Source organism: Aquarana catesbeiana, linkage group LG09 (genome assembly GCF_042186555.1).
Source record: "Aquarana catesbeiana isolate 2022-GZ linkage group LG09, ASM4218655v1, whole genome shotgun sequence".
Lineage (NCBI taxonomy): Eukaryota > Metazoa > Chordata > Amphibia > Anura > Ranidae > Aquarana > Aquarana catesbeiana.
In genome coordinates, this window is record NC_133332.1 from 194446756 (window position 1) to 194580054 (window position 133299).

At 42.9% G+C, this 133299-nt stretch overlaps 1 protein-coding gene across 1 annotated transcript; it reads right to left on the bottom strand.

Moving 5' to 3' along the window:
* Positions 1–36553: 36553 nt before the first annotated feature.
* On the bottom strand, positions 36554–121688 carry LOC141108166 (ras-like protein family member 11A-like). Its single transcript, XM_073599484.1, has 4 exons — positions 121298–121688; positions 115015–115071; positions 105120–105202; positions 36554–43228 (listed from the first exon to the last, which is right to left on the bottom strand). Exons 1-4 carry the CDS (start codon positions 121416–121418, stop codon positions 42761–42763), a joined length of 729 nt encoding a protein of 242 aa, XP_073455585.1. The 5' UTR covers positions 121419–121688; the 3' UTR covers positions 36554–42760.
* Between the last annotated feature and the right edge of the window lie 11611 nt (positions 121689–133299).

Sequence of the window (133299 nt, forward strand, 5' to 3'; positions counted from 1 at the left end):
GATATGATATGCTACACTGATTGGGCACTGATAGGCTGCACTGGTGGCCCCGATGAGGCTGCACTGATGGCCACTGAGAAGGTGCACCATTGGGCTGGGCACTGATGAGGCAGTGCTGCACTGATGGGCACTGACAGCCACTAATGAGGCGATATTCTTAAGCTGCACTGATAAAAGGCACTGAAGGGGTATGGTTTACAGATGACAGGGCGGGTCTTAAACAGTAAGGGGTGTGGCCTTGACAGGAAGGGGTGTGTCTGATTTAAATTAGGGGGCGCCCGCATTTAGTCAGGCCTAGGGCAGCACAAAACCTAAATACACCACTGTGTATGGTGAGGTGAATTCACTGGAAGTGTACAGCAGCTGTGGAGTACTTATTAGTAAACTTTATAGTTTATTTATAGCACATAACACTTTAGGTAGGTGGCGCTAATTGTCTTTTATACATGATGTGATGTATTGTGCCCACCATATGCAGTGCAGTGACCATCATAGCATGTACTGTGCCCACCATGTGCAGTGCAATGACCAGTGGTGTCTCCAGCTTTCATATTTAGGGGAGGCACATGGGGGGACAGGGACAAAAGTAGGGGGGCTATAAAATGCAAATATATATATATAAATATATATATATATATATATATATATACAGTCAGGTCCATAAATATTGGGACATCGACATAATTCTAATCTTTTTGGCTCTATACACCACCACAATGGATTTGAAATGAAACAAACAAGATGTGCTTTAACTGCAGACTTTCAGATTTAATTTGAGGGTATTTACATCCAAATCAGGTGAACGGTGTAGGAATTACAACAGTTTCTATATGTGCCTCCCACTTTTTAAGGGACCAAAAGTAATGGGACAGATTAACAATCATCCATCAAACTTTCACTTTTTTAATACTTGGTTGCAAATCCTTTGCAGTCAATTACAGCCTGAAGTCTGGAACGCATAGACATTACCAGACGCTGGGTTTCATCCCTGGTGATGCTCTGCCAGACCTCTACTGCAACTGTCTTCAGTTCCTGCTTGTTCTTGGGGCATTTTCCCTTCAGTTTTGTCTTCAGCAAGTAAAATGCATACCCAATCGGATTCAGGTCAGGTAATTGACTTGGCCATTGCATAACATTTCACTTCTTTCCCTTAAAAAACTCTGGTTGCTTTCACAGTATGCTTCGGGTCATTGTCCATCTGCACTGTGAAGCGCCGTCCAGTGAGTTCTGAAGCATTTTGCTGAATATGAGCAAATAATATTGCCCGAAACACTTCAGAATTCATCCTGCTGCTTTTGTCAGCAGACACATCATCAATAAATACAAGAGAACCAGTTCCATTGGCAGCCATACATGCCCACGCCATGACACTACCACCACCATGCTTCACTGATGAGGAGGTATGTTTTGGATCATGAGCAGTTCCTTTCCTTCTCCATACTCTTCTTTTCCCATCACTCTGGTACAAGTTGATCTTGGTCTCATCTGTCCATAGGATGTTGCTCCAGAACTGTGAAGGCTTTTTTTGATGTTGTTTGGCAAACTCTAATCTGGCCTTCCTGTTTTTGAGGCTCACCAATGGTTTACATCTTGTGGTGAACCCTCTGTATTCACTCTGGTGAAGTCTTCTCTTGATTGTTGACTTTGACACACATACACCTACCTCCTGGAGAGGGTTCTTAATCTGGCCAACTGTTGTGAAGGGTGTTTTCTTCACCAGGGAAATAATTCTTCGGTCATCCACCACAGTTGTTTTCCATGGTCTTCCGGGTCTTTTGGTGTTGCTGAGCTCACCGGTGCGTTCTTTCTTTTTAAGGATGTTCCAAACAGTTGATTTGGCCACACCTAATGTTTTTGCTATCTCTCTGATGGGTTTGTTTTGTTTTTTTAGCCTAATGATGCCTTGCTTCACTGATAGTGACAGCTCTTTGGATCTCATATTGAGAGTTGACAGCAACAGATTCCAAATGCAAATAGCACACTTGAAATGAACTCTGGACCTTTTATCTGCTCCTTGTAAATGAGATAATAAGGGAATAACACACACCTGGCCATGAAACAGCTTAGCAGCCAATTGTCCCATTACTTTTGGTCCCTTAAAAAGTGGGAGGCACATATACAAACTCTTGTAATTCCTACACTGTTCACCTGATTTGGTTGTAAATCCCCTCAAATTAAAGCTGAAAGTCTGCAGTTAAAGCACATCTTGTTTGTTTCATTTCAAATCCATTGTGGTGGTGTATAGAGCCAAAAAGATTAGAATTGTGTCGATGTCCCAATATTTATAGACCTGACTGTATATATATATATATATATATATATATATATCTATCTCCTTGGGCCTTTTACTACGATCCCACAATGGCCCTATCACATGTTCTGCAGTGAGCTCCCTTCTTACTGTATTGGGGACCCCCAGGGTGGCAGAAAACAAGAGATATATGTCACCAGCATACCAAGAAAATGTAAGGGTCCAAAGCAGTGGGAGAACTATCAGGTTTGCAAAGGTTGTCTTGCCACCGGGCCCTGGTGTTCTACCACTGTGGGGTTCCCCAGCCTCCTCTTGCTGTCTTGCCCCTGCTATTGACAGCGCTGGTCTGGCATCTCTTGGAATTTACAGGCTGGTTCTCCTGTCCTAAGGATGTGAGAAATCAGTCTGTTTTTTTCAGTAACTTAGAGTCCTGGTGGAGTCCTTCCTGCAACTCGCTCTTCTCCCTGCCAATGAGGATGCAGGGGAAGGAGCAGATCGGGCGGCCGTGGTTGTGTGAGCGCTCGCATTATGCAGTGTCAGCAAGCAGAGGGAGGGGGGAGGAATCACCTGCAGGAGCTGACTGGGGACACTCTCTCTTTTTTTTAATTGGGGGAGCACATGGTGGGGCACAGCATAATGTTGGGGGGGTCAGGACCCCCTCTGGCCCCCCCTAGGGACGCCATTGGCAATGACCACCATGTGATGTACTGTGCCCACCATGTGCAGTGCAGTGACCACCATGTGATGTATTGTGCTCACCATGTGCAGTGCAGTGACCACCATGTACAGTGCAGTGACCATGTGATGTATTGTTCCCACCATGTGCAGTGCAGTGACCACCATGTCATATGCTGTGCCCACCATGTGCAGTGCAGTGACTACCATGTGAAGTACTGTGCCCACATGCAGTGGTGGCCGGTGCTCAACATTTTTGGGGGATGCAAACAAGCTGAAAAATACTGAAACCCCCCCATCGATTGCAGCCTCACTGTGCCCATCAAATGCAGCCACACTGTGCCCATCAAATGCAGCCACACTGTGCCCATCAAATGCAGCCACACTGTGCCCATCAAATGCAGCCACTGTGCCCATCAAATGCAGCCACTGTGCCCATCAATTGCAGCCATTGTGCCCATCAAACGCAGACACTGTGCCAATCATATGCAGCCACTTGTGCCCAGTATATGCAGCCACTTGTGCCCAGTATATGCAGCCCCTTGTGTCCAGTATATGTAGCCACTTGTCCCCATAATATGCAGCCACTGTGCCCACTGACCCACCCCACTCACGGGGCTCACGCTCTGGCAGCACCCCCAACCTCCCGCCCGTGGCTCTGACAGACCCCCTGGCACTTACCGCCAGGCAGCAGCTCCTCTCCAAGTGCACCAGAGCGGCAGCAACCTCCGCTCCAGCATGTGTCTCCTCCGCTCCTCTTCCTAAGTGCCAGGCATCCAATAGGGTGGCCTGGAGCTTTGGCCAATCAGGAAACAGGTCTGATGCCCTGCCTCCTGATTGGCGGGGAGGAAGGTTAGTGTGAAAATAGCAAAAATTAATTCTCTATCGTCCCACAATTGGGTGGGATCAGGGCGCCCCGAGCCCATCGTATTTTGAAGCCTATTAGAGCCTCTGGCTCTAATCAGGTGCTTCAAAAAGTACCACCCCCTCCCGCCCCTGCCATAGTTATCCATGTGTCCAGCGTCCTGAAATGAGCCTGTGCGCCCACAATGCACGGGCCGCCACTGCCTACGTCATGTACTGTGCCCACCATGTGCAGTGCAGTGACCACCACGTGCAGTGACCACCATGTGATGTACTGTGCCAACCATGTGATGTACTGTAACTGTGCCCACCATGTGATGTACTGTACCCACCATGTGTAGTGCCCACCTAGTCATGTACTGTAACTGTGCCCACCATGCGATGTACTGTAACTGTACCCACTATGTACAGTACAGTGCCCACCATGTCATGCGCTGTGCCCACCATGTCATGCACTGTGCCCACCATGTGCAGTGCAGTGCCCACCATGTCATGTACTGTGCCCACCATGTCATGTAATGCAACTGTGCCCACCATGTCATGTACTGTGCCCATGCGTTGTGTGGTGTGCCCACAGGGCTTTTTTTCAGCGAAAATGCGGGGGAACAGAGTTCCGGCACCTCCAGCACTGACTATATCTAATAGCAAGAAAAGCTGGGGTGTGCTGCTGGGTCTATTGATTGGGGGATCTATACTGGTTGGAGGCGGTCTATTTTTGCAGGGGGGTCTATTGGTGCTGAGGAGGTCTAATGTTGCTGGTATGGAACCTATTGTTGCTGAGGGTGCATCTTATATTGCTGGGGGGGGGGGGGTCAGATGTTGCTGGGAGAGATCTACTGTTGAGGGAGGGATCTATTGTTATTGGCTGACGGAGAGTCTATTAATGCTGGCTGCGGGGAAATTTTGTTGCATATGGTCCATTGATGTTAGGGGGATCTATTGTTGCTGGTGTGGGGCCCTATTGTTACTGGCTGCAGGGGATCTGTTTTTCTGCTTTTCTTGCTATCATTACCAAATTCCATACAAATTACTGAGCACCACAAAATTATATGTGGTTTTGTATTCTTTAAGAGGGGCAGTACTGGGAGGTGGGTAGGGGGTGGAACCAAGGAATATGGCTCGGAGGTGGGTAGGTGCGGAGCCAAGGGGTGACTCTGAAAGGGGGAGTTCCTGCACCTATTCTCTGAGGAAGGAAGCCTGTGTGCCCATCAGGTAATGTGCTGTAATGTATAGTGCCCACCATGTAACCTGCTGTGCCCACCATGTAATGCAGAGTGGTGTGCCCTCTGTGTAATGTGCTGTGCCCACCTTATTATGTGTTGTCTCTTCTGCATTAACGTTACTTGCTTGCCTGTACACCTCTGTACAGTAAGCTGTGCACAAGCAGCTCATTGTACAAATTTGCAGAAGCTGACTGAACACCTGTACACCTTGTCCCGCCCAAAGAAAGTGACCTGGGAGTGAGACCCGAAGATGTCAGTGGCTTGCGGAAAGCTCCGAGATGAGTATAGTTCCACTTTAATCTGTGCTATACAGTCTGTTTTGCATTAGAATTTTTCTGATACGCATTTATTCTGTGTTATGCTGCCACCTATTGGTCAAGTGTGTAAACTATTCCTGAGCATTGCTGTTATAAAATTAGTTTAAAGTAGGGATGGGCGAATGGTTTGGCCCGAGCATAAGTTCGGACCTAACTTTGGTTGTTCGGATTCTGCGAAAACCGAACAATATGCGGTGTTTGGGGCAAAGTCGAAAGCTACCGGAACACCGTTAAAGTCTATTGGACACTAACATGAAAAATCAAAAGTGTTCACTTCAAAGGCTTATATGCAAGTTATTGTCATAAAAGGTGTTTGGGGACCTGGGTCCTGCCCCAGGGGACATGTATCAATTAAATTTTTTTTTATTTTTTAAACGGACGTTTTTTTGGGAGCAGTGATTTTTTTTTAATGCTTAAAGTGAAACAATAAAAATGAAATATTCCTTTAAATATCGTGCCTGGGGGGTGTTTATAGTATGCCTGTAAAGTGGCACATTTTTCCCGTGTTTGGAACAGTACCACAGCAAAATGACATTTCTAAAGGGAAAATTGTCATTTAAAACTGATCGCGGCTGTAATGAATTGTCAGGTCTTGGCAATATAGATAAAACTCATTGAAAAAAACAGCATGGGATCCCCCCTCCCCAGTCCATTACCAGGCCCTTTGGGTCTGGTATGAATATTAAGGGGAACTCCGAACTAAAATGTAAAAAAAAATTGCGTGGGGGTCCCCCTAAAATCCATAGGTCCTTCGGGTCTGATATGGAAATTAAGGGGAACCCTGTGCTAAATTTAAAAAAAAAGGTGTAGGCCCCCCCCAAAATCCATACCAGACCCTTCAGGTCTGGTATGGATTTTAAGGGGAACCCTGCGCCAAAATTTAAAGAAATGGCGTAGGGGTCCCCCAAAATCCATACTAGACCCTTATCCGAGCACGCAACCTGGCAGGCCGCAGAAAAAGAGGGGGGGATGAGAGACGGCCCCCCTTCCTGAACCGTACCAGGCCACATGCCCTCAACATGGGGGGACCCCCAAAGCACCTTGTCCCCTTGCCCGGTGGTTGTGGGGGTCTGCGGGTGGAGGGCTTAGCAGAATCTGGAAGTCACCTTTAACAAGGGGACCCCCAGATCCCGGCCTCCCCCCTGTGTGAAATGGTAACGGGGTACAAGTACCCCTACCATTACACAAAAAAAGTGTCAAAATGTTAAAAACGACAAGACACAGCTTGGGGACAAGTCCTTTATTAAAAAATAAAAAAATAAAAATGTCCCATGTTGTCCATTCATCTTCTTCTTCTATCTCGGACCGAAAAAAAAAATCCGCAACCGATCCTCCTCTGAGGGAGGCTCCCACCATGTGACGCTTCTTCGCTGATGACAGTTCTTATATTAATGAGGACGGGGCCACCTGGGGATGTACCTGGGTGACTCCGCCCCCACTGACACCATGGGGACTTCCCTATGGCTTCCCTGTAGCATCAGAGGGGGCCGAGGTCACCCGTTTACATCATCGGGTGGCCCCGCCCCCTCTGATGCCACGGGGACTTCACTATGGCTTCCCCGTAGCGTCAGAGGGGGCAGGGTCACCCAGGTACATCACCAAGTGGCCCCACCCTAAGTTATATAAGAACTCTCAAAAGCGATAAAGCGTCACACGGCGGGAGCCTCCCATAGAGGAGGATCAGTTGCGGATTTTTTAAAATTCTTTTTCGGTCCGTTGTGGCGTGAGAAAGATGAATAGACATCATGGGACATTTTTATTTTTTTATTTTTTAATAAAGGACTTGTCCTCAAGCTGTGTCTTGTCGTTTTTAACATTTTGACACTTTTTTTGTGAAATGGTAGGGGTATATTTGTACTCCGTTACCAATTCACATGGGGGGAGGATCTGGGGGTCCCCTTGTTAAAGGGGGCTTCCAGATTCCAATAAACCCCTGCCTGCAGACCCCCACAACCACCGGGCAAGGGTTGTGGGGATGAGGCCCTTGTCCCAATCAGTATGGGGACAAGGTGCTTTGGGGGGCTACCCCAAAGCACCCTCCCCATGTTGAGGGCATGTGGCCTGGTACGGTTCAGGAGGGGCTCTCTCTCGTCCCCCCTCTTTTCCTGCGGCCTGCCAGGTTGCCTGCTCAGATAGGGGTCTGGTATGGATTTTGGGGGGACCCCAACGCCATTTTTTTTTAAATTTTGGCGCAGGGTTCCCCTTAAAATCTATACCAGACCCAAAGGGCCTGGTATGGATTTTAGGGGGACCCCCACGCATTTAAAAAAAAAAATTGGTTCAGGGTTCCCCTTAATATTCATACCAGACCCAAAGGGCCTGGTAATGGACCGGGGGGGGGTGCCCCTGTTCTTTTTTTCAATGAGGTTTATCTATATTGCTGAGACCCGACAATTTATTACAGCCACGATCAGTTTTAAATGACAATTTTTCCTTTAGAAATGTCATTTTGCTGTGGTACTGTTCTAAACACGGGAAAAATGTGCCACTTTGCAGGCATACCATGAACACCCCCCAGGCACGATATTTAAAGGAATATTTCATTTTTATTGTTTCACTTTAAATATTAAAAAAAAATCACTGCTCCTGAAAAAAAAGCCATTTTAAAAAATTATTTTTGCATTGATACATGTCCCCTGGGGCAGGACCCGGGTCACCAAACACTTTTTATGACAATAACTTACATATAAGCCTTTAAAATGAGCACTTTTGATTTTTCATGTTCGTGTCCCATAGACTTTAACGGTGTTCGTGTGTGCTGCCGAATTTTTTGCCTGTTCGGTATGTTCTGGTGCGATGTTTGGCTCATCCCTAGTTTAAAGTATAACTAAAGGCAAAACTTTTTTTTTAGTTTTGATGGGGGGGGATTAGAATGCGTGTCAGTTTTTATTGCTGTCCCTGCCCCCATTATGGAGATTCATCCTCTCTATGTGTTCTGTTTACCATTATCGTTGAAAGTGAAAGTAAAAGAAAATCTCAAGTTTTGGGTTGTCCCCCGAAAAGTCATAGAGGGGAAATATTCGAATGGCACACTAAGTCTGATGACCTGGTGGTCCCTAAGGAATTCCCTTAATTTAAAGGGATTTTCTCTCACTTCTTATTTAGCTATAGGAAAGGCATTGAAGGGAAATCTCCACAATGGAACACAGAGGGTGGATAAAAATCTGACAGGAGTTATAACCCCTCCCTTACTCAAAACAAAAAAAAAGTTTTGCCTATAGTTCTACTTTAAATGACTGTTGCTTACGTTTCTAACATTTGTTTTGCCAATTCACCCTGTGTTCATTCAGTAAACATCAAGTTACATAGATACATAGTAGGTGAGGTTGAAAAAAGACACAAGTCCATCAAGTCCAACCTATGTGTGTGATTTTATGTCAGTATTACATTGTATATCCCTATATGTTGCGGTCGATCAGGTGCTTATCTAATCGTTTTTTGAAACGATCGTTGCCCCCGCTGAAACCACCGCCTGTGGAAGGCAATTCCACATCCTTACCGCTCTTACAGTAAAGAACCCTCTACGCAGTTTAAGGTCAAACCTCTTTTCTTCTAATTTTAATGAGTGGCCACGTGTCTTATTAAATTCCTTTCCGCAGAAAAGTTTTATCCCTATTGTGGGGTCACCAGTATGGTATTTGTAAATTGAAATCATATCCCATCTCAAGTGTCTCTTCTCCAGAGAGAATAAGTTCAGTGCTCTCAACCTTTCTTCATAACTAATATCCTCCAGTCTCTTTATTAGTTTTGTTGCCCTTCTTTGTACTCGCTCTATTTCCAGTACATCCTTCCTGAGGACTGGTGCCCAGAACCAGACAGCATACTCCAGGTGGGGCCGGACCAAAGTCTTGTAAAGTGGGAGAAATACCGCTTTATCTTTTGAATTAATCCCCTTTTTACTGCATGCCAATTTTCTGTTTGCTTTGTTAGCAGCAGCTTGGCATTGCATGCCTGTCATCTACTAGGACCCCCAGGTCCTTTTCCATCCTAGATTCCCCCAGAAGTTCTCCCCCCAGTGTATAGATTGCATTAATATTTTTTCCACCCAAATGCATTATTTTACATTTTTCCACATTAAACCTTGTTTGCCATGTAGTTGCCCACCCCATTAATTTGTTCAGATCTACTTGCAAGGTTTCCACATCCTGCAGAGAAGTTATTGCCCTGCTTAGCTTAGTATCTTCCGCAAATACAGAGCTGTTCACCCCATCCTCCAGGTCGTTTATGAATAAATTAAATAGGATTGGTCCCAGGACAGAACCCTGGGGGACCCCACTTTCACCACCCTCTGAGCTCGCCCTTGTAGCCAGTTTTCAATCCATGTACTCACCCTATGGTCCATGCCAACTGACCTTACTTTGTACAGTAAACGTTTATGGGGAACTGTGTCAAATGCTTTTGCAAAATCCAGATACACCTACGAGCCTTCCTTTATCTAGATGGCAGCTCATCTCCTCATAGAAGGTTAATAAATTGGTTTGGCAAGGGGCGTGTCCAGACTATGGAGGAGTGAGGACGTGTGCCTTCTCAGCTCCGCTCTACCGCAGCACATTACCAGCTCCACAGCGGAGGTAACACCCGCACCCACAGCAAATTATGTCCCTGAGACACCGGGCATCCTCCCAGCCACAACGGACTGACCGATCGCGGCAATCCCAGCTGGATTCCTTCTACACTGGGCAGACCGGGAGAGGCCGCGAGCCTTCCAAGATGGCGCCGACCGGGAAAACACAGCGTGCTAACAAGGCCGCAAAGACCTCCGCTGGCCAGTCACAGCAAATGGATGACTCTCCCGCTCCATCTCCAGGGTCGGTGAGTGAATCAGTCCCCCTGATCTCCCCAGGCTCCCCCGCTTCCCAAGATGGTGACTCCACTGACCTGGACCCCCTGGCAGATGCAGACATCAGGCGCCATATTATGTCCCTACCCACGAAAGCTGATCTTGAACGCTTTGCTGACAGAGTGGAAAAAGCTTTTAAGGAAGATATTGCTCAGCTCAAAGCTGATACAAATCATTTAGGAGGCAGACTTGATTCTCTGGAACAGAAATTTGAGGAAACTCTCCCTGTCATTTCTAAACTACAAGACAAGTGTAACATACAGGGCCAACAGATTGAGGCCCTGCTATGTCAGCTGGACGACACAGAGAACCGCAGCAGACGGGCAAATATCAGGATAAGAGGCCTACCTGAAGCTACTGGGCCCAGGGACATAATCCCCACCCTGGAAGGAATCTTTAAAGAAATATTAGGACTGCCTGCCACTGCTACGATCGAAATAGACCGTGCACACAGGGCCCTGAAGCCCCCATCCCAGGATGCGAACAATCCAAGAGATATCATCTGTAAATTACATAAATATACGCTTAAAGACCGCATCATGCAAAAAATGAGGGGGAAACCATATTTTGATTTTGATGGTGCACACCTGGCCTTTTATCAGGACATCTCGAGGCGCACTCTTATGCAACGTAGAGCACTTCGCCCTCTCCTAACAGCTATCCAAGACGCAGGCCTGGTGTATCGCTGGGGATTCCCCTTCAGCCTTCAAGTCACCAAAGATGGTAGAACCATAACTCTTCGCAACAAAGATGACCTCCCGCACTTTTTGACTTCCCTGGATCTGGACCCGGTAGACTTTCCCGACTGGAGATGTTCCTCAGACCTGGGAAACGACAAATTACCTACCCACCAACCGTGGCAACCAGCCAGAAACCAGAATCGCAAGAGGAATCGCAGGCGACATCTTTCTGAATCCTCGCTGGGAATGTCCCTACCTGGGAACTAGCAAACATCCCTTTCTGGGGCATACGAACTGCTACTGAAGTTTTTTCTTCTTTTTTTTTTTTTTTTTATACATATTGCACTTAGATTATCCCCTTAACATTAGCCGTAAGGCTGTTTGATGGTTTGCACATTTTTGAGTTCCCTGAAGCACCATCATTCTCTCCATGTCTAACCGCACCATATCAGACGCGGTGGACGGAGACGGAGGACCTCCTGCCCTCTCTTATAGACGGCCACTAACCCCCTAGTAGGCCGCCCTGCTTTTTTTGGGCACTAATCCCCTTTGGGATAAGGGGTCGTGGCCTGGGGTCCCTCCCTTCTCCAGGGGGGGGCTCCTCGACACGACCCTTAGTAGTTGTTTTACGTGCGTGGATGTTAACATCCATACTGTTTTGATGGTTATGACCATGTTTTTATGTTCTTCTTCTCACACATGTTTTGTCTTCTCTCCCTCTCGTCTCTTTCCTACTCCCTCCCCCTTCACTGCAGGTTGCTCCACATTGCTGTCTGTGACGGACCCCTCGCAAATTGCATACATTGAACACCCACGCTCCTTTCCATGGCTTCCCTACGGGTAAGTACATATAATGTACGGGGACTATGTTCCCCACACAAACGTAGTAAGCTTTGGGGGGAGTTAAAACGCCTGAAAACCCAAGTGGTTTTCCTTCAAGAAACCCACTTTACGCCAAAGTCTCTTCCCAAATTGCCTACTCACCTTTTTAACCAATGGTTTATTAGCACATCCCCGACCCCTAAATCTAAAGGGACAGCTATCGCCATACACAAGGCATGCCCTTTTCAACCGGCAGAGCACGATACAGACCCCTTGGGGAGATATGTTTTTCTAAAGGGCAACATTGCTGGCCAAAAATATACATTCGCTACTATTTACGCCCCGAATGCAGATCAACTTACCTTCATAGACACTACACTAGACCGCTTGGCGGAATTCAGAGAAGGCTTCCTAATTTTAGGAGGCGATTTTAACGTAAGCCCTGACCCAATGCTAGACACCTCCCATGCAAGACCCCCCCACTCCTACGCATTCTTGAAGCACTTCCGCAGGACTATTCAGTCCCACCTGCTCACCGACAGTTGGCGAGCGCTTAGACCACTAGACCGTGACTTCAGCTATTACTCTACAGTACATAACGTATACACAAGAATTGACCACATCTATGTGGATCGAAATATTCTTGAACTTTTACAGTCTGCAGACATTGGTTCCATTTCAATTTCCGACCACGCCCCAGTGACGATGGCCTTTTCTTTGCCATCAGGCACACGGGGAGTTCGGACCTGGAGACTTAATGAGAACTTATTGGACGATGCGGTAGTGATGGCTGAGGTCACGGATACCCTAGCTCATTATTTTGCAGAGAACCCTGTAGGCGAGCTAAGTGAGGGGACGGTTTGGGAGGCTCACAAGGCTGTGGTTCGGGGGGCTCTGATTTCCCAGGGCAGTAGACTTAAAAAGATACGACAGGCAGACTTTTTAAGAGTACACACCGAACTCCAAAAAGCAGAACTCAGGCACAAAGCCAACGGACGCCCTGAAGACCTGGAAAAGCTGACAGAGTTACGGGAACTGTTCTTACGCCTACTCGATCGTCAAACACGCAAACAATTCCGATTCATGGCACACAGGTACTATGAACACGGAAACAAATGCGGCCGCATGCTGACCCGGGCCCTCCGGAAACGTCAAGCCCAGACATATATACATAAACTACATAGCGCCTCGGGAACACCGATTCTACACCCATCTAAAATTGCTGCTGAATTTCGAGCTTACTACGCTAAATTGTACAACATAGATTCTGACCCCTCCCCTACGTCACGGGACAATAGACAAAACGCGATCCGAGACTATCTGACTGCAGCCAAACTCCCGACACTTACAGAAGAGCAATCCTCAGACCTAGACGCCCCAATCACCCTAAATGAGCTTCGGGCCACGGTGAATTCCTTGCCCAACGGAAAGAGTCCTGGACCTGACGGGTTCACTAAGGCATACTATAAAGCCTTCCTGACTCACCTAGAGACACCCATGTGCAAATATTTTAATTCTATTGCAGAAGGAAGAATTATCCCATCAGAGGCACTTCTGGCACACATCACTGTAATCCCGAAAGAGGGCAAGGATCCCACCGTACCCCCGAGCTATAGGCCAATATCGCTCCTTAACCTAGACATAAAAATTTTAGCGAAAACACTAGCAAACAGACTTAAATACCTTATACCCGACATTATCCACCCAGACCAAACGGGATTCATAACAGGTAGAGAAGCCAGGGACAACTCTATCAGAGCGGTACACCTTACTCACTGGGCCCGTGCCCGCCCCGAGCCACAGCCTTACCTCATACTGTCAACAGACGCTGAAAAAGCGTTCGATCGCGTTGACTGGTCTTACCTGACGGAGGTGCTTCGATCACTGCGAATGGGTCCGAGAATGCTGTCCTCTATTTTAGCACTATACTCGACACCTTGCGCACAAGTCAAGGTAAATGGAACCCTCTCGGCTCGCTTCCCATCAGAAATGGCACGAGACAGGGGTGCCCCCTATCACCTCTCTTGTTCGCCTTAGTACTGGAGCCTTTGCTCTGCACAATACGCGCTAACCCCGACATTAAGGGTCTCACAGTTGGTAACACGGAGCATAAACTCTCGGCATATGCTGATGATGTCCTGTTCCATGTTTCAAACCCCCTGATCTCACTGCCCAACCTGATGAAGGAACTGAAGCTCTTTGGGTTTCTTTCAAATTTTAAAATTAATTTTTCAAAGTCAGAAATACTCCCTATTTGCATGTCACCCCAATTAACAATGAGCCTTAAATCAGCCTTTCCCTTCACCTGGGCCACGTCGGCTATTCGATACCTAGGTATACAACTCACAGATAATTTTAACAGCCTATATACCGCAAACTACCTCCCACTGATAACTACCATTAAGAAAGACCTATCCCAATGGACACAGACGGCCTTCACATGGCTGGGAAGGGTGAACATAATAAAAATGAATATTTTACCACGCATACTGTTCTTTTTACAGATGCTACCAATTCGATTACCCCGATCTTTTTTTGATAAAATATCTAGCATACTGTCCGAATTCATATGGAATGCGCGCAAACCTAGGATAGCTCTACGAGTCCTACGACGCTCGAAACAAAACGGAGGCCTAGGCCTTCCAGACGTCAGAAGATACTACTGGGCTATAGCGATACAGAGGATGCTCAACTGGCGTTTCCACTCTTGCTCTAAGATTTGGGTACCACTAGAGAAATGTTTAGCGGGTAGGAACTTATCATATGCTCCCTGGCTGTCCCAAGAGCATAGAGGACTGTCGGAGACAACGTCCCCCCTGACAACCCAGGTACTGTCAACCTGGGATAAGATTAACCCGCTGCTAAAATTGGCTCCCTCGGTGTCCCCACTGGCCCCATTGGGAGGTTTCCTCTGGTTCCCTCCGGGAGAACAAATAGGTTTCTTTGAATCGTGGCTGGGGGGTGGGGACGCCAGTTGTGGCAAACTCATGAAAGACGGCAAACTCCTGGGCTACGAATCTCTGCCTACAGGCAGACAGGGCACCCCAATGAACTTCTGGAAATACAGACAACTACATCACTTCTTTCAATTACAAGGCCATAAGATTAGAGACCCTTCTTCTCTCACCCACCTTGAAAAACTCTTTATTGCAGAAGAACCTACACCACACTTGGTCTCGGAACTCTATAAACTACTAGGTTCCTCATTCCCTAACACCACACCCGCATTTATCAGACGTTGGGAAAAGGACCTGGGCATCGTATTTGCAAAGACAGACTTAACTCACTTGTATCAGCTTACTCATTCATCTTCAATAGAGTCTAAGACCCAGGAAACGAACTTTAAGCTGCTATCCCGTTGGTACAGAGTACCTGCGGACTTGGCCCGCTTCTACCCTTCCACATCCGAGCTGTGCTGGAGAGGATGTGGTCAGAAAGGTACACTGAAACACATATGGTGGGATTGCCCTCAAATTAAATCCTTTTGGGAAGATATACGTAACCAAATCAAAATAGTGACAGAGATAGAAATCCCCTTACTCCCGACCTACTTTCTCCTGCAGGTCCCCCCGATCTCACTACGAAAATACAAGAAAAGTATGCTGCCGCACTTATTAAATGCGGCTAGGCGCCTGATCCCAATCCATTGGAAAAAACATACGACCCCCACACGTGCTGAGTGGATCGGAAAGGTTAGTGAGATCCGGGAGGCCGAGGATTGGGTGGCGACCAATAAAGGCCACAAAGACCGATTCCATGCAATCTGGATGCCATGGGCTGAATACACCTCTGACTCCACCACAGTGTCGTCTAGTCTAGACGTTGCACTACTGGAACTGGCAGACCCTACTCTTAGAGTACTTAGGCTAACAAAAACTCAACCCTGTAGGCAAGACCCTAAAACCTGACCTATCCGAGGAATAACGAATTCAGCTCCGAGGGGTCCGTCGCAGAGGCAGAGGAAGCCTACCAGTACTTGCAGGTAACCTGACCCATTCCCTCTCCCTTTCCCATCCCCCCCTTCCTTCTCCAATTCCCTCTTCTCACTCTTACTGTACCCCCCCACCTCTCTCTTTTTTATTATTCCTATTTATTTCTGTGTCTCTCTATTGTTATTTTGATTTAATATTAGGGAAACTCATGCGAATCAGCTAAGTATGAGCTGTTCAATATAGAAACGAAATCCGCCGGGGGAGATCTCCGGTTTTCCAAGAGCCAGATAAATTTTACATGAATAAATCACTGTTGCGGGGTCGCGGGGGCCCACGTGGGAGCGGGAGGCGGATTGATGGAGGTTTTGGGCCCCCCCTTCCTGCCCCGGGCGTGGGCCACCGGGCTATGTACCCCGCACATTCCGGAGAGTCCCCCAACTAAAATACACCCTCAAGAGCCCTTAGGCGGGCCCCGCTTCATTTGCATACTTCATGAAAACATGGGGCTTCCAGAGCTCCTGATTACTCCCTTGGCGGGTCTCACAGAGTTATCCCTGGAAGAGCACTTTACATTAGATTAATAGTAATGTATGTGTTTGTTCAACCCACATATTGCATATTGTTACTGAAATGACCCTGCGAGGCCATTGTTTACAGGATTTGCACTGTTGGACATGTCATGTAATGTCTTGTTCTAAAAATAAAAACTTATTATACAAAAATTGGTTTGGCAAGAACGATTCTTCATGAATCCATGCTGATTACTGCTAATGATACCGTTTTCATTACTAAAATCTTGTATATAGTCCCTTATCATCCCCTCCAAGAGTTTACATACAATTGATGTTAGGCTAACTGGTCTGTAATTCCCAGGGATGTATTTTGGCCCTTTTTTAAATATTGGTGCTACATTGGCTTTTCTCCAATCAGCTGGTACCATTCCAGTCAGTAGACTGTCAGTAAAAATTAGGAACAAAGGTCTGGCAATTACTTGACTGAGTTCTTTAAGGACCTTCGGGTGCAAGCTATCTGGTCCCGGTGACTTATTAATTTTAAGTTTTTCAAGTCTATTTCTAATTCTATCCTGTTAGCCATGAGGGTGCTTCCTATGACCTGTCATGAGAATAAACATTGCAGTTATGGTTACTGAAGCCCCCCGATTCCCTCATGAAGACTGAGGAGAAGAATAAAGTCAATACCTTCACCATCTCACTATCCTTTGTAACCAGATTCCCTTCCTCATTCTTTATGGAGCCAATATGGTCTGTCCTCCCTCTTTTACTGTTTATATACTTAAAGAATTTCTTGGGGTTTTTTTGCTCTCCTCCACTATGTGTCTTTCATGTTCTATCTTAGCCGCTCTAATTGCACCCTTACATTTCTTGTTGCATTCTTTGTAAAGTCTGAATGCTGATGATGATCCCTCAGCCTTGTATTTTTTTAAGGCCTTCTCCTTTGCTTGTATATACATCTTTACATTGGAGTTAAGCCATCCAGGACTTCTGTTTGCTCTTTTAAATTATTTCCCAATGACGTGCACTGGCTAATGCCCTTATTTAATATGCTCTTACAGCAAACCCATCTCTCCTCCGTGTTCTTTGTTCCTAACATTTTATCCCAATTTATATCTTCTAGCAAGGTTCGTAGTTTAGGGAAGTTGGCTCTTTTGAAATTCAGTGTCTTTGTATTCCCCTTATGTTTCCTATTTGTGTGATTTATACTGAAGCTAATTGACCTGTGATTGCTGTTTCCTACATTGCCCCTTATTTACACATCCGTGATCAGGTCAGTATTGTTGGTAATCAGTAGGCCTAGTGATGTATTCTCTCACATTCACATGTACATTATTCTTGATATACAGGCATACACTTCCCCTTTTTTACCCTCCCTATCCCTGCGATAAAGGGAATACCCTTGAATGGTTGCCAGCCAATCATGAGAGCTGTTGAACCAAGTCTCTGAAATTCCAACAAAATCTAAATCCAACTCGTCCAACAGTATCTTTAGTTCTCCTATTTTGGTGAACATGTCACATAGTTTAGAACAGTCGTATACTGTCTTCTTATTGGGTGTCCCGAGGTTGCAAATAGGACTTGTTACTATACTTACCTCGGGTTTATGTGTTTTAGTCAACCTACCAATAATGCCCCCAATACTACCCTCTGGAATATGTTCCACGCTGACTATACCTCTGAACCCCCCCCCCCCCATCGCCTAGTTTAAAAGCCCCTCAGTTCTCCAGGAACCGAAACCTCTCCTTACTACACCAGCTCATCAGCCACTTGTTTACTTCCCTAATCCCCCTCTGCCTTTCTGGTGTGGCTCGAGGTACCGGTAGTATTTCTGAGAATATTACCTTGGAGGTCCTTTTCCTCAATTTAGCTCCTAAGTCCCAAAAATCGTTATTTAGGACACTCCATCTGCCTCTGACTTTGTCATTGGTGCCAACGTGCACCATGACAGCCCGGTCTTCCTCAGCCCTTCCCAGTAATTTGTCCACCAAATCCATGATGTGCCAAACCCGAGCGCTCTGTAGACAGCATACAGTTCGGTGCTTCGGGTCTTTTGTCACAGATTGCCCTCTCTGTCCTTCTAAGAATTGAGTCCCCTTCCACCAGAATCGGCTTTCCTTTCCCTTGGCCCCCCCCCCACTCTCACTGGAGGAGTTCTTCCCCTGGCAGATAGGGGAGTCCCTCAGCTCCAGCAGTGCTGGTCCCTGACTGATTTCACCAATGTCACTCAATGGGGTGTACTTATTGGGATGTTCTAGCCCAGGATCGGCCTCCCTGGCACTTTCCCCTCTACCCTTCCTGACTGTCACACCTCTGTATGCTGACGCCTTAAGAAATCCCTTCACTGGAACTAAGGGGCCAAACCCAAGCCCTGAAAAACAACCCCACACCATAATCCCCCCTCTACCAAATGATTTGGACCAGTGCACAAAGCAAGGACCATAAAGACAAGAATGAGCGAGTTTGGGGTGGAGGAACTTGACTGGCCTGCACAGAGTCCTGATAGAACATCTTTGGGGTGAATTAGAGCGGAGACTGCGAGCCAGGCCTTCTTGTCCAACATCAGTGCCTGACCTCACAAATGCGCTTCTCGAAGAATGGTCAAACATTCCCATAGACACACTACTAAACCTTGTAGACAGCCTTCACAGAAGGGTTGAAGCTGTTATAGCTGCAAAGGGTGGGCCAACGCAATACTGAACCCTATGGACTAAGACTGGGATGCCATTAAAATTCATGTGCGAGTAAAGGCAGGCATCCCAATACTTTTGACAATATAGTGTGTGTGTGTATGTATATATACACATACCTGCCAAATGGCTCTTCCCTCTGCATACAACCCCTCCCTCCACTGCCCTCATCTTCTCCCGTCCTCCTTAAAAGCTCCACCATCTGCCATATTTCTTACCTTTGTTGCAATATTAAGCTGAAGCACCTATCCGGCTGTAGTACCTCCCAGCATACTATACTATACTACAGTCACTTGCAAGGTAGATCATGCAGTAGGAGCATCAACAACTGGTCACCAGGGAAAAAAATGGAGACCACAGAGGGTGCAGCCTACCACGTACCCTCTCCTGCCCATGACTGCACTGAACCCTGGGCACCTGTTCTGTATCTCCCTTGTCCCTGTCCGGCACTCAGTGGGATCTGCGCAGGGGATCTGACCTGTGGGAGCTACTGGGAGATAAGCTATCACTTGTAAATGCAGAAGCTGGACTTCAGTGTTACCAAGTGATAGTGGTGAGCAGGGAGAAGGAGACTTGATCTAGAGGTGGTGGAACTGAGTTTCCCTAGTTCCTGAGGAAAAAAAAGCCCTAGATATATATATATATATATATATATATATATATATATATATATATATATATATATATATATATATATATATATATATATCTAGGGGAATCTTTTTTCAGCGGGAACATGGGGGAAAGCAGTTCCGGCACCTCCAGCACTGACTGTATGTAATAGCATGGGGTGTGGGTTGTGCTGGAGGGTCTATTGATGTTGGCTGCTGGTGATCTATTGTCACTGGTGGGGATCTGATTTTGTGTGAGGGTCTATTGTTGCTAATGGGGAATGTATTGTTGCTGGGGGGGGTCTTATGTTGCTGGAAGGGATCTACTGTTGAGGGAGAGGTCTATTTTTACTGGCTGCTGGAGGATCTATTGATGCTGGCTGCCGGGAGATCTGTTGTTGCTGCTGGGGGGGTCTAATGTTGCTTGGGTGGATATTTTGTTACTGGGTGTGATATTTTGTTGTGGGTGGTTCACTGTTGCTGCAGGGAATCTATTGTTGTTGGGATTGAGTCCATTGTTGCTGGGGGAGTCTATTGCAGCACCCGAGGACCTCGGGACGGTTCAGTCTCGGGTGCCGACATCGCTGGACCTCGGGACAGGTGAGTGTCCTTATTTTAAAAGTCAGCAGCTGCAGTATTTGCAGGGACTTCCGCTTTAAACACACAGAACAAGCCTCACAGTCCTCTGTTGCAGTACAGCCCTGACAAACTCCACAGTCACCTGGCTGTGCAAGAAGAATATAATTAAAACAGTTACTGTTTGCAACATACAAATTACGCTAAAGCTGTAAAAAAATGCTGTTAAACAGAAGGATAGTGGAGTTACTCTATTCAAATAACTGCTGAACCTCTTGTGTTAAAACAACAGCAATGAACGATACAAATTAATTAATACAAAAAGCTGCTCCTGTCACAAGCACTCAGGTGCTGACTATTCCTCCTGTCCTTTCCATCTGCCTGCTCCATTCATAGAAGCTGTACTGTCACTTCCCACAATGAAAAGCACTCTATGTAATACTCCCATTCCCTCTCTAAATATTGTACTGATGGTCCTCTCCTAACTCAAGATGACACCACTGTTTTAGCTTACTGACACTTACTTGTTTGAGAAAGCGCTGTGCCTATCGCAAAACATGTCAGAATAGAATTTGTTCCTGCTGGCCACTTTAATAACCCTCAGTTCACACCTATGCGTTTCTTAGCACATTTTGCAGTTGCAGTTTGCAGAAATGCACTAGTCGATTTACCATGGTTTTCTATGGTACACGTTCAGAATTCACATTTACCAATTCACCAGCTCAGAGGTGGAGAATGGGAGGGAGTGAAGAGAGAATCCGGGGGGATCTGAGGGGGAAGGAGGAAGATTTTTAACTTCCTTATACCTCGTTCAGACCCCCCAACACTGTTACCATGTCCTCCTGTCATATTTATGTGTATACATATATATATTTAATGTCTGTATGTAGATATATATATAATGTGTGTGTGTGTGTATATACACATGTATATATAATGTGTGTATATATATATATATATATATATATATATATATATATCGTTATTTTATTAGCATTAACCACGCCGCCTGTCAGTGTATTGAGCGGTGATAATTTATCACTGCTTAATAAACTGACATCTCTGTGTTTCTGTGAATTTCTGGTGCTGTAATCTCGTAAAGTCTCACGAGATTCCAGTGTTAGGGGCCGTTCTCCACTGTTGGAAGCGTTTGTAGATCGCTACACTCCTCCAAAGGTGAAGAGATCTACTCTGCTTCATAAACAGGCACACAGAGGAAAAAGATCTCCTCTGTGAATTCTGGAGAATGAAGCAGTGAATAGATTTCACTGCTTCATAAACGGACACCTCTGAGCTGCGTGTGTGCGACTTAGCGTACATTACTGCTGACAAGCAGGAGTAAGAAGCGACCATCAGGTCTCTTCTATCATAAAAACCCTACCTGTCAGCCTTCTCCTAAATATTTAAAGTGGAGTTCCACACAAAAATGGAACTTCCGCTTTTCGGAACCCTCCCCCCCTCCGGTGTCACATTTGGCACCTTTCAGGGGGGAGGGGGGTGCAGATACCTGTCTAAGACAGGTATTTGCACCCACTTCCGGCATAGACTCCCATGGGAGTCTACGCCACTTCCCGTCCCCACCGCGCTGTCTCCTGGGAACACACAGCTCCCAGGGGAGAGTGGGGACCACTTGGGACGCGCAGCGCGACTCGCGCATGCGCAGTAGGGAACCGGGAAGTGAAGCCGCAACGCTTCACTTCCTGATTCCCTCACCTAGGATGGCGGCGGCAGCTGCCGAGAACCGAGCGGGTTCTCGGCGTCCCCTGCCGACATCGCTGGAACAGGTAAGTGGCCATGTATTAAAAGTCAGCAGCTGCAGTATTTGTAGCTGCTGGCTTTTAATATTTTTTTTTTTTGGCAGTGTGGGTGGACCCCTTTAGTTAAGAGATTACATGCTAAATGAAATAAAACGGATGAGACATATGTAATACATAAAAGTGTGTGTATATATATATGATAAAAAAAATCCATATAAAAATATATATATATGCACACATGTATATATCTATAAATCCATGATGAGGCAATATATAGTCCCAACCAGAATAGTTAAAATTTCGCTGGAGGGATCACCACCACATTTCAGCGGAGGTGCAGAAATGGGCTTGATGTACATTTGGTGGCAGTGGCCTAATGCTTGAAGATTTTGGATTTGGATACACCATCTCATTGGCTCACTGACACTCACAAATCCAACATTGGAAAGTGATTGTAAAGGTTTACATTTTTTCTAAAATAACAAACTTATTATAACTACCTGCTCTGAGCAGTGGTTTTGCAAAGAGTAGCCCTGATCCCCCCCCTCCTGGGTCCCCTGTCGGCACCCTGGCTCCTCTCCTTCACTAAATGCTCCCATATCATGCTGCTTGCTATGGGGGCACTTGTGCTGGCTCTATCCCCAGTCCCACTATGTGCATCTATTGACGGACGCAGGGTGGCTCAGCCCCCCCCCCCAATTTCTCTCCTCTCCTGCTGCCAAACCTCTTGTGAGAAGAAGGGTGAAAACAGAAGTGCAACCGCTTTTTACAAAACGCAGAGCAACCGGATCACATTGTACTTCTGTACCATAAAAATCAGGTGCAGGCAAAGCATTGTGTTTGTGACCTGCATTTGGGGAGTCATTAGCACTGCACTAACACCATTCTGCAGATCACAAGGGAAGTGTGTTGTGAAGGCAATGCAGCAACCGTGCAAGGAACTTGGGTTTCCCATACAGCATTCTGGCGTGAACTGGCTTAAAGCAAGGAAATAAGTGATCGCTCTGAGACCCGGGCCCTTAAGCAAGTCAGCAGTGGCAGCTGACATATTTCTGTCCTCACAAGTTACATTTTAAAATCTTTGAAAATATACTCAGGTCAAGAAAATGTTATCTAAAATATAAAAATAGGTGGTATGCGTATTTGAGGCAGTATAAAAAGTGCAACAACCAATTAAATTTCAAGGCTTGTATTTTTTTCTTTTCAATGAACAAAATAAAAATACCACACCAAATTCTTCTCATGAATAAATAATTTATTTTTTTACTTTTTAGCCATGTAGAAGTTATGCCGCGTACACATAAGCTAAAACGTGATGACGTACGACCGGACTAAAATAAGGAAGTTCATAGCCGGTAGCCAATAGCTGCCCTAGCGTCGGTTTTTGTCCGTCGGACTAGCATACAGACGAGCGAACTCAAGTCCGTCGTAAAGATTTGAAACATGTTTTATTTCCAGGTCCGTCTGACTTTTGGGAAAAAAAAGTCAGCTGGAGCCCACACATGATTGAATTGTCCGACAGAGTCTGGTCCGCCGGACCAAGTCTGCCGGAAAGTCCGCTCATGTGAACGCGGCATTACTCTGATTTCTGTGTTGTTTGTGGTATCCTGTGAGCTATTTACATGTTTTTGTGCTGACTGCACATGTTACAATCGTGTGTTCCAAGGATTCTGATTTGTATAGGAATGCAGATCAGGCAGAAAACTGTTTATATCACGCACTCACGAGATTTTTCTTTTATAGAATCATATCAAAATATCATGCTGACTGGTTTTATACCTTCAACTTCCTTTCAGTAGAACTGGTGCATTTACAAAAGATTTTGTTGGTCTGTGAAAGGTATTTATTGGTATAGGGAAAGTTTCTTTTCATTCTTCTCAGTAAAATATAGTGCTGTGATATTACAGAACAATTATTGTCCACCTTGGATAAAGCCAGGTTTGTAGTTAAAGCGGAGTTTCACCCTATTTTTGCGCTTTGGACCCAGGTATTGCTTACCGCTATGCCATCGATGTTTGTGAATTTTTTTTCAAATGTTTAAATACCTTAGGCATCCAGGAGCGATGCACTTCCGTATTACCTCGCAGCGGCGAGGTACATCATATCCTCCCACCTGTTGGCTACTTGGATATATGTGTCATCAATCCCAGCAGTCAACGGGCATCCTCCGCATCTTGCCGAGTGCACCTTGCTTTCTTCACACTGTGCAGGTGAAATCGGGAGGTGCATGCTGGGTAACCAGCTGCACCCTATCCCCAAAGAAAGTCCACCCGGGCTTCAGATGCCCGCACTGGTGATGGATGCTTATAGAATCGAGAGGAGACAGTGAGTCACCTTGCATTTACAAGCAACACAAACAATTTCATATGCAGCTAATGCCAGTTTGCATGGCATAAGCGGTGACTATCACAGGGGTGCTTTAAAAAGAAAAAAAAAGATGACTGGAATTCTGCCTTAAATATAGAGTTCTCCAATAACGGGGTGGTTACAAGCCTCCCTAAGCAGTAGTAATTCAATAGCTAAATATAAGAAATAAATCTAAAGGCAGCTATATGTCATACAGGTGATGGCAACCATTATCTCAGTCTATCAGCCAGATATTCTAAACTTCCCCTTTGAACAAAAAAAAATTGTATAATACTGGCCCCAAAACTAAAATGCAGAGACGTAATGATGTCTGAAAATCAGTTTAAATGTGTTCTGAAGTACCCCAGGAGCCTCATATCCTTTAACATACTCATTTTGAAATTTCCTAGAAGTATGGGAAGCAGGTCTACGGCACCTCTTGCAAGTTCCTGTTGAACAGTAAGGCCTCTCTTCACAGTAATGGATCAAAAAGAAAGTGTCAGGAGATGATCAGCTCTTATCACAGTTAGGCAGGGTCATTCTTTGCATATTAGTGCAACCTGGGGCTGCCAGGGTGCTCAAGAAGAATCTAAAGGTATGTGTGCGCACTGCTAGATGCCTACATTTTAGTCGTGGGGGCCAGTTGAATAATCTATAAAAGCAAACGCATAAAAATGTTAAAAATGTGAAGGTCACATGAAAAGTTACTTGAAGGTAAACCTTATGATAATAACTCAAACAATGTGCTCACAAAAAACAAAACAAAAAAACAAACAAACAATTGTTTTCCATGAAAGACCTGATGGATGTCAGCATTATTTCAATGGTTATAAAAAAAAAAATAGTTCCATCCCACGCACATTGTCAGTGTGTTGTTGGTGCGCAGAGATCCCTACAATATCTTTTAGATGATTCTTGTCACTAGAGGGGGAGGAGGTGTTGCATGAACTGGGTTTTTTAAAGATATTCTATTCAAAAAAAAAAAAACTTTCTGTCTTAGGTGAATCTGTGCTCTAGATATTTTCCCTGTCTTGTAAATTGTACTCCTGCACATGATATCTTTATGACCTGTCCTGGGAAGCAATGTTACTTTATCAGAACATCCTGTGCTCTCACATCTGTATCACCATCTAGAACTGTCCAGGATGCTGTATTTATCTGCTCAGTTCATACTGAAAGTTTTAATTGTTAGCTAATAGTTGACTCTTATCCAGGTCTTCAAATGTACTTAATTTCTATAGAATTAATTCACGGAAACCTGTATGAATCACATACCCCAATGTCATATATTTGTAAGATTTTATTTTCACCACGGTTGTGAAAGTTATACTTGCCATACTAGATAATGCAGTCACAACTAGTGATGGTAAAACTTGATTGGATTCAATTTGCGTGTGTGTTCTGTGACATTACCAAAAAATGTGCAGATTACGAACTTTAGTGCAAACTTTATTGAAGTCATAAAGAGGTGAATCTTGAAAATCAATTCTCTCCATTTTTCAGACTAAAAGGCAAAGGATTATCAAACAAAGGACATGAAGAACTAGGCCCTGCCAAGACATGTTGCACCTATATATTTTTGAAAGGATTGGAGGTTAACACCTTCCACCTCAACTTTATCCATGTAATGGCAAAAACTATTACTTTTTTGGATCTAACAATCTCCACCAAAAATGATGGCCAACTTCCTACCTCTCTCTTTACAGAAAAGTAACAGTAGGTAACACTATTTTGACCGCAGATAGTGTCAATCCGAGGCCACTAGTGCGGAGCATTTCTTATGGACAATACCTCAGTTTAAGGAGGAATTGTTCAAATATACAAGATTTGAAAATGAGGCTTTAGAGTTAAATTGACTACAAGGGTATAGCAAAAAATGCCTCAAGAAGGCTTACTAGAGGGCAAGTAAACGCTGCAGTCTGAACTTATGTTTGAACGCACTTAAACTAAAGACCGATTAGAAGAGACAGTTAAATTTGTAAACTTACTCCCAGCATTACCATCAGGTTAGGGAAGTTCTCTCAAAATATTGGTGATTATTAAAGTAGAGCCTCCTATCCCCTTCCGTGCCACATTTGGCACTTTTCGGGCCCCCCTCCTCCTTCTCCCACTGCTGGGCCATTCACAAAGCACAGTGTGTTTTGCGGTTAGGGAACCCGCTACTTCACTGCCGGTTTCCCTTACAAGCAATGGTGGTGGCAGCACCTGAGAGCCGATGGAAAAATCTGCTGGGGTAAAGACACTGCTGGATGCCTGGACAGGTAAGTGTCCTAATATTAAAAGTTAGCAGCTACAGTATTTGTAGCTGCTGACTTTTAATTTTTTCTGAAGGAGTCTGGACCTCCTCTTTAATGCTGGCCATACACTATACAGAAAATCGGCCGAACCCATTTTCGAAAAACGAACGTTCGACCGTGACCGCAAACGATCGTGCCATCATATAATGACCGATAAATTGTTCAGTGGACATGAATAAATAATTTTTTGTTCGTTTTTTTACATATACCTAGTGCAGACAGTTCGGACGGGAAACACATTAACCTTGCAATTTATCGTACGTTCGGCAGAAATTTTCCAAACTTCCCGTTCGTTTTTTTCCAACAAAAACGTCACAAACGATTATCGATTTGTGCCCATTAACTTGCCGAAAAACGAACGAAGTGTCTATACGAACGATTTTTCGGCCGATTTTTCGTATAGTGTATGGCCAGCATTAGTATGGATGAAGTCATCAATAAATATGTGAAGACAGAACCGGAGCCTACAGGCGTTTTACGTCTTTAAGAATAGATTAGTACATAATCAAATAAAGGGAACATCTGAGGGGGAGGAGGGCCCACGCGGCACTTTTATGTGTGGCCAATGCCCTGAATGTCCATTTTCTGAATGCCCCGAATGTCCATCTTCTAACAATGAACGTGGTTTTCGTTCAGTAAAATCCATTCATTCCAAAATCAACGACAATGAACGACATTCAAATGTTCTGAGAATTTTCGTACAATTTTCCTATGGCTTTTCCTAAAAGATTTTGTTTGAAATTCCATCCAGCTATGGACAGCTTTACTGACATTGTTCAAAAATCTTTGAAGTCAACCATGAGGCCTTCACCTGAGAAAAAGATATAAAATGTTTATTTTATTAAAAAAATATATATATTAAAAAATATATTTTTTGATGTGTTGTGCCAGTGGGAACACATAACAATGGTGGAAAAAAGTTCCTGTTCCTTTAAAGCATGATAAATAGCATAGTGCTTCTGCAGTGTAATTTGTTTGTATGCTCTACCTAGTCCTGTCTGTATCTGTGTCCCCCTATGTGTGCTGACCACATTTATTATGGCTGCAGATCCATGATACCGTGGTCAGTTTACGTGCGTCTGTCATCCTGCTGTGTGTTCTGAGTCTTTCCTCCTCCCTGCCTGCCTGTCATTTCCTAGTCAGTGTGAGAGCCAATTTCCTCCCCGCCCCTCCAAAGGAGAGTGGAGGGGATCATGTAACCCTACAGCGGCGGTGTGAGAAAAGTTATTTAGCATTATCATTTTCAAAAAACACACACGCACTGTTATGGCTTTATACTGTAGCTACTGACTATAAAGAAACAGATACATATCAGCCCATGAAGTCCAGCACTGTCTTCCCTGCAACCATTTCTTCTCAGGGCTGTGGATCTCTACTGCCATCATCTTGGATTTGGGAGCTGGCTGTGACTTACTGATGACTCACAGCCAGCTCCCCAATGCGCACGCGTGAGTTAGAGGGGCGCAGGGAAACGGGTCCTGTAGCCTCCTGGGATGTGTAATGTTATCCCAGAAGGCTGTGGGCAGAGGAGGTGAGGACTGATAATGTTGGTGAGGGTACCACCAGTGGCGGCTAGTGCTCAACATTTTTTTGGGGGCGCAAACAAACTGAAAAATTCAGAAAAATACTGAAAAAAAACCCATCAATTGCAGCCTCACTGTGCCCATCAAATGTAGCTACTGTGCCATCAATTGCAGCCACTGTGCCCATCAGTTGCAGCCACTGTGCCCATCAAATGCAGCCACTGTGCCCATCAAATTCAGCCACTGTGCCCATCAAATGCAGCCACTGTGCCCCATCAAATGCAGCCACTGTGCCCATCAGTTGCAGCCACAGTGCCATCAAATGCAGCCACCCTGCCCATCATATGCAGCCACTGTGCCCATCAAATGCCACCATTGTACTTCATCAAATGCAGCCACTGTGACTCCCGCCCACCGTCTGACTGGCACTTACCCTATCTTGGTGGTGGGTCAGGCAGCGGCAAGTTGTGTCCTCCGTGTGTCTATTCTTGCTTCCTGCTAGGCGTCCAATAGCAGTGTCTGTCCTTTAGGCCAATCAGGTGATGGGTATTAGACCCGCGCTTCCTGATTGGCTGAGAGGTGTTAGAAAAGCAAATATTCATTTGCTGTTCTAACATACCTGGGTGGGCTCCGAGCGCAATGCTCTGCGCCCTGAGTCCACCTTTTTTGAAGCCTATTAGGGCCTATGGCTCTAATCAGGTACTTAAAAAAACCACCCCCTGCTGTAATTCAGATGCCCGGTGTCCTGAAAGGGTCCGGATGCCTGAAGAGGGGGTGGCGGCGGCGGCCATGGATAGATTCATGCAATACAGGAATCTATCCATTCTACATAGAGGGACACCGGAATGAGAGCAATAATTCTAGCACCAGAGCTCCTTCGTATTGCTAAACTGATGACTTATAGAGGGCTTTCAAAGCATTGCCTATGGAAAATAAAGGGTACTGACATGTTTAAGGTTTGACATGTTGGGTATCTATTTACTCATTGAAACCTCGGCTTTCATATTTTACCAAAAAATTGGGCAATTTATTGCATTTTTCTGCACCCTAAAGTTAAAGCGGAGTTCCACCCAAATTTTGAACAATATCTGTATGTATTCTCTTCCTTGCCTAGATGCTGACATGCCGTTTAAAAAAATTTAAATCGCCGTAATTACCTTTTATTTTTCTATTCTTCTTTGCACTTCCTGGTTCTCCTCCCGTGGGAGTAGGCGTGTTTCTAGCCTCTCCCAGACTCCTGGGAGCTAGTCTCAGGCTTCCCAGGATGCCACTGAGCATGTGCAGGAATGAGCGGTGAATGCTGGGAGCAAAGCATTCACCACATCCAGGAAATAAATGCTTGTGGGCTTCAAATGCCCACAATGAAGATGGAAACTGCCTGCAGTGAATAATATAAGTTATTCTTTCCAACGAAATCTGACACAGGCGGACATATTACACACAATATGTGAGTATGTAATGCTGAGAAGAAAAGTTTGTGAATGAACTCAAAAAAAAAACAAAAACGATAGATAGGTGGACCCCCGCTTTAACTTTTAATGTGTTTTTTTTTACTGAAATTTTGTGTTTCCTAGACTTTGCGGTAATATCGTGTGACGTAAAAGAATTGGAACTACCACTATTCTATTCTCTAGGGCAGGGGTAGGCAACCTTGGCCCTCCAGCTGTTTTGAAACTACAAATCCCAGGCATTGCAAGGCCCTGACAATCACAGGCATGATGGGATTTGTAGTTTGTAGTGGTTTACACCACTCACATATTTATGATTTCAGATGCTGAGATTGCCAGCGCAAGATCAAATGACTGTGATTTTTAAGGAATGAATAGCTGAGATGCATGTCTAGGGAGTGAAAGCACACCAAGCCGTCTACACTAAAAGCATACCTGGCGTGCAGGCTCTCCATATACAGGTGTCTTCTTTCATCTCGTCAGATCACACATTTGGTGTAAACATTGCTGAAAGTCTTTGCTTTTCATCTGTACAGCCTTCTGTCAGTGAATAACGTCAGAGCATTTGTTCCCCAAAGGAAGTACTACAGCAATAATGTGACTATTGTAGAGAAATATAATAATATGGGGTGGACTGGTTTTATATCCACCCATCACTGCAAATATTAGATAATTAGTTGCTTTTACAGTCTCAAATGAAGATCACACCAAAAAGGAAGCAATTAATTTTTGGTTGATGGGCCAATTTTCCATGGAGACAAGAAAAGTGTTGGCGGTGACCACATAATATAATGTATAGTACACAGAGATTTGTAGGATAGGAATACATAGATCTATATGCTTGAAAATAGGCAATATTCAGCTTTTGCATCAATTTTGCATTAACATTTTTTTTTAAGTTTCAAATAGTTTTTTCAAATTAAAACAAGCATTTCCTGCTTGTTTTAATTTAAAAAAAATATTTGAAACTTAGATACAATGTTGTACATGGGGCAAGGTATGGTATCCAGATGAGTTCTTAAAGTAGAATATCGGCCAAAATGTAACTACTTAAAACTGTCTCATCTGTGCTGACTAACCTGTGTAAGAAAGATATGTTTACTTACCTATTTTCTGGCCGCTGCAGTTTGGTCATGTGATCCCTCCCCGTGTCAGCCAACGCCGATGCAGGAGAGAGAAGAGAGCACTCTAACAAAGGCTCATAATGACATCACCCAGCCATGTTGGCTGACACAGGAGAGGGGGATCACGTGATCAGTCCGATGCTGCAGTTGTCTTCCCCTAAGTTCTAAGACTGAATACTGAGCAATCACATGACCGCTCCTCGCTCAGCTCTTGGTCTTCACTGAGCAGAGAGTGGTGACTGTCAAGCACTGGCTCTCTGTTCTGCCTCTCCAGCACTCACTGGAATGCCAGACTGCGTAGGGGGCAGGAGCGGCTGGATGAGTCTCTAAGTGCTGAGAGACTGATCCAGCTGCCAGTCAAGTATTTGGGTGGATCCCGACGTTATTGTCCAGATCCCTGCAGAGCCTCGACCAGCTCTCTGACGTCAGCCGACAGCAGACTTTAGCTTGCTGTCAGCTGAATCTGGATCAGGGGAGTGCAGATATAAGGGAACTCCTGTGACCCAGAAGAGAAATACAGTCAAAAAAGCTTTGGCCATACTTCTTTTTTAAAATTAAAATTGCAATTTCATAACAAGGACAAGGTATCATAGAGCAGCACCAACATGTGTCTCATTAGAGGGAAGACAGATATGCGAGAAAGCCTGATTAGTCATCTACAGTATATGAGGCATCATCATTCAAATTGCAGACAAACATATAATATCATTTCAAAGGACATATAATAGGCTTCATGTATGGATAAGGACATTGTGAAAAGAGGAGAGAACAACTAAAAAAGAGAAAAGAGGAGCAATAAGGATGAAATGGTGCATGAAAGAATTGTGCTACAAACTGGGAATGCAACTGAGTAACGTGGCCCAGAATGGGCCATGTGTTCAACCAAAAAAACTGCGCTCAAGAGGAATGCACCGGCAATAGTAGACCACAGATCTTCAGCTACTCTAATGTTGGCAAAACTTTACTGCCCCCCAGGGGCGTACCTAGGGCATTTGGCACCCAGGGCGGAGCCTATATCTGGCACCCACCCCCTACATTAAAATTTAAAAACATCCACCGAGCCCCCTGCATCCCCCAATATCTCTTTGTCACTACTGTGTACCCCCTCTCCACAACTGCACCTCTGGACCCCTTTATATTACACAGCACCCTGCACCTCTGGACCCCTTTATATTACCCAGCATCCTGCACCTCTGGACCCCTTTACATTACACAGCACCCTGCACCTGTGGACCCCTTTATATTACACAGCACCCTGAACCTCTGAACCCCTTTACACAGCACCCTGCACCTCTGGACCCCTTTACACTACACATCACCCTGCACCTCTGGACCCCTTTACATTACACAGTATCCTGCACCTCTGGACATCTTTACACAGCACCCTGCACCTCTGGATCCCTGCATGTTACACAGGCCCCTCCCCACATAGCTCAGGACCACCTGCATGTTACACAGACCCCCCCCACACAGCTCAGGACCCCCTGCATGTTACACAGATCCCCCCAGCCCCATTCTACTCTAATCATGCAGCCAGAGGGAGAAACACAGCAGCACATCACATGATACCTCAAGAACTCCTCCCACTCGCGGGTGGGTGGGTGGGTGTGATTTCACCAATGTGACACCAAACATGTGGGAATTGTATAGCTCAAGGCTCCTAACAGTTTGGAGAATCTCCAAGTTGGAACATATATAGCAGTGTATAAATGAAGGACCGGCTTACCTGCAGGGAGCTGTAAGAGTCCAGGGCTTACTACGCATACACCAATGGTGCGTTGCCGCAAGAGGAAATCCGTGCCAACTGAGCATGCGCCAAAGACGCCTCAGGGCGCCAACCCGCACCTGTGCAGAAGACTTGATGGAAAAGGGCAGGAAAATGCCCAGGACGCACACAGGAAATAACCTCAACCTGATGGAAAAAGGTGGGAAAAGCCACAGGAGGTGCACAGGAAGTGACCTCAAACTTCCCAGACACTGCCAAATTGCTGGATTATCTTCAGTCCCCCCTTCTTCCTGTGCTATTGTGTGATCTGTCTGAACCTGTTGTGACCTGGAAACCTGTTTGATCACTCTTGATTGCTGCTTGCCTTTGACCTCGGATTTGCTCCTTAACCATTCTACTTCTTTGCACCTTTTGTACTCAGCTGCCAGATTGGAACCGACCCCGGCTTGGATCTCGACCATTCTTCTGATTAACCCTTTTATGCTTCATTGCCCAACTGGACTTGACCTCGGCTTGGATCCTGTACTAAGGCTTGCACGGTGTACCCTTGGCACCCCTGCCACTCGGTGTCCCGACCAAGTCTCTGTCTCCATCTCCAGAGGCTTTAAGTACCCAAGGTGCAAGGGAGGCCTCCCCACTACTTCGGTCTCACATCAGGTACGTGGCCCTCGTGACAGGAGCCCACTCCTTCTTAAAGGCACAGGAACATATTGGATGCACAGCAATAGCACAATTGACCCCAAATCAGTGAACAAGCTATACAAAAAGATTGCAACCACCCCACATTTATAACTAATGTAGCACCCTCTGCCATAGGTAGGTGCTAAAGGTGTAGTGTTGTAGGTTCTGTCAGTACAGGTAAATTTAAGCAGGCCTATGCTGTGAGCTAGGCCTGTTTGTTTTTTGATCTGGGGGCAGGGAATGGCTAGTGCAGCAGTAGGTGTGACCACCTGTGCTTTAGTTCTGAGGCGCCTCCCCTGCTTCAAGGGAGAATGTTCTGGAAAAGGGGCAGGGCCTAGAACTGGAGTGGCAGGCACCTCATGTGAGGAGCTCTGACCAATCCCCAAGTGGAATTGGCAGGAGGCAGGCCTCCCATATAAGCTGAGGTAACAGGCCAATGGGGGGGGAGTTGTCAGCTGGGTGAACTGAAGGATGGAATGCTAGGCTGCGTGAAGGAGGAACACCCCCATCTGGGGGGGTGCGACTCAGGCGGAGGAGCTCGGGAGCTGGCAGGGAGCCTCTCTTTACACGGTCATGGAGAGAGGAGCTGGAGAAGCAGTCGGTCCACATGGTCCGGGAAAATACTTCAGGAGGGACTCAGGGCAGGAGTCGGTAAGTGAGGCACAGTAGAGATCTGGAAGAGACATGCCAGGGGAGCTGGGTGCAGAGCCAGAGGAAAGACTGTGGGGTTTTGTGTCAAATCGTTGCAGCCTGAGGGCACAAGATTTGCAAATCTGGCTTGCTGGGATCAGTAGTCCCTCATCAAATATCTTTTCTAATTAAATGTTCAAGGCCGCAAAGAAGGGGTAGTGCAGGCCACTGGCCTATTAGGAATCATCAAGTGAAACTACTCCTAGGACTTATTCAGAGTGAGGCCTAGTCGGCTCAAGATGGTGGGACAGGATGTCTAATGCTGTGACAGGAAAGTGTTGTGTAGGCGGAGAAGTGTCAAGATTAGAGTCCACCATTTTGTCCTATTCAAAGAAATATAAAGCATAACCATTAGTGACATTTGTCAATGTATAGCTGGATCCGTTATAACATTGCAAGTACCACATTGTTCTATGGGCATCCCATATCCCTTCCCCCAATCAAGTTCAATTCCCCAAATAAAACAACAAAAACAAAGCAAAATACTTTTCATTGTCTATAAGTGTGACGTATGGATGTCTGGCAGCAGGGTGAATATGTGTGGATGTTAGTAATTAGTGGCAACACACCGCTACACTAGCCTTTGCAGTAAGGTGCACATGGAAAGGCAACGCACATTGCAAGCAAACAAAAATTTCCCAGCACACTTACACACGTGTCCAACAAAACCCTCTGTTTTTAATATGATCTGTTAGACAGAGTCATTTTGGTATGTTTGCATAGCTGGTGAGTGTGCTGGGATATTTTTGTTGGTTATAAATTGGTGTGGTTGCCATCTTTATGTATAACTTGCTCGCTGATTGTTCGCGGATTTGGGGTGGGGGCATATTGTATGCCTTCAGCTGCCATTTTGCTATTGCTGGGAGTCCAATGTGTCCCCGTGCCTTTAAGGAGGGGTGGGCTCCCTCCAGGCACACCTGCCCTTAATTTATCCACTGCTATATGTGCTCCAACTTGGAGACTCTCCATACTATAGAGTTAGGACCACAGTATACAGATAAGCCTTGACGTGGGCACTGTGACTTTCATATATGCCATTGCTGAGCTCCTTCTAAAAATGATAGTTGCCAGACTGCTATGCTGATCCAATGACTTTAATATTTTCCAAATGTTCAGTCACTGAGGAAGAACAAGTATGCAGTCACAAAAGTCACAGAACCTGACTTTCAGATATGGAATGGTTAGTGTTTCGGTGAACATTTGCATTTCTGGATTAGTCCTTAATCACTTCACATTTGCTGGTAAGGATTCCTGTACATATCACCTGTGAAGCTGGTCATCAGAATTTGAAGAATATTAGTGAGTGCGGAGGCATCAGAAGCAGTGGGTTTGTAGAAAATCTGTGGTAAATGTCTGCCTGATCCTTAATCCTTAGATAACATAACAAGGTTCATCAGCTCAGGGTATGGAAATAATTTATAGTAAATCCTATAGGAAGTGAGCGATGGGAGTTTATAGTTATGGCAAACACAACACAGTAGATAAATGATGAGCCAAAGGCATGAATGGGGCAAACCGTCACTGAGTGTGATCATTCGTACATAGGCCTCTGAATAATCAGAGGATTTCCAACATATTAAGAAAACTCGGTTGTTGTTTTTTTTTTTAAAGTGCTTACAATGCCCTTCTCAGTCCAGATATCCTAATCAGGAAAAGAGAATATGAAAAAACAAATGGTTTTGCATTGCATAAAACAACAAATACAAGCATCTTATAAAATAGATTTTTGTTTAATACAAAGTAAGCAGTCATTTCCAATTCCATTTGCAAATATAAAAATAGCTACATCACACTTACTGCTACAATGATTCAATATAGTAATTCTACAAACGCTCATCAATTCCTGACCTGTATCTATCTCTACTGTACTTGCTTACCTGGAATGCAGCATGATCTAATGTTATTCATTGGCTCATTTTAACCTCTGCCAGGAGGCTTCTTTGTGCATCCACTACTTATAAAGTAAATTACTAGCATTCATAAAATGTATGTAAATCTGTGCAAGAACACATGAATTGCTTCCATTATTTATGGACAGTGAAAACAGATGTGTGTGCATAAAGAATAGTAACACACTACACGCTAAGGACATGTCAAGTGGATTAATCTGGCACACTTTCCAGAATTTGAGTGTAGATTCCAATGTTCAACTCAATATGCACCTTACATCCTTGTGGTAACAACGTCATAAACTCCATGTGTTACTAGCAGAATTCTGACCCATGTGTTCTGTGGGATCAGCCAACATATAAATTATAGTGCTTCATTCTCAGTGGCTCTTGGCAATTGAATTGCAATAGTTCCATAGATGTTAATCTAAAATGTAGTCTTTATAATGTTTCAAGGATTTGAAAAAAGATTAATTGGTTATTAAATTATTTCCAAAAGAGTTAACTTTAAAACGGAAACTACCATTCCTGACCTTCTTCTGAAATTACTAGTTGCCTTGCTTCAATACTTTTGAAATTACTGACCTGGAACCAGGGGCAGATCCAGAGTCTAGTCTCGGGAGGGGCACTGCCAGAAAATAAGGTGGCATCTCTGCAAAGGAGTTACATCACCTTTCCTATGTTGTCTTCATTTCTGATCAGTAGTCTGATCACTGGACATACTGGGTTTGGCATCATCCACCTGTACACCTAATTCCTCTTTTGTCACAAATATGAACACAGGAAGCAGAAGTGAGCCCATAAGCTTACACTTCACACCTTTTAGATTGCGCTAGTCCAGAACATGGCACACATTAACTGGCATTTCTGCAAAGGAGTTACATCACCTTTCCTATGTTGTCTTAATTTCTGATCAGCAGTCTGATCACTGGGCATACTGGGTTTGGCATCATAGATTGGCATCATCTGCCTGTACACCTCATTCCTCTTTTCTCACAAATCTGTACACAGGAAGCAGAAGTGAGCCCATAAGCTTAGCTTATGGACTCACTTCTGCTTCCTGTGTTCATATTTGTGACAAAGGAGGAATGAGGTGTAGTGGTAGACCATGGATGATGTCAAACCCAGTATGCCCAGGGCCGGATTAAGAACATCATGGGCCTGGTACTGAGGATTTTGGTGGGGCTTTTTATAAAAATAAATAAGGGAGGGAGGATGAGAGAGAGAGACGGGGATGAGAGAGAGAGGATGAAGCATGTGTGGGAGTGACAGCAACGCAGCCCGGCCAAGGCAAGTGACCGAAGGTACAAAACCCAGAAGGAAGACCAGGTGAAGAATGAAGTGCCCGGGACCTGCTAGATTGATCGCAGAGCTGGAAGGCTCAGTCTGACAGGTAAGTGTACCCTAATGTGCTAATATGCTGTGCATACTAGTACATTATGGCATAACCTACCTCAGGGCTTCTAAAAAGTAGTAATGTTAGCGAAGTTTACTACTTTAATATCACAGGAGCCTCTCATGGGGCCCCCTACTGACCCGGTGGTCAAGTGCATAGTTGCCAACATTTAAAAAATATTTTCAGGGACACTTTTTTTACAAGTGCTATATTTAGAGTAGCTGACATCCCCTAGGTTCCTCTATACATCACAGTAGTATATATATAATAATGGGCAGAACAAATATGAGGACTGAGAAGATTTCCTTTAGTTGAACAAAAGTGTGCCAATTCTAGAGCTGGTAACATTGAGGATATTCAATATAATTTTAAAGAACTGTTTTTGTGGGTAAGAGGCATAGGGGTGGAGTATGGATGGTATAACAGTTGGCACTATGTACAGGAGATGAGAATGAAAGGTATGGCAGTGGGCACTATGTACAAGAGAGGAGTGTGGGGGGTATGACAGTGGGCAGTATGTACAGGAGAGGAGTGTGGAGAGAAAGACAGTTGGCAGTATGTACAGGAGAGGAGTATGGAGGGTATGACAGTGGGCAGTATGTACAGGAGAGGAGTGTGGAGGGTATGATGGGGCAGTATGTACAAGAGAAGAGTGTGGAGGGTATGACAGTGGACAGTATGTACAAGAGAGGAGTGTGGAGGGTATCACAGTGGGCGGTATGTACAGGAGAGGAGTGTGGACGGTATGATAGTGGGCAGTATGCACAGGAGAAGAGTGTGGAGGGTATGACAACCAGTTGAAGAGAGGTGGCTAACATGGGAAGTGGCTGGGGAGTGACCTGGTTGGTGGCGAGCAGGGTCGGACTTTCCATTGGGCTTGACGGGGCTCAAGCCCATGGGCCCCGGCCAATAGGGGGCCCCGCCCATTCCGAAAGCCTCCGAGAGCAGCCGAAAGCTGGCAAAAGCCGCCGAGAGCAGGCGAAAGTGGGCGAAAGCGGGCCAAAGCTGCTGAAAGCCACTGCAGATGGACACTGACAAAGCTGCATTGATGGGCATTTAAATGTAAGTTTTTTTTCCTTAAACTTCCCTCCTAAAAGTTTTTTTCCTTAAAATTCCCTATTAAACTTGGGGTACGTGTTATACGCCGGCGCATGTTATATGCCGATAAATACAGTAATTATCATTGTATCCATTTTTATTGCTTTTATTAATCGTGGACTCAGGACAAATACCAGTACAGTATCCCCCACTTATACGCTTATATATTATCTACTTTTGTGAGTAGCCATTTGGCTGTTTTATCTTGTCCAATTAAACAGACATTCTTTAATACTGCACTGAGTCTGGCGCACCTTGTCCTTTTCTATTTCTGTTTTATAGAGCTGTGCATATGTATAGAAGGGTGGGGCCCGAAAGTGACTCAAGCCCAGGGGCCCCCACCACCCTAAGTCCTGCCCTGGTGACGAGTGTGAAATTAATGATGTGTTTCAAGTTTCTTTCACATTTGCGGTAATACTTACTGCCCTCTGAAAAGTGATCTGTGGTGGATTGCTTTTCCATGAGTGGTATAGCAGCAGCTGACAGGCGTTCATTGCGAGCAAGTTTGGTTTGCAGTTGCAGAGTGAATTGAAATCAATAGGCGAGTTTGACAGGCGATACTGCCTGTCATACTCTGCAGGCGCCAAGCTGTCCATTGAGCTCAGTCCCTCTGACAAGAAGTGAGGAGAGGCACTGTGAGCGCATCCTCTCAGTCTGCTGCAAACAGAGTGTGCCGGCTTGTATTTAAACTGGCCGCTCCGTATGTAGCTTCTGACAGGCTGCGCAAGGAGCCCCATATCTCCGGAACCATAGATGATAGGAGCCCCACATTTTGATCAGTGGTGGGGTAGGTCTTCAGCTGCCTAACCCCCAAATGTGACCCCTGGTCACCGAGCCACGACCCTCGAAGTCGATCCTTTTTTTTTTGTGATTTTTTTTTTTTTTTGGGCAAATGGGCCTATCTTGAGATAAGGGGCCTGGAGCTGCAGCTCCAATAGCCCCTATGTTATTCCGGGCCGGAGTATTCCCAGTGATCAGATTGCTGATCAGAAATGTAGACAACATAGGAAAGGTGATGTAACTCCTTTGCACAGTATTTATGTTACTAAAGATCTGCTGGTCAAAAATCAAGGTGATATAATGGAGGGAAGGACATATTTCCCTGTTGGACTCCAGCCTAAATGGACAACTAATACAGACCTTTAGGAAAAGTGGCATGCATACAGTCCTCTCTACTACACAGCCATGATGAAAGTTCCCTTCCCTCACTCACGTCGTACTGTAGCCTGGAGAAGATGGAGGGAGGAGGTGGGTGGAGCCAATTCACACACGCGCGGAGGAGGAAGATGTTAAATCCTCCGTTCTCAATGCTGTGGCCTCCCTCTGCTCCTTCTCGGCTCAGACCATGGATGTGACGTCACTGGTTGGTAGACGCCAGGCGGCAGGCGATAGCAACCAGTGCGAGGCCAGGCCAGCGGCATGGAGATGCAACAATAAGAGGGTCTTTCTTGGCACTGCTGCTGGCCTGCTGCTGATGGAGACTAGGGAGTTGGTAATATTTCTCGGGGGGGAGCAGTTGCCCTGTTGCCCCCTCCCCCCTGGATCTGCCCTGGCCTGAAACAGGTACGCAGATCATAAAAAACAGAAAAAAGCCATAACTGCTATCCTGCATTCTTGCTTTAGGTCAAAAGCTCAATAAATGGAAGCAAGAGTCTCAGCATATTGCCAGCCAAGTAGAGGTTTTAGGAGAGGTCAGCAATGGCAATATCCACATGATAGGTTTCCTATAACCCCTTCCAAACTGAGATTTATTATGGTCATTAATTCAGAAATATTCTAGTCAAATGGCTTTATTTTTTATTTATAACTTTCCTAAACTTTCACTGTGACAACAGCTGAGTAACAGACTGGTCACTGCCCTGTGGTTTGGAATGTGCTCACTTTTAATTTAAATATTGGTACATTAGTACAAAGTGATATAAAAAATCAATCCAAACCAAAAAGCAAACTTAAAAGGGGTGTCTAGTTTAATCAGGCAAACCACACCTGCTTCCAAGGACGTCACCAGCCCAAGGACGTCATATGACATCTTTGACTTTCAGTGGGAATATCTGAATGATGCCTTCAGCTACAGGCATCATTCAGATATCCTTGTTTTCAGCTGGCAATTCTGTGCACCATTAGAACAATCATAGTGGCAGTTCCACTGCTTGATCGTTCTTATAGGCGACGGGAGGGGACATCCTCCCCCTCCCGCCGCCATCCGGTGCTTCTCTGGGCTCTCCCATGACATCAAGGACCCAGAGAAAGAATCGGCCGCCGCCGGATGACGACCATAGAGATGGTCACCAGTCATCTCTATGACCGTCGGAGGCCCGGGCGTTATGACGTTACGTCCTGGCTGCAGTTGTAAACAAAGCCGGGTAGCGGCTGGTAAGCATGAGATTGTGGATTTTTTTTTCGATCTCATGCTTTCCAACCAGGAGGAAAGACATGGGGTCTTATTCACCCCGCATCTCTTCATAAAGAGGACCTGTCAGGAACCATTCCTATTACAAGGGATGTTTACATTCCTTGTAATAGGAATAAAAGTGATAAAAAAACGCCCCTGTCCCCGGTAGCTCGCGCTCAGAAGCGAACACACACGTAAGTCCCCACCCACATATGTAAACGCCATTCAAACCACACATGTGAGGTATCGCCATGTGCGTTAGAGCACCAGCAACAATTCTAGCACCTCCTCTGTAACTCTAAACTGGTAATCTGTAAACATTTTTAAAGAGTTGCCTATGGAGATTTTTAAGTACCGAAGTTTGGCGCCATTCCATGAGTGCAAGCAATTTTAAAGCGTGATATGTTGGGTATCTATTTACTCAGCATAACATCATCTTTCACATTATATAAAAAAAATGGGCTAACTTTACTGTTTTGTTATTTTTTAATTCCAAAAAAAAGTGTTTGAAAAATTGTTGCCCAAAAACCGTGCCAGATAAAAAGTTGCAATGACCGCCATTTTATTTCCTAGGGTGTCTGCTAAAAAAACATATATAATGTTTGGGGTTCTGAGTAATTTTCTAGCAAAAAAAAAAAAGTGATTTTTACATGTAGGAGAGGAGTGCCAGAATAGACCCGATATGGAAGTGGTTAAATCAAAGTATATTCATGTGTTAGAATGGCCCAGTCAAAGTCCAGACCTAAATCCAATTGAGAATCTGTGGCAAGATTTGAAAATTGCTATTCCCAGACGCTCTCCATCCAATCTGACAGAGCTTGAACTATTTTGCAAAGAAGAATGGGCAAAAATGTCACTTTCTAGATGTGCAAAGCTGGTAGAGACATCCCCAAAAAGACTTGTAGCTCTAACTGCAGTGAAAGGTGGTTCTACAAAGTATTGACTCAGGGGGGCTGAATACAAATGCACGCCACACTTTCTAGATATTTATTCATATGTAAAAAAATGTAAAAAACATTTATCTTTTTTCTTCCACTTCACAATTTTGTGCCACTTTTTGGTGGTCTGTCACATAAAATCCCAATAAAATACATTTACGTTTTTGGTTGTAACATGACAAAATATGGAAAATGTCAGGGGGTATGAATATTTTTTCAAGGCACTGTATCTCTGTCCTCTGCTCCCTGAAGCTTTAGTCTGTGGGCAGTCCCCCAACATCATCAACTTCAATACATGGCAACTGTATGTGGAGGGGACAAGAGTGCAACCATGGCCATGAGCAGCTTATAGACCAGGTTACTTAGATAATGGGCATTTTACCTTGCAACGCAAGGGGGAGGGGCACTACAAGGGTATTTTTTTGCAGCCAAAAGTTCAGCTTCAAGGAAAATTTACAAACAGGTGATTTCTTTAAAAACTGAAAATCACATTAAGCATTGCTACTAATATTATACATTTTAAAGGCTTTAAAATGTTAATTAGCGTTCTCAGATCAGCAATAAGATCGAATGTGACCTCAGCACAATTATATAGGAAAAAGTTGCACTGTGTCAAGTCTACAATGTCATAGAACAAAAAAAATATTACCGGCAACTGTTTTCATTTTTTAAGTTAGTAAATCCATGCATTACTCTCTATTCCATAAATGGTCCTTCTGTTTTATTAAAACCTTATTGAAATTGTATGTGGCTATGAATTCACAGTCTTGAGCATTTTTTTGATAAAAAAAAAAAAGTCAAATAATAAAAGCATTGAATAACAGAGGCCAGGCCAACATAGCAGCCTTTTGAACCACCCACATGCCTTAGACAGTATTTGGTATTTCAAAGTCATTGAAAGATCTTATACTTGGAGATACTGACATACTGAAGTTTTTTTTCCTGAATGTGGATATGCATGTACCAACCCAACACCCTTGCTATTATTAGTCATTCTGCCACATAATCAGATAATAAGCCACATTCTTCTTGGTAGAACCTCCTTTAAAATGTTGATAGCTCAGTTGTGTTGGACAAGGTTTGATGTCTTATAGACAGTGAAGTTAAGATCCAGGCATGACAAAAATCAAATAGGCATTAATGCCATTAGATACTTTTAGCAACAAAATATATGCAGTTTGGCCAAATTGGTACCAGCGCAATTTGGGCCAATAAACTTTTAAAGAATAACTGAATGTTTTAAATGTAGGCAAATAAAAGATAAAGACTAAACAAAATACACTTCTCAAAAGCTTCTGATGAAAGCATCTATGTTCTCATGCACTGTACATGTAGTCACTACACTAAAACTAATTTATAATTCACGTTGATTAATGGAAGCTGCCATAGGTGGCCGAGATAAGTATTTTCCTTTGTGACAGCCTCCTTTAGATCCAAACCACTCTTGCAAAACCAGAAGTGGTCAAAGGGTGGTAGTGGACTTCACTTTGGAAGACAACACCTGTTTAAAACGTCTTTTCAGGTCTTGCATGTTAGGAGATCTGGGGCGCACAAGATGAAGTCCTCTTCTCTTTTCCCCATTGCAGCTGAAGATCATCTTTCCAACCTCCTGACACAGCTGGTAGAAAGCTCCATATACCCCTTCATAGTGTTCTCTAGCAGATACTTCAGCATATGTACCAGACAGTTCATTAGCAAGCTGAAGACCTTCATCGGATTCCACTTGTCGGGCTCTTAAAAGATCAGCTTTATTTCCTACCAGAAGAAGTGGAATTTTGGTGTTTGGGTGGATTTTCCTTAAGTGCTGGTACAAAGGCCTAATCATACGGTAGCTATTATAGTCTGTGATTGAAAAGACAAACACAAAGCCATCTGCCCAATAAATGGATCGATTAATTTGTTCCTGGCAGGAAATGCTGTCTGTTTCCTCCTGTAACAAAAAAAGAGAGAAGATACAAGTTTAGCTAATCCTTGTTGAAAGTGTTAGCAAGTTGCATCAACAGTAATTTTTTTTTTTTCACTTTGTAACCTGAAGAGGGATGTTCCATATGTAAGGCAAGGTGACAATCTCACATGATGGGGAACCAGCTACAGACCTAACAAGAACTTTTAAAGTTTTCCTCCAGGATGCTAAAAACCCTACAAATGTAAATGATTATTGCCTTAACTGCAGGAGTGAATAATGCTTTTTGTTTTGTTTTCAGGGTCATACTATTAAACATCTACTTCCAAAACATCCATGTGACAGTCCAGCAACTCTTATACCATATTGCCTATGTGTGGCAAATTTGTAGAGCGATTAAACATTCAATTCCATCTTTCACTCCTAAGTAATTCAAATTAACTGAAAACTGACAAATGTATGGTCAGCTTAGGCCAGTGGTGACTGATGTTTTTTTTTGGGGGGGGGGGTGGCTCTGCCCCCGCTGTCTGCGGCCAGCAACTCCTGTGTCCTCTCCTCCATCATGCAGCTTCCGCCATGGGTCTCCTCTCTCCTCCTCCTAGGTGCTAGGCATCCAAAAGGATCACCTGTCCTTTTAGCCAATCGGGTGACGGGTCTCACAACCTGATTCTTGATTGGCCGGAAGGAGGATTAGTGTGATAATAGCGAATATTCATTCGCTATTGTTACACAACTAGTTCTGCTCAGAGCGCAGATGAGCTTGATGAGAAAGTGAGGGCATCTGTTCAGGGGTGGCACCAGGGGGTGTTGTGGTGTGCTTTAGCACTCTCAAAAATTCCAAAAGCACCCCCATTAAAAGCCAACCTGTACTCCTCAGGGAAGAGTTTCACAGTTTGCAGCCTGGGTCTCCTGCCTGTCATAATGACTGCAGACAGCCCCAGCTCCTGATGCAAGTGGTGCTCCTGCCCCCATACCTGCCCCCATGTGTACATGTGCTTACTCAAGCAGTAAACAGGCACTTCCTCTAGGTGTACTTCACACTAGCCTGCCTGATCACTGCCAAATTAAAATGTAAGTATGCTGTGTATTGTGCTGAGAGTAGCATATTGTAATGTTTGTGGTGGATCATATTGTAAAGTTTGTGGTGGATGTGGTTGTAATGTTTGTGGTAAAACATACTGTAATGTTTGTGGTGGAGCATACTGTAATGTTTGTGGTGAAGCATCCTGTGATGTTTGTGGTAGAGCATACTGTAATGTTTGTGGTGAAGCATCCTGTGATGTTTGTGGTAGAGCATACTGTAATGTTTGTGGTAAAGCATCCTGTGATGTTTGTGGTGAAGCACATTGTACTGTTTGTGAAGGGCAGCATATTGTAATGTATCTAGTGAAGGGAGGTTGCAGTATGGCGCTCTTCACTGAAATAGGTTGTGTTCAGCCAGTGGTACCACCCACTGAATGCAAAACGCCATTTAATTTTTGCCACAGCTGCAAAGCAAATATCACAGACTTGGTACTTGTACAGCCCTGATCAGCTTCATCTCCTTGTTCAGGTTGGCAGTCAGGGGCAGTGGAACCCCAACTCAACTGCATGCTTTTACTGCACCATCTCCCCCCCCCCTGCCACCCGTGTGAGCAAGCCTCAAGAGAGCACCCTGACCACCAATGTAAAGGGGCACACTACACATTCCCTGCATTAAGGTAAAAAATATTTAGGTATTAGTATCACCCCCTTACCCCCCCCTTATACTTACCCAAGTCCTCACTCAATCCAACGTTGTGCCCAGCTGCAGTGTTCTCTCCGCTCTCCATTGGCTTCTGCTGCTGTCAGTCAAATTCAGTGAGGAGGAAGCGGGGGGCAGGACCGAGCCGCACTGTCTGTGTCTACGAATGCAGGCAGTGCGTCTTGGGATTCAGCCCGCATGTGCAGCCCCATAGGAAGTGGCTTCTAATGGGGATGCACAGAGAAGAGGAGGAGATAGTCTCAGGTGGGACCCGAAAAAAGACACTCTGTGTAATACTATTACACAGAGCAGGTAAGTATAACATACTTTATTTGTTATTGAAAAAATATATTTTGACTTTAGAATCACTTTAATGCATGTTGATCCTTCAAGTGTTCTGAACTACATTATGGTGATCAACTAGAAAAACAGATGTGAGTACCTATTACCACTGTAACAAAGGTGCGGAAATAATGGACCTTCTGTGCAGAGAGAGAACATTTACAGCACTAAACAACCCTGGAGCTGAACTGTTCAAGTCATAAGAACTCATCTGATTATAGGTACTTTGTACCTCATTATATGTCCTGTGAGTACATGGACTGAACATTTGCTCAGAAGATAGCTACCTCAGAATAAAGAGTCAAGCTAAATAACGCAAGAAAAAACTACATTTACTGCTAAATCATATGCTTATTCCCAGTGTGAGTATTGGAAAACCGATATATACAGTATCTCACAAAAGTGAGTACATCCCTTACATTTTTTAAAATGCCATTAATGTCTAAACCGATGGCAACAAAAGTGAGTACACCCCTAAGTGAAAATATCCAAATGTAGCCATTTTCCCTTCCTGATGTCATGTGGCTCAGTGTTACAAGGTCTCAGATGTGAATGGGGAGCAGGTGTGTTAAATTTGGTGTTATCGCTCTTACTCTCTCATACTGGTCACTGGAAGTTCAACATGGCACCTCATGGCAAAGAACTCTCTGAGAATCTGAAAAAAAGAATTATTGCTCTACATAAAGATGGCCTAGGCTATAAGAATAATGTCAACATTCACCATACAGCAGTTTAACTGGACAGGTTCCACTCAGGACAGGCCTCGCCATGGTCGACTAAAGAGGTTGAGTGCATGTGCTCAGCATCACATCCAGAGGATGTCTTTGGAAAATAGACGTATGAGTGCTGCCAGCATTGCTGCAGAGGTTGAAGGGGTGGGGGGTCAGCCTGTCAGTGCTCAGACCATACGCCGCACACATTGGTTTGCATGGCTGTCGCCCCAGAAGGAAGCCTCTTAAAAAACCCGCAAACAGTTTGCTGAAGACAAGCAGACTAAGGACATGGATTACTGGAACCATGTCCTGTGGTCTGATGAGACCAAGATAAACGTATTTGGTTCAGATGGTGTCAAGCGTGTGTCGCGGCAACCAGGTGAGGAGTACAAAGACAAGTGTGTCTTGCCTACAGTCAAGCATGGTGGTGGGAGTGTCATGATCTGGGGCTGCATGAGTGCTGCCGGTACTGGGGAGCTACAGTTCATTAAGGGAACCATGAATGCCAACATGTACTGTGACATACTGAAGCAGAACATGATCCTCTCCCTTCAGGGGACTGGGCCGCAGGGCAGTATTCCAACATGATAACGACCCCAAACACACCTCCAAGACTACCACTGCCTTGCTAAAGAAGCTGAGGGCATAAAGGTGATGGACTGGCAAAGCATGTCTCCAGACCTAAACCCTATTGAGCACCTGTGGGGTACTCTCATATGGAAGGAGGAGGAGCGCAAGGTCTCTAACATCCACCAGCTCCGTGATGTCGCCATGGAGGAGTAGAAGAGGACTCCATTGGCAACCTGTGAAGCTCTGGTGAACTCCATGCCCAAGAGGGTTAAGGCAGTGCTGGAAAATAATGGTGGCTACACAAAATATTGACACTTTGGGCCCAATTTGGACATTTTCACTTAGGGGTGTACTCACTTTTGTTGCCAGTGGTTTGGACATTAATGGCTGTGTGTAGAGTTATTTTGAGGGGACAGCAAATATGCATGTATGTGTTGTCACATGAAAAGATGTGAGGGGTGAACTCACTTTTGTGAGATACTGTATATGGTCATACTGAAGGCCAAATGAGAATTTCATTCAATTATCCAATGGTAAACATAACTTCCATCATTACAATGGTTGGCAAATGAGCAGGCAATGCAGAACTGAAAACTAAAAACTTTTCAAATTCAGGAGCATGTAAAGCATGCTCTTCACTTTAACCTTGCTTTATCGTGCTGAAGACTTTCCATTCATTAGTATTAGTAAGGAAAAATATGTGGTCCCCTTAAACCAGAGCAACCTGGATATGATTCAGTCTTTAAATTAATGTTTGTGAAAGCGCCATCATCAGAACACTGCTTAAAAAAATGCACCTGAAGATGTTCCCCCATACTAACATAGCATTACACCAATCATAAAATATTTCTACTCTGTAGCAATATGTACATTATATGTTATATTCTGAGCTAATTAGGTCGCCAGAGCCATGCTATTCTTTATTAGACCACCCGACATATATAGTCGGACATAGAATATCATCATTTCTCCATAAAGAGGAACGTCATTCCCCCCTCTTTTTCCACCATCCCCTCTTACCTCTTATGCAGCGTTGTCCTCGATCCACATACTCACCTGCCTAGTGAATCCATCGTTGTCCTGGTGTATCTGTGCTGATCTGCTGTCACAAATTGGGGCCCGGGTCCTGCCTTTTCAGGTTCATGCAAACAGCCCCTAAAGATATGCTACTAGCTCCACCCAGGGGCCACTGTGTGTCCCTGCTCCTGCAGCCTCCTAGGATATGTGACAGGGATATCACAGGGGGCTATGGAAACAAAGAGACATTACTCTCAACTAAACGAGAATGGCAGCGGGGATGGATGAAAAAGAACATAGAAAATGTACACAAACCAAAAAAATATTGCTTTTTAATCATTTTGTTTTTGTTGAAATTAAAAAAAATATATATATGTTGGTTTAAATATTAGACAAATTTATCTGATGAGCATTAAGCCAATTACAGTGCCTTGAAAAATTATTCATACCCCTTGAAATTTTTCACATTTTGTCATGTTATAACCAAAAACGTAAATGTATTTTATGTTATAGACCAACACAAAGTGGCACATAATTGTGAAGTGGAAGGAAAATGATAAATGGTTTTCAATTTTTTTTACAAATAAATATGTGAAAAGTGTGGCGTGCATTTGTATTCAGCCCCCGAGTCAATATTTTGTAACATCACCTTTCACTGCAATTAAAGCTGCAAGTCTTTTTGGGTATGTCTCTACCAACTTTGCACATCTAGAGAGTGAAATTTGTGCCTATTCTTCTTTGCAAAATAGCTCAAGCTTTGTCAGATTGGATGGAGAGCATCTGAACAGCAATTCTCAAGTCTTGCCACAGATTCTCAATTGGATCTACAGTATCTCACAAAAGTGAGTACGCCCCTCACATACCCCTCAATATTTTATTATATCTTTTCATGTGACAATACTGAAGAAATGACACTTTACTACAATGTAAAGTAGTGAGTGTACAGCTTGTATAACAGTGTAAATGTTCTGTCCCCTAAAAAAAAACAACAAACAGCCATTAATTTAACAACAAAAGTGAGTACACCCCAAAATAAAAATGTACAAATTGGTCCAAAAGTGTCAATATTTTGTGTGGCGACCATTATTTTTCAGCGCTGCCTTAACCTTCTTGGGCATGGAGTTCACCAGAGCTTCACAGGTTGCCACTGGAGTCCTCTTCCACTCCTCTATGATGACATCACAGAGCTGGTGGATGTTAGAGACCTTGCGCTCCTCCACCTTCCGTTTGAGGATGCCCCACAGATGCTCAATAGGGTTTAGGTCTGGAGACATGCTTTGCCAGTCTATCACCTTTACCCTCAGCTTCTTTAGCAAGGCAATGGTCGTCTTGGAGATGTGTTCGGGGTTATCATGTTGGAATACTGCCCTGCGGCCCGGTCTCCGAAGGGAGGGGATCATGCTCTGCTTCAGTATGTCACAGTACATGCTGGCATTCATGGTTCCCTCAATGAACTGTAGCTCCCCAGTGCTGGCAGCACTCATGTAGCCCCAGACCATGACACTCCCACACCCATGCTTGACTGTAGACAAGACACACTTGTCTTTGTACTCCTCACCTGGTTGCTGCCACACACGCTTGACACCATCTGAACCAAATAAATTTATCTTGGTCTCATCAGACCACAGGACATGGTTCCAGTAATCCATGTCCTTAATCTGCTTGTCTTCTTGCCTTCTGGGATGACAGCTATGCAGACCAATTTGATGTAGTGTGTGGTGTATGGTCTGAGCACTTACAAGCTGACCCTCCACCCCTTCAACCTCTGCAGCAATGCTGGCAGCACTCACACTTCTATTTCCCAAAGACAACCTCTGGATATGATGTTGAGCATGTGCACCCAACTTCTTTTGTCGACCATGACAAGGCCTGTTCTGAGTGGAACCTGTCCTGTTAAACCACTGTATGGTCTTGGCCACCGTGCTGCAGCTCAGTTTCAGGGTCTTGGCAATCTTCTTATAGCCTAGGCCATCTTTATGTAGAGCAACGATTCTTTTTTTTCAGATCCTCAGAGTTCTTTGCCATTAGGTGCAATGTTGAACTTCCAGTGACCAGTATGAGGGAGTGAGAGCGATAACACCAAATTTAACACACCCGCTCCCCATTCACACCTGAGACCTTGTAACACTAATAAGTCACATGACAGCAGGGAGGGAAAATGGCTAATTGGGCCCAATTTGTTGAGTTATTTTGAGGGGACAGCAAATTTACACTGTTATACAAGCTGTACACTCACTACTTTACTTTGTAGCAAAGTGTAATTTCCTCAGTGTTGTCCCATGAAAAGATATAATACAATATTTACAAAAATGTGAGGGGTGTACTCACTTTTGTGAGATACTGTAGGTCTAGACGTTGACTGGGCCATTCTAACCATTCTGACCATTGTAGCTGTGGCTGTATGTTTAGGGTCGTTGTCCTGCTGGAAGGTGAATCTCTGCCCCAGTCTCAAGTCTTTTGCAGACTCTAACAGGTTTTCTTCTAAGATTGCTCCATCTGTATTTGGCTCCATCCATCTTCCCATCAACTCTGACCAGCTTCCTTGTCCCTGCTGAAAAAAAGCATCCCCAACATGCTGCCATCACTATGTTTCACGGTGGGGATGGTGTGTGCAGGGGTTTGTGCAGTGTTAGTTTTCCACCACACAGAGTTTTGCTTTTAGGCCAAAAAGTTGAGTTTTGGTCTGATCTGACCAGAGCACCTTCTTCCACATGTTTGCTGTGTCCCCACATGACTTCTCCCAACCTACAAACAGGACTTCTTATGGCTTTCTTTCAACAATCGCTTTCTTTTTGCCATACTTCCATAAGGGCCAGATTTGTAAAGTGCGTGAGTAATAGTTGTCCTGTGGATAGATTCTGCCACCTAAGCTGTGGATCTCTGCAGCTCCTATAGAGTTACCATGTGCCTCTTGGCTGCTTCTCTGATTATTCCTCTCCTTGCCCGGCCTGTCAGTTTAGGTGGACGGCCATGTCTTGGTAGGTTTGCAATTGTGCCATACTCTTTCCATTTTCGGATGATGGATTGAACAGTGCTCTTTAAGATGTTCAAAGCTTGGGATATCTTTTTATAACCGAACCTTGCTTCTCCACAACTTTATCCCTGACCTGTCTGGTGTGTTCCTTGGCCTTCATGATGCTGTTTGTTCACTAAGGTTCTCTAACAAACCTCTGAGGGCTTCATAGAACAGCTGTATTTATACTGAGACTAAATTACACACAGGTGGACTCTATTTACTAATTAGGTGACTTCTGAAGGCAATTGGTTCCACTAGATTATAGTTAGGGGTATCAGAGTAAAGGGGGCTGAATACAAATGCACGCCACACGTTTCAGATATTTATTTGTAAAAACTTTGGAAAACCATTTACCATTTCCCTTCCACTACACAATTATGTGCCACTTTGTGTTGGTCTATCACATAAAATCCCAATAAAATACATTTAAGTTTTTGGTTGTAACATAACAAAACGTGGAAAATTTTAAGGGGTATGAATACTTTTTCAAGGCACTGTACATAAATTAGCCTCTAAAGCTTGAAATCTCAGTTCAATTATATTTTGAAATTTTAAAAATCAGTTATTTTATTCACACTGACCCTGTCAGAAAACATGAAACACAAGATTCTTGGGCTTCACGTTGTAGTGAAGAGTTTGCTGGCCCCTGATGATAAGCCCTAAACAGCAGTCTGAGCTGTGTCTCAATCACATATGATGACTAGTGTGTGTAAGGCATGAATGTGTCTCAGTCCCTATTAGTATACTGAAATATAAAACTGGAGTGCCCGAAGGTCTTTTAGAAACACATAGATTTAGTAAAAATATAATTTTATTCAAAAAACATATCTTAAATCTTACACATTTAAAATGTTTGAACATTTAAAAAAAATGTACATGAAGTATAAATAGGTACATGAATTACAATATGACTGAAAATTCATGGGGATAAAGATGCTCATACATTGTATCTCAACACGTTTCGCTAAACAGCACTCGCTTACTTAGGAGAAATGAAACACCTTTCTTTTTTGTGCTAGCGATCTGGTCTCTGCTTTCAGATATACGAGTGTTTAATTTCCGCTAAAGGAAGCGAGTGCTGCCTAGTGAAACACGTCGAGATACAATGTATAAACATCTTTATCCCCATGTAAATCATGTAACATTTTATAATTCATGTACATTTATTTTGAAATGTTCAAACATTTAAAATGTGTAAGTCCCTTGGGCACTCCAGTTTTGTGTTTGAGCTGTCTTAGAATCTCTTCCCTGCTAGCAACAATAAATGATGGAACTTGTAGTTCTACAAACCAACACAGTTAAAGTTTCCCAGACATCTGTCTCTATGACCTTTCAAACCATGCTGACAGACATCCCTCTATCAGGACCCTTCTAGCTGACAAACATCTCTTCCAATGGACCCCACCTGGCTGAAAAACATCTCTTCCAATGGACCCCACCTGGCTGACAGTCATCTCTTCCCATGGACCCTACCCACTGACATTCCCCCTTGCCAAAATAAAAAGGTAGCAGTGCTCTACCTCCCAATGTTTATGGGACTGGAAACATTTATCCCCATGGACCCCCCCCAGCGGACACACATTCTCTCCCGATAAAAATCGCTCCACAACCTATTGACATTCTTACCTGGCCAAAACTATCCCCCAGTGTGCACTCCTCCCTAGCCACCTCACTCCCTTTACACACATTGATTGCTGGCCTTCGAACCTTCATATAAGTACACATCTGTACCACCTATCCCCATTTCTAGCCCGTGCCACAAAAATTACACTCTGTTTTTTAGCATATTGCACACTGTATTATCTTCCGCACTACTCTGCTGCACATTCTGTCTAATCTCATACCCTCCATCATTCTCTCCTGAAAGTGCTACTCATGGTCATAAGCTGCACACTTATCCGCAGATCATGTTACTCAATGTCATATCTTCTGCACTCCTCTCCTGCATATACTGTCTTTTGTCATACTCTCTACACTTGTCTTCTACATGTTTTGCCTGCTGTCATATCCTTTGCATACCCTTCTTGCACATATTGCCTGCTGTAATATCCTGCACACTCCTCTCCTGCTCAATGTTATACCCTACACACCCTTCTCCTGCACATACTGTCTGCTCTCATACCCTCTCTATACAAGCTATTCAGGGTCATATCCTCCACACTCCTCTCCTGCACATACTGCCCTACATCATAATTTGCACACTCCTCTCCTGCACATACTGCATTGTGCCATACTTTGCACACTCCTCTCCTGTACATACTCCCCTTTGTCATACCCTCTGCACTCCTCTTCTGTACATACTGCCTGCTGTTATACCATTCAAACTCAGTGGCAGCTGATGGTAATTTTTTTTGGGGGGGGGGGGTGGCAAACAGTGCACCCACAGCCATCCCATCAGTCGGTTGGTCAGTCCAGAGCACTTACCCCATCTATGGTGGGGGCATCAATCACGGCCGGTGGGCATCATGGGCGACTTCCCCTTCTCTCCTCCGCGGGCATCACGGGCGGCTTCCCCTTCCCCTGCTCGGCAGCTTCCGTCTCCTCCCTCCTCCTCGGTGGCCAATCGGTACACTTCTCTTTTTGGCCAATCAGGAAGCGGGTCTCAGACCCGCTTCCTGATTAGCGGGGAGGAGATTCAGTGTGAAGATAGCGAATATTCATTTGCTATTGTCACACAACTGGGTGGGCATGGTTCGTAGTGCTCTGTGCCCCGAGCCCACCCTATTTTGAAGCCTATTAGAGCCTCTAATCACGTGCTTCAAACCCCTCATTGGAATTCATGCATCTGGCATCCTGGAAGGGGCCTGACACATGGATAGGGAGGGCAGTGCCCTGCGCCCTTAATAGATGGGCTGCCCCTGTTTAAACTGCTTTACAGCACATTCTGCCCACTATCATACCCCGCACACTCCTCTCCTGCCCAATGTCATACCCAACACACTCCTCTCCTGTACATACTATCTGCTTGCATATTCTCTGCACTCCTCTCCTGAACATGCTATTCACAGCCATACACTCCATATTCCTCTTCTGCACATACTGCCTGCCATCATGCCTCCCAGATTTCTTTCTTGTATATTTTGCCTACTGTCATACCCTACAAACTCCTCTTCTGCACATACTGTCTGCAATCATACCCTCTGCTTTCCTCTTATGTCGCGCACACACAGACTTTACGGCAGACTTGGTCCGGGGTACCGGAGTCCGTCGGACAATTCGATCGTGTGTGGGCTTCAGCTGACTTTTTTTCCCCAAAAGTTTGACGGACTTAGATTTGAAACATGTTTCAAATCTGTCCGACGGACTCTGCTTTCTAGCGTACAAACCGGTTGTCTGTGTGCTAGTCCGACAGACCAAAACTCACGCATGCTCTGAAGTAAGTACAAGACGGAAGCGCTCGGTCTGGTAAAACTAGCCTTCGTATTGAAGCTAGCACATTCCTCTTCTGTGATCTTTTAATACAGTGCTTTTTTTTTCTTTATAATGCGAGAGGAATGAAGTTGTTTTGCTGCTTTATATTCACACAGAGTTCTCTCAGACTACTTTCTTCATGATTTATCCTCATGCCATGACTAATGATATTTTTCAAAAGCCAGATCTCCATAAATAAAGTATTAAATTAGATTTTGGACTCATCTTTCTTTTTTTTATATTTAAACACGAACTATTTTACAATGTGTGCTAAATTATACAAAATGTGTATATATATATATATATATATATATATATATATATATATATATATATATATATATTTTTTTTTATTTTTTTTTTTTTTTTTAGTTTTGGAGTTTCAAGTTACCACAATAACCTTAATATTTTGTGTTGTTTTAATGAACCTTAATGAGGTTGGTGTCCCTTGTTAATTAGACATAGGGGGGTTTATTTTCCAAAGGCAAATTCATTTTTCACTACAAGTGCAAATTGTACTTGGAATTGCACAGAAAGAGCATTTGGAAGTGCATTCGCTGTGGATCCGAGGGGCACATGCAAGGAACCACACAAAAAAAACAACCTTTCTCTTGCACATGATTGTATGATAAAATCAGCAGAGCTTCCCCTCATTTCAGATCTTCCTCTCAGATTTACAGCGATTGCACTTCCAACAAGTGCACTTGCAGTGCAATTTCTAAAGTGCACTTTTCACTAGTACTTTGCACTTGATTTTCAAAATGATTTAGCCTTTTGGAAAAAAACCCACATAGTCTTTTTGACCTGTACTTGCCTACTCCCAAACCAAATGTAATTTTTGAATCAAAACACATAGTCAATAATGTAAGGTAAAGGAAATATCCATTTATTTTGGAAAAAAAAAAATGAGGAAGGCAACACTGTAGACACTTTTGGAATCTGTGAAGCCTTTCGTCCCCCAGGACACACATCAAGTTTTAGGACAAGAAAATTGGTATCTTGCGACTAGGGAGCACAGGGAGCAAAGTCAGACCAGACAGAAGCCAGGCAATCACTTTAGAGTCTTCCGTGAGGCCTTCCCTGCACGCTTCTCTGCAGCCTTCTCTCCACGCTTCTCTGCAGCCTTCCTTGGAGGCTGTGCCTCTGGTGGTGTACTTGGGGTAGGAGGAGGAGGAGTGGCTTCATCTGCTAGATATGTTTTAGCAGTAAGCTCCCCTCTCAAGCCCTTCTGATACGCCTGAAAAATCAGACCCTCACAGAGGAGGCGTTGCCCCTTTTCGAGTTCCAGCGATCTGGTGGCCATATATGTCCCATACGCCTCTTCTGCATTGGGTGGTGTGCTGAGGATTTGGCTGGCTTCATGAATGAGGGCTAATGTTTCCTCCTCAGTTTGGGTCATTTTTCTGGCCTTTTGGTGGTAATGCGGAGGGGAGGCACCTGACACTCCGTGCGGCTTCTGCTGGGCCCAGCCACAGCCTCCTCCTCTCTCCCACTGGGCAAGGCCTCCTCCTCTCTCCCACTGGGCAAGGCCTCCTCCTAGCTGAGCTCATCCTGGGTAAAAAAAAGGGACATAGTTGTAATATTGGGTTACGCAATCACACACAATTTTCAGCTCATGACTTGCAAATATAATTCTAAACAAATAGAAAAGGCTATCTATTTGACCCCACCATTATTCTAGCTGCTCACCAATATCTGAAGTACATAGGTGTGCGCACAGGGTGTGCCAGGTATGCCTGGGCACATCCTAATCGCCTTGTGTGGTGCATATTACCCCCTGTTTAGACCACTGATATTTCATCCAAAAAAAAATGTTACAAAATAAAATAATTTTTAAAAAGAATAAAAATACAACTACTGACACTGTCCACTGCCCTACTGACACCATCAGTACATATACACATGCATATGTATTTGAGCTTTGGGGTGCACACCATAATGCAATAGGCTGCGCACACCTATGCTAAAGTGTATTTTTGGCCACTACTGTCTATGTCTACATATTAATATTTGTGATGAAGTCATTTTTGGTGAAGCACTTAAAAATTTGAGACCTTTACATCATTAATATTTACACAATCACAAAATCAAAAAAAAAAGTATACCTGGCTGAAGCTGGGCGCATCCACTTCATCAAGGATGAAAGGGCCCAGTTCTTCCTGGGACTCCTCAGCTGGGGTGGGGGGAAGGGTGGGGGGAAGGGTCGAAAGTGATTGCCTTGCTTCTGTCTGGTCATCCAGAAATCGCATTTTTTGGTAGTACCACAGCCTGAGTACATAAACCTGGTCTACTGCTGCTCCGGATCTGAGCGACTCCTGGATCTTATTGTGTTCCCGCCTGTACATATTGCGCAAGATACCAATTTTCTTGTCCACAAATTTGAGGTCTGCCTGGGGGACTCAAGTCTTCACAAATTCCAAAAGTGTGCCCAGTGTTTCCTTCCTTACATCTCTATTGGAATATAATGGGTGTTTGACCTCCCACAGGTTTTTAAACATAACTTTGATATCAGATTTCACAAAAATATTCTAAAAAATCCAAAAAACATAAGGCCCACTTATAAGATTACTCACCCCCTCTGATGGCCCATTGATCAATTTGAATGTGGGGGAGGGGTTCTAATTATGTTAAAAAATACACCTGACAGTTGCTAATATTTGAGGGGGTAGGGGAGGGGTTCTAATTTGGTAAAAAAAACACACCTGACAGTTGCTAACATTTGAGGGGGTGGGGGAGGGGTTCTAATTAGGTTAAAAAACACACCTGACAGTTGAAAACATTTGAGGGGGTGGGGGAGGGTCAAACAGTACAATGGAGCTGACAGTATACATTGTTCAAGGGACTATAGGCTAGAGATATAAATGGACCCAGGATTGCATGGTGGGGAGGTTATTGAAGGTAAATATGCATGTAGGGCAAAAAATGATTAATGTAAAAAAACAGGCATGCATGAAGATAAAGGGGACATTCACAGCATATTCCAAGCATGGTAATTAGGTAATGAGGACATTTAGACAATACATTAGCAAACATTTAATACATATCATGTAATGTTAAAGGATAAAACTTACCTTCATATAGTCCTTCTGCAGGACCAGAATAATAGCAGAACAGGTCTCTGGGATTATGATCCCCAGAGCCTGGGGGAGATGTCTGTCGAGAACTTCAAGTCCTGAAGACTTCTCCCAGTCGCCAAGTAACGTAAAGTGGCAACTAGCCTCTGCTCCGCAGTGATGGCTTGCCTTATGCAGGTATCCTGCCTGCTGATATAGGAGGTCAGCATAGCCAGCAGACATTCAAAAACGGGGTCCGTCATCCTGAGATAATTCCTGAAATCCTCAGGATTATTCTCATGGATCTCACGGAGCAAAGGCATGTGCGAGAATTGGTCACGCTGGCGCAACCAATTCTTGGTCCATGAACTCCTCCTCGCCCTGTTCATGGACTGGACTTGGGTCAAAGTATTAACCCCAACACCAAGTCAACATGCAGCACGAACTCGAGAACGAGTAGGTCCACGCGACATGGCTTCAAAACGGTCGGCTGTTCAAACAAACAAACTTATAACAAACGCACTGAAGACCAGCAAGGCCTATGAAGAGCGACCTGAAAATCAGGAACAAGGGGACCAGAACGGCCTGCTAGGCAGGTTACGAACTGACCAACATGCACTGAAAAGCAGATACAAACCTCACAAGCACAAACTGAACCGCAGAAAACGATCGAAATAAGCGTGAAAAGAGCGAATCGTCTCTAACCAAACTTCTACTAACACGAGATAAACACGAGAGTAGCAGAAGGAGCCCAAAAGGTGCCGTAGTGGGGCTTGAACTTCCTTTTTCTAGTCCCATCGTACATGCTGTACGTCACTGCGTTCAAAACCATCGGACTTTTGGAGTGATCGTGTGTGTCCAAGTCCGTTCGTTTTTTAAGTCCAGCGCACCTACCGGACAAAGTCCGTCGAAAAGTCCGCCTGACAAAGTCTGCCGTAAAGTCCGCTCGTGTGTAAGCGGTATTACACACACTTACTATGATGTGTAATGATGTGTCCTTTGTACTCCTCTCCACCACATACTGCTTGCTCTCATACCCTATGCACTCCTCTCCTGTATGTACTGCCCACTCTCATACTCTCTGCACACCTCTATTGCTCATACTAGGCACACTGCACACACTGCTGCCCTCTACACATCCTCCAGCCATTATGCCCAACATTTTAATTTCCCCAACCTTGTCCATTCTAGAACAAGCACAAGTTTGCTAGTATTCATACAAAAAAGTAATTAAATGTATTTTAAATACAACTGGTGTCTAAATATTACTTTGTAGTAGACTCATATGCCGCGTACACACGGTTGGACTTTCCGACAGGAAATGTTTGATGTGAGCCTGTTGTCAGAAAGTACGACTGTGTGTATGCTCCATCGAACATTTGCTGTTGGAATTTCCGCCCATAAATGTTTGAGAGCAGGTTCTCAAATTTTCCGCCAACTTCACTTTGTTGTCCGAAAGTCAGAGCATGTGTACACAAGTCCGTCGCACAAAAGTTCACGCATGCTCGGAATCAAGTAGAAGAGCTGCACTGGCTATTAAACTTCATTTTTCTCAGCTCGTTGTACGTCTAGTACGTCACCACGTTCTCACGTTCAGAATTGTTGGCCAACATTTGTGTGACTGTGTGTATGCAAGACAAGTTTTAGCCAACATCCTTCGGAAAAAAATCCACGGTTTTGTTGGCGGAAAGTCCAATCGTGTGCACGCGACATAGAGTTAACTGGAAGAGAGAGGGGCATTAGTAAAAGCTACTCAGGTTCTGTTGGGTGTACATGTGCTGAGGGTAAACATGGTGACAAGAGGAGACAGCAGGATGGGCAGGGGGAAGTCCGCTTCTTATCCTTCACTGTCCAATCTCAGGCTGGGGGACAGGGAGATAATTTTACTGTATTGCTTATATAGCCCAAATGCACAGTCACCACAAATCACACTAGAACCTTAAAAGCTGGTGTTTTCTAACAATGAGAAATAATAGTGCAGTGCTCTAACCTAAATAAAGTGACAAAAATATATAAAAATAGCAAAAATCAATATAGCATAATAAATGCAGCAACATTAATGTGCAAACACAGCAATCATAAAGTGCTACAGTGCTCTGAAGATGCTAGTAAACGTTCAATAATGTGTCCAAATATACACAAATGAATATAAACAAATATATCGTAAAGTGTTAGTATAAAAATAAATGTCCCAAGGATCTTCTCCAAAATCTGTGAACAATGTCCCAAGTGCAGAAAAGAGCACTTCCACTCCGTCACCAGAAGTATAAAGATCCTCCACCTTTATGCTCTCACCAGACAGCTAAAATACAATGGCGTGGATAATAACTTACCCTGTGTATCCATGCACTCACCTCTGCACTACTGCCTCAAGCCATGAGAGCGAACTCCTTGACAAAAAAGCTCACACCATGGAGCTCAGAGATTAAGTAAATGGTGAAGTAATTGAATTAATAAAACCACAAGCACATTTATCTAAAACATTCTTGTGTTAAAATAAACAGTCCAGACTCACAATGATGGCTGCCTATCTGAGTGTCGGAAACGGCGGAGTGACGTCAGCTCATAAGTTCCCTCCCAACACGTTTTGTGAACATGCAAGTCCTCAGGAAATATGCCTACTGCTAACATTCGTGCTTCATCCCTAAATAGCCTGTCAGCACAGAAAGAGCCAGTAATTACTGGTACCATTTTGCTGTAGATTCCACAATTAGGTACAGGCGCCATTTTCCTGTAGACCCCCAGCATAAGAAAAGCACCAGGGCCATTTTGTTATAGGTCACACAACTGGCTACAGGCACCATTTTACTGTAGATGGCCAACATAAAACAAGATAATAAAAATCAGCGCCATTTTCATATATGAATAACATAACTAACCATAGATGCCAATTTACTGTAAACCAAAATTTACTGTAAACCAAAATAGTCACCATTTTACTATAAATACAACTCAAAAGAAGCTATGCCAATCAGGTATCTATTTACTATGAGCCATAAAGGCTGTTAATTAACTCAAAATCAATTAGAATAACAACAAAATAGAAGGGCAAAATGTATATCAAATATCAACATACATAGGTTGCTGGACAAAAGCCAAAACCATAACGCCAATTCACCCAGGGCAAGCAGGTTATTTGCAGAAATAAAAAGCAAAAAAACATGCCATACATATGAATAAATATAAACATAAAAAAATAACATATAGCTGACACTATGAGAGATATATATAAAAAAATAACCATTACCAATAAAGCAATTGATATCAATGTCAATATTGAGACCTCCAGGTACCAATGTACCCATCTCATATATCCACTTAGTCTCCAACATTGACACTGTCCTATATTTGTTACACCCCCTCCAGTGTGGCCAGATCTTATCAATCCCAACAAATTTGATAACTTTGGGATCTTTGCAATGATATTCCCTAAAATGTGCTGAGAGGGAATGTTCTTTAAACCTTTCCTAATGTTGTAAAGGTGATCTCTCAAGCGGTCTTCTTCACGAACACGCCAGCAGGTAAGCTACATATTTAGTAATGCAGGTAATGAAGGAATTAATTTAAGAAAAACCTGTAACTGCTGATAGGAATCAATCCTATTGAGTCGAAAACCCTCTAATTTACAAATCATACATTAGTTACAGGAAAAAAAAAAAAAAAATTCAAATTGGAACATAAAGAAATCTCCTTTAGGGGATAAATAATGTTAGGGGCTATTTTGCTTCTTTAGGAGGGTGCTTTACATAAAATAACCTGGGGATTCTTAGGCAATAACTTACATAGAACCCAATTACTTCTCAAGATACATCAGTGTTCTTTGATAATCCCCCTGACCTGCACATGTTGTATGGAAAAGTTTGTGATAAAAGGGCAAGTAACATCAATACTCTGTATATTTCTCCAAGTACCTAAAAGCCCTTCCCTATTGATACCAGTACTTGCTGTATGGTGGTATTCAAAGTGATCTCATCATACCCCTTCTCCAAAAACCTGGTTTTTAGAACATCTGCTTGTGCAAAATCATCCTCCAAGTTGTTACAATTACGCCTCATCCTTACAAACTGTCCCTTCAGTATGTTACCCATGTGCATATATACTCACAGTGCTTATGTGTAGCAAAGAGTTAATGTACACCAAACACTCTATATATTCCAAATAATTGCAATGTGCTATCGTGCAATGACCCATCCGTGATGAAATCTCCACTCTACAGGAATCTCCCCCAGCTAAGACCCCATGTCAACAGGTACAACTGACACTCCCCCTATTCAAATCTGCTACTCCAGACAAAGTTGCTAAACTCCTTTCTATCGTCCACCTAACCACCTGTCCTCTGGACCCTATTCCCTCTCAAATGCTACGGTCACCCTCTGACCCCATCCTACACTCTCTAACCCACATCTTCAATCTCTCCCTCACCTCTGGCATCTTCCCCGATGCTCTAAAACATGCACTGGTCACTCCCATACTCAAAAAGCCGTCCTTGGACTCTACCAATCTTAACAACCTACGCCCTATCTCCTTGCTCCCCTTTTCCTCTAAACTCCTTGAATGCCTGGTTTACAACCGAGTGACCACCTCATTAAAAACAACCTTTTTGATCCCCTTCAATCTGGATTTTGCCCTCAACACTCCACAGAAACTGTTCTTTTAAAACTCACAAATGACCTACTAACTGCAAAAACCAACGGACACTATTCTGTACTCCTACTTCTGGATCTTTCAGCTGCCTTTGACACGGTTGACAGTGACTGCTTTTCAGTGGCTCTCATCCTACCTATCCCAAAGCACCTTCAGTGTCACTTACAATTCTACTTCCTCCACTCCTCTTCCCTTCTCTGTCGGGGTCCCCCAAGGTTCTGTTCTTGGACCTCTTTTATTTTCAATCTACACCTTTTCCCTGGGTCAGCTGATAGCCTCTCACGGCTTTCAATATCATTTCTATGCTGATGACACACAAATCTATCTCTCCACCCCTCAACTCACTCCATCAGTCTCCTCACGCATCACTAACTTACTAACCGACATATCTGTATGGATGTCACACCACTTCCTCAAACTCAACTTGTCCAAAACCGAGCTTATAATATTTCCTCCCCCACGTTCCTCTTCCCCTGACTTCTCTGTCAAGAGCAATGGCAAAACCATCCACCCGTCCCCACATGTCAGGGTGCTAGGTGTTATCCTTGATTCTGAACTCTCCTTTCAGCCCCACATCCAATCACTTTCCAAAGCTTGCCACCTCAACCTCCGCAACATCTCTAAACTACGTCCCTTTCTAACCAGTGTAACCACAAAGCTCCCGATTCACTCCCTGGTTATCTCTCGCCTTGACTACTGCAACTCACTCCTCATTGGCTTACCTTTAAATAGACTATCCCCCTTCAGTCCATCATGAATGCGGCTGCCAGACTCATCCACCTTACAAACCGCTCAGTGTCTGCTACCCCTCTCTGCCAAACCCTCCATTGGCTACCACTCGCCCAACGAATTAAATTCAAAATACTAACAATAAGTTGCAAAGCCATCCACAACTCTGCCCCCAGCTACATCACTAACCTAGTCTCAAAATACCAACCTAATCGCCATCTCCGTTCCTCCCAAGACCTTCTGCTCTCTAGCTCCCTCATCACCTCCTCCCATATCCGCCTCCAGGACTTCTCCCGAGCCTTGCCCATCCTCTGGAATTCCCTACCCCAATCTGTCAGACTGTCTCCAAATTTATCCACTTTTATGCGGCCCCTGAAAACTTTCCTCTTCAGAGAAGCCTATCCTGCCTCCATCTAACAACTGCACTATTTTCTCCATTAGCTCATCCCCCACAGCTATTACCCTTTTGTATAACTTAACCCTCCCTCCTAGATTGTAAGCTCTAACGAGCAGGGCCCTCTGATTCCTCCTGTATTGAATTGTATTGTACTTGTACTGTCTGCCCTAATGTTGTAAAGCGCTGCGTAAACTGTCGGCGCTATATAAATCCTGTATAATAATAATAATCATGCAATTACAAAATTGATATAATAACGTCCATTTTGTCATTGCATGATAGCACGCTGCATGTATGTGAAATATATATTTAGAGTGTTTAATGTACATTTACTATGTTACACATAAGTGCTGTGAGTATATATGCATATGGGTAGCTGCATTGCCTGTTTTTATCAAGCTGAGCTATGTAAATCTTAAGCCCATGTGGAGATCATTGAGAATCTGTCTGCAGGTAAAACAGCATGTGTTTCACATGTGTATTTATTGCTTTGTCTAGGGTTCAGCTTTATTTAACGTCTTATAAATAGAAGTTGTAGCATATATAGCAGTATGACTATGGCCACACTAACTGCTAGGGTAACTAAACTGGTGAACCCAAAGCTACAATCCAATACTTAGTGTTGAAATCACTGTAGAAATATCCCCTGCAGTATGCTCAGAAAATCATTTTCTCTTCAGCTGTATCCTCTCATGTTTAGCTAATGTGTTGCAATTAGCATATATGAAATGTTTATGGAATAATTTGATGGATGAGAACAGCTGCTTTCTCTAGTGAGCAGTTATTCTTTCCTTTATCGTGAATAAGTTCTGTAAAGCTATTAAAGTCCATGTTTGGGTTGAGGATTAAAATGTTAAATCACAAATTCAGAGAGAAAAGCCTTAAAGGAAGATTTTAAAAAGCATAAATCAAGTATAGATATACAAGCATGGATGCAATGACTCAGTGTTTGGTTGTCCTAAATCAATCTAAATGAATCCCTGAACATAACTGTTGTTTGTTACATGGTATACAACAGCCAAGTAAAGAACACCGCATCTGTAACCCCAGTATATACTTTTCATAGTGTACCCAAATTTGATCATTAACACAAAAGCACAATAAAGCTTCACTTAAGATTTGATTTTTATGCTCTGTGCTTCACTTTACTAAATGCAGGGATGGCATATGCAAGTTGAAACTTGCCCAAATTTATTTTAAACATCTTGTGGTTTTAAGTGTTGTTTCTTTTATGTATTTCAATATTCATTGGTTATCTGTAAGGATAAATGTTACATGATTTTATTTATTTTTTATTTATTTTTTATATCACATTTCTTCTTACATTTTTCTGCTAAGATAGTAGCACACAAAAATGATTTTGGGCAGATTTATAAATAAAGACAACATCTTGGCACAGTGCTTCCCACACATTTGGTAGTTCAGTCCTGGTTAGTGGCATAGGTACAAGGTGGCAAAAATTGCATTTTCAACCAGACCCTTTCCCTTGGGGGTTGAAGAGGCTACCTAGAAATATCCAAATTCATTGTCACTGTCACCTTAACCACTTGCCTACCAGGCACTAACACCCCCTTCCTGCCCAAGCAATTTTTCAGCTTTCAGCGCTGTGGCACTTTGAATGACAATTGCGCGGTCATGCTACACTGTACCCAAACAAATTTTTTATCATTTTCTTCACACAAATAGAGCTTTCTTTTGGTGGCATTTAACCACTGCTGTTTTTGATTTTTGAAAAAAAAAAGTTTTTTTTAACTTTTTTTCTGTCAGTAAATTTTGTAACTAAGTAATTTTTCGCCTTCACTGATGTGTGCTGATGAGGCGGCACGATGGGCACTGATAGACTGAACTGGTGGGCATTGATGAGGTGGCACTTATGGGCACTGATGAGGTGGCACTGATGAGGAGGCACTAATATGCTGCACTTTTGGGCACTGATATGTGGCACTGATGAGCACTGTTAGGTGGCACTGATGGGCACTGTTAGGCGGCACTGGTGGGCACTGATAGGTGGCAGTGGCGGGCACTGATAGGCGGCATGGATAGGCAGTACAGATGGGCACTGATGGGCAGCACTGATGGGCGACACTGATGGGCATTGATGGGCAGCACTGATAGGCGGCACTGATTGCCAGCACTGACTGGCATTCTTACGGGCACTGATTTGTGGCACTTGTGGGCAGTGATTGCTGCCACTGGTGGGCACTGTATGCTGGCATTGGTGGGCACTGTATTGTTACACTTTATTTATTTATTGTAATCAGGGCACTTATGATCAGTGCCCTGATTACATCCCTACTTGTCCCCCAGTGAGGAGATGACGCTGATCGGCTCTCCTCTCCTCACACTCTGTCAGTGTGAGGCGAGGAGAGCCGATTACTGGCATCTCCGTGTTTACATGTGAACGGCTGTGATTGGACACATTGGATTGGACGCGTCTCTTTACACAGATCGGGGTCGCGCCATGTCCTAGCAACACGGCACGGCCGCGATTGCCACGCTGCATGCCCCCGCGGGCGCGCAAGAGCAGCCATTCTGGGCTGCCGTCATATGACGGCGTCCCAGAACAAGAGCTGCACCGCCCCGCCGTCATTTGACAGTGGGCGGGCAGCAAGCAGTTAAGCAAGTGTTAGGCTAAATAATTTATCCAGGTGAAGAAGGGAGGGGATATACTGGGAAAGCCAGAGAAGTTATAGTAATTGGGGATTTGTTGTGAAAATGGGCTTATGAGGTGTCAGGTCACCTGAGTCCAGGTGACAGATGCACCCCGTTGGGGTCAGGAGTGCACCACAAGGTAGTGGACCCTACAGCTGACTGCTGCGGATGGAGCTCCAGGTGATTCAGGAGAGCAGGTATTCTGGAGCACCAACACGGATCACACTGGGAGCTAGAGCATGAGATTTCTCAGGACGCGGAATATAAGAGCCAGCGGGTGTTCCCCTAGAGGCCCCCAGTGGTGGGGATGGATTTAGCTGCAGTCTGTCTCCAGGTCGCGACCCCCAGGGCCTCCCAACTCATGCTCACAGTAGACTACAAGAAGGTAGAGAGGAAGCTGCAGACTGCGACAACAAAGGATAGTCAAGATTGCCAAAGGTCGGGCTAACGAGCAGGTAAGGATAGTCAAGGAACACACCAAGATCGGCATATGAAGCAGACAAGGACAGTCAAGAACAAGCCAAGATCAGTAACTAGAATCAGGACGTAGAACACACAGCAAGGAGCACAAACACACAATATTGAACAGCAGGGCTGGCTTGCAGTGCACAGGTTAATATAGTGATCCCTGATAGGGCCTGGGGTGGAGCCAAGCCTTGAGGAGAGATTACTTAAGCAGCCAGGTGAAGGGCGGCTGGTCTCTAAGCTGAATACAAGGAGAGGTAAGCTGACAAACATTACTGTGAATCCATGAAAGGGTTTAGGGGCATTAAGGTATAGAAGGTATTGAGATTTGCATGTTAACTGTAGGAACAGTTATATGAACTGAAGAACTCTGCAGCAGTGGGTACATGAATAGGGATCAGGGCCTGGGTGACATCTTGTACCAGCGCTCAGATGTCTACTTTAGAGGCTGTCTAAGCTGGGTTTTGTTTGCTTCAAGTGGGCTTTGCATTCCCATATAAGTCTATATGGGAAGGTTGGTTATTGTCTCACTTCTTCCGAAAGACTTCCTGGCTTTAGTAGATGTTTGGGATACCTACTTGCATATTTCCATGTTTCTTCCCTATCAACCCTTTCTGCATTTTGCAGTGGGTGATCAGCATTACCAATTTGACATCCTTTCTTTTTGCCTGTCCACGGCCCAAGGGTTTTCCTAAAGGTGCTTGCCATGGTCTTAGCTCTGCTCCATGCTCAAGGGATTCATGTTTTCAGGTACCTAGACAATCTCCTGCTGAAAGGAAAGTTCCCCCTTTCCTTGTAAACCACTGTCCACGCTCAACCAGCAGAAGTCATTGCTGGATCTGTTTCAAAGATTGGAGTACTTGGACCTAACATTAGAGCCAGCCCTATCTAGGATCTTTCCACCCTGAAAAAAACTTTTGTCCCTCAGCTCTTATGCCTGGGCTCCCAGGGACCTAAAAGAAGACCATCACTTTGTGCCTGCATGAGGTCTTGGGTCTTGTGGTTTGAGGCTGTGCCATATGCCCAGTTTAGCTCCAGGCTAATGCAACCTAACTCTTTGACAGTGAGGGACAATCAGACCCAGTCCTTGGAGTGCCCAGTTCAACAAACTAGCCCAAGAGGTTGCGATTCTTGCAAATAAGCAGATTCCTGGCAGACTGTTCGTTGGCCCTTCTGCATTGTCTGGTCCACCATTCTGTTGCTTAGGTGCATGGCTTTTGAAATCCAGGTCTTAAGGGGGGGGGGGGTTGGGCAGGCTAGGAAGTCAACTTCTTGCAAAGTTTTAGCTAGTCTTCACCCCTTCGGTGGGCATACCCCTGACCTTGAACCTGTAAAAACTCTTTGGTTAACACACAACATTGCATCTCAGTGCCTAGGCGAGTGCCTTTAGCAGAGTCCAGTGTTCCACTTTTGGTAGTTCAAGAGTGCATTTTTTATCTATCCATCAGACCATAAAGAGGGACAACTGAGTAGGCAAGAGGGACAGGGGGATTGGATTTCAAAACAGGAACAATCCTTCCAAACAAGGGACAGTTGGGAGTTATGTGACCCTGGTTGATGCCTAAACAAAGATGATGCTGGAGAGAAAATCAGATGAAGACAATGTTAGGGAGAGTATTGTGACCTCTGTGAAAAGTAAAAAAAAACATGAGATTGTTACACTTACACACTATTTAGCATTCAAGTACTTAACATTTTTTGCATAATGATATATCCATTTTAACCAAATCAAACAAAGCCAAGACGGGCTGGAAAAAAATGTGATATGAGAAAAGAATGAACAAACAAGTGAAGGGAAAAGGCTTTTTTTAAAGTGCAAAACAAGTATTACTAAATCAATGAATATGAACCTGCAAGAGCTCATGGAAACAACTGCTGACAGACAGGCCTGCTTGCGCCAAAGGCCATGAGGTCATGAAGAACCGAAAAAACCCCACAAAAATCATAAAGGGCCTCAGCCACAAGTTTAGAGTTTTTAAAAGACCCTACAGTCACGACAAAGGGATTGAAAACTGCTTATAATAAACAGACAATATTTGACACACATTTGAAGTAACTGCTACATTATATATATATATATATATATATATATATATATATATATATATATATATATATACACACACACACACACACAGACACACAGTGGATATAAAAAGTCTACACACCCCTGTTAAAATGTCAGGTTTCTGTGACGTAAAAAAAATGAGACGATAAATAATTTCAGAACTTTTTCCACCTTTAATGTGACCTATAAACTGTTCCAAATACCAGTCAATATTGGCACAAAACCTTCAGGCTTCTGCTAGAAAGAGGAACTTCATCTTTCAGCATGACAACGACCCAAAGCATACATCCAAATCAACAAAGGAATGGCTTCACCAGAAGAAGATTAAAGTTTTGGAATGACCCAGCCAGAGCCCAGACCTGAATCCGATTGAAAATCTGTAGGTTGATCTGAAGAGGGCTGTGCGCAGGAGATGCCCTCGCAATCTGACAGATTTGGAGTGTTTTTGCAAAGAAGAGTGGGCAAATATTGCCAAGTCAAGATGTGCCATGCTGATAGACTCATACCCAAAAAGACTGAGTGCTGTAATAAAATGAATAGGTGCTTCAACAAAGTATTAGTTTAAGGGTGTGCACACTTATGCAACCATATTATTTTAGTTTTTTATTTTTATTTCCCTCCACCTAAAAGATTTCAGTTTGTTTTTCAACTGAGTTGTACAGTTTATAGGTCACATTAAAGATGGAAAAAGTTTTGAAATGATTTATCTTTGTCTCAATTTTTTTACATCACAAAAAACTGACATTTTAACAGGGGTGTGTAGACTTGTTATATCCACTGTATATACACACACACACACAAACTGTATAGAAAATGTGTAAATGTAAAATAGTTTGCTTTTATCAGAGGTAATTTAAACTAAGCATTAAGAGCCCTTTCACACTGAGCCACCTGCCTCGTTAGCGGTAAAGCACCGCTAGTTTTATCGACGCATTACCGCCGTTATAAGCGGCGCTTTTTGGCCGATAGCGGGGTGCTTTTAACCCCCGCTAGTGGCCGAAGAAAGGGTTATTTAGCGCCCGCGTAGCGCTGCTGCCAAAGCACTTTGCAGGCACTTCGGCAGCGGTGCCCATTCATTCCAATGGACAGGGGCATTGGAGGAGCGGTGACGCTGTTTGCAGGACTTTTTTTTTAACGTCCTGCCAGCGCCCCAGTGTGAAAGCACTCTGGCTTTCACACTGGGGAGCATTGAGAGACGTTTTTCAGGCGCTTTACAGGCGCTATTTTTAGCGCTAAAACGCCTGAACAACGCCTCCAATGTGAAAGGGGTCTAATGTAGAGCTTTACCCACAACAACTTGATAACAAATAATGTTCTTTAGCAAAGAACATACATTCCAAATGAATAATTATGCTACCAAAATTAGTGTGCGCTGTAAATTTCCTCCTGCACTGCTCCTGTTTCTTCTTGCTGGAGGCTGCCAATTTGCTGAAGCCCAGAGTCCCTGAACAGCAGCAAATCATAAAGTGGAACTAAACCCATCGATTTAATGGTTTCAAAAAACAGCAACATTCCAGGAATGTCAGGATTGCTAACTGTCACATTTGCTTGTGTCCTCAACCAAACTGTCAAACCATCAAATGGCTGGTGTCATAACTGATCACATGTGCAGTACCATAGCAATTGCAGATCAATGGAAAAAGAAAAAGAGCGCGCTCTTTCTTTTTCTTTTTCCATTTATCTTGAGCTTTCAGTATTTAAGCTATTAGAGCTGCTGCATACAGTCATCTCACTTTTCATGTTTTAGGTTAGCGCAAATATACTCTCTTTTTTATAAATTGCAGAACAGAAGGAGGTTCCTTGGCTGTAAAGAATAGGAGGATTTAATGCAGCAGATCAGCCTCTGCAAACTATGGCAGTGCCTAAAAGAGCCTACAAATGGAGACCAACTGAGCATGTGCAGGGCAGGGTGAGACAGTGTATTACTGGATTTTACCACTTCAGCCCCAGAAGTATTTACCCACTTCTTGACCAGGCCATTTTTTGCAATATGGCACTGCGTTGCTTTACCTGACAATTGCGCGGTCGTGCGACGCTGTGGCCAAACAAAATTGATGTCTTTTTTTCACACAAATAGAGTTCTCTTTTGGTGGTATTTGATCACCTCTGCAGTTTTTATTTTTTGCACTATAAACAAAAAAAGGTGACAATTTTGAAAAAAAATTTAAAATTTTTACTTTCTGCTATAAAACATTTCCAAAAAAAAAAAAAAAAGTAATTTATTCATCAGTTTAGGCCGATATGTATTCTGCTACATAATTTTGGTTAAAAGAAAACTGCAATAAGCGTATATTGACTGGTTTGCGCAAAAGTTATCATATCTACAAAATAGGGGATAGATTTATGGTATTTTTATTATTATTATTTTTTTTACTAGTAATGGCGGTGATCAGTGATTTTTATTGGGACTACGCAATAGCGGTGGACAGGTTGGACACCTAACTGACATTTTTCACACTTTTTTGGGAACCAGTGACATTATTACAGTAATCAGTGCTAAAAATATGTACTGTTATTGTACTATGACACTGGCAGAGAAGGGGTTAACATCAGGGGCGATCAAGGGGTTAAATGTGTTCCCTGCAGGTGTTTAACTGTATGGGGGGCTGTGTGACTGGGGAAACACACAGAACTGTCTTCCTGCTTAGCAGAAAGACAGGATCTGTGTGATCTCCCCTGTCAGACAGGCAGATCCCCGTTCTGTCACTGCATGGAATGATCGCGGGTGGCCGGCAGACATAGAGTCCGCCGGACCCGCTGATTGGCTCCCCCGCTGGCGAATGGGAGCTCGCACCCACAAAAGCGAGTTCCCGAGCCGACGTACAGCTACGGCAATTCACAGGATCGTGCCACCTTGCCACAGTATAATGACGGTGGTTGGCAAGTGGTTAAACAGTATAAACATTTATTTTTAATGTTTTACATAGCTATACCTGCAAAAGGGGCCAGCATGAAGTGATCTAGCAGGACTTAATTTTCTGACCAAAGTTCCGCTTTAACTGTGAAAATATTAAATATACTAACAATAAAACCCAACTGTTTATGCAAATAGAAAGGTTCTTTTACAAAAAATATTTGAAAAAGAATAGTCAGCTTGCTATTGGTTGATTGAAGTGATCTAGTGCTTTCATTTCTGTTAATACTATAATAGTGTCCTGTGAAGTGACCTTGACAAGACAGTAAGGATTGCATTAGTAAGAGATCATGGAAATGTGAGTGGCTGACAATCCAACGATCCAAGTCTTCCTGTCCTAATTTGTCCATTTCCTTTCCCGCACTAGCCTAGCTCAGTAAACATTATAGATAGCTCCAGACTGTCAGCAGCTGTTCTTTTCAGCCTGAGATGGTTCTTGGAGTCAGTCGTGAGAACATAACGTTTTCATTCCTATGGCAATGATGTCAGGGAAAACTCACCCATTAAGGGTTATTGCCTTCAGTGTCAGAGACACTTCGAAGTTGCAAGATCTTTGTTCCCTCTGTCCTAATGACTCTTGAAATAACTGAAGATAACCAAACATCTGCATAGTTTATCCCAGTTACATATTTAACCTTCATTTACAGGCAATTATTTAAATGCCAAAAACAAAGCAAGTCATAGAAAATGAAATGAGCTATTGCAGGATAATGTGTATTATTTCATCTTTACACAGATATATACGTTAAAAAAAAAAAAAAAAAAGTCATAAGAAAAAATGAGTGGGTACATAATGGGGTTGATTTACTATAATATGGATATTGCAAAATCTGGTACAGCTGTGCATGGTAGCCAATCAGCTTCTAACGTCAGCTTATTCAATCAAGCTTTGACAAAAAAGTGGAAGCTTATTAGTTTCTATGCAGAGCTGCACCAGATTTTGCACTCTTCAGTTTTAGTAAATCAACCCTAAAGGGAGCAAATTTTTAAATCAGCAAATCTGACATGCAACAAACATTGATTGCAGGTAAATCATCCCACTGCATGTACTTTAAAACAACAGTAACTGATTCATCACCAGTGAATGTTTAGTGAAAGTCACATTTACTGCTTTATAAACAAGTTCCTAAATGAAAACACCAAAGGGTGTATTAAAAAAAAAAATGTTATTCATCCTGCAAAACTACATGCACATTCAAGCTCCGTGAATGACAGCAAAATCAAATGTAACAAGGCTATGTTCTCTCCAGATCTGATGTTATTCATTTATTCATAATAAAAACTTTAATCAGGACAATAGTGCATTAGATAGAGCTGAGGATCATAGTACTTTCTATGATCATAAGCTCCATCAAGTGGCCATATTGCTGTATTTTCCTGATTCATGCTATTCTTATGAATGAATACCATCCTGGAGAGAAAGGAGTAGAATTAATTGTTAGCATTTGCACAGAACAAACATACGTGCAGTTTTGCAGAACAAATAGCCCTGCATTTTTTTTTTTATAAATACACCCCTAAGTTGGCATTATTATTTCATGAAATTAACAAGCATTTTAGGTACTGGATAATGATATTACCAAAACATGTAATCATAATATATGACAATACAAGAAAAGTAAATTGGAGCTAATTAAGTCATACCAAGTATTTGAAGTAACAAAAAAATCAACATACTATTTTTTTCTAAAGGTCAGTTTTTCCAACCATAACTGGTCTCTAAGATACCCAGGCTTGCTATATCCAATATGTAGGATCTCCTGCATTGCTCACACCTTGCTAGTATTTACAGCAACCAACTCTGCATAATCTGCTCTTTTAGTACTAGGAATACGAGTGAACATAGCACCAATTGCTCTGCAGAAGTTGGTGCAGACAGGGAGTGCTAACTATTTGACAAAGAACTAGCTTTGATAGGTTCATAGGGCAGTTTTTGAAGAGTTGAGAGAACCAGGTTGAGGTCCCAGAGAGTCTATAAGCAACACCCTGTATAAAAGCTTCCACCAAGGAAAGAGGCACATGGTATTTAAAAAGAATTGCTAGGGCTGAAATCAGGCCTTGCTAGCACTCAAGGCCAGCTGATGTTGCAGACCCTCTTAAGGAAAAGGCAGGATGCATCCAATTAAAATTTCCTAGGGTGAAATGTTCTTGCCTCACACCATGTGAAGCAAGTGCTCTCAGAACAATGGTAGATCTGGCAACAGATGAATTTCCTAGCTTTTAAAAGTATAGGAATTTTACCTGGGCTTCAATAGTCATGCTGTTAAAGCCAGTGACCATGAACCAGAGAGGAAAACCAGTCTTTGTGGTAAAGATCCAGGTGATGGTGAAGAGCACATGGAGTGTCTGCCAGACGTCTGATGAGGTTTGAGTACAATATCTTCCTGGGTCCATCCTGTGGAGTAGATTTGGGAGGAGATGCGAAGCGGAAAGGCGAAGATCAGGTTGGACTGATTTCACCAGAGAATCCACTGCTATGGCTAAAGTATCCTTTGGATGTAGAGACAAACTTAATCAGTTTGTTAATATATATGGAAGCCAGGAGGTTGACGTCTAGTGTTCCCCCCTGTGACAAATGTCTTCAAACACCTCTGATTGAAGAGACCATATTCCTAAGTCCAGAAGTTGTTGAATAAATAGTGTTGGAACGTGATGTTCCGTCCAAGCCAGAATCTTGTCGGCTTTTCATTGAGCAAGAATTCTGATTACTCCCTGATGGTAGATGTATGCTAGCAGTTGCACCATCTGACTTAACCTCCCTGGCGGTATGATTATTTCGGATTTTAGGTGCTGAAAGTGGTACAATTATTTTGCATGGAAATTTGGCGTTTTATATTGTAGGTCTGTAATTCTTAACAATAACACACTTAAATCTGTCCAAACAAGAGTCTAGTAGATATATCCTGGGTATGATAAAGTTTGAAACACAAAAACATAAATTATAATATAATAAATAAAAATAAATAATAATAAAAAAAAAAAAAATAAAATAAAATAAATTTCCCCACGATTCACTATCGTCCAATTCTGCAAGTGTTCTAATTTACTATCGCTGTTTTCTAGCTGGTCTAAAGCCACTTTTGACGTAAAGGGACACTTTTTGGTTGCTATGGACAATCTCCAGTTTCCAGGCAGAAAGAACAGTATATATAACATAAAACTGCATGCAGGGCATGGGCCAAAGCACTGGGGACAAAAGGGATGTGAAATCATTTCATACAGTACTGTAATCTGTAAGATTACAGTACTGTATGTGTTATGATTTTTACAATTTTTTGAATTTGTCGCCAGGCTCCGCCCCCATGCGTTGCGACGCTCGCAGCCTGGCACAGAGAGGCTTCGGAGGAGGACGGAGCCCACGGACACAGCGGGGGACATCGCAGGATCCCGGTGACGAGGTAAGTAAAGCCACACCAGGATCCTGCGATGTAATCCCGAGTGTGGCTCGGGGTTACCGCTAATGGTCCTGAATTTTAACCCCGAGCCACACTCGGGAAAACCGCCAGGGAGGTTAATATGGTTTTGCATTAGAAAGTCCAGCATTGACAAGATAACCAAATTGCTTATAACTCCAGTACGTTGTTAAGGAAACAAGCTACATGCAGAGACCAAGTTGCCTGGAATTGGGAATACAGAGGTATCTTGACGGAAGCTACCATGAACCCCCGAATCTTCATGCAAAAGTGGAGATGGCTCCTGGACTACAGTCTGAACATGAAAGAAGAAAGTCAGATGTGTGTCTTGTGGAAGAAAAACCCTGGCCTGAGAAATACCTAGAAGGAGACCTAGATACTTCAAGCAAAGATCCAGTTCCTGTCCAGACTTAAGGAGATTCATGATCCAACCTAATATCAGTAGAGACTGAATAGTATGTTGAGCATTGACTGATTGTCTGTGACGTCTGTTCCCTCAGTAAGAGGTCATCTAGGTACAGTATTTCACTATGAGAATTTACTGAGGGTGTACCAAGGCTAGCATAAACCAACCAAAAATGCAAAAAAGAAAGTGCAGCACAAACCACCATATGATAAACCAAATGTCATAAAACAACGCATATAAATAATAATATACTGATAGACTGTGCATCAATAGCCCAAATCAATAAGACATGTATATAACACCACATGAATTGCATAAATATGTGATAAACCCAAAATATAACTCAAAATATAGCAAAATTAATCATAAATGCATATCATGTCAATCCATGCATAAAGTCCATAAAGTGAAAAGAAAAAAATCCATACAGAAAGGCTAGCACAGGTGGACATGCAAGGTGAAGTGCACAGAGCAAGCGTAAGGGCAACGAACAGGTAGTGATGCATATGCCCACAGCAAAGCGAAAGTAACATTGATGCATTGAACAGAGAGGGACAGAGTAGGTATACTTGATGTCCACAGAGGCCAGAAAGTCTCTTGGATAGAGGAAAAACAACGATTCATTTGGTAGTTTCTATGTATAGCTTTGGGAACTTAAATAAAGACATTGAAAACTTTGAGGTACAGAATGGGTCATATTTTCCCATTTTTTGGGAACTGGAAACAGGCTTGAGCAGAAATCTTGAATCCATTCCTTTTCTAGAAACATTACCACGATTCCCTGAAAGGGGAGTTGTGCTACAACTGCTTGAAGGTCTGTTAGTGTCTTTGGAGACGTCGGTAGCTTTAACCACATGAAGTGGGACAGAGGTAGAAAAGGAAATTCCAGCGTGAAACCCCTGGACATAGCAGCCAAGATGCTTTCAGTCCAACCCCTTGTGAGTGGTGGTGGTGTTCTCTCATTAGGAGGACTTGCTCGCAGGCTTAGAAGATTTGGGAGTTCAAGTTTTGGGATGGACCTAGGGCCTAGATTTGGACTGGCCATGCAGTACTGAAGCTGGCCTGGACTTAAGCTATTTGGACTGAAGCTTGCCATGCAGTAGTAGAATTTCATTTATAATTGTTTGTTTTAGGAATATTTGTTTTCTAATTGTGGGGTCAAATTGATGAGTCATTAAAAAAATGTGAAGAAACAGGACAGAACATTTTTTTTGGACTTGGAGAAAATTTGCAGTCACTTATCAACCAGATTCTTAAATACTAAAATGTCCTCCACAGGAACAGTCAGTGTTTTGTGAAGACAAATAATGGTGCTGTCCACAATGGGAAGAGCCTTTAAAGGGTATTGTTTAGCAAAATGCCTGGGAGGAGAAAATACCTTGTCGGTATTAAACCAGTCACCATACAAAACCAAGTGCAGTAGCGAGTGTACTGAGAAAATTTTAACCAGCTGGGGACTTAAGAGAGCCCAAACTGGCAACCACTGAGAGAATTCAGACAAAGGTTGCTTCATATTTAGACATGTGCATCTTTAAGCCTAGGAGTTATGTCAAAAGACTGAGCCTCCCCATGCACAAAGTATCCAAAAAAAGACAGATTGCACTCCTCATCCATCTCTGGGGAGTGTACACAAGCATATGCTGGTACATCGGACTCTGGAGGGAAAGGCATAGAACTCTGCTTATGGCCCCTGCGTTCTGAGTCAGTTATCATGGTGGTGATTTTATTGATAAAATCAGACATTAAGAGCAAAAAGAAAAGTGCAAGAATCTTGTGCAATAAAATAAGGTAACATTTATTAAATAAAAGCAAACTGGCAACCCAAAAGGGGAACAGTGCAATAGTAGTAGTAGCCCGCATGCCACAGCTAGTGGCAGGGCTGAGAAGTTGTTCTTAATCATGTGGCTGTTACTCCTGTAGAGCAACACCTGCTCCATTGTGCTGCTTCTACAGGATATAATATTTTAAACGTTTATGTTTTGCCCCCCCCCTCTAGTGGCCACTTCTGGTATCCTGGTATCTGTATTTTTATGAATGAAAATGTCTGTATGTAAAAAGCTTTTTGTTTTTGTTTAGATCAATCATTACCAATAATTGTTTACAAGTAACCTTCTAATTTTCTTATTTTGTTGATTTTTTGTGAAATAGTATGTCTTAGAGCAACTAGTTTGCTGCAGTTCCCCAGCCGCACTTCCTGCTCTCAAGCGCTATACATACCACAGCGCCCCTGGCGAAACTACAGCCTTAAAGTGATTGTAAAGGAAAAAAAAATATTTAAAAAAAATAATAAACATGTCATACATACCTGCTGTCTGCAGTGGTTTTGCACAGAGCAGTTCCAATTCTCCTCTTCTCGAGTCCCACACCGGAGCTCTGGGCCCCTCCCCCTTGCTGAGTGCCCCCATAGCAAACCGCTTGCTGTGGGAGCACTCGTGCGTGCTTTCTCCCAAGCTGACTCTAGGCGTCCATAAGACACAGAGATTGTGGCTTAGCCCCGCCCCCCCACACCTGCCTCACTGGCTGTGATTGACAGCAGCGGGAGCCAATGACTCCTGCTACTGCATCTCATTCAATCAGAAGGGAGAGACCCGGGAGAGCCTCAGGTCTTGTGCACATCACTGGATCGGGCTTAGGTAAGTATTAGAGGGGGCTGAGGGGGGAGCTGCACACTGAAGGTTTTGTACCTTCATGTATAGAATGCATGAAGGTACAAAACTTTCAGCCTTTACAACCACTTTAAAAAAGGAGGTTTATTCTCGAAATGCCTTGCCCCCAAGACCCAAATCCTGACAATTGTCTGCAATCCATCTCTGTAGAGGTGCAGCCAGGTGACTGGACACCCCTGACCCAGAGAACAGTGGGCCAGGACCCAGTGTACATTACTCTGCTAAGGCGCTCAGTCCATCTATTCTAATTACTTTTATATAATAAACATTACCATGTTTTATTGCCTGAGTTCTATTGTAATGGTACTCACATATCAGCTGTAAAAGCAGAGAGGGTTATATGGCTGACTGTGACCATATCTCCATAAGGCAGCAGCAAAGAAAAATTGTCTCAGTGACCCTTGTGAGAAGTGTTGTGGTTGTGAAACACTTCAGGCTGTTAGGAGGGCATGTAAACTAAAAGTGTGTTAGTGACTTGGAGATATGTGTAGCAGCCACTAAGGGGCATGCGGCACAAGCAAATGCGGCACAAGAATAAATGGCACATGTGACTCATTTAAAAGTGACTCTTTATATAAAATGAAGATGAATATAAGTCAAATCTTAGGCTTCATGCACACTGGGTGTTTTTACAGCTGCTGTTTTGGGCGTCAGACTGCCTCTAAACTCCCTGGCATTTTATCCTACGTGTTTGTGTACACATAGGCATTTAGCAGCATTTTTTGGCAGCAGAGTTTAGTGGCAAGAAAAAAAACCCTCTGCCAGTGCCCTCTGGAGCAACAGCATTTTGGCAGAAAAAACGCTAACAGCTCCTAAACTCTGCTAAATGCCGGTGCCCAGAGTTTAGCAGAGTTTTTTTTTGTTTTTGGAAAGTGGAGGCCACTAAAATTTTGTTTTGTAAATAAAGGACTTGTCAAAAATGCCTACTGTCTTTTTTCCACTACACTTTTTTTGGTGAATGAGTAGGGGTATTATGTACCCCATACTCATTCACATAGGGTGGGCGGGGATCTGGGGGCCCCCCCTTTGTTAAAGGGGGCTTCCAGATTCCCATTAGCCCCCTGCTCGTAGACCCCCACAACCACCGGCCAGGGTTGTGGGGAAGAGGCCTTTGTCCCCATAAACATGGAAACAAGGTGCTTTGGGGACCCCCCTGCCCCAACATCCCCTCTGATGTTGAGGGCATGTGGCCCGGTATGTTTCAGGAAGGGGGGGCACTCGTTTGTCCCCCCCTTTCCAGGCCTGCTAGGCTGCATGCTCGGATAAGGGTCTAGTAGGAATTTTAATTTTGGCGTGGGGTTCCCTTTAAAATCCACACCAGACTCAAAAGGCCGTTTTTAAAAAAAAATAAAATATTGCTATCAATGTTTTTTTTACATTCAGCTGTCAGTGGGGAACCCCGCTGACAGCTGATGACTCATGCGTTGTTAAGGACATGGCAGCTGGCTTCCTGGCCCGCTCCTTAACAAACATCTATTCACTGGTTAAGGACACTGGCAGCCCGCTCCTTAAAAGTGGATGTAAACCTGAAAAAAAATTTTTCATGGAGACTTCTACCTTGTACAGTAGAGGATGTCAAGTCATCTGTGCCCAGTCTTGTCATGAAGAGTTAATCCAGCTCTGAGCAATCCTTTGGTCTTTTTTTAGTAAGATAAAAAACAACATTTTGACACAACAAGTTTATGTCAAATATAACTTTTATTAACACCCACAATGGGCAAAGTCAGGTCAATACGACAGAAAGAAAACAATATAGCATACAGATTACAACTGCAATATAACCTTATTCATCTATATCTGGCGGTGCAGATCAGTATAGTCATTATAGGGCCACTCCCTGACCGGCGCCGCCCCTTGTTATCTACTAAGAGAGGTATATAAAGGGGGTTCAGGTAGCAAACCTGACATCGCTCGTTTCCTTTTTCCTATTTCTAATCAATTAACAACAAAAAAATAGCCAGGAAGGACAGCCAAGGGGTATAAAGAATAATATTCATACATGACTCTCCAGTCCAAGGAGGGCTACTCCCTCCATAGACAGGATGAACTGTTTCCAGACACTCCAAGTCATGGAGTACTTATTCTGTTGGTTTTGCTCAGCCGCCAGCAAGTCCTCCATTCTACTGATGTCTATCACCTTACGCAGCCAATCGGCCGCTGTTGGCGGTGATTGTTATTTCCAGTAAAGTGGAATGCAGGACGTTGCAGCATTAAGGAGGTGCCCCAAGATTGATTTTTGATAACATTTGGCAGGAATATTGGAAACATGCAGTAAGAAAAATGCCGGATCACCAGGCATCTTATATTCCGTAAACTTTTGAGTCACTTCCTGGACTGTCGTGCAGAAGTTAGTCAATTTGGGGCATGACCAGACTATATGAAGTAATGTGCCTCTGTCTCCCAGGCATCTCCAGCAAAGGTCAGTAGTATCAGAATAGTATTGGTGCAAGAGGTGGGGAGTGAAATACCATCTCGTCAATAGTTTGTAATTAGATTCTTGTATTATTGTACAAACTGAGGTCTTCAAAGCAAATCTAAATATATTCTGAATTTGAGCCAGTGTAAATTTCCGTTGTAGGTCCTGTTCCCATTTATCCAAGAACGGCGGATATGGTAGGGTTGCCGGGCAGTTCAGCATAGAGTATGTTTTGGATAGGACCTGTGTTATATTGCCTTCGTCAGAGCAGTATTCTTTAAACGTTGTCAAGGAGCGGGCAAAATTACGGGGATTAGGTATGGTATCCAGAAAATGTCGTAGCTGGAGTGCTGACCAAAGGGTCAATTTAAAGGGACCCTCCTCCGACATTAGTTCCTTGATCGAAGGCCATCTGCCATTCATTAGAAAGTGGGATGCCTGGGTTATGCCGGACCGGCGTAATTTGCCAAACGTATGGGGGCAGAGGCCAGGAGAAAATTGTGGGTTCCCTAGGATGGGAAATAACGGAGAGTCCAAAGATGAAAGGGAATGATGTTTAATAGCTACTGAACCTATACGAAGCGTCGTCCCCATTAGGGGGTGTCTTTTCAATAGTGGTTGGAGATGGTCATAGCACCACAGGGCCCTTGAGAGTGGAATACATGTTTGGGCCTGTTCTATCAGAGCCCATAGTTTAGATCGGCCATGACGGCACCAATCTACAATTCTACCTACATGGATTGCCTGATAATATGCTAGGATATCCGGAAAAGCTAGCCCGCCATGTTGCTTAGGTAAGATCATTAAATGAAAGGAAAGTCGTGGCTTTTTATACGCCCACGCAAACTTGATAAAGAGTGCGTTAACAAGTTTAAAGTAAGATATAGGGATCCTAATTGGTAAAGTTTGAAGTAAATATAGAAATTTAGGTAGAAGTTTGTGTCACCACATCCTACACTGCTGTGACTGACATTTGATTTCTTTATCTCATGCACAGCATGAGAGCAGAGAGTGTAAACAATTCCAGCTTCACATTCCTCCTCCTTTCATCTCCAGCTCTCCCAGGATTGGCTGCTCCATACCTCATCATGATTGGGCATGCTGAAGTCATGTGATGCCTTTCCTAAGTTTTAACTGGATGTTACTCATCATGGGGGATGATCTGTGTGACTGAGGATTTACATGGTGCAGTCAACTCCCAGAGCCAGCAGAAAGAGTAGGAGAAATTAGAGGTGACCGGGAAGTCTTGTGACATCACAACTCCGCCCACCGAGCTCTGGCAAAGAGACCCACCCACCGATTCCAGAGTTTTGTAGGGCTCCTACTGCTGAAGGGGATGACGTTTGCACGGTAGGGATACATGCAGGAGACTTGCATGTATATATACATTAATACTGTGCCATTAGTTTATACTGGGTGAGTGGTGGGTTTACATACACTTTAACACTACAGCTACTGCGCACTACAACATAGCTTACACACTAGGCTAAACACTGGTAAACGCCGGCAGAAAATGCTACAACATTAGCTTTTTTTTGTCCAGCGCGTCTAAAGCAGTTTTTAGCTTTTTAGTGTGCATTAAGCCTAAAAGGGTGTTCCCTTCAGTGTAAGAAATCAGTCTAGAATGTGATTATGTTGTAACCAATGTTTATTAATTCCATAACTCCCTAAAAAAACATATGGTTTAGTTCTTATTTACCATATGTTTGAAAGTTTTATATATCATTCTTCCTTCCTATATTTACACTGGCCTTCCTGGAAAATTTCACAGCATGTTTCATTAGATATGCAGTAATAGCATACAAGCATATACTGTATTAAAAATTAGCATCTTAGTGAATATTTAATTTAAAAATGTCCAAGATACAGCTTGACTTGCAGACATGTGACAGATGCTGTTGATAGGTCCTAGTCATATCACTGTGCTCTACAATTCTTACTAAAGACAGTGCAGTGAAAATCAACATGTGGCTAAATTCAGCAAGAGAATTGCCAGGAGAAAGGGGTGCAGGGTCCTTTTTAGTTCAAGGAATATAAAACTTATGTTTGGTGGCCTTTTCAATTAAAATAACCCCCCCCCCCCCCCCGAAAAAACACCTTGTGCATATGTTGATGAGGACAAGGGCCTTTTCCCCACAACCCTGGCCCAGTGATTGTGGGGGTCTGCAGGCGGGGAGCTTATCAGAATCTGGAAGATCAGTCTCTTTTCCCTTCCTTGCTCTAGACGTCTATGGGTTTCTACTGCATACACGCAAACAGCAGGACGTAGACCGCATGCCAACCACATGAAAAAGTTGTTTCAGTGTCAGAACATTGCGAATATCTATAGGGAAAGGAGAAGGTGTGTTAAATCAGCACAGTGGGTGGAAAATGGTGAGGACATTTTACACGACTCATAATATTAAACTTTGAACTGCTTTAAAACATAGTTTTTTTAGGATCTCTAACATATTATATAGCAGCTGAGATTTAAAGTGGTTGTAAACTCTCCCCCACAACTTTGTCCCATGTAAATCAGCATACAAAAAACATAATGAACACTGCTTGTAAATATCTCCTTACTTGCTTAGTATTGTTGTAATCCGTTTTGTTCTTTAGAATGACGTTACTGAGCATGCCCATATCTCCCCTGATTTACGGCACACTCTGTGTGCTTGTCTGTCAATTATCAGGACTTCCTACAGCACAACACTGAAATCCCACGAGACTGCATAATCACTCAGAGCTTCCTACTACACCCCATGTGACCACGTGACATCAAATGGAGTGTAAACCTGGGCATCAGACAGCATTACTACAGTCTTATCGGCTGAAACTGATAAGACTGACATAGGCAGACACTAGATAATCGACACAAGTAAATACTATGAAATAAAACAAATCAGCTATGAGCAGGGAGGCAGGGTTGCCATAGAAACGTTGGATTGAGAAGGAGGCTTGGTTAATAGTACAGGAAGTGCTCAATGTAAGGGCGGAAATGAACTCTACTGTGGACTCAGAAAACAATACTTAAGATGGCGCTGCCTTACCCCTGGAAACAAGTTTTTTAAAAATAAAGTTTCTTTAAACAGTAAGTAATATGCAATTTGGGTTGGATTACAGTTTCTATAGTTTAATAATTACATATTATATTGGACTAAATGAAAAGAAGCATCAGAGTGGGAGAGTTTACTTCCTCTTTAATAGGCTGTTTCCTAAAACATATGGAAAGAACATACTGCCTTCCATTTTCCTCACAGTTCAGACATTAAATGGCTAGCAGGGCAGAACAAAATATCAAGGCCCCCTTCATGTATGTTCCATTAAGGCAGTCATTTCATCACAAACTGGCTGTTAATGCATGCATTGGAAAAAGAACGCCAAATCTGCACCTTTGTTTCATAGAGTATATTTAAACAAACTGTTAGCTTGCTATTCAATATTGTTATACCTACATTGATATGCCTATAAAGGACAAGATATAATATTTTTTCACAAAAATAGTACAGTACCACAGTACATTCAACACATCTGCTGTAATGTCTTAGCATCAAATATCACTTATGCAGAATAATACTCTCATTTAGAAGCTAACACTCAGTGAAAGTGGCAATGTGCTGTGGGCATCACTATTGTACTTCATTAAGCTTTTTTGTCTATGCTATATGACCCCATAAAATACAAAAGAATGTCTGGAAACCACATGTATCCTATTCAGCCTACTTTCAGCTTCTTCACCTCATTTTATCCTTAACAGATGTCTACTCTAGGAGAATAGAGCTCACCAAAAGATTTTGGCATGTCATTCAGAAGCTTGGCCAGATCACATAGCTAAAATACCATACAAAGTCATTGTCCAAACTTATCACACACAATAGACTAAGGCAAACGTGCCGTATATTAATGAGATGTTGCTACCACTGTGTCCACACCAAATAGTGTTTGTGTAGTCAAGCATCCTTGGCACTGACTGCACAGATTTTCAAATACAAGTCTGTTTATACAGATATTGTTCAATTTTTTTACTCCATGGAAAGAGAACAAAACCTTCTCTATTTATACTGTATGCCTAAAAAAAAAAATCACTACAGGAATAGGTCTGTAATGAGCCTTATGGATATGGGTAGATATCAGATCAGAGATCTGCCTGTATATGGAACCTATTTAACAACACTGAACTAGTAATAGTGTACTAGGGGATGTTCAGGGGGCTTTTTGTAAGCTTCCCAGGAACATACAAAGTTTTCCTGAAAACAAATGGTTTGTGCAGGCTTCGTCTTATAAAGCAACATCCCATCCCAGCGACTCGCTCGAAATGTGCTCTTCCATTTGATCTTTGGACTCTGGGTGCAGCTTCAAGAAGCCCGTCCTTGCATATTATCAGATAAAATCAAAGGAGAAGAACTGCACTCCAAACTGTACTCTTCTGAGTTTTGTGATTACGCGTTAAGGAGGAGTTGGTTTCCTTGGGTGGAGACAATATGGCTGTGTATCTATTATGGATGATCCAATAAAGTAACCCAGAAAAGCACAGTTTGGAGCACACTTCTTATCCTTTATTTTCTTCATCTTGGGAAGTTATATTTTACATGTTTATGCTAAGTTCCCTTTAAAAATGTCCTTAGACTTTAAGGGAGCCTGTTGGGTCCCTAAACAAATCCAAATACCAGTACCTTGCAAGAAAAGCATGGTTATGCACACCTCTCTGGCAGCCTTCGTCTCCTACTTTGCCGCAGTTCCAGCATTGCAGCCTCCGTCTTTGGCATTCAACAGTACCTAAGTGTTGTACACCCATTTTGTGTCTCCTTTTGTGTGCCATTGCCCTTTCATCCATCCCCACTTTACTGCTGAACCCTGCAGTATTTATTAAACTATATCTGAAAGCTTTTTTTAATATAATTTTAGATAGGGAAGGTTTTTTTTCCATCTGTGTCCCATGGGGGGCATTTTACTTCCTGCCTTGCAAACAAACCTCTCCGAAGTGGGAAAAATACTCTCTTAGAATGCTATCTGAGCAAATAGTGCTCCCATACAACTCCAATATAAGATTTTCCCTATATTCCTGTTCTGATGGCAGTTGAAGTGATTGTAAACCCTGATGCTATTATAGCATTTAAGTAACAGCAGGCATTCATTACAAGTGAAGCTCTTTATGAAAAAAGCCAAACTACATTTTTAAGGCTTTTTCAATTTAGGGTCACATGACTTTTTTTTTTGGCTGCAGCACAAACAAGGCTAGGGGCGGAGCTATGTCAGAATAGGTCACATGTACTGTGACATCTCTTCAGCTTTTTCAGGCCCTCATGCCAAGAAAAGCAGAATGAAGCTGTCAGTCAACGATCCGATCCACCCACCAATTCCTTCAGGCAGATCAGATCCTTGACTGACAGTTCCAATCCACTTTGCACAGCCTGTGGGGAGGGTCTGGCAATGTCACAGGACAAGTGACCCACTCTGGCTTAGCCCCACTCACAGCTCCAGGCATAGCTCTTTCCTTAACAGTAAGTCATGTGTAGACACGGCTTACCTACATTAAAGAAAGGGAGCATGCAGAGTGTGGTGGTAACAGTGAGCAGGCTCTATAAGCCTGCAGATTGCTGCCACCACCACCACCAAGGAACTATAGGTGACTGCCTATAGGCAACAAGCAGTTTTTCATATAAAAATTTAAGACCCAAACGGAGGGCACAGAAAGATTATAATGAAATATTAGGAAGGGTTTCCTTCTTTTTCCTTTTGTTTTTTGAGTTTAGTGACAATTTAACAATTTTATATTTTTTTCCACTGTGACAGTGGTCACCAGGACAAGTAGAAAGAATGAATTTCCCTATCAGAGACAGACTGCAATTAAAAAAACGAAAAGGGGTTTCAACCCCTCGTTACCCAATCCAACACTAAAAAAGTGTTATGATTTTAGATACAACTTTAACACACAAATACAAAAAGGCTTACGACCCAATGATACAGTATGTTATATCAGTAATTTAAATGAGTTACCTGTTAATTAAATCCATGATATATCTGCCCACCTGGTGATTTCCACTCAATTTTATACCTTTTAAAGTGTGGCATCATTTTGTGGAATTTCTTAACATAACTGTTTTTTCAAGATGCAGTTTTTGGATCCTTGTTCGAAACCATGATGTCATGCAGGACAAAAATACTATGCTATAACTAAAGTTAGGTACTTATTTCAAATAGACTGCCTGTAAATTAGCTTTGCGATTCATGGTTAATTTATTTGTATTTAAACACTGCACTGTGCACAAATAATAGTTATTAATCACTGTAAACTTAAACCCTAGACAGCTTACAAAAGTACAATGTATTCCAATTATGTATGTATTACAAAAAAAAAACTTTTACGTATATTTTAAAATACTTTTAGTACAGAAACCTGAATTTATATTAGCTTCTTGAAATTCCCTGCCCACAAGCACTCTGATTGGAGGAAAAGGGGATAGCAGTGTGAGGCAGTCAGTATTTACTCCACTCCACAATGCTGTCAATCTAAAGGCTAGTATACACTTATGCTATGTACACACGATAGGATTTTCCAACAACAAAACCGTGGATTTTTTCCCAAAGGATGTTGGCTCTCACAAATTTCACAAATGTTGTTGGAAATTTCGAACATCAAGAACGCAGTGACGTACAACAAACCGAGAAAGATGAAGTTCAACAGCCAGTGCAGCTCTTCTGCTTGATTGGATTGATGTGTGGACTTTTGTGCGTCGGAATTGTGTACACACGCTCGGAATTTCCAACAACAAGAAAATTTGAGAACAAATGTTCTATGGAGCATACACACGGTCGGACTTTCCGACAACAAGCTCACATCGAACATTTGTTGTCGGAAAATCCTATTGTGTGTACAGCCCATAATAGTTTTTTTTTTTCGTTCAAGCCAGCAGGCTCAACGGAAAAAAACTGACAGCTCAGGTCGAAGCCGCTGTACTAACTATGCAACGTCTGCCCCACCCACCCCGGTGTTCCAGCCATTGGCTGAGAGCACTGATTGGGAGCAGATCGGCAGACCTTTTTCAGTCATATCCCTCCGACAGAAGCTGGCCAAAGGGCCGACTGTCAGACCGCCTGCAGTACACACGGGTCGAAAGTCACCCGACATTTGGTCCATATGTACTAAACTTTGGGCCTTTTGCACACTAATGCCTAAAACACAGCTTTTTAGGCATATACAGTACTGTGCAAAAGTTTTAGGCTGACTCTTATGATTTTGTGTGTAGTTGAGTCGCATAGCCTCATTTTCATGTCCTATGCATGAAAACAAAAACAACTGGGGTCCAGAAAAATGGCAGTAGATGCGCGGGACTGATGAGTCAAAATTTGAAATATTTTACTGTAGCGGAAGGCAGTTTGTTTGCTGAAGGGCTGGAGAGCGGTACAATAATGAGTGTCTGTAGGCAATCGTGAAGTACGATTGAGGTCCCTTGCAAGTTTGGGGCTGCATTTGTGCAAATGGAGTTGGAGATTTGGTCAGAATCAATGGTGCCCTCAATGCTGAGAAATACAGGCAGATACTTTCCGTCACGCTATAGCATCAGGGAGGAGTGTGGCTGGCCCCAAACGTATTCTGCAGCAGGACAACAACCCCGAACATACAGCCAATGTCATTAAGAACTATCTTCAGTGTAAAAAACAAGGAGTCCTGGAAAAGAGCCCTGACTTCAACCTCATCAAGTCTGTCTGGGAATCCATGAAAAGTCAGAAGAATTTAAGGAAGCCTACATACAAAGATCTGTGGTTAGTTCTACAAAATGTTTGGAACAACCTACCTGCCAAGTTCCTTCAAAAACTTGTGCAAGTGTACTTTGAAGAATTGATGCTGTTTTGAAGGAAAAGGGTAGTCACACCAAATATTGATTCTATTTGGATTTCTCTTATGTTCAATTACTTTCCATTTTGTTTATTGAAAAAAATAAACTATTAACACTTCTATTTCGGAATGCATTTTTAACTCCTTCCCACCTGCGCTATAGCTAAAAGATGGCTACGACACAGATCTCCAGTTCTGATAGGGTGTCCGTGGAAGTCCTTCCAGAACCGCACCTCCTGCGCTCCCCCTGCGGCACGCATTGGGCGTGCTCTGTGACCGCTGTTTCCTTTGGACACAGCTGATCACCGATTCTGGTAAAGGGCCAATCACAGCAGCCCTTTACCTTGTGATCAGCTGTGTTCTCTCACAGCTGATCACATATAAACAGACTTGCCGGTTATCGGCATTCCTTTCCTCACACGCTGTCTCTATGTGAGGAAAGGAGAGCCAATAACCGGCAAGGCTGACAAGGCACAGTGAGTAAATTGTTTACACTGATTATCAGTGCAGCCCCATCAGTGCAGGTCAGTGCAGGATATCAGTGCTGTCTATCAGTGCCCATCAATGCTGCTCATCAGTTCCCATCAGTGCAGCCTTATCAGCGTGCATCAGTGAAGAAGAATAATTACTTTGTTTAGCAAACAATACAAAATCCAGTGGTGATTAAATACAACCAAAAGAAAGCTTGGTCTGTCTCAAAAAAATGATACTGTACAAATTTAATTTGGGTACAGTGTTGCACAACCGCGCAATTGTTATTCAAAGTGCGACAGTGCTGAAAGCTGAAAATTGGCCTGGACAGGAAGGGGGTGAAAGTGCCTGGTACTGAAGTGGTTAATGTACAGCATTTTTCCACACCTGCCCAAAACTTTTACATGTACTGTAGGTGTTTTTTTTTTCCACTTATGTAAATGCAGCCCACTGTTTTTAATGTGCCTGTGCACACATGTAAGCATGCTCTACATAAAGATCAGTAAAAAAAAAAAAAAAAATCTGCACTAATGGACAGTATTTGACACACATGCAACACATCCCAACAAAAGCTAAAAAAATGTTTACAGGAGCCTGTGTGTATGCACGAAATCACGCAAATACGCACATTTACTATAGTGCCTATCCTCGTGTTTTTATGCGGGACTTTTCTGCCAGGTATCTGATGTTCATACATCAGTACCATTTGCAAGAACATTAAAGTGGTGCTAAACCCACAACAGTAAAATCAGTCTGTATATGCAGTAACGCATGCTTGTTAAACATACTGTGAAACCCAGGGGGTTAATTCTCTGCATTGTGTAAAAAGGCTGTTTTATCTTGCATTCTCTGTACCTACCTCCCTTCCACAGTCCCCAAACCATCCCCTGATAGAACAGGTCATAGAGGACAAGCTGCAAATGCTCAGTTTGGTGTGTATTGCTAAAGAGTTTTTTTTCTTGGGAGAGTGCATGTAATCAGCACAGGGCCAATCAGCACTGTTCAGAGAGTCAGGGGTCCAGCAGCCTCATATGACAATGAGGGAAAATGAAAATGCCTCCTACAAGCTTTAAGCAGACACTGATAGAAGGCACAAGACTGCTCTAGCTGCTGATGAGAAAAGGTATTTAACGGTTTAGATTTACTAAAACTGTTGCATTTCCATATTCTGTGTACCGTGGGAGACCAAATATAGTGAATGGAGAGTCCTGGGTAACACTTTAAAAAAGTCCTGGGTAACACTTTAAAAAATTACAAGCTGGCTTTTGAAAAAAATCAGTTGTCACTTGTTCCTGTGTAAAGCACCATCAGAAAATCATTTCAACCAGTGGTGCCTACGCATCTCAGTTTCCTTCCATCTTCTGTTATCTTCCACAGTGCCCTTTGAGCCACAAAATCCAGTCTGGTCTAATATGGAAATACAGACTTCCACTAAGCGGTTTGTCCTTGGCCTCTTACCTCCTGTACCCCATCATTGGCCATTTAATGTGATGGATAGCTTTACCAAAAGCAAGGTGAAGGCAGAGATAGGGATAAGGAACTTGGTATTTGTATATTACAATGCTCTGATTATTGGGATTTCTGGGGCATTCCAGATGCTCACTAGTCACTATATTACTATTCAGATGGCACTTGGCACAGGCCAAATAAGTAGAGATGCAATGTAATATGTTGTCATAGTCAGATGCATTCATAACTGCTCTCCTCTGTAATATTGCATTGTAGGGCAGAAAATGCTGGCTCTCTGCTATACATAGACACTGCATAAATGCAGTATATGGATACGATTTACTTCCAGATGAATCAGCATTTTTACAAAATGCACACATACACAAGCAGAGTCAGCCCATTACCCACTATAAACAAGTATCCCAGTGACTCATGTCTGCCTGATTATGATTAAGATATGGCCCTCTGTGTTTTGTGGGAATTTATGTGGGTTATTCAAGTTGGATGTTCTCCCAAAACAAGTTTAATATGGCATTAACCTTGACAGCAGGGCTTGAAATGTTCTATCTGATGGGACTGAAGAATCATTTCCATGTACTAGTAAAGGACTCACAAGCACCACTTCTTTTATCTGGTTTCTAAACAGTACAAGAAGTGCACAGTGTACCAGGTCTCTGCACCCGCAATAATTGCAAGAATTTCTGATAATGCTTTCATATAGACACTCTAGCCATGGCAGTCTGCTTGACTTTAGCAGGTCATTAAATCACTGAATTTGCAAACAGAAAATGGTCCAATAATTTAGTAAATTTAGTTCAACCACAAAAAAACAATATGATGGTCACAGCTTAATAAAAGTATTAAAAAAAAAGTTATCCATACATGTAAAAATATTGCATGGTATTTCTGCACATGCACTGGAAGTTCGGCTCATGCACAAACCCACTGCGGGAATCTGCCGGGTCCCTCTGACCCGACAAAGATCCCTGTGGTGTTTCTCCACATGCACTAGATGAGAATTCAAGATGGCAGCACAAGGAAGGAGCAGTGTAGGGAGAACTTTCCCTACAGGCTAGACAACGCTGGACTCCATTGGCTAGTAAGTATGTTTTTCCTTACTTTTATACAGGGCCACATTTTAAGATTTAAACATATTATTTTCCATAGTAACGGTGGAGTTCCTCTTCAAAGTGCTGGTAGTAAGTACTACCTGAATTTGCACGTATCGGTTATGTTAATGACACTGGCTCAAATGCTTGCCTGAATTAGGTGCAGGTAGTTCTTAACGGAACTACCACCAGAAAAACATGATTGGGGCCGATTTCAATTCCCGTGACTGTATTTTAAGCAGAGTGGAGTCTGCAAATCACAGGACAACTTTGCAAATTACAGCTTCTATCTATGGAAGTTAAAATTATATATAAGGTTTTAACAACAATTAAGAAAAAAAATTATATTCTTTACAGCAACCAGACATTCCAACATTGCATAACCAGACAGTGTTTAAACTACAACCCGTTGACTCTGGTATAGCACATGTAGTGACCAATAAAAAATAAATAAAGTGCGCTAATTATATGAAAATACACACATAGATGTGAATACATGTGGGTAGTAGTAAAAACCACAATCTACTGAGAGCAAGTAAATAACTCCATGAGTTGTAAAAATATATAAGTGCAAAACATAAAAACTCAAATAAAAAGAAGAAACAAAAAATGTGTACATGTGAAATACAATGATATTAATAGCGTGAAAATCTGAAAATCAAACAAACTCAGTCCATGGGTTCAAATATAAAAAGTTCATCAGTGAAAAAAAGCTTCCATCCACTATACAGCTCAGCAGCAACTAATCCCCCTATGAGTGGATTGACAAGGGAGAGAGATGTGCAGGATGGTGCAAATCCACTGGCGGTGACTCCAATAAGTAAGAAAGTGATAAAGGTGGACTCTTACCCTCCGTGTTGGACCCCCTCCTTGGCAGGGTCTATCAGGCATGCAGATTTTTGCAGGGTCTATCAGGCATGCAGATTTTTGCCCTCTGCAGGGACCATGTAATGATCATTACATGGTCCCTGCAGAGGGCAAAAATCTGCATGCCTGATAGACCCTGCCAAGGAGGGGGTCCAACACGGAGGGTAAGAGTCCACCTTTATCACTTTCTTACTTATTGGAGTCACCGCCAGTGGATTTGCACCATCCTGCACATCTCTCTCCCTTGTCAATCCACTCATAGGGGGATTAGTTGCTGCTGAGCTGTATAGTGGATGGAAGCTTTTTTTCACTGATGAACTTTTTATATTTGAACCCATGGACTGAGTTTGTTTGATTTTCAGATTTTCACGCTATTAATATCATTGTATTTCACATGTACACATTTTTTGTTTCTTCTTTTTATTTGAGTTTTTATGTTTTGCACTTATATATTTTTACCACTCATGGAGTTATTTACTTGCTCTCAGTAGATTGTGGTTTTTACTACTACCCACATGTATTCACATCTATGTGTGTATTTTCATATAATTAGCGCACTTTATTTATTTTTTATTTTTCATGGTATACACAGATATTGGTGTATTTTGTGTGCAGCTTTTACCTTTGACCTTTTTTGCTCTGCAGCGCAGTTTTTCTTTTTCTTTTTGAACATGTAGTGACCAGCCAATACCACCAACTCTGTTTTCCACAACACTCTACAGTATCTTCACCCCAGTCTTCTGTTTTAGGGTTTGCTCTGGAAAGCTACTTAAGGCAATTGTACATTAAAGTAGTCCACCCTAACAGTAAAATCTCTAAATCTACAGGCAGCCACAATCTAAGACTAACATATCTAGACTTGTAAAGAAAAAAATCGCTATACATACCTTTTTTAAACCAGCTCCGGTCCGGTCCCACACTGAGTTGTCAGCAGCAGCTTCGCTGTGGAGGTGGGTGCAGAAGAGGCAGCCAACAATGGAAGCCCCATAGTAACTCTATGGGTGACGTCACTTCCCATTCATTTCCCAGGCATTGTTTGCTGTTTCCTCTAGAGAGACCGATCGAAGCGGCTTCAAAAAAGGTATGTATAGCTATCTCTTTTTACAGGGCTAGATAGGGTAGTCTTAGAGATTTCGAGATTTTAATATAATGCCGCGTACACACGATCGCACATTCCGACAACAAAATCCATGGCTCTTCTGCTTGATTCCGTTTGCGTGTCAGAATTGTGTACACACAATTGGAATTTCCGACAACAGATTTTGTTGTCGGAAAATTTGAGATCCAGATCTCAAATATTGTTTGTAGGAAATTCCGATGGAAAATGTCCGATAGAGCCTACACACGGTCGGAATTTCCGGCACAAAAATAGTTGGGAGGATGTAGCTCCCATACAAAGGAAAAACATAACCCTTTTGATCATAGGTGTGCGCAGCCTATTGTATTAGGATGTGCACCTCAAAGCTCCACACATATGCCTTTGTGACATATTAACTGGCCTCTTCCCCACTCATCATCCTAAAACAATGAGGGGGAGTAGGTGAGCACACTGGGCAGCAGAAAGAAAAGGAACTGGGACAAGAGGGGTGGCATACATTGGTACCAATCCCCTGTATTTTCCTCCCGAGGCAGCTGAATATCGGCAAGAGGAGGAGAAGCCTACTTTCAGCTGCTGCAGAAAAAAAATACAGATCAGTCCCTTAATTTCCACTCCAGCTGCCTATCCTGTCCAGGTTCTGGGGGTCGGCAGGTAAGGATCGCGGCTTACCTGTCATGGTAGACATGCCATGGGACTGCTAAATGTCACAAAAGAAATGTGGGAGGGATAGGCCATGTTCCATAGAAACATCCTTCAAGCATATGTCACTTATGCAGGATAGAACTGCGGCTTTTATAATTATATAAAAGTTGTATGAGTTTTATGTGTGCATGTATGTATCTGCTGTGTGTGTGTTTGTGTGTGTGTGTGTGTGTGTGTGTGTATATATATATATATATATATACACATACATACATACACACACATATACACACACACATGTACACACAGTATGTCACAAAAGTGAGTACACCCCTCACATTTTTGTAAATATTTTATTATATATTTTCATATGACAACACTGAAGAAATTATACTTTGCTACAATGTAAAGCAGTGAGTGTACAGCTTTTATAACAGTGTAAATTTGCTGTCCCCTCAAAATAACTCAACACGCAGCCATTAATGTCTAAACCGCTGGCAACAAAAGTGAGTACACCTCTAAGTGATAATGTCCAAACTGAGCCCAAAGTGTCAATATTTTGTGTGGCCACCATTATTTTCCAGCACTGCCTTAACCATCTTGGAATCTTCTTCCACTACTCTCTGACAACATCTTGGAGCTGGTGGATGTTAGAGACATTGCGCTCCTTCACCTTCCGTTTAAGGATGCCCCACAGATGCTCAAAAGGCCCAGCCCATCATCTTTACCCTCAGCTTCTTTAGCAAGGCAGTGGTTGTCTTGGAGATGTGTTTGGGGTCATTATCATTTTTGAATACTGCCCTGCAGCCCAGTCCCCAAAGGAAGGGGATCATGCTCTGCTATGTCACAGTACACGGTTCCCTCAATGAACTGTAGTTTCCCAGTGTCGGCAGCACTCATGCAGCCCCAGACTATGACGGTCCCACCACCATGCTCGACTGTAGGCAAGACACACTTGTCTTTGTACTCCTCACCTGGTTGTCACCACACACGCTTGACACCATCTGAATCAAATACGTTTATCCTGGTCTCATCAAACCACAGTGTCAGGTCACCTGAGTCCAAGTGACAGATGCACCCCGTTGGGGTCAGGAGTGCACCGCTAAGATAGTGGACCCTAAGGCTGACTGCTGCAGATGGAACTCAGGGTGGTTCAGGAAGGCAGATCCCCTGGAGCACCAACACGGATCCCACAGGGAGTTAGAGCATAGATTCCCCAGGACACGGAGTCTAACAGCCAGCAGGTGTTCACCAGAGCCTCTAGTGGTGAGGATGGACTGGGCTGCAACTGGCTCCAGGTCGCGGCTCCCAGGGTCTCCCAGCTCACGCTCACAGTAGGCTACAGGAGGATGGAGAGAAAACAGCAGCCCAGGACAGCAAGGGATAGTAAGGAGGTAGCCAAATGTAGAGGGGCGACTAGCAGACAAGGATAACAGAGAACACGCCAAAGGTCAGGGTCACAGACAAACAGGGATAGTCGAGAACACGCCAAAGGTCAGGGTCACAAGCAGACAGGGATAGTTGGGAACACGCCAAGATCGGTAACAGAGACAAATGTAGAGCACACGGCAAGCAGGAAACAGGAAGCCAAACACACAATATTGCACGGCAAGGCAGGCTTGGAGAATACGGTGTTAAATAGTGGTTCCTGTTGAGGCTAGGGTGGAGCCACACTAAGTGAAGATTACTTAAGCATGCAGATGTGAGAGTACAAGCCTCAAGGCTGATACACAGATCAGCTAAGAAACAGACAGGTCATGAAAGTATTACTGCAAGGTCATGACATACAGGACATGGTTCCAGTAATCCATGTCCTTAATCTGGAAACTGTTTGCGGTCTTTATTGTGCATCATCTTTAGAAGAGGCTTCCTTTTGGGACGACAGCCATGCAGACCAATTTGATGCAGTGTGCGGCATATGGTCTGAGCACTGACAGGCTGACCCCCCCCACCCCCTCAACCTCTGCAGCAATGCTGGCAGCACTCATACGTCTATTTCCCAAAGACAACCTCTGGATGTGAAGCTGAGCATGTGCACTTAACTTCTTTGGTCGACCATGGTGAGGCCTGTTCTGAGTGGAACCTGTCCTGTTAAACCACTGTATGGTCTTGGCCACCGTGCTCCAGCTCAGTTTCAGGGTCTTGGCAATCCTCCTATACCCTAGGCCATCTTTATTGTAGAGCAACAATTCTTTTTTTCAGATCCACAGAGAGTTCTTTGCCATGAGATGCCATGTTGAACTTCCAGTGACCAGTATGGGAGACTGAGAGTGATAACACCAAGTTTAACACACCTGCTCTCCATTCACACCTGAGACCTTGTAACACTAATGAGTCACATGGCACCAGGGAGCGAAAATGGCTAATTGAGCCCAATTTGGACATTTTCACTTAGGGGTGTACTTATTTTGTTTCCAGCGGTTTAGACATTAAAAGAGAACTATGTTTTTTTTTTTTTATTATTCACTTAGAAGTTGAGTGCACATGCTCAGCTTTATATCCGGAGGTTGACTTTGGGAAATAGATGTATGAGTGCTGCCAGCATTGCTGCAGAGGTTGAAGGGGTGGGGGGTCAGCCTGTCAGTGCTCAGACCATACGCCGCACACTACATCAAATTGGTCTACATGGCTGTTGTCCCAGAAGGTAGCTTCTTCTAAGATGATGCACAAAAAAGACCGCAAACAGTTTGCTGAAGAAAAGCAGACTAAGGACATGGATTACTGGAACCATGTCCTGTGGTCTTATGAGACCAAGATAAACTTATTTGGTTCAGATGGTGTCAAACGTGTGTGGCAGCAACCAGGTGAGGAGTACAAAGACAAGTGTGTCTTTGCCTACAGCCAAGCATAGTGGTGGGAGAGACATGGTCCGGGGCTGCGTGAGTGCTGCCGGCACTGGGGAGCTACAGTTCATTGAGGGAACCATGAATGCCAACGTGTACTGTGACATACTGACCACTGGTGATGGACTGGCCAAGCATGTCTCCAGACCTAAACCCTATTGAGCATCTGTGGGGCATCCTCAAATAGAAGGTGGAGGACCGCAAGGTCTCTAACATCCAGAAGCTCCACTCCATAGAGGAGTGGAAGAGGACTCCAGTGGCAACCTGTGACGCTCTGGTGAACTCCATGCCCAAGAGGTTTAAGGCAGTGCTGGAAAATAATGGTGGCCACACAAAATATTGACACTGTGGGCCCAATTTGGACATTTTCACTTATGTATGAGAGACTGTTATACAAGTGGTACACTCACTACTTTACATTGTAGCAAAGTGTAATTTCTTCAGTGTTGTCACATGAAAATATAATAAAATATTTACAAAAATGTGAGGGGTCTACTCACTTTTGTGAGATACTGTACACACACATAGTTGGGCTGATCTACTAAAGCCAAATACACTATTTACTTTGCAAGTGAAGGTGCACTCTGCAAGGGGATTTTCCCCAGAGCTTAGTGAAGTGAAGCTTCACTTTGTAAAGAATACCCAATCTAGTGCAAGAATAAAAAAATAAAAAATAAATTTTTGCTTGCACATGATGTCAGCAGAGCTTTATCCCATTCACTAAGCACTCAATCAGGGATAAATCCCTAGCAGACTGCAACTAAACTTGCAAAGTGAATAGTCTATTTGGTGAAGAAAAAAATTAATCAATGAAATTAATTTAAACCGCGCTCTCATAAATATATATAAAGTGCTATGATATTAACCAAAAAGTGTTATCATATTAAAACATGAACCATAAATTGATGTCATAAAAACATCAATTCATAAACAAGGTGCAATGTGCATGAATGAACCATAAAGTCCAAAAAAGTGCAAATATATTTATGAATTTATGTTCTTATGACATCAATTTATGGTTCATGTTTTAATATGATGACACTTTTTGGTTAATATCATAACACTTTATATATATTGATGAGAGCGTGGTTTAAAGAAATTTTATTAATTCTTTTTTTCTTCACCAAAGGCCTATTGCATATAACCAGCAGCTCTCACAACTTACTAATTTCAATTTACCATTTGCGCAGTTAGGGTACTTTGCGTACCCCTTTCCCTTTTTTCATGAATAGTCTATTTGCCTTTATTAAATCATCAACCCCAGTATGTGTATACTGTATGTATGTGTATACATAACAAAGAAAGGGCTACCACACAAACAATTAGCTTGTCAGTGGCCAACACTTGCCTACTGCCTGCAGCGTGTCTCTAAACAGAAAACAAGCTCTTTCATCCACAGCTCACCCCTATACTGTGTATACAAGCATCTACGTTTTCAAAGTGTAGCACCCACCTACTTAGGTGAGTGCTAAAAGGTTAGAGAGGTTTAGTGCCAAGTGTAAATTTCAGGCATTACCCTGTTTGGTATAGGCCTGGCTGGGTTTGATTTATTGGGGAGGAATGATAGTGTAGAATGGGGTATGTGACCATCTGCATTCTGCTAAAGTGACGCCTAGTCTGACCAGTGAGAGATGCTGGAGGACAGGTTGTTTTAACACAGGATGTAGTTAGTGGTATGGGTCACCCTTAGCCTATCATTAATTTGTATGGGCAGGGGCTAATAGGTCTATATAACTGTGGGTCACATGCTTCCCGGGGCTTCGTGCTTGCTGATGGGAAGAGGACAGCAAAAGAGTGCAGAATGTAGTCGCTGATACAGTTAAAGAACTCTCCCCTTTTGGGGAGAGGAACCTGCCTTAACAGGAGGAGGGATGGAGGAAACAACTGCGGGAACCTGCAACATCTAAAAGGAGAGGCTGCTACCCCCAACAGAGGAAAAGAATTGGGAGAGGACCTTCTTTTGGCAAACATGGATGGTCGCTCAAATGTACACGTGAGTGCATACCCAGAGAAGCAGTTATCTTCATAGGCTGAGGGTGCCGGTCCAGGGATTTTATTCAGAGTATTGTTCTTGGGACTTAAATTGAAGATTCAGTGTCAGTTGGGAAGTAGTGGTGAACAGGAGGGAGAAGATATGCAGTTCAGTACAAGAACCGAGTGAATAAGGCAGCTCATATTTCTAAAATACTTTGTTTTACATTCTTTCTGCATGGAAAGAATAAAGTTATCGTTTATTTTGTTCAAGACTGTTTGCTGTGTGATCAATGCAGGGAAGTGGGGGGTAATGGAACCAACTGGGAGAAAGGCATGAACTATTAGCAGCTCCTACGGGAGTAGTGCGCTTCATGGAGGTCCCACCAAGAATTAACCTTTTTCAGCCAGTCCGTTACCCCTAGCAACCCTGCATACAGTAACCGGTATCACCATCTTTATTCAAAAACTTTGCCTGCATTACAGAAGAAAATGTGGAGGAGTTGTGGGTGTCGCTGTTGCCCTTGGAAACATGGACACAGGGGGTGGTGTGGTGCTGGAGACAATACAGGGACTATTTCTCCTACAGTAGGGACATCGCAAGGAAGCATTTTCACTGTAAAATCAGTTTGTTGTAAAAGCTGCAGTTCTATTGTGCCTGCCGACAGGGGTCGCTGGTTCGCCCAATGGAAATTAAGAGTTACAGTCCCTCATGCGCTGGATCAGCGAGAGGAGGTGGTGGAGTTACGCCCCAGAGGAAAGTTCTCCAGCGTGATACACGGTGTGCGCTCAGCAGTGAAAGATGGCATGGAGTTTCAACCGCCCGCCGACTATGGAACAAAACACTGAACTGCAGGAACGGATTCTCGTTGGCACCGGCATCCGCCTGGAAGTTACCGGTGGGCTAGCGTTGGGAGTAGTGGATGGAGTGGAGAGACTATGCTTGATCTGTCCCGGTTGCCAAAAACCCACCATGGGAGTCACCGCTTGGGCCCGCTGTAGCCACTGCAGCATGCAGCTTACGCGGCTGGGATCTGATCAGCAGAAGGTGAGCTACTACTACGTGGACAGCGCCACCAGACTCTGCACACCGCAAGCCTCAAACCTCCGGAGGGCCAAGATACCATTGGAAGTGCAGCAGAGAAACTCCGTCCAGAGTCCCTCATAACGGAAAAGCCGGAGGTCCAGGTAGGATCTAATGGGGAGGCCTGTGGTCTGGTCGGGGCTCCAGGGGTTGCTAGAGTAATTGAGCAGGCCCCAAGATGTTCCTTTGAAATGCCGACCGTTACAAGTAAGCCCCTTGTTGAACCTGTCCAGAGGGAGCCATTGGAAGGAGATGGTGATATCTCAGGTGAGCTGGACAGGGGAAGCAAGGGCCGGACCATAGATTGGGGTCCCCCAGAAGTGCTGGAGAGGTATGGATCGCTCGAACATTTGTTTGTCTGGTCCTCTCCAGAAGAAGGTGGTTCCAGTGACGAGGAGTACTTTGTGGAGAGCTCCACATCTCAAAGTGCTATCTCCAGGGGTCCGGAAAGCATTGCCACCTTCCCAGCACCCCCAATTAAGACGCTCACGAGCGCATTGCTAAGCCAATTACCTTTGTTTCAACAAAGGGCTATTAGGGCCCCAGACTCCTGTGTGCTACCTGGGAGAGGAAAACCTAGAGAACTTCAACGTTTGTCAAGGTTTCAGAGAGACATTCAGAAACAGGTTGCACAGGAATATGGATTTGATTATCCTTATGTCCCAGAAGAAATAATGAACATAGTGGAAGTTTCCCGGGAGCAATGGGAAAGGGACCTTATATGGGACTACCTACATGTACCCAAGCCCCAAAGGACACCCGATCATGCAATGTGGGTGCGTTTTCAGAACATATTTAGAGAATGGCGGCAGGGACGAGCCATTTATAAAAACCGTGTTCTGGTACAGAAACCTGGTCAGCACACCAGGAGTTTTTCCATATCTGTTAAAGGGAAAGGAGACTCACGGAAACGATTGCCGGACCCCCGGTATTACCTGTAGGGTGTTTGTCACAGGTATGCTGAATAATCCTTGAACTTCAAGCGAGCAGACAGGTTAGGGTGGGCTATCCCATGGAATTCCTTTACAGAGCAACAGTACCTGTGCCTGCTAGGCCAGCATGGACACTATCCCTCTGTTGTCTCTGTCATTCCCTTTGTTTGTTTCTACGGTTAAAGTTATGAACTCTCAGTTGGAGTCACTTAGAAAGTATGTGGCTCATGGAGTGATGGCTTGATTCTCTCTCTTTCAAACTACATTTGGGAATATATCCAGGAATACATTGGAAAGAAACTCTATTCCTAGGTTGGGCAAGCAGTTTCAATCTACCATTTATTAGAAACTTACTACAACAAACCGTTTCATTCACTCCCCATTTACCAAAGAATACAAGTTCCCCCTCTGGGCCAATCCAAGGAATCCTCCCCAATAGGGCTATGGAAGAGTAAGCTCTAGTGAGGGAGTATTTACCCTATCTGAAGTTAGTAGCATTGCCTGAGTAAGCGTGGATAATTTAGAGAAATTGAAAACATGGACTTTGAAGGCACATACACCAATCAATTTCTTAAAAATAGTATGTGCCTTCAAAGACCATGTTTTTGATTTCTCTAAATTATGCAACATTTGGGGACGTGGCACTGATTGAGACTGTGAGTGTTCATAGTAACACCCAGTGAGCACTATACCTATATAGATATCTGAGTAGGCCTGGCAATATACTTCCGCAGGTCCTTTTGAATGGCCTGTAAGAGCAGAGGGGCATTATGCCTATAAAGAGTATGAGAATCTTTAGAGAGGTGAACTAAATAGGTGATGTTGTTGCCAAGACTAAGGTAAGGTCGATTGTAAAGAGTTCTGAAATCTAGATTAGGGAGCGGCCGAACACCGCCCGGTTCGGTTCGCACCAGATCATGCAAACAGGCAAAAAAATTGTGCGAACATGCGAACCCTATTAAAGTCTATGGTACACGAACATGAAAAATCAAAAGTGCTCATTTTAACCGCTTGCCGACCAGCGCACGCCGATGTATGTTGGCAGAATGCCACTGGCAGGCCAAAGGGCGTACAGGTACGTCCCCTTTAAAAAGTGGTGTCGCGAGAGTCCCGCATACTCGATGTCCGCCGGGTGCCCGCGATCGTGTCGCGGAGAGGAAGATCAGGGAGATGCTTATTTAAACTAAGCATCCTCCGTTCTGTCTAGAGTGTTCAAGCCCAGCCCCCTCACAGTTAGAATCACTCCCTAGGACACACTTAACCCCTTCACTGCCCCCTAGTGGTTAACCCCTTCACTGCCAGTGTCATTTACACAGTAATCAATGCATTTTTAATTGCACTGATCACTGTATAAATGACAATGGTCCCAAAAATGTGTCAAAAATGTCCGATGTGTCTGCCATAATGTCGCAGTCCCGATAAAAAAAAAAAAAAAAATCGCAGATTGTTGCCATTACTAATAAAAAAAAATTAAAAATAAAAATGCCATAAAACTATCCCCTATTTAGACGCTATACATTTTGTGCAAACCAATGAATATACGCTTATTGCAATTTTTTTTTACCAAAATATTTAGAAGAATACATATGGACCTAAAGTGAGGAAAAATTTTTTTTATATAGATTTTTGGGTGATATTTATTATAGCAAAAAGTAAAAAATACTGCGTTTCTTTCAAAATTGTCGCTCTTTTTTTGTTTATAGCACAAAAAATAAAAACCGCAGAGGCGATCAAATACCACCAAAACAAAGGTCTATTTGTGGGAAAAAAAGGACATCAATTTTGTTTGGGTACAGCGTCGCACGACCGCGCTATTGTCAGTTAAAGCGACGCAGTGCCGAATCGCAAAAAAAGCTCTGGTCTTTGGGCAGCCAAATGGTCCCAGGCTGAAGTGGTTAAAAGGCTTATAATGCAAGTTATTGCCATAAAAAGTGTTTGGGGACCTGGGTACTGCCCTAGGGGACATGTATCAATGCAAAAACAAGTTTTTAAAACTACAGTTTTTTCAGGAGCAGTGATTTTAATAATGCTTAAAGTGAAACAATAAAAATGAAATATTCCTTTAAATATCGTGTCGGGGGGTCCCCTTAGTCTGCCTGTAAAGTGGCGCATCTGTGTGATGTGTATAACAGTGCCGCAATGTCATTTAAACTTGGTCGGCTGTAATGTACTGCCCTCTCCCGGCAATATAGATAAAAAATCAAGGAAAAAAAATCGGCGTGGGTTATCAAAATCTGGAAGCCCCCTTTAAACCTATGTGAATGGGTATGGTGTACATTGTACCCCTACCCATTCAACAAAAAAGGTGTCAAAAAGTAAAAACCACAATAGACAGTTTTTGACAATTCCTTTATTAAAAAAAAAATGTACATTTTTTAAAAAATGTACATTCATCGTCAATCACGATGCCTGATGGACCCAAAAAAAAAACAAACAAAAAAAACCCAAAAAAAACCTGCCTCCCCATGTTGAGGGCAAGTGGCCCGGTAAGGTTCAGGTGGGGCTCGCTCACCCCCCCCCCCTTCCTGGCCTGCCAGGCTGCTTAGATAAGGGTCTGGTATGGATTTTGGGGGTACCCCATGCCAATTTTTAAAAATTTTTGCGTGGAGTTCCTCATAAAATCTATGCCAGACCCAAAGGGAGGGGGGACCCCACTCAGTTTTTTTTTTTACATTTTGGCATGGAGTTCCCCTTAAAACCTTTACCACACCGTTTTTGTTCTTAATTCTGTCATAGGGTTCCCCTTAACCACTTCAATGCACTATTATATACTCTGCACTGATTACACTGTGTGTGTGTGTGTGTGTGTGTGTGTGTGTGTGTGTGTATGTATGTGTGTATATATATATATATATATATATATATATATATATATATACACACATAATATACATACTAGACTGCCTGCACTGTATATATAGTCTACACTGAATGCACTATAGATAGATAATAAATATATATATATATAAATATATATATATTAAAGGAGTTGTAAAGGCAGAAGGTTTTCCATCTTAATGCATTCTATGCATTAAGATAAAAAACCTTCTGTGTGTAGCAGCACCCCCCAATTACCTACCTGAGGTCCTTCTCCCTCCAGCAATGTCCACGATCCCCTCAGCCATCCAGTAGGCTCCTCCTGATTGGCTGAGACAGAGCAGCGGTGCTATTGGCTCCCGCGGCTGTCAATCAAAGTCAGTCAAGGGGCGGGACCAGGTCGGGGCTCCATGTCTGAATGGATACACGGAGCTCTGACTCGGCTTGGGTGACAACCTGTAGCAGGCTGCTGGCTGAGGGGCACTCAAAAGTGGTAGGGGCTAGGAGCAGCAAAGAGGGACCCGAGAAGAGGAGGATCTGGGCTGCTCTATGCAAAACCAACTGCACAGAGGAGGCAAGTATAACATGTATGTTATTAATTATTTTTTTTAAAAGCAAGCCTTTACAATCACTTTAATACATTGCCTGCACTGTATATATATTCTATACTGACTACGCTATATATATATATATATATATATATATATATATATATATATATATATATATATATATATATATACACACTAAACTGCTTGCACGCCACTAACCAACCTGCCTAATCTAGCTCAAGTTCTCCTCTCCACGTTATTACACTATACATGGCCGCTGTGTAAGCAGCCTTATATAGTGTGTGGCGTGGACTTAGCCCACTGAGCCATGACTGGTCAAATCATGGCTCTCACAGCAGATTGCACAAAGCATGCAGGTTTAGGTGCATGCTTTGGCCAATCAGCAGTTGTCAATGTACTGCGATTTCGCATTGCATTATGGGGGGCTCTGCGGCACTCGAATTTGCCGCAAACGCTCCATATGTTCAGTTCGTTTGCGAGTGACTCATACATCAAGACCATCCCTAGCCTAAATAGCTTCTCCATAACATTTTGCAGGGAGATTTAGGACCTGGTTGTGAAAAACAGAATGTCCTGCTTTGGCTTTATGATGCATGGAATCTATATGGGACTACTGTGATATCTGGGTTGTTTCTGATTTTACAAAATAATGCTTTTAATAAAAGAATGAATCATGGGAAAAGAAGGCGCCCCTGTCTCATGCTGTTTTTAATTTGCAATAAGGTTGACAAAGTGTTATTAACCTAACCCTCACTGCTGGACAAACTGTATAGTGCCCCTACCCACCAAAGCATATTCTCATGCATTCCCAATTGTAAAAACTCATCCTTAAAACCCAGTCTGTTCTATAAAATGCTTTGTCAGCATCTGTTGACAAAATTAGGCACAGGAGAGTATTAGATTTCACCCAATGGATGAGTGGAGAGCGACCTCGGTGAATTATCCCTGGCTTCTCTCTGAGGTCCCACCTGGTCCCAGGGAAATACCCCGTCAGGTAAGATTTCAATCTGCCTACAAGGATTTTGACCAGCAGCTTAATATCCACATTCAAAGGGGATATGAGCCTAAAATGCTGGCATTTGGTAGCATCTTTGCACTCTTTAGGGTAGGGTTGTCACTTTTTCTTCAAGTCAAACCCGAACACTTTAGCGGCGCACAGCAAAACATTTTTTTTAGCATACACTATAGGACTGTAACAGACCTGGGACACCTTTGGGCGCTCCAAAGAGAATAGTAACGTGGCACACATAGTGCCCCCTCACCCTCCTGTCAGGCCCTGTTGTGAACCACATTCCTGTCTGAATATTGTGTCCGGGTTTCAGGCGGTTTGAAACCCCAACACATGATTCAAAACCCAAACTGTCCAGGTGAATCCCGGACAGGTGGCAACCCTTCTTTAGGGATTAGGGTAATATAAGCCAGAAAGACCTCAGAGTAGCTCTCAGAGTAGGTGCACAGCAGCTCCAGCAGCAAATCTGAAAATTTACAGAAATATATATATATATATATATATATATATATATATATATATATATATATATACATATACACTTAACTTAGTTTACATACATTTTTCACAGGATTGTGCTTTCTTTGTTTTAACATGCAAATATTGCAGATAAAAAGCTTACCTCCATTGATACATAAGGTGTATCTTGCACTTGGAGTGAAATTTGCTCCCCATCAATTGTGACTTTTCTTGAATATAATGCACCTGCACAGTAACAAAGCAAGTTTAAAATGAAATTGTGTCTCTGTCCATTGACATTTTATTTCTAAGATATTCTTTTCCAATCATTTTTAATGGAAAAAGTTTTAGGCAAGCAATGAGGTACAAAATAGTGCAAGTACTGTATATAGTAAACCATGGTGTTACAGTGAAAGTTATCAAAATCAACACATTATAGTTGCAATAGAACTTTACTATATTATAACTACTGTCTACAGCCATCTGTGGTTGCAACGGTCAAGACAATCTGTACACTACAGGCATAGTATGTTAAAGTGGATGTAAACCCGATTTTTTTTTTTTTTTTTATGTCATAACATAGAGCACAGGTGTCAAACACAAGGCCCGCGGGCCGAATCCGGCCCTCCAGGCAATTTCATGTGGCCCTCGCACCTCTCCTGCAGCTGCAGGAGCGCTCCAGCCCTCCTCTGTTCCTCCTCCAGACCTCTACTTTCTGCTTTCAAGCAAAGCTTCCAGCTTCTTCCCAGCAGCAACATAAGGAAGGAGGGTGCACTGTGATGTTAGGGAGAGTAGGGGACTCAACTTCTTATAGTGGGGTGGCTCTTGATATCTAATGTAAGGGGAGGGGATGCACTGGACATCTAATGTTATAGATACAACTGGCCCTTTTGAGGACAATCGTAATGCTGATGCGGCCCACGATGAAATAGAGTTTGACACCCCTGATATAGAGTATAAGATTTCCTATCATTTGAGCCCAGTCTTGCCACAAAGAGTTAATCCATCTCTGAGAAATCCTCTTTTATTGTTCAGAGAGATAAATCTTGACAAACAGAGAAAAACTTTGTCAAATCCTCCCCCTTGCTGTGAGTGACAGGTGATTTACATATCTCGTGCACTAGCCTAAGACATGCATTATTTTTTTAATTCCCTCCCCCACTCCTTTCTTCTGCTGCTCTGCCAGGATTGGATGTTCCACACCTCAGCATAATTGGGCATGCTGAAGTCATGTGGTTACTTTCCTGTCTTTTCACTGGATGTTAGAGATCATAGCAGAAGTTCAGTGTAAGAAATACACAGGAGAAAATGCATATTGACAAGGGGAGTGTAGAGGTGGACGGGGAGTCTACTGACATCACGACTCCACCCACCGAGCTCCAGACAACAGACCCACCCACAGAATATGCCGTTTTTCGGCTCTCATAACAGACAGAGGGGAGACATTTGACAGGTAAAGATACATGCAGGAGGCATGTATAACCTTATAAAAAAATCGGCGTGGGTTATCAAAATCTGGAAGCCCCCTTTAAACCTATGTGAATGGGTATGGTGTACATTGTACCCCTACCCATTCAACAAAAAAGGTGTCAAAAAGTAAAAACCACAATAGACAGTTTTTGACAATTCCTTTATTAAAAAAAAAATGTACATTTTTTAAAAAATGTACATTCATCGTCAATCACGATGCCTGATGGACCCAAAAAAAACAAAACAAAAAAAAACTGCCTCCCCATGTTGAGGGCAAGTGGCCCGGTAAGGTTCAGGTGGGGCTCGCTCACCCCCCCCCCCCTTCCTGGCCTGCCAGGCTGCTTAGATAAGGGTCTGGTATGGATTTTGGGGGTACCCCATGCCAATTTTTAAAAATTTTTGCGTGGAGTTCCTCATAAAATCTATGCCAGACCCAAAGGGAGGGGGGACCCCACTCAGTTTTTTTTTTACATTTTGGCATGGAGTTCCCCTTAAAACCTTTACCACGCCGTTTTTGTTCTTAATTCTGTCATAGGGTTCCCCTTAACCACTTCAATGCACTATTATATACTCTGCACTGATTACACTGTGTGTGTGTGTGTGTATATATATATATATATATATATATATATATATATATATATATATATATATATATATATATATATATATATATACACACATAATATACATACTAGACTGCCTGCACTGTATATATAGTCTACACTGAATGCACTATAGATAGATAATAAATATATATATATAAATATATATATATATATATTAAAGGAGTTGTAAAGGCAGAAGGTTTTCCATCTTAATGTATTCTATGCATTAAGATAAAAAACCTTCTGTGTGTAGCAGCACTCCCCAATTACCTACCTGAGGTCCTTCTCCCTCCAGCAATGTCCACGATCCCCTCAGCCATCCAGTACGCTCCTCCTGATTGGCTGAGACAGAGCAGCGGTGCTATTGGCTCCCACGGCTGTCAAAGTTAGTCAAGGGGCGGGACCAGGTCGGGGCTCCATGTCTGAATGGATACACGGAGCTCTGACTCGGCTTGGGTGACAACCTGTAGCAGGCTGCTGGCTGAGGGGCACTCAAAAGTGGTAGGGGCTAGGAGAAGCAAAGAGGGACCCGAGAAGAGGAGGATCTGGGCTGCTCTGTGCAAAACCAACTGCACAGAGGAGGTAAGTATAACATATTTGTTATTAATTATTTTTAGCTCAAGTTCTCCTCTCCACGTTATCACACTATACATGGCCGCCGTGTAAGCAGCCTTATATAGTGTGTGGCGTGGACTTAGCCCACTGAGCCATGACTAGTCAAATCATGGCTCTCACAGCAGATTGCACAAAGCATGCAGGTTTAGGTGCATGCTTTGGCCAATCAGCAGTTGTCAATGTACTGCGATTATAGACCGTGTATATATATATATATATATATATATATATATATATATACACACACACACACACACACACACACACATACATATATATACACACTGCCTGCACTGACTGAATATATAGTCTATGCTAAATGCAGAGTACACACATATATCTCAAATACACTGCCACTAACTAAATAACCTGCCTGATTAGTTTTTACAGGTACACACTCTCACCTTCACTCCAACCACCTAGGCAATCCAAGCAGAAATTTAACCTCCCCACACACACACATCTCAAAACCTTCTGGGACACGTCACAGGTTCCAGAAGGCTGTGGGTCCATTCACAAAGCACCTGTGCACTTTTGCATGTGCAGTGGAAAACTTGCTATGAAGACGCAGGAGTCAACATAGTAAACATGCCGATGCTGGAGGACCCGAAGACTGCCGAAAAACTGGCCTGGATGAGGACGGCGCTGGATCCTTGGGCAGGCAAGTGCCCTTTTTTAACAAAAGTTAGCAGCTACATTATTTGTAGCTGCTGACGATTCATTTTTTTTTTGGTACGACTGAAAGACTGTTTTAACTTAACATCCCGGCTGTTGTCAAATGATGCCCGCAGGAGGGATCTCCCATCCTGGGTGGGTGTCATATGACATCTTGGGCTTCCCGGCCATCTAGGGGCGTGCGCGCGTCCGCCACATCACTCAGGAGCCGGTGCGTGTGACCGTGATGTCCACCAGGCACCCGCGATTGCCGGTAACAGAGCTGGGACGTGGATGCGTGTGTGTGAACACACACATCCACGTCCTGTCAGGGGAGAGGAGACCGATAATAATGTTCCCAGTATAGAGGAACACTGATCGGTCTTCTCCCCTTGTGAGTCCCCTCCCCCTACAGTTAGAATCACTCCCTAGGTAACACATTTAACCCCTTGATCGCCCCCTAGTTTTAACCCCTACCCTCCCAGTGACATTTATACAGTAATCCGTGCATTTTTATAGCACTGGTCACTGTATAAATGTGAATGGTCCCAAAAAAGTGTCAATAACTATTTTGGGACCATGTGTCGCAGTTCCGATAAAAATTGCAGATCACCACCATTACTAAAACAAATAACAAAAATGCTATAAATCTATCCCCTATTTTGTAGACGCTATAACTGTTGCGCGAACCAATCAATATACACTTATTGCTATTTTTTTTACCAAAAATATCTAGAAGAATACATATCGACCTAAACCGAGGAAAAAATTTGTTTTTGTTTTTAAAAATTGGGATATTTATTATAGCAAAAAATAAAAATATTGCGACTGCGTTTTTTTTTTAAACTTGTCACTCTTCTTTTGTTTATAGCGCAAGAAATAAAACCCGCAGAGGTGATCAAATACCACCAAAAGAAAGCTCTATTTGTGGGGAAAAAATGACAAAAATTTAATTTGGGTACAGTGTTGCATGACCGCGCAATTGTCATTTAACATGCAACAGCGCTGAAAACTGAAAATTGGCCTAGGCAGGAAGGGGGTGAAAATGCCCTGTATTGAAGTGGCGCTTCACCCATCCATGCTATAAGTGAGATCCGCCCCCTACTACACATAGCTCACTGCACAGTATCCATGCTACAAGTAAGATCTGCCCCCTAATACACACAGCTCACTGCCCAGTACCCATGCTACAAGTGAGACTTGCCCCCCAATACACAAAACTCACTGCCCAGTATCCATGCTACAAGTGAGCTCTGCCCCCATTACAAAATGCTCACTGATCAGTATCCATGCAAGAAGTGATATCTGCCCCCCATTACACAAAATTCACTAATCAGTATCCATGCCACAAGTGAGATCTAGTACATTTTACACACAACTCATTCCCAGTATTCATGCTATTTCAGGTGGGATCTTTACCAAATCACACAAAGCTTACTTGCCAGTTTCCTTGTCACAGGTCAGAGTTGCCCTCATTAGGCTGCATTCACACCTGGGCATTTTGCTCCAATTCTGCCGGCAATTTCAAAATGCCCTGGTGTTAATGACAAATCAGAATATGCACATTTCAGATGCCATTCATTTGAATAGCACCTAAAAATGCGGTGCGTTTCTGCTGCAATTTTTGCACGATAAATCGTGCTGCAATCATGGCAAACCGCATTTCGTGAACAAAATGAAGTAACTGCTCCAGGTGTGGATAGCTGAACTGCTGATGAATGAACACACATCAGATGGGGTGCACGCCCTGTCACTGCTGCAGACGAATGGATATACAAAAATTGGATGGCAGCACTCCCATATTAGATGCAAAAATAGAAAAGTTTATTGAGGAGATAAAATCACAAGACAAAAAGCAATGACATAGGCAATGGCAGGGGCAAAAGGTGACGCGTTTCACACGGCTGGCGTGCTTCGTCTAAACTATTCAGAATGCAATCACCAACATAATAATATACAAAAAGACATATCACATGATCACTTAACATAATTGATTCAAAACAAATTCAAAACGAATTCAAAACAGATGGGATTCTTCCAGTGATTGGATCCCTGTGTTCTGTTCTTTGCTTCCAAAACGAAAAACATTTTTCCAGATGAATGGCTTGGGTAATGCTATTAAAATATCCATTGTAGAAAACACATTAAATGATAAACAATTACCACAGTACAAAAAATATTCCACATCCCTCAAGCCCAATGCACGGGGAATCAAGGAATTCAAGCTGGACAGATCACAAGTAATCCATACATCCCTCTCTACCCATTCAATCTTGTCATATAGATTTAATATTTGTTTTGTGTCTCTCAAATAACTAGGGAGTAACTTGACCAACGATTGAAGCTGACAATCGACCCAAAACCCCAATTTTTGTTTAGTGAGCCGATTCCAGCCACTATGGGACGCCCCACCAAAGGATCAAGTCCCTTGTGGGTTTTAGGGAGATGGTGAAAAAATGGAAATTCAGGTACCAATGCTTAACCTTCTTTTTTGGACAGCACACCTAAACGCACACCCTTCTGAGCCAGAATGCACAAGATTTCTTTGTATTGCTTGGTGGGGTTCCCCTGAACATAGAGTAGGTGTTTGTTAAATTTGGTGTTATCGCTCTCACTCTCATACTGGTCACTGGAAGTTCAACATGGCACCTCATGGCAAATAACTCTGAGGATCTGAAAAAAAGAATTAGCCTAGGCTATAAGAAGATTGGAAAACAAATAGTGTAGCGCACTGTGAAAAAAAAGGGATAAACTTAACATGATACAAGTGAATATGGGTACCGGGAACGCCCGACTATCGACAAGATGGAGGGTGTATCCTTAAAGGCTTGTTGCATGGGAGATGGTGGTCAGATATCCATGGATGTAATGAAGGAAGTTATAAGAGAGGAGAGCAGAAAGGGCCACATAGCGTAATTTCATTTAAAATAGAAAGAATTTTAATGTAGCTAGAACACTTACATTTAGTAGGTCAAATAAGCGCTTTAAAAACAAATGGCGGCAGTGGAGTCCTTCCCGACGCATTTCATCTCCTAGGACATTGTCTGGGGCGCTAATCCTGTAAGGATACACCCTCCATCTTGTCGATAGTCGGGCGTTCCTGGTCCAGTGATTTGGAGATTCTGAGTGTCCATCCACATTTGTTGTCCATACAACACAAGCCTGTTTGACTCATAGAACGTATGTTCTTTTGGGTTCAAACGCTTTGGTAAGCCTCCCTTATATCGGTGGTGGTTCCCCTCACTTCGGTCATACATCCATGTTCACTGTCTGGATATCAATAGGAAGTCTTTGAACTTTTTTTGAACAGTGTTACTTTGTTTCTAATCCTTTTTGGACATTTAATCACTTGTATGCACGGATTATCACATATTGTTTAAGCTTTTTATTCTCATTTCAATATTGAGAGTATTGGGGTTTATTACCCATATTCACTTGTATTGCGTTAAGTTTATTCCTTTTTTTCACAGAGCGCTACACTATTTGTTTTCCTATTGTTTTTGCTATTATCTAATTGCTGTGTTAGCTGCAGCGTGGAATTTTTTTTTACACTATAAGAAGATTGCCAAGACCCTGAAACTGAGCTGCAGCATGGTGGATGGTGGCCAAGACCATACAGCAGTTTAACAGGGCAGATTCCACTCAGAACAGGCCTCACCATGGTTGACCAAAGAAGTTGAGTGCACATGCTCAGCGTCATATTTAGAGGTTGTCTTTGGGAAATAGACGTATGAGTGCTGCCAGCATTGCTGAAGAGGTTGAAGGGGTGGGGAGGGGGTAAGCCTGTCGGTGCTTAGACCATACAGTGCACACTGCATCAAATTGGTCTGCATGGCTGTCGTCCCAGAAGGAAGCCTCTTCTAAAGATGATGAACAAGAAAGCCCGCAAACAGTTTGCTGAAGACAAGCAGACTAAGGACGTGGATTACTGGAACCATGTCCTGTGGTCTGATGCGACCAAGATAAACGTATTTGGTTCAGATGGTGTCAAGCATGTGTGGCGGCAACCAGGTGAGGAGTACAAAGATAAGTGTGTCTTGCCTACAGTCAGGCATGGTGGTGGGAGTGTCATGGTCTGGGGCTGTGTGAGTGCTGCCGGCACTGGGGAGCTACAGTTTATTGAGGGAACCATGAATACCAACATGTACTGTGACATACTGAAGCAGAGCATGATCCCCTCCCTTCGGGGACTGGGCCGCAGGGCAGTATTACAACATGATGACGACCCCAAACACACCTCCAAGACGACCACTGCCTTGCTAAAGAAGCTGAGGGTAAAGGTGATGGACTGGCCAAGCATGTCTCCAGACCTAAACCCTATTTAGCATCTCTGGGGCATCCTCAAACGGAAGGTGGAGGAGAGCAAGGTCTCTAACATCCACCACTCCATGATGTCGTCATGGAGAAGTGGAAGAGGACTCCAGTGGCAACCTGTAAAGCTCTGGTGAACTCCATGCCCAAGAGGGTTAGGGCAGTGCTGGAAAATAATGGTGGCCACACAAAATATTGACACTTTGGGCCCAATTTGGACATTTTCACTTAGGGGTGTACTCACTTTTGTTGCCAGCGGTTTAGACATTAATGGTTGTGTGTTAAGTTATTTTGAGGGGACAGCAAATTTACACTGTTATACAAGCTGTACACTCACTACTTTACATTATAGCAAAGTGTCATTTCTTCAGTGTTGTCACATGAAAAGATATAATAAAATATTTACAAAAATGCGAGGGATGTACTCACTTTTGTGAGATACTGTACATAAAAAAAAAAAATATTTATATCTATTACATGTGGTGCTTCAGAACTGTATTTTACAAGCAATACCTCATATCGCTCTATTACTCACAGTGCCTCATACCTCTGTGTTACATATAATACTTTATATCTCTCTATTCTGTGCAATGCCTTACACCTCCCTTTTAAACATTGCGGTTGATTTACTAAAGGCAAACAGACTGTGCACTTTGGACATGCAGTTGCTCCAGTTTAGTAAATGAGGGAAAGCTCATCTGGTTTCCATTATCCAATCATATGCAAGCAAAAATGCTGTTTTTTTTTAATTTTCCTTGCATGTGATAGGGTATTCTTTGCAAAGTGAAGCTTTACCTCATTTACTAAGCTCTGCAGCAACTGCACTTGCAAAGTGCACAATCCATTTGTCTTTAGTAAATCACCCCCAGTGCATCTGTATCCCAGGCTCATCATGAAGGGCTACTTAACAATTTAGGATATCGATACACTCACATTTGGTAAGTGTGCTCAGCAGCCCACATATGTTATGTTGTGACTGCACAATATGCTTAGCTTAAAGTGGTTGTAAACCCCATTCATGAAATCTGACCTGGGCACATACTGTATATCTGTAGTGTTTACTTATCTCTCTCCAAAGCTGTAAGTCCCGTGTCTTTCTGCTGCATCGTTCTTCTGTTATCAGTATGATAACTTCTGACAAGTTCTCTGACACAAGAGATAAAAGCAGCTGGAAATTTGTGTTGGGGAGGGTGCTTAGAGATAGATAAGCAGAGAGCTGGTCTATTCACAGTACAGCTCTGCAAGTTTCTTCGTTCCTCTGCCTATGTGGAGGGGGGGTGCCTTTCCGACAATCAGCTCTCACACGGTGTATACCCAGACTTCCCTACCACTGCTGAATGAGGAAACACAATTTGTAACACGATCTGCACTTTCTAAAGAGTGTAGAAAGCTGAAAACAGCAGATATACAAGTAAAACTTATGTAGAAGGATTTGTTTCATCTCTGTGTATCATCTGAGGCTGTTCACTTCACTGGGTATATGTGAGAGTTTACATCCACTTTAAGTTGAACAGTATAAAAATGGAATTTGATACACTAAAACTTTTAAAAGATTGTTTGAAAGAAGAGATTGTAAGGTGGGTTACAAATTAAGCCAGACACACATTACAATCTGACTGCACAATCTTCCTAGATATACTAGCTATGCTAAATTTACAAGGTGGAGTGCACAGCAGCTCCTTGTACAGCTGACGGAGTGGCAGTAGCTTTCTATGAGTGTTTATGCTGTTTATATGTGCCTACAAAAGGGAGTGCAATATTTTATCTTATGTAAGAAAGTACAGTTTTTATGGTTTTACACGATGAGTTCCCATCTCTGTTCTCTCTCATGAGTGGAGTAAATCTGGATAAAGACATAATACATCTGAATGCGCTTTTTGACCTTTTGTTGCAAAACATAAGTCCATCTGTTTTGGTGAGTTCAGGCTGACCAAAGGAGTTTGCACCATCGGTGTGGGGAATCTAAATCAAATCTTGGAGAATCTATAACCAAACCACTTGGAAAGGGGAGCAGTAGGGGGTAAGGACACTAAAAGTGCAATCATCATTTATCACCACTATTTGGAATTATGTTTTTGCAATGAAGAAGGACACATTACATTATCAAAAAGGACAAAGAAAAAAATAGACTATCATACAAAGAACTAGAATGCATACACCCTAGAGTCCATTAATAAATATAGCCTCTTTTTGTGTACAGTGCTTTCGGTCTTAAAAAACAAAAACAAATGTAGGGCCAGGTTAATGACAGGCTAGGTGTGCCTTTTTACATAATATTGATTTTCAGTAATTAATCTTGTGCATTTCAACTGTTAACACAAAGAAGAATTTGCAGTGTTCTCATTTTGTAAGCACATGCTGGGTAATTAATCTCCCTCTCCACCCTCTTTCCAAACTTACCGGTGTTTGCTTCGTAGTCTCCAATAAACCTTTTTGTCAGAAATCTTACAACCAAAGCTAGGACAAAAGAAAAGGAAAAGCTGTGTTATTGCTGAAGGATTACATATGTATTGAGTCTACTGCCTCACTGCATTTTTTCACAAAGTCAACATAGGATTGCTCAATAACATTGACAAATGTAGTGCAAAATGTAATGCATTGTTGTCCGACTTGACAGGCTTCAGCAGAGCAAGGTTGTAGTTCACACAAAACTATGCAGCTGATAATTCATTAATTGATGATTGTTAATTATTAATTGCCAAAGAACATCCAATTTTTGATGTCTAGAAACAAGGATATACTTTAACTGGAAATAATTAGTCTTTTTTTTCCCATCACTGAGCATTTAAAAAACGCGAATAACTGATTTTCATACTTTTATTGGACATTGGGAGAACCAAGTCCAAGAAAACTGTAAAGAAAAACTTCAAATGAACTACAGAATGTACTACAATGTGTAAGTGGTCTCTCCACACTTTATGTATGGTATATTACAATATGTCTTAAACTGGATGAAAATCATAAATGTTTGTGCAACACAGCTTAATTCAATTAGAATTAGATGCTTTGGAAACATACTATGCAAAAATTCTCTAGCATCCTGTAAATAATACAATACTTTAATCCACATTACATTTCAGACTTATAACCTCAAGGCAGAGATGTTCTTCCAGATTCCAAGTATAAGTGTGCCATTATTTGAGGGCAGCAATGAGTTTCTATTCACAAACCCACAACTATCAATATGTCACACTTCTGAGACCTCTGTGATAATGCACCATCCATTGTCCAGTATATCTAATAATATTTATACCCATAAAAAACACCTATGCAGTTTGCTTTTGATTTGTTTCTGCAGCATTTTTTGCGGTGCATTTTGCACCACGTTTTTGATGCAATTTTTGATGCGTTTTCATTTTTTATGTAAAAATGCATCTTTTAGGGTGTGCTCCCCAAATATCTTGTTTGTCTATTGTATGGATATGACCAAATCCTTTTGGGTGCGGAGCACCCCACTCTCTCATCAAGTACCTCTCATTAGTGTCCACCTGTGTCATGGGTGGAGACTTCAAGTTCTCTCATATAGAGGTGTATTTCTCCCATGGTTCAGAGAAGCAGGATCTCCCAATCTATGGATAGTGTAGGACCCACTAATCATGGGGTACTTTGTCGCAGTAAGTGGGCTTAAGCACCATATAGCAATATGGTAAGACCAAATCCTCATATTTTTTGATAATGTTTTTTGAAATGTATAGGTGTTTTAAATAAGCCTTGCTGGAGGTAAATGTATTTTTGTAAGTGTGCGCTGTAATATTGTTCTTTCATTTTTTTATGTGTTTATTTTTTGCCCAGTTTGTTGTTCGGTTGATTACAAAAAATGCAAATTGTGGCAAAAATGCTCTACGTGCTTTTCTGCAGCTTCTCTGTTGAAGTCTATTAAACCAAAAATGCACCGTTTTGCTTTTAAAAAAGTCCCTGACCCTTTCCAAAAATGAAGCGGCTGAAAAAAGCATAGATGTGAATTTGTCCCATAGGAAACCATGGTAAATGGTTTCTTACGTAACTAAATTAATCTTACCTATCTCACTGCACCTTCAGTGTCACTTACAAATCTACTTCCTGCTCTCCTACTCCTCTTACTGTTGGGGTCCCCAAAAGTTCTGTCCTTGGACCTCTCTGATTCTTGATCTATACCACCCCCCTGGGTCAGGTGATAGCCTCCCATGGCTTCCACTACCATTTCTATGCTGATGACACCCAAATTTCTCACCCCATCAGTCTCATCACACATCATTGATTTATTAAAGACATATCAGCCTGGATGTCTTACCACTTCCTCAAACTCAATCAATCTAAAACCGAGCTCATAATATTTCCTCCCCCCACATGCCCCTTCCCCTGACTTCTTTGTCAAGATCAATGACACAACTATCAGTCTGTCCCCACATGCCAGGGTGCTAGGGGTAACCCTGGACTCTGAATTGTTCCTTCAGATCCACATCCAATCCCTGTCCAAATCATGTCGCCTTAACCTCCGCAACATCTCCAGAATAAGCCCCTTTTTAACCAATGACATCACCAAACTTCTAATTCACTGCCTGGTTATCTTTCACCTCACTACTACTCCTGCCTCATTGGATGACCTTTACATAGGCTATCCCCCCTTCAGTCCATCATGAATGCTGCTGCAAGACTCATCCACCTTACTGTTCAGTGTCCTCCGCTCCTCTCTGCCAATCCCTCCACTGGCTTCCACTCACCCAATGATTAAAATTCAAAGTACTAACAATAACTTACAAAGCCACCCACAACTCTGCCCCCAGCTACATCACTAGCCTGATCTCAAATTATCAATCAAGCCACTTTCTTCGGTCCTCCCAAGATCTCCTACTCTCTAGCTCTCTTGTCACCTCCTCCCTTGCTCACATCCAGGATTTCTGCAGAGCTTCTCCCATCCTTTGCAACTCCCTACCCCAATCTGTCTGACTGTCTCCTAATCTTTCCATCTTTAGACAATCCCTGAAAACCTTATTATTTAAAGAAGCCTATCTTGCTTCTAACTAATACACTGTTTTACTTTCTCCATCAGCTCATCCCCCACAGCTATTACCTTTTGTATCAATTGACCCTCCCTCTTAGATTGTAAGCTCTAACGAGCAGGGCTCTCTGATTCCTCTTGTACCAAATTGTATTGTAACCATAATGTCTGCCTTCATTTTGTAAAGTAGTGCTGTGCAAACTGTTGGCACTATATAAATCATTATATATATATATATATATAAATAATAAATGGACTGCAGTGCGTTTCTGCAAAAACCAATAAAAAAAAAAAAAACACACAGTTAACTGAGTCTAAAGGACAAGTAAGATGGCCTGTAAGGCTGTATTAAAATTAGGCCTGAAGTGCTAAAAAATTACATGCATAGTGTATTCAATGTGTGAGATGTAATATGCATTCAATTGACCCATCTGTCTGTGCATGAGGAAATCACATGGTTTGGATAGATTAGGAAAGTTTGCAGGTCATGTCCTCACTGAGGACTCCAGCTATATAATGTTTATCAGCTGTTGGCGGACATACACTTTGATCAACATTCGCCTGGAAAAGACATCTTCAGATTGTATTAACCACAAGCACTCTGTTATGTTCTGCAACCTCAGACCAAAGTAAAAAAACATAAAGTACAAACACACATGGATATTGTATATAAACTATCTATTTATGTAAACACTTAAAAGTGGTTGTAAACCCTTACATACACCCAGTGAAGGGACTATTCTCCGGTGATACACAGGGATTAAAAAAATCCTTCTACATACATTGTACCTGTTTATCTGCAGTCTCCTCTTCTATACATCTGTTCAAAGTCCAGAATTTATAAAGCTTGTCTGAGCTGTCAGAAAAAAAGGGGACGGAGAGCTGAAAATGCACTCTGCAGAGCTCAGTGAGGAGAGCTCTGGGAGCTGATTGGAGGGAAGGGACACACCCCCTTTCACACAGTGCACAGGAACAAAGCTAAGGCTGTTAATCTGCTGGAGCTCCCTCTCTTGTCACCTTTTTTCTCTTGATGTCAGGAAAACTTGTTAGAAGTGAATCATGCCGATAGCAGAGGAACAAAGCAGCAGACAGAAATGCCACTTAGGCTGGATTCACACTAGTGTGAATTGAATGCGATCCAATTCACATGACAGTAGAGTGTGCCCGGATCTCCATAGAGCCAGTTCGCACATCTCCGTGGCAGCCGTGGAGCAAATTGCACAGGGGTCCTGGGTGTCTTTGGCTCAGTTTCAGGTCAGAATTCAGGCAAATTTCGGGCCTTATTCGTCCCTGAAACAGAGAACAGGGACACACTGGCCCCCTGCTGTGAGCCACATGCGAATTAAGCGTGAACTCAGCCTTAGGGGTTGCTTTAATAAAACTGGAAAGTGCAAAATCTGGTGCAGCTGTGCATAGTAGCTAATCAGCTTCTAACTTCGGCTTGTTCAATTAAGTTTTGACAAAAAAGAAACCCTGGAAGCTGATTGGTTTCTGTGCAGAACTTCATCAGATTTTGCACTCTCCAGTTTTAGTAAATCAACCCCACAGTGCTCTTAATTGAGACAAGTACACACTATAGAGGGATATGCTTTGTTCATATTTAAGGTCTAAAGGTTTAGAACCACGTTATTATAACCTGTTTATTCTGGTGTTATTCAATCCATGTGACATTTACTCGGGTACTCCTTGTAGAGTTGCCTAGGCACTCTACAAAAAGCAGTATGCGCTGAACTTCCAATGTATTGGCCAGTAAGGGGAACAACTACAAGCTTGTGTAGACATTTTCCATTTATATCAGGTACATGTACCATTTACCTAAGGTACAACATAGTTATTGGATATCAAAGCTATGTATTAATAAAATAGTTATTAATATAACTACTGCAGTTTAGACTGTACATTCTGTTTTATATTTACTAAAACCAAAAGGGCATGTTTTAATTTAGCATTATCTTATACTGTGTACTGCATAGATTTCTATTCCTGTTTTCTAAGTGATTTTGTTTATTTATATCATGCTTTTCAGAATAATAAAGACACAAAACACATGTTTGAAATCATAACCATATGCATTGTCTTCTACCACCCATGACAATGCTGTTATATTTATTTAAAATGGCTTTATGTCCCTTATGTGTACATAAATATGTGTATATGTGTATGTATGTATGTATGCATGTATGTGTATATATATATATATATATTTTACAGACCATTAGTGTACAGTGCACAGAAATACAGTTTTTATTTTAATCTCTTATGCCGCGTACACACAATCGGATTTTCCGTCGGAAAAAACCTTTGAAGGTTTTTCCGACAGAATTCCGCTCAAGCTTGGCTTGCATACACACGGTCATACAAAAGTTTTCTGAGCTTTCGACCATCAAGAACGCGGTGACATACAACACTACGATGAGCCGAGAAAATTCAGTTCGATGCTTCAGAGCATGTGTCGAATTGTTTCCGCGCATGCGTAGGAATTTTGCGCGGCGGAATTGGTACAGACCGAAAAATTGAGAACCTGCTCTCAATCTTTTGCTGATGGGAATTCCGTCGCATTTTCACACGGTCGCATTTTCTGACCAAAAGCTCACACCGGACTTTTGCTGGCGGAATTTCCGATCGTGTGTACGGGGCATAAGACTGAAATGTCTTTACTTCAACTCTAGGATTTAACAAGGTGTATGAAGCCAACAATATAGATCATCAGAAAGCGTCCATTAAGGAGATGCACATTCATCTATGTAAATATAAAACTGTCAGAATATTAAAGTCATCAAAAATAGTTCTTCAGGAAACAATCATGATTACCTTCCATGGTTTACAATTACAAGCTTTTATAGGAACATAGATATATTTGCAATCTAGACATTTTAAACAAACAGCTTGCACTGTTTTGGTATAATATGTGCCATCCAATTGTATGACAGTGGTGTAATTGTGATTAATGCAATATTATTTTTCCTGGAGCTCATAAAAACTGGTGCAGACAGATTTTGCAAATATGTCTCTCATGTGTTCCAAAAGTTGTGCAGCATGCAACAAATTCATATACCGGTCTAGAACTTGTACTTGAATTTGGTGCATGCTGTGTGAGACACTTTGGAAAAATCCATGTGCACCAGTTTCTCGCTGTACTTAAAAAGAGAGTTGGTCTTAATTGGATCCATTTTTATAAGATGCAAACTGTCAATATTTTATTTTGAATTTGGTGCATTCAATGGGCCACAATCTAGAAGTGGTGCATTTTAGAACTACCTGAATTTGGTAGTCGCTATCAGAACTAAGTTGCAGATGCTTCATGAATTTGGTGCAATACATTACCAAGAAGGATTACTGCCAGAAAAGTCTTGCAGCAGCTTTACTAAATTCCCCTTTGTGTGTTAATATTGGGTCAACTATACCCTACTGCCCTATTCAAATACCTGTCACAAACCAAAATATAGATAATTGACAGGTGAAAGTAAGGTCTCCATAGAGTAAACAATAATAATAATATTAATTATAATGTGTTCCTTGAAGTTTGTTACTACATCAGAACCCCCAAGACATCTGATTATTCTCCCAACTCTACATTACCTCCTTACTACAGAGTTTGATCATAACTGATCACGTATTTTACCTAATTTTGCAGAGAGATTTAACGTAATCTGATCTGAATAAAATTTCAAATTTGCTCAGAATATAATAAATGTACTTCTTTACCTGTTTTTCCAACACCACTGCCCCCCAGTACCACAATCTTGATGTTCCTGTTAGGGTCACAGTCCAGGAGAGGATATTCAGGGATAGGAACCAGCAGATAGTTGTGAGAATACTGGGACATAGTCTGTCAGAAATATCACAGGCAATTATCCAGCTATTACGGTTATGTGTTACTATTAAGTTCCACGGCTTCTTGATGCCAACACCATGATTTAAAAAGTAAGAGAAACTGGTGAGACTTCCCTGGGAAAATCCAACTGTCCACACTGAGGGTCTCCTTCAGAAGCAGAAGAGAACTTCTCTCTCCCAGCACAAGTGAAAACTGATTCCTGCAGTCACCAGCCAATCAGGATACATGCTTTGACATTCCAAGGGGAGGGGTTTTGGGAAATGGTGATTTTAACTGTATCTTCCCAGATAAGTTATTCTTTAGATAACCTTCTATCCTTCTGCATCTTTTCTAAAAACTCTCCAGAACTGCTACAAAGAAGAACAAGCACACACAAAGAAACTATATAAACAATTAAAATAAATATCACTCTTCTATTTTCCCTTGCTGCTTCTTTAAATTAATTCAATTATTAAATTAATACCTTCAATTAAATTAATAAATTTAATGAAATTATTGATACACATTAAAAAAGCGTGGTATATATTTATGTGTATTTGTTTTCTTATATAACACTACTAAACTTTATTTAAATAGAAATACAAATACATTACGTTAGAGCCCTGTGAATTGTCAAAAAAATCCGCCACTATACTAAAATACCATATACCATTGGGTGATGCAAACTGGTGTAGGAAGTCAGTTTTGGCTGCATGATGGATTACAATAGATTGGCATAAGGTCTGCAATTCTGTACAGAAATGGTTAAATAAAACTGTTCTCTTCAGTTGGAGAAAGAGTTCAAGCTTCAGTGATTTAATCCTTATTCTTCTGAGACGCCCTGCTAGAGGGAGACACAGAACAATAAGGACTCCTACTCTGAGTCAATTGTAAAACATGCAGCCTTTCATATACTGCTACAAAACTCACTATTAACTGCTTGTCCAGATCCCAGTGATGATCAACTTTCCAAAGCATCTGCCCTATCACTTTGTACTCATATAATATACTGTACATAAGATTTTAGAGACACTAGCACAGCTCTATATTGGTAAAAAGGCGAAAGGGCCAGGGCATCCTTAACCACTTCAGCCCCGGAAGAATTTCCCCCTTCCTGACCAGAGCACTTTTTGCGATTCGGCACTGCGTCACTTTAACTGACAATTGCATGGTTGTGCGATGTTGCACCCAAACAAAATTGACGTCCTTTTTTTCCCACAAATAGAGCTTTCTTTTGGTGTTATTTGATTGCCTCTGCGTTTTTTATTTTTTGCGCTATAAACAAAAAAAGAGCGACAATTTTGAAAAAAAAAAAAAACATCCTTTTTTTTTTTTTTTTTTTTTTTTAAAAAGCTAATTTTTTTCTCAGTTTAGGCTGATATGTATTCTTCTACAAAAAAAAAAAAAAAAAAAAAATCACAATAAGCATATATTGATTGGTTTGTGCAAAATTTATAGTGTCTACAAAATAGGGGATAGCTTTATAGCATTTTTATTATTATTTTTTTTTTTACTAGTAATGGCGGTGATCTGCGATTTTTATCATGACTGCGACATTACGGCGGACACATCAGACAATTTTGACACATTTTTGGGACCACTGGCATTAATACAGCGATCAATGCTATAAAAATGCATTAATTACTGTAAAAATGTTACTGGCAGTGAAGGGGTTAACACTGGGGGGCGATCTAGGGGCTAACTGTGTTCCCTGCGAGGTGATTCTAACTGAAGGTGGAAGGGAATGACTACAGGACATGACGGATCAGGGTTCCTAGCTAATGGGAACACACGATCTGTCACTCCTCTCAGAACAGGGACGTGTGTGTTTACACACACGTCCCTGTTCTGTGTCTCCTGCTCGCGATCGTTCGTGGCCGGCGGTCATTGTGACCGTCGGCCAGAAGCATCGGCACCCCCGCCATGCAGCGGGCGCGCGCCTGCTATTCCGACGCAGCGAGCTGACGTATACCTACGACGGCTCGCGTAGGGGAGCCAACCTGCCGCAGTATAACTGCTGCGGCTGGTCAGGAAGCAGTTAAAGTGTATACATAGGCAAAACTTTTTCTTTGATAGGGTAAGGAAGTGTTATACACCATGTCAATTTTGCTGCCGTCCAGATCTCCCTTAATTTTCTGCCCTGAAGACACAAGTGAGACAAAAGGAGTGGAATGCCCTGATTAGACACTAGCAAGTCACCGTAGCAAGTTCACCAGTTGGAAGATTAACCCTGGTGACAGCATTTTGGATTTTCCTTCACTTAATATCTCGGTGACAGTGGTCCCCAGGGCGAATTAACCCCAGCAGGGACACAGACAGCAATAAAAACTCGACAGTGGTCTAATTCCTCCACATTCTGTCTGAAACATTCTGTCTGAAACAAAAAAAAATATCTGTAGTTTTGGCTAAATTTAAACTTTACACAAGGAAACTCATACTAAATAAAATATGGGCCTTCTATTGCTGACCACCATTTGAAAAATGCAAATTTCTGACAGCTTCTGCCTCTAGTACTCTAATTGCCCTGGAATAAGCATGCAGAAATCAAAATCACAATGAAATCAGAACTTGCGTCTGCATATTTGTGCAGGCCAGTGCCTCAGAAAGTTTTAAAGGCACTGAATAAGCAAGCCTGCCAGGCAACTAACATTTTCAGAAAGTAAGGTTAGTAATGGCAGCATCCATGTTTCCTCAGAACAGGTTTCTTGTTACACAATAGCATCAGATAATAATGGAACAGCAGAGCCTGTCCTGTCACACCAATATGCAAAAAAGCACATCCATGCCTATGTACAGTGCTGTGCTAGGCAAAATGCATTAGCATTGAAGCACACAAGCCCAGGTAACTGGAGAGGTTGATATCTGAGAAATTACCCTTTGTTACACTAGTGTTCAATCTGCCTGAGCACTGGTGACAAATCTCAAAATGATAATCATTGCAGGCAGTGATGAGACAAGGTCTTCTGAAATCCAAGAGAAAGGCACTATAGTTTGCCCCCTAACTCATCTGAGACGAATTTTGCTTTCACTCTGCATTTTTAGTGAATTGACCAGGCCATTGCAGGGTGTAGAGATGACAGTCGCAGTTCTCCAAAACAACCTTTTTGCCCAATGAAAACTGAACTGTAGGTGGTGGAAGGGGAGATTAGGGATAAGCTTTAGGTTTGGAGCGAAGTAGAATTCAGTCCGTACTTTGGCTTTTTGGCATTCAAGCAAACTAAATGGGATGTTGCCATCTCTGGCTGCAGCGAGAAGTGATACATTTAGCAGTATTACTGCTGCTGCTGCTGAGTGCCACAGCTTCACACCCACTGGTGGTTAGAAGACCAGTGGCCATCACTTTCCTAGTAACCAGTGATGAATCTTCATCTGGCCCATTAAGCTGTTTACTGGTGATTCTTGGCTAACAGCTGAATGTAACACAATGAGATGGGGATGGTGACTGACATCACTGACCAAATACTGTATACCAAATATGGCCAAATAATTAGATGGGAACTAATTGCTAGGATCTAGGAGACACCCACTGGTGCACATCGGGACTACACCTGTCAGATCCAAGAACCACAGTGCTACCAGCAGGTGATCCAGTTTCTGACACAAGGGCTAGAGGATCCTAGGTTCTGGCTACAAACAGAAAAAGTTTGACATTTTAGATTGAAGATGTCTGGATGAAGGGCCCATTCCTCTTGATCCAGGCGGTGGGGGCTGGGGTAGTCTGCTTTCCAGTTTTCAACTCCTGGAATGGGGACTGCAGAGATCAATGGACCGTGAGTTGCTGTCCATAAGAATATCTAGTTTGGTTCTTTAAAAGCTTAAGTCTAACTCCTGGTGCCCCCTTGATGGTTGCTGTAGGCCACAGCCATGGCATTGTCTGACTGCACCCTGATTGGATGTCCTCACAGAAGGGGGATCCAATGTTGTAGAGCCAACTAAACTGCTATGAGCTCCAGGATTTTGATGGAGATCTTGGCTCCCACCAATGACCATGTTCCCTGGACAATGCGGGACTGGATCACTCCTCTCCAGCCTGAAAGGCTGCCATCTCTTGTTATCAATTTCCAGTGATAGGGAAGGAATGATCTCCCTATTGTTAGAACTGGGCTTGGCAGCATAGGAGTATGGATAGGTCAAGAGAAGGAGCATACCTGTTCCAGGTTGACAGAATATTGTGTTGGAGAGTTCTTGACGGAAATTGGGCTCGAAAGAGGCTTCCACAAGACCTAGAATGCTCATTAAGGCACGGTAAGATGGAGGAGACTCAAGACAAGGCGTTTCAGGCGGCAGCAGTGAGTTTTTCACGTTAGCGTGCACGTTGCGTGAAGTTCCTGCTTTAATATAGTGGGAACCTGGGGGAGAAAAATCTTCTATTGCCTAAATGTCCTCTTTATCCCCTTTTGTGCCTGCCTCATATAGGGCAAGTAAAGAAATAGTAATAGGAGAAGAGGCATGGCGTTTTTGAGCCCTGTGCAAAAATGGCTGTATTAATAATAACATAGATGCAGAAAATTCTGCTTTTGTAAAAAAGGCTGCTTGCCTGAAATAGAACTAGAATTGGATGCAGAGATAAGTAATAGAATTGGCTCCTGCTCCAGTAAAAGAGGTGCATCGGGTGTTGTGCGGGCTTTCGGGAGAGTGATGTTCACCTGCAGTTTTGCAATGGCTCCCTTTTGCTTGGTCTCTGCCATAGCAACATGTGAGGGTATTCTCCTGTAGGATACGCATGGAGTAGGGTGTGGAATATAGGAAAAGGATGTTCAGAATGCAGCAACCCGGGTATAGACCACACTGTAGCGAATCTTGGTGGTGAAAAGGTGGGAGGAAGCATCTAAGTAACCAATAAGGTGTAAAAGGACACCAGGGATGGGTCCTGGATAGTGGGTATATTTCCGTACTATTTGGGTTGTGGTTCCTTTAAGGGGGATGGTTTGAAGTCACTGTTGAGCACTTAGGGGTTCTCATCCATGTGAAGGTGAGGGGTTCCAGAATAGTCTGACTGGAGAGAAGAGGATTCATTTAGAGACCATGAATTTGGAGGTTTGGAGAGATATTTGTCAGGGTGCTAGGTGTTATCCTGGATTCTGAACTCTCCTTTTGGCCCCACATCCAATCACTTTCCAAATCTGGCTGCGTCAACATCTCTAAACTACGTCCCTTTCTAACCAATGGAACCACAAAGCTCCTGATTTACCCCCTGGTTATCTCTCGTCTTGACTACTGCAACTCCCTCCTCATTGGCTTACCTTTAAATAGACTATTCCCCCCTTCAGTCCAACATGAATGCTGCTGCCAAACTCATCCACCTTACAAACCGCTCAGTGTCTGCTACCCCTCTCTGCCAATCCCTCCACTGGCTGCCGCACGCCCAACGAATTAAACTCAAAATACTAAAAATAAGTTACAACGCCATCCACAACTCTGCCCCCAGCTACATCACTAGCCTAGTCTCAAAATACCAACCTAATCGCCCTCTCCGTTCCTCCCAAGACCTCCTGCTTTCTAGCTCCCTCATCACCTCCTCCCATATCTGCCTCCAGGACTTCTCCCGAGCCTCGCCCATCCTCTGGAATTTCCTACCCCAATCTGTCAGACTGTCTCCAAATTTATCCACTTTTAGGCGATCCCTGAAAACTTTCCTCTTCAGAGAAGCCTATCCTGCCTCCATCTAACAACTGCACTATTTTCTTCATTAGCTCATCCTCCACAGCTATTACCCTTTTGTATAACTTGACCCTCCCTCCTAGATTGTAAGCTCTAACGAGCAGGGCCCTCGGATTCCTCCTGTATTGAATTGTATTGTACTTGTACTGTCTGCCTTAATGTGGTAAAGTGCTGCATAAACTGTCGGCGCTATATAAATCCTGTATAATAATAATAATAATAATAATAATAATATTCGGGTGGTAAAGAACCTCCAAACCCTGACTACAGGGACTTTGGTCCTGAAGGGGTTGACCTGTCTGTATGCGAGTCTAGAAGGGTACAGGAAACACACAGTACCTGTCTATGAGGGAGTGTGAAGCAGTACACACTTTGGAGCAGGAGTGGTGGACTGCTTGTGACTGAGATGGATAAGCTGTTAAGGACTTGGCCTTTGGGACCCCTGGAGCATTTGGGACTTTAAAGGGTTTGTTAAGCCATTTAACTCAAACACTGCCAGACCCTCTATTAGAGCCTGGCATAGCTGACTGCATTAGTCTTTTAGAAAAACAAGCGTTGTAAATACCTTTTATAGAGCTGTCTTCAGGCCTGTCACATTACTCGCGGCAGCTATACAGCTCCGATGGAAGGCTTCTGCAGGAGGGGCCGTAATCTCCCTCAGACGTCAGTCGGGGAGATCACATGGCCGCTCAGCCCCTCCTGCAGTAGCCCTGGAAACCGGCCGAGAGTCACGTGACCGGCTAAAGACAGCGCTAAATCAGTATTTACAACGCTTGTTTTTATAAAATCCTAATGCAGTGTGCTATGCCAGGATAGCATAAAGGGGCTGGCAGTGAGCATGTAACATTTTTAGTTTGATAATAGCGGCGGGGGGCGGAGATGGAGACACACAGACACGAGCTGACAGGCAGGAAGGAGGGAGTGAGGGGGAGAGCAGAGAGACAAGCTGCGTATGACGGCCAGACACACTCTGACCATGGTGTTAAGGGCTCTGTAGTCCTGATTTTCGTGGCCAGTATAGAGAAGGGATACAGAAAGTGGCAAGTTCAGGGAGGTTTTTTACTATTTAGAGGGGGGGCAGATTACACAGTACAAGCACTGTGCTGTGTAATCTGCTTTGAGGCACCAGGAAATCTATTATTTTGGGTTCACAAACACTTTAACCATACATGGGACCCATTTTAATATCGGCGGTGAGCCATAGCTTGACGTGAATGACAAGTGTATGGACTATTTATGTGTGTAATCCCCTGCACTACTACTGTGTACATGCGATGCCAAACCAATAATAAATAAAATGTGTGAGGTCTTGCTGCTTTAAACCTGGATGTGTTCCCACATATACTAAAATAAAGAATAAAATAAAAACAACAAGTTAAGTGCTAACCCTCCTATATATGTTAAAGAATACTACTAATGAAACACATGAACTAAAACAAACAATAGTAGTGATGATCCCTTACACAAAATTGTAAGTGCAATCTATAATTGTTCGCAGCAGCTTTGCCCCGGGAGATAACATCCAAAGCTTCCTATTGTGGCGTGATGACATCAATAACTTCGCCCCGATACATTTCATTACTCGTCATGTGACTTCCTCAAGGATTGACGAAACGCATCAGTGATGTCTTCACGCCGCAATGGGATGCTTTGGATGTTATCTTCCGGGCCTGAGCCGCTGTGAACCCACAGATGATCTTTTAAGGGGCACACACCTCGAATGTGTTAAGCGTTTTACCCAGGTGCACTGGGGGAAGCGCACATATACTGTATATGTGAGTGAGATTTTAATATTTTAATAAAAATTGAGTGTAAACAGTTCAGCACTATGTCTTTTATACTCTTTGAGCATTACCAGTCTGAGGGTTTCTGCTCACCAGAAGTAAGACGCCATCAGCCATTGGATATTATCCCCTAAAGAGAAGGCTTATATAGACCTGGGATTGGACTATAAGCGAGGTGAGCGCAAACACAGACCGGTGGAGGATTTGAGCACACAGCATCCATGGAGGAGTACATGATTTAGGATCTGTACAGATTTATCACTTTACTCTGACTTTTTTTACACTTTTTGGCATTATATGGAACGTTTGGTGTTGTTGACATTCTTGTGAAGTACCATCGCTTATTATATTTCTTTTGTCACTCATTGGTTTAATATTGAATAAAGTTAAAGTTGTCCTCTAAACCAATTGAGGATTTCAATTTTATATTGCACTTACAATTTTGTGTAAGGGGTCACCACCACTATTGTTTATTTTAGTTCACATGTTTCATTAGTAGTATTCTTTAACATATGTAGGAGGGTCAGCGCTTCCCTTGATTTTATGTTATTCTGTATGGAGTATTTGTTTTCTTTTCTATGCTGAAGGAAGCTATTTTTTATTACCTGTTTTTGTAGGATTAAAGACTAACTGCTTTTACCAACATGCTTGGCTAATAATCTTGGGCCTCAATGTCACAAAGGGCTCTAGTGGAAGTGTTGGTAAACTGTGCGACCAGTGGAATGAGGTTACACCTGGTCATCAACCTGAGACTACATTTTTTAGTGTAAAATTTGAAAAGTGTACACTGTGGTGAACACAGTTCAAATATTGCCCTGGTCTTTAACAGTAATGGTCAGAGGCATACAAGGTGATCCTGTCTTACTTGTCTACAACACTAAAAAAAAAAAAAAAAAAAAAAAAAATTTAAATAAAACAGCGCTGCGTAAAAACAGCTGAGTGAACAGCTGCCAACACACCTATAGACCCAGGTAGTTGAAAAATATGTAAAAAGTGTGGCGCTATAAGCTCAAAAAAAAAAGGGTTATGTAAGTGACAAATCTAAAGTCAGATGCAGTGAGTAAATATTAATATCCCATTTGGTTCCATGTGATGTGAGAAACCAAATATCATCTATACAACATACATAGGTGTAAACCAATGTGTGAGAAAATTCTGCAGTATTAGTATAAATTGCGAATATATACTGTGTATACACTATAACATGTACCAACAAAATATAAATAAATAGATATATGAAATAAATCAACACATGTGTATATCAAAACATGTGAAAAGTGATGCCACATGAATTATAAAAGTCCAAAAAAGTGAATTGGCACCAACAGGAGCCAGCAGGTTAAAGTCCACCAACAGTGTAAAAAGAAGAGGTTAAGAAGCCACCACCTGGGATCATAGGGGGCTTACCAGATGTAAACGACTTGGAACAACGTATGCCGGCCAAGTCATAACAGGCAATGAGACCAGCAGGTCGCACAAGTGTAGCATATTGGATTGAAGATTGGAGCAAAAATGTATGAAGAGGCTATGTAGAAGCGACCAGAATTCCCGGGAAAGGCAATAATGGTAGGGAAAAAAGCCGTCGCCTGAAGATCTTAAAGGCTTACCAGAGGTTGTTGACCTGGGAAGACTTATGTCATCCAAGTCAAACAAGCACAGTGACCAACTGGTCAGAAAGGTATTCCCCTTTAGCGTGTCCTCAAAGTAATCCAAAATGGGGCAGCTGGTTGGCGTCCACAATGAATCACAACAGTCATGGAAATCGTATCTCAGTGGAAGGCCACAAACGGATATTCATATGCCATGTGAGAAAGCGATGAAAGAGACTCACATAGCGTAATAACGTAAGTACTGGTTTATTAAAAATATTGAAAACAAACTCACATTTTCGTAGATCATCAAGACGTTTCAAATATCAAGTAGCGGTAATGGTGAGGGGTCCACCCAACATGTTTCTGCTAAAGAGCCGTCATCTGGGGTGTGGACCCCCCCCCACCTCACCGCTATATAAAGGACTAATGATCCCCTTTGGAAGTGTCATAGTACCAGAAGCGGAACTAGATTACCTCACTTACGGTCAATATATCTAAAAAAAAAAGAAAAAACAACAACTAGCCATAATAGTAACCAGAGGGCTAAATAATATTAATTATTACATATAAAGCTATATTGAATATAGAGCTTATAGACGAACTGTATCAACTCTATCCAATGGTGTACAAGGAGCGGGACCAAGCCTCGTTTTAGTATCATATCTACAGAGGCTGTCTGCATTCAGCAGAACCAAACCTTGTGTTCGTTTCACGCGGTGACGTCATCACGCGACGGCGTCACAGCGCTCCAGCTCTACAGAGGCTGTCTATACTAGACAAAGCCAAGCCTCTTATTCGTTATGCGCGGCGATGCCGTCACGTGGCGGCACTGCAGCGCTACAAGCAAGGCCAACCAAGCCTCCAACTAAATAGGGTCACATGGCCCTCTATGGGGGCAGTACAGCAGTGATAGGCGAAGACAACACCATCATCTAATGTGACGCTGCTAAGCAATGACGCAACAGCGTCACAACGCCTCTCCAGGAGGTAAACAAACCCCCCCTTCAAGGGAGTAATCATATGACTCCCAAGGAAACATCGTGACCAGAGTAATTGTATTCCGGATGAATGAAGCAGCAAATCATCCACCGGAATCCATCACAATAGCAGGATGTATTTGAAGGTACTCAAATAGAGCTGAGAGGCATCTAGTGGGTTGTAAACGACCATATAATGTATGCATTCTAGATTGCAAATATGCATATAAGGGCTTAATTATATGGAAGCTCTTACATCTTGAATTTAAAAACAAATAAAAAATAAATAAATATAATATAATCATAAATATATATATATATATATATATATATATATATATATATATATATATATATATATAGTATATTTACATAGATTTAGAAATAGGAATTAAAATTTGGTGACCGGACTTACATAGCCAGACCAAAAACCTACATATCTAAACTACAACTACCAATGGGGGTCATTACATAAAAATTATCGTGACAATAACACATAACATAACGTAATGAACTACCATGATCAGTTTTATTTTTATTTGATAAGACGTTATATATACCTTAATCGGTTTTATTTTATAAAATATAATATATAAAATCACAAAAGAAAAAAAGGCAAAAAATTCTCATTATCCCTGATTGATAAATGAATTGATATCCCACTCCACATTCATTCCTTGTGGGAAGTGGGTCTGCAATTCGTAGATCCAGAACGTCTCAAGACGAGAGACGCCCCTTAAGTTAGCTCCTCCCCTCCATGGGGCGATATATTTATCAATTATTAGAAATTGCGTGCCTGTAGGGTTCCAGTCGTGGAACTCCCTATAGTGTCGGGGGACTGTGTGTTTGGTGCTGCCGGCCTTAATCAGATTAATATGTTCTGACACCCTCGTTGTAAACGACCTAATAGTCCAGCCCACATATTGTTTGCCACACAGACAAGTTAGGAGATATACCACCGTAGTGGTGGCACAGGTGCAGAAATGTTTAATTTGATTAAGGTGCGGCTGGTCACAGTCGATTTTGTCTACAACACTAGACTGTATATGTTCTCCAGGCTTTGCCTCTCATTGTTGGCATACTCCCGAATGGGTTTTTTATGACTGGTTTCAACAGGAATGGACAACGACCCTGAACCCGTATAGCAATCTGTGGCTGACCACATGTGTTGCAATGAGTGCTTCATTTATACAAGAAGTACTGTCAGAGGTCCTTGCTCCAATACTGAACAGCACTAACATAATGACATGGAAGTCATTTTTTAAACTGCTAAATAACATGGCTCCCTCGGGGGCAGGTCTTTGATGCCCTGGGCTCAAAGGCTGTGGGTTGAATGATACTTTTTGTCAATCAAACCTAAAGACCAATAGCAGCAGCAGAGGAGGAGTGATGAGTCTTTGGGAAACAGTGCAGAAGAGGTAAATATTGTAGTGAAAGCTGCATATTTTTGTTTTAATACTTGCAGGGCAACTAATTTTCTCTTTTTCTTTTGAAACTAGAGTTACACTTTAAACCTGTCCTAAGGGAAATATGAGGCCTATCATTCATATTGTCTAATAACTTCAATACTTCCCAAGACAAGCAATCAAGACTTATAGAAGTAGGTAGATAATGAATCCCTGAAATCCTCCAGTTTAGTCTTGGCATGAAGGAAATATATAGGCTGCCATTAGTGACCTCTTCCTGGAAATGATAGTTGCTGTTTTGCTGAACGTCCAGTATCAGCACCTTCTGGGTCAATGACCTAGAACAAGTATGCAGATCTAGAAAGCTGGAAAAGAATCAGTCTGCATAATCTGCATACTTCAGGTCACTGACTCCAAATAATTGAGGATCAGCATACCATATATACTAGAGTATAAGTCGACCCGAATATAAG

What these genes read in the sequence shown, in the direction of transcription:
- LOC141108166 (XM_073599484.1), bottom strand. Translation starts at nt 121,418, where the DNA reads ATGTCCCAGTATTCTCACAACTATCTGCTGGTTCCTATCCCTGAATAT. An exon ending in CAGTGGTGTTGGAAAAACAG is followed by an intron (nt 115,072 to 121,297) that starts GTAAAGAAGTAC and finishes CTTTTGTCCTAG; the next exon opens with CTTTGGTTGTAAGATTTCTG. An exon ending in CACCTTATGTATCAATGGAG is followed by an intron (nt 43,229 to 105,119) that starts GTAAGCTTTTTA and finishes TTTTTGTTACAG; the next exon opens with GAGGAAACAGACAGCATTTC.